This window comes from Pseudorasbora parva, chromosome 6 (genome assembly GCF_024679245.1).
Source record: "Pseudorasbora parva isolate DD20220531a chromosome 6, ASM2467924v1, whole genome shotgun sequence".
Lineage (NCBI taxonomy): Eukaryota > Metazoa > Chordata > Actinopteri > Cypriniformes > Gobionidae > Pseudorasbora > Pseudorasbora parva.
The window spans coordinates 30458447-30593606 of NC_090177.1; the positions used below are offsets into that span (position 1 = coordinate 30458447).

At 39.4% G+C, this 135160-nt stretch overlaps 1 protein-coding gene across 3 annotated transcripts; it reads right to left on the minus strand.

The window, feature by feature from the left end:
• Nucleotides 1–279: 279 nt before the first annotated feature.
• On the minus strand, nt 280–99214 carry cntn3a.2 (contactin 3a, tandem duplicate 2). 3 transcript variants are annotated; one of them, XM_067446645.1, is made up of 23 exons: nt 99117–99214; nt 98810–98944; nt 85967–86107; nt 59739–59914; nt 56610–56702; nt 53791–53994; nt 49902–50004; nt 49238–49422; nt 43320–43456; nt 42980–43109; nt 37129–37279; nt 34975–35102; nt 31806–31975; nt 27194–27311; nt 24805–24963; nt 24305–24454; nt 21878–21948; nt 21338–21572; nt 18658–18767; nt 18064–18250; nt 13910–14022; nt 13381–13546; nt 280–5860 (listed from the first exon to the last, which is right to left on the minus strand). In XM_067446645.1, exons 3-23 carry the CDS (start codon nt 86008–86010, stop codon nt 5760–5762), a joined length of 2931 nt encoding a protein of 976 aa, XP_067302746.1. In that variant the 5' UTR covers nt 86011–86107; nt 98810–98944; nt 99117–99214; the 3' UTR covers nt 280–5759. The 3 variants fall into 3 exon arrangements, with proteins under 3 accessions (XP_067302746.1, XP_067302745.1, XP_067302744.1); XM_067446644.1 differs by having other exon boundaries at nt 98810–99201; XM_067446643.1 differs by lacking the exons at nt 98810–98944; nt 99117–99214 and adding an exon at nt 71292–71421 and having other exon boundaries at nt 85967–86101.
• Between the last annotated feature and the right edge of the window lie 35946 nt (nt 99215–135160).

Here is a 135160-nt window from a genome sequence, read left to right on the forward strand (position 1 = left end):
GCAGTAAATGAGGAGTTTATTGAGGCAAAAGTCATAGTTAATAGTGAATAGGAATAGTGTTCCTATTTAAATTTCTCTATTTAGCTGAACGTTTTGCCAAGACAAATTTTATCCACCCATCCACCAAACTGTCAAACAAGCATTTCATTATGCAACTGAACATTAAATAAAAAGGTTTGCTATTGAAAAAGTGATTTCTACATTCTGTAATGATGCTGGTGAACATCGTTTAGCTTTACCATGGCAGTGAATCATATTACAGATCAAAAGGACTCAGTATTGTGACATTATGGAGGTAAATCTCCAATAAGTGTTTTTTATTAAATTTCCTTTAGAAAAATGTACACACATTAAACAATCAACATGCACAGCTTTCCTATACACAGTCCAATTCTTTTCAATATGAAAACGGTATTCAGCTTGAGTACATCATCTCACAGAGATAAGTATTAAATAATGTATTAATACAGAAATATCCAAACATTAGGTCAAGTGTTGTTACACGTATTCAACATATGGAAGGTCGATGTATTTGAATCTAACACACAAAGTTAATCTTGATCTCGTTGTCATTTCAACTAAAAATGAGAAAAATATCATCAAACATTCCGCTAAATAATCTTTCCACAAATCAATCTGTGACAGTCATATTCAAATTGCTTTACTTTTAAAGGACAACACTTGACCTTTAACAAAAAGCCATTACAAGTTTGATGTCATAAAACTGAACCAACAAAACAATACTTACAAAATACGAAACACTTTTAACTCTGAAGCAATCACATAAACCAATGAAATTTTTGTTTTTGTATTTTTTTAACATTTATAATAAGCACTTAAGGATCTCAGATGAAGTACTCCAGAAAAAAAAAAAGAATAATATCCACAAAATGGGCTGACAAATAATAATAAGCACTTAAGGATCTCAGATGAAGTACTCTAAAGCAACTCCAGAAAATAATAATAATAATAATATCCACAAAATGGGCTAGTAAAATACACAAGTCCCAACAGGCACCTAAATGTCAGCAGCCATTATCAAAGGTTAAATCAAAATCATGCAACAGCCTTCTTCCCGGACACACAAAAAAAAAAACATCCAAGAGCTTCAACAGAGTTTGATGTGACATCTATATTGTACGGCAAGTCTGTGGGGACAACGCGAGGCGTTTTCATTTGCTCTCACTTCAGACGGCTTCTTATTTGACCTTACAAATCAAAACCAAGGCAGAGTGTGCGGGGCGGCCTTGAACGACGCCCTAGAGCCTCCTCAAATGTGCGTAAGTGAGAGCCGCACAAAGGCCCTTTGAATGTGGTCATCCTAAAACGACACTGAAAGGTGGCTGCGTCCCTTTCACGAGGAGAAACGAAAGAACCAAAGGCAAACGTGCTCCTCGTCAGCTGTCCTGATGCAGCCCGCCGTGCTGTTCATCTCACATCCGTCTTGTCACGGCTGTCCTAATAACCATTATTCCTTCGCAGATTTGGTCAAAAGCCCCTGCAGGGCGCACTGTAATTTATTAGCGCCGTTTAATGGCTTCTATATCACTGTAAGGATCAGTCAAATCGTGCGCTTTCAGGTCATGCCTCTCGTTTTTTCATTATTCGTGTGTTTTATATCTCTTGGCAGTAAAGAGTGAGGCCATATGCGTTTTAGGATTGTGATACACAAGTATAATAATTAATTACCGGAAACGAAAGAGTCTAAAGCGGCCCGAGTGCTACCGTGTAAGCAGATTTTTTGCTCCCAACTTTCCTAAACACATCTGATTCAGCTGATCAAGGCCCCGAGGAGCATCTGGTGAGTGGCCTAGAATCTGCGCCGCAGTCCAGCACAGCGAGAAAGTAACAAATAAAACACAAGCTATTTATCTGAGCTTTGCTAAACAAGTACCAGAACTTTTAACAGTCACAGAGGAACAAGTCACAATGTACAAAAACAAACCAACAAACACAAACGCAAGTGGCTTTTAGCAACCTTTCAGCATTTCGGGTCTAAGATGCAGCCGACGATTGCAGTATCCGCCGGTTTCAAACGTATAACAGCTAGAGATGTTCTGATATGTGTGTTTTATCTATGCTGAAAGCAACGGCTGATACTGCGCTGTTGCTGTTGAAAATGCTCGCTCAGATGTAACGGCGCGCAGATAACAGAGATGGCAAAGAAAATAACACAAGCTGACATCTAATTTGATGTTTTATATAAAAACAGCTTAAAATGGAGTCAAGAATGTATTGTAGTTTATGCCCAATCAGTCTCACTTTACCGTACCTGAAAATTGCAGCTCTATCAAAAATACTCGTATTGGGCAAATGGAGGAGATCATTTTTCAAAACTGAAATCTCGAAATACATATGTAAAAAAATGACACGACAAAAAAGCATACTGGAGCTATCCCTTGTGAAAAAGAAGTACACTTAAGCATGCTTTTAAAAAGACTATTTTTGAAATTATATGTAATATTTATTCATTTATATAATATACTTTAAAATAATTTAATAATTACTTGTATTATCTTAGAAATGAAGTTAAAGTGTTCTGCCGATCGTGTGGACAACTGATGCTTTAAAGTCCTTTATATTGTGTCTTGTATTTAAATATATTTGTACGTGCAAATTTGGTAATGATGAAGTTGTAATTTAGTGCATTCTAAATATATTACATTAAATGTAATATTGAACAACACACTACAGTTAAAACTATAATCAAGTGCTTTAGTATGTTAGTCAACACAACAAAATAAGTGTAATTATTAAAACACAGTTAAATTGTAATTTAGTAAAACGTTTAATTTGACATTATTACAAAGTGCCTTTTTTAAAAGTGTGTTAAGAAACAGGAGCCTGCTCTCCGTTACAGATTTGTGGAAAAGTATTTTCTAAATGTCGCTATAAAACGATTGCGAAATAACAGCATTCCATCAATGACTAAAGTGTCATAACTTCCATGCAATGCGACTAAAATGCCATTTTCCCCTCGTGATAAGTCATTCCAAAAATCATGGCGATGGACGTTGGTCAATATGTATATATTAGCAGTATATGGAAGTTTTTAGAAAATTGATGCGTTTCCATTGGGCGTCATTTCAAGTTGTTCAATTTGAAGGGTACTGGAAACACAGGTAGTTAAAGGCTCTATCCCAAATGGCACACTTCGGGCCCTATTTTATCAATCTGAGCACATGGTCTGAAGCGCATGGCGCAGGTGCACTTAGGGCGTGTCGGAAAACACTTTTGCTAGTTTAATGATGGAAAAACTGGTCGGTTTGCCAGGCGCATGGTCCAAAAGGGTTGTATCTAGTCTCTTAAAGAGTCATGGGTGTGTTTTGGGCATCAGACTGGTGGAATGGTGACATGGTGGAATTAGTGAGCGGAAAGACTGAACACTTCTCCCGAGAGGAATCCTTTTATTTGTAATATTTAAAAATGTTTGTGTGCTGCTGCGCATCCCTGTGTGTGTAATAAGGTGAGTGTGCACGTATTGTGTTCCCGCCTATAAGTGCATGTTTTTAATACGCCCTTTAAATAACACTAAAAACACTGTACTATTGACTGTAGACCAGAGTTTTTGCTGGTCAATGGCACAGTTGTTTTCAGACCAGCACGCCCATGAGCGAACAGATGGGTGCGAGTGCATTTGCTATTTAAACAACGTGGCGCTGGACGTAAAAAGGATTGGGTTGAAACTAACATAAAGCACTCCACCAGGTGTATGATAGGGTCCAGTGAAGGTTTATGGTGGCATTTTGCGACAAGAGTGAACTCTTAAAGAGTGGACTCTTTAAGAACACGTAATTTTACTTTTATTTCATTAATATTATAACATAATTAAGTACAGTTTTTTTAACTACTATTTGAAGTACACTACAAATGCATATTCAATACAAATAAGTGCACTTTTCTTTTTTACAAGGGATGTTAAAATGTGGTTTTATCGCTCCAGAATTTCTGTTAGTGTGGAGAGAAACTCTAATAACACTCATATTGTAATACTGCAATAATTGGTTGCTCATCTCAGAATGTTCACACGCCTATTACTAAAATTGCATTTCTGATAATAAAAAATGATGGTGTTTCTTTAATAAACCAAATCTTGAATAAGTCTTAAGTGTCTAAAGGCTTAATCAAAATGTGAACATCTCTAGCATATTTATAAAAGCTCAATAAGTTCCCTTATGTCATTATCAAGTAATATAATTACCATATTGTTGTGAGTGTAGACAAATGTATAATCCATAACTAGTATTAACGGGGAACAAATGTCTCAAAACTTGTGAATGTAGCACTGTGACGCTCATGAATACTAGAGGCTCGGAGCTGCAAAATGGTGTCTAGAGCAAACAAATACAAGCCTTGTGTGTGTGCTAAAACATAGATAAGGCACAGGGACAACTCTTGAACAATTAACTGAACTGGTAAGCAAAGGCTAAATATGAATTAAAGATGTGATTACAAAACAAATCACAAGTATAACAAACAGTAGCTTAAAGGGATCGTTCACACCTTCTGTCATCATTTACCCACTCTCATGTAGTTCCAAATGACTTTGTTTCTTCTGTGGAACACAGAAGGTGAATTTTCTGACTGCTCTGTTTAATATAATGAAGAGGACCTTGGCACGGAAACACAGAAAAATGGCTTGCTATATGCCTAGTCATCTGAAGTCATACAACAGCTTTAAGCAGCATACTGTAATGTAAGATTCGATATTCGATTCATGAGCAAATCTGTCTTTCGAGTCAGGTCTTTTCATTTAATCAGTTGATCCTGTTCACAAAAACAGCCGGAATGATTCATTCATAAATCCGACTGATCTGGACTAATTCAATTGCAACTCAACGGGGGTGAATATTATTACACTCTTAATCTTTTTCAGCTGAAGACCAAAATTTGGTTTGAAGACGAAAAATATACCAAGCACATATACCCCCGAATAGACCCTCCTATTGAAGAAATCAGGACGGAAGTGGTTGAAAGTGGACAAAAAAAAGACAGATTGACACACCAGCTTTAAACGGGATGTATGTAAAAATGTATCTTAATATCAGGTGTAAACAGGGCCTAAGCACAGTGAATGACAACTTAAATGTAGGCATGTTTCTCATGGAAAGCTCTTGTGTGACTGATAGAGTCGACATCTGGCATTCAATTTTGTTTTATGGCCTCAGTCTCAGTCTCATTCATGATTTGAGACTAGCACCCAAAATCACTGCTTTTGAGTCTCACAGAAAAAAAAAAGACACACGGCAACAACATGAGAGTAAGTCAATGATTTTTGGGTCAACTAATCCTTCGGTTAATGATGTGGCAATTACAAAACATTCACGATTTTAACAAACAGAAGCTTTGTAAAAAAGTAAAAGGATGTGAACTACTTTGGCATGTACATGGAAGTAAGGCATTTGTTCTGAGGGATCAATGAGAAGATGGAATCTTAGTGCAGTAGTATGACTCATCCCTCCTTGTACACCGGTCTGCTGCAAAAACCTTCGGCTGAAACCTTGTCAGGGTCTCGGATCACTTGCAAGGAGACAATGATACACAGTATATAACATGCATACAAAATCCGACCACCGTGACGCTGACGCTTTCCCGTTACGCTTCTCAAATGGTTCGCCAGGCATTGCCTCAGATAACTACGGAGAGATGGATCGATATTCTTGCCTCAGAAGTGTCTCGGTGCACCTCTCGTACGATTCCACTGCGAGGAAGAGCGCGGGCAATCAAACCGGTCAGAGGACATTCGATCCTTCAGACTGTTAACACAAAGCCGGTCGCAGTGTTGATAATGCGATGATAGAAAGCAAGGAGGCGGGGATGGTGTTGGGTCGCCAGGCTCTGGACCCCCGTACGCTCATACCTGGAACATGGAAAACAGGTCTATAAGCCACTAAAAATGATTCATTTGTAATGAATAATAAATACAAATAGACTCAGCTTTTTTGCGATTTTTGACATCTGTGACTAAAACTGTAAAATATGTTTAGAGGCAAGGAAATTGAAGGTCATAAAATCTTAAATGGTATAGCAAACACAAAGCAGCTCACAAAATTAATGAATAACGCACATTTATGCTAATAGATTGCTTGTTTTGGGAGCCCTGCCACAGTAAGGAAAGACTGAGAACATTATTTAATCCACATTGATTTTATTATAGTTTGGTCATAAAACTCTATAATGGTGCCGATCCTTTACATGTAATCTGCAAGCAATCCCATCATTACTGCAGGGCACAAGCATATTGGCCTGTGCTGATCATACAGCCAATGTGATTGCTTGCTCAGCATATAAATTGTCTGGTTCACTGTTTTGTTGTAAGCTAGTCCTGCAGCACCTTATATCAGAGTTCCTCTGAAACCCTCCACCTCCCCAGCTCCACCTGCCTAAATCCGCTAGGGGACAGATGTACGTATATTTATGCAGCAGCAGCATATCTTACATGCTCACAGCTGTTTTCAAAATTAATAATAAGAGGAAATGTTTATTGAGCAGCAAATCAGTATATTTGAATGATTTCTGAAGGATCATGTGACACTGAAGACTGGAGTAATGATGCTAAAAAATTCAGCTTTGCCAACACAGGAATAAAATATATTTTAAATATAGAAAACAGAATAACTAAATAAAATAATAACTAAAAAAAATATATACGCACTGTATTTTGGATCAAATAAATGCAGCCTTTGTGTGCCTAAGAGACTTCTTTTAAAAACATAAACTCTTACTGATCCCCACATTTTTGAACGGCAGTGTATATGTATCGAAGGGGTGATGAATTGAGAAATCAACTTTCCCTTGAGCTTTTAATATATAAAAGGTCATGATAATATACGATTATCCTGTAAATGTCAGAGCTGAAAACTTCCTTTTTAGTCAAAGAAAAGTTTTTATAGACACCAGTCCCAGAAAACGACCGTGACCTTCATCTTTATGTCATTGCGTGACAAAACACGCCTCTACAGCACGTGTAATTCAGGAGCCCCGTCCACCGACTCATGGAGCTGATTGGTCGATCACTAGCCAGCAGCAATAACAATGTGGAAGAAGATAGCAAGATATTGTAGAAGAACACAGACGCTGCATAAGCTTCCTTCAGATCATAATATTAGGAAGGTGTGATACTTCATTTATTTTTAATGACGTTACAGCTCACATGGGGAAGAACAATGTTGTGCCTTCTATATTGGATCCGACAGGAACGGTGCAACAAACTTATGTGAGTAAAAAGTGTATGTAATTGTACTAGTCCCGGGGCTGTATCAGATGGGTTACCGACCGTACGCCTGTCAGCAGAAATTCTTTCTTGATCTGGGCTCGCACATGTGTGTGTGTGTGTGTGTGTGTGTGTGTGTATGTGCTAATATTAATACATTTTGTTTGTAAATGTTTGCTTGTATCCCTATCCTTGTATTATATTATTAATGAATAAAGTCATTAAAAGTCACCCAAAAATGAAAATTCTGTCATCATTTACATCATTTACCCTCAGGTTGTTCCAAACCTGTATGATTTTCTTTGTTCTGCTGAACACAAAAGAAGATATTTGGAAGAATGTTCATAACCAAAGAGAGAGAGCAACCATTGACAACCATGGTAGGGGAAAATACTATGGTAGTCAATGGTTGCTCTCTCTGCTTGGTTAGAAACATTCTCATAGAAACAAAACATTTTCGACTTAGAGGACATGTGCTCCTTTCACTAGTTCACACTACAAATAATCAGATAGAGTAGGTATGCGTAGCTGGGTGCTCTCCGAGGGGAGGCTCTGATCTCGGAATTTGGTATATATATATATATATTAGGAACACCTGTTTAATTTCTCATTAATGCAATGATCTAATCAACCAATCACATTCGCATTTAGGGGTGTGGTCCTGGTCAAGACAATCTCCTGAACTCCAAACTGAATGTCAGAATGGGAAAGAAAAGTGATTTAAGCAATTTTGAGCATGGCACGGTTGTTGGTGCCAGACGGGCCGGTCTGAGTATTTCACAATCTGCTCAGTTACTGGGATTTTCACGCACAACCATTTCTAGGGTTTACGAAGAATGGTGTGAAAAGGGAAAAAACATCCAGTAAGCGGCAGTCCTGTGGGTGAAAATGCCTTGTTGATGCTAGAGGTCAGAGGAGAATGGGCCGACTGATGCAAGCTGATAGAAGAGCAACTTTGACTGAAATAACCACTCGGTACAACCGAGGTATGCAGCAAAGCATTTGTGAAGCCTCAACACGCACAACCTTGAGGCGGATGGGCTACAACAGCAGAAGACCCCACCGGGTACCACTCATCTCCACTACAAATAGGAAAAAGAGGCTACAATTTGCACAAGCTCACCAACATTGGACAGTTGAAGACTGGAAAAATGTTGCCTGGTCTGATGAGTCTCGATTTCTGTTGAGACATTCAAATGGTAGAGTCAGAATTTGGCATAAACAGAATGAGAACATGGATCCATCATGCCTTGTTACCACTGTGCAGGCTGGTGGTGGTGGTGGTAATGGTGTGGGGGATGTTTTCTTGGCACACTTTAGGCCCCTTAGTGCCAACTGGGCATTGTTTAAATGCCACGGCCTACCTGAGCATTGTTTCTGACCATGTCCATCCCTTTATGACCACCATGTACCCATCCTCTGATGGCTACTTCCAGCAGAATAATGCACCATGTCACCAAAGCTTGAATCATTTCAAATTGGTTTCTTCAAATTGAGTTCACTGTACTAAAATGGCCCCACAGTCACCAGATCTCAACCCAATAGAGCATCTTTGGGATGTGGTGGAACGGGAGCTTCGTGCCCTGGATCCCACAATCTGCAAGATGCTGTCCTATCAATATTGGCCAACATTTCTAAAGAATGCTTTCAGCACCTTGTTGAATCAATGCCATCTAGAATTAAGGCAGTTCTGAAAGCGAAAGGGGGTCAAACACAGTATTAGTATGGTATGCCTAATAATCCTTTTGGTGAGTGTATATGCCTCCTCTCGTTCTGATTAGGTAGGCAATTTGAATTGTGTTCATCCTGAACTTTGTTAAAAAACATTAGGAAAAATGTAAGCATCAAGACCTGACCATTGGGAATTGAAGAATGAAATTACAGCTTTATCAGTGTTTAGCTCTAAATCTGGTGGTGGACAGTCTTGTGCTCTGAGCGGATTTACATCGACTTACAGTAGACGCTCGCTGAGCAGTTTTTCCCATTTAAATTACTAACAAATTATGCCAAAGCAGGTTGGAAAACCTTGCTATTGGCACAGCTAATAATTTCCAACATTAACAACCGTAAAAGCCAGGGCTTCTTCGAGAAAACGAGATATTGCAAGCCATTAAATGAAAAATGTGAACAATAAGCTACAGCGAACAGTCGCCCCCTTGCCGTTGCATCAGCCTGTGACGTTATATCCATGGGGGAGTGGAGACGAACGGGCAGAGATAGATGACGAGAGCTTGGGCTAGTTAATAAAGATCAAGACTGCTTAGCCCAGTGGAGAATAAAAGGTGTACGAGGAGGACACATCAAATCAGTGAGAACTCATTTAGAGAGGCGTATTAAACTCTGTGGGCTGCAGTAACAGAGCATCTACGCTGCAAACTGCACCTGCGCTGTTCACTCGGGGGAACAGGAGGAGAACATTATGAGGTCAACTGTGCATTGTTTATTTTATAGGGGCCTGTGTGTTTAATATCCCTTTGGCATTGAATATTTATCTTTTACATCATGGGCCTTGAAAGCGGAGAGCAGTGAATGTGCTTTGCACACGCCTGCAGGTTTAACTCATGCACGCAAATGTAATATTGTGTAAGGATGCTGACGTGAAATAAATGAGAAGAAATATAAACAACTGATACAATCGAATTCATAAATAACTCATTTTTCTAAAGAAACGCTGACCAACAGGGACACCAGGACCCCTTGAGCTTGTTGCATTTTCAATTGCATTATCAAGTCCTAAACCGTGAATGTGAGGGAGGGTGAACTAGTACATGGTTCTGGATCAACATCTTTGTTGATCCTGGAACAACATTTTAATCAAGTTTAATGTCAAGTTTAGGCTTACAACCAGCGTTATGAGCTTCTACATCGGTGTTATTCACAAGGGGTGTGAAAAAAGCTAAATGACAGATTGACAAGTCTATGGCGGATTCGTTGCGTAACAGAGCCTAAGCGTCTGACAAATGTCTTATACATCTTGTAGAATCCGTGCTCAGCACTGCCGCTCCCTGTAGACCAATTTGGAGTCGATGTCACGGTTACGTCATTTGCAGCTGCACACGCATTGTGGTGACAGAAAAACAGTGGTAACAAGTGGAGAAAAATGAGCAAAATCCACAGAATATTTATAGAGTACCGTCATCGAAGACACGCTGTGAAGCTAAGCGCAGACATTTAAGGTTGCACTCCACAGACCTGATGAAACCTGCATTGATTAGTCCACTATTTAAGCATGGCTTTGATGTAAACAATAGATCTACATGGTCTTCACATATGCAGTTCATAGGGGCATATTAGATTTCGAATTAAAGCATTAAATAATATTTAAACCTATAACATATAACATGTTATATAGCGTAGGTGACATTCACATTTTGTTTAGGCCTATCTCAGCACTCGGGGGTGGGGGTGGGGGGGTGAGTTCAATTAGAAAGTCACACACATTCTGGAAGCTCATAATTTATGACAGTAAGGTCTGAAGAAACTCGTGAAATCCTACAGGAGAGAAGCTAGTCAATTGAGTTTGTGGCAAAACCTTTTAGAGTGATTGTATATTTTTGTCTATCAATTCAAATTTTTGTCTTTCAAGTATCGACATTCATACAAAATTTCAAAATGCACCTGCAGGCTATTTTTCCAGTCATGAATTTTGTCACTGAGGATTCAATACTGAAAAATACTTTGCAAAAATCCTGTCTCAAATCGTTTTCGTGAACCCATTCTCGTGTCTCGTCTCCTTTCGTGAACTGAGTGTCTCGTCACACCCCTATTATTAATTTCAATCTGATTTTAGGGATTAGTTATGGGTAGGGTTAGGTTTAGAGGTAGGGATATGGTTACGACTAGCAATTTTGTTCCAGGATCAACAAAATATTATGATCCAGGAACATGACTTACACGTCAAAAATCACAGTCACCTAATGCCCTCCTATAATTTTTATAACCAGATTAAAAATCAAAGATTGGATGGATTGCGTAAACTATCCAGCCACTTAGACAATCCAACTTTTGTTCAAATCTGATTCAGAAAGATCTGCAAGTCAGGCAGTTTTTAGATTTTATCAGTTTTGAGTGAAACAGGATATTTGACTAGAAGAAAATGTAAGGTGGGACTTAATTTGGTCCATTGGGAATTGATTGGATAGTTAAAAACATTACATGCCACATAGTTTAGCTATTTCATTTAACCTGGAAACTGCCTAAATAGTACTAAAACATAAATTTACACTACTTCTCAAAAGCTTAGTTAGTTTTTTATATATATATTTTTTTTAAATAAGTCTTATTCTTAAGTCAGCATTTATTTAACCCTTTAGAACCTGAAGCTAAAAAGGGGCGTTTTCACATATTTTGTTTTTTTGACTGTAGAATTATAACAGAATGTGCTATCCTCAAGTGCAAGGTGTTATTTTTTTCAGAAGACAACTGGCTTTCAATAAATTACAGTTATTGACCCTCACTGTATGTGATAAGTTTGAAAATAGAATTTAAATAGGCAAAAACTGCAAAAACGGGAATACATTTTACTGCTTTTTATTGAGAAAAAATCAGAAACCCACTGAACGAAAGAATCTAACACTTTAAACTTGAAGAATAAACAATAATACATATATACAAGTCTTTTTGTGACACTGGGTTGCAGAGTTTTCACTCAGGAGCCTTTTTCTTTACCCCACGGGCCCTCTGAAGTTGTTGTGGAGGGCCCGTTTGGTTTTGTACAAGCCACACTGGGGGAAAAAAACAAAACAAGCTTGTATTACAAACTCACAATATATTTATAAATGTATTTTCCATTATAAAATAATACATTAGTTAAAGCAAAATTTGAAAAAAAATAAATAAATAAACACTTATAAATGCAACCAAATAACAATGACATAATAATACAAAATAATTACTTACACACATGTACACATCACACACATGTAAACACATGAACGGATACACATGCATGTAAACACATGAACACAGGCAAACACATGAATGCCATGCATGCAAACACATGAACACATGAACGACATGCATGCAAACACATTTGAACACACGCAAACACATGAATGTAGTGCATGTAAACACATGAACGACACATGCAACGCATACGCACGTGTACACACACACACACACACACACACACACACACACACACACACACACTATGATGCATGAAACAGTGATATTTTGAACTAAAACATTGAATCTATGCCTATTTCCCCGACATTTCTCACAGTTTCAGCATAGAAAAGACAAGCTTCACTTACCAATCCATGTCTAGATCAAGGGTAGCAACAAATGCCTCCTCAACATCTGAATATGCAGTCTCTGGGTCTGAAGAGTCCCTCTCAGCCGCCTTCCAAGTGTCAAAGATAAACTCAATAGCCTCCTATCTTGTATACACTGTCTTCGCCATGTTTTTGTCCTTTTTTAATTGTGTTTTGGAATCTAAAAATCCTCTAAAACTCTGCCGCGCTCCGTATCACCGTTCTATTCGCCCCTTCCCGCTCCCCCCCGAAAGCCGCGGTGATTTGCCGATGGAAAACATGACATTACCGTAATAAGCCGTATATAGGCGGAAAGCGCAGGATGTCTACTTTCAGGAGCAATTTAAATTATTATGATAGTGCAAAGGGTTGAAGAGTTACGGTAACTTTAATACAGCTTGGTTGGCTGTGTCGTCGACGACACGTTCGGTTTTAAAGGGTTAATCAAAATATTGTAAAATATTATTATATTTTCTGTACATTTAAAATTTTAATTTATTCATGTGATGTCAAAAGTCAATCTTGAGCATTATTCCAGTCTTCAGTGTCACATGATCCTTCAGAAATCATTCTAATATTTATGATTTGTGGCTCAAGAAACATTTCTCAAAACAGTTGTGCTGCCATATTGTGGAAACCATAATACATTTTTTTCCACAATACTTTGATGAATAAAATGTTTAAAAGAATAGCATTTATTTGAAATATAATTTTGTGACACTGTAAATGTCTTTACTTCAACATTTGATTAATTAAATGTGTCCTTATTAAAAAAAAAGTTAATTTCTTTAAAAAAAAAACTATATAGACCCAAACCTTTTGAACAGTATACTGTGCATAGGACTACAAAAACAAACAAAAAGCAATAATGTATCAAATGTATGATATTTTACAAAAACAGCTTGATCTTACTAAGTTTATGTATGTTGATAGGTTCGGTCGGCATGCCTTCTCCTCCGTCGCTCAGCGCTCGAATCTGAATGATGTAATCGTCATCTGCCGGAAGAGTGAGCTCCACTGAGGTCAGATTTGTTGTTATTGAGTTAATTTCTTTATGCCGGTTCCTTCTGTATGTCACCTGGGGAGACCAAATGAGAGAGGTGCTAACGACGCTTAGATTTATTCAGCGCAAGCTATTTTAGTCGATAAAGGAAGTAAAATCAAATTATCATACACTGTGGGGAACCGCAGTGTTTATTAGCACACCTGGTGTTTTCGTATACTGTACAGCATATATGTTGTAGATCTGCGTTAGAAATTAGTTTTATTTTTAATCTCCGTTACCACTAGGGTGGGTAATGGTCCAACAAGAGAAATAATATAAGCACTTTAATATAGTTGTTTCCTAAATGCTCAGTGGAATAGAACAAGCTAATAGGATTATGTGAAAATAATGCCTTACAGTTTGGCTTTGAGGTTTACATTGCTGGGAAGCACTTACCTGATACCCAGTAACATCTGACTCCATCTCCAGAGAAATGACAGGCTCCCAATGAACAGTGAGCTTAGAGCCAATCAGGTTCCACTCCACATTCAAAGGTGGCTGCCCGGGTGCTGAGGGGAAACATGGCCATTAGTTACTGTGCACATGACGACATCACTGAGAAAGACCTGAGAGAGGCGCCTGGCTGTCTGTTTGGTCATTATTTATTATAATTATTATAAAATATATATAATTATAATTTATTATAAATACGTTTAAATCAACTTCTCTCCTGGAACAATGCTTTTTGCTCGGCTTTAGGGAAGTCGCTGGCTACGCTGCACAGGTCACAGGACTTCACAAAATCAACAATGTCACCAAATAAATGTGTTTAAATAACCCGGTTCTAGCCTCACGCAGTAATGCTCAATTCTAGTCAGAATATGAGTCTGCTACTGCTCCATTGGGCTGTGATTATAAGGCGTGTTTCAACCGAACCAGGAAAGACATCAATTGGATAGACCTACAACCAATCAGAGCAACGGAGCGACGCATAACATTAGTTGTCAAATGTCAACAGAACTCAACTGCAATGTGTTGCCAAATCTGCGTTTTTTTCCGCGGGTTGTTTTCCATGTCCGCGGGTTGAAGCGACCTCAATTATGTTATTGTGGCAAGCAGCGGGGCGAGGGACCGCGAGAGCGGGCCGGTGACGAGTGGTAACGAGTACCAGCTGCGCGACACACCGGTCTTGTCTCGCGGTCAAGTGACGGTAACATAAAAGGAGGAGCGAAGGCAGCGAAAGACGAGAGAGGACCAGGCCTGGATTTTATGTTATGTTTTGTCAACCTTGCCAAAATAACACACATTTTAACACCCAAACACCATTTTTTTTTCTGGAGAATCCCCCTGAGAACCCATTGTTTTGGGCTAGTAGTTGACAGGTTTTGTTGTAAAAACTTGACAACCCTGTCTGCACCGGTCTTTGCTGGTGTTGTAAAATTTTTTATTTAAGAATACACAGTTACTTACCAACACGATCATCATTTCAGAGAGAAATACTGAAGGTGAATGCGAACAAACTCTCCGTTAAAGAGTTGAACAAATTCAACCAAGCGCCTTTGATGATGTAGATCAGTGTTTCTCAACCAGGGGGTCGCGACCCACTAGTGGGTCGTGGATCATTTTATAGGGGGTCGCGAGACTTTCTATGCGTTCTCCTATTTACGAATTTTGTATGTTGAATCATTATTGCCGTAACTTTCTAACGCTGATTCTAAATTGTCCTATAACAAAAATCATTGCTGCGAATGGCTCTTATTGGACAAGGTCCTACTCTCTTTACGCAAGCGTTTTACCCCGTTACTTGGTAACGACAGCGCGCTCGAGTACGCAGCCAGGGCCTGTTAGCTTGAGATCTGAATTCCTTCTGGATTCAAACCAGACACGAATACCCAGAACTGGCAGATCGCGCAACATAGTTTCTCTTGCCATTCAGCACCACCTGTCTTTGTGAGTCGGGATTTTCAACAGTGACTGCAATGAAAACAAAATGCAGGGATAGACTGACAACAGCTGGTTTGAGTGGAACACTACGAGTGGCCCTTTCCCCAATTCCACCGCATCTGGATATCAGTTTCAGAGCGGCAGTCTCAAATGTCACATTAATGTGAGTAAAAAAACAAAAACAAAAAACCTTTGCCTCATTGTCTGCCTAATTATTGAAAAAAAAGTGTTTTCGTGAATTAATGGTAAAACTTTACAATATGGTTCATTAGTTAACATGAACTAATAATGAACTGCACTTTCAATATTTATTAATGCATTATTAAAATCTTGTTAAGATTAGTTAATGCACATTTAACTAACATGAAAAACCACAAACAGCTGTATTTTTATAAACTAGCCTAGGTCTAAAATGTATGTTATTTATTTCCAGCCTTAGTGGGTCATATGACTGGCATACAAAAAAAAGTGGGTCACAGTAGGCAAAAGGTTGAGAAACCCTGACGTAGATGATTACGTTACTGTCTATCATCTGTCCATCATCGTCTAAAGCCCGCCTGACGATTTCATTGGTCCGAACAGTTTCTGTTCGGGCATAATCTCTCCTCTATGGATCGAGTCCAGACCGAACTGCCCGAGCTCAAATGTTGTGGGCGGAGCTGAGTTCGGCTGGCATCCAGGCTAGCCCTGTTCAGATTGTTCCTTACATTTCGGCAATGTTTATTAACAAGGCCCAGTTCGGCCTGAAAGATGGAGCAGTCCCAAAGATAAAGGTTCACAGTCATGAGTTGTAAACGCAGGCGGTGAGTTAAACTGGTTCGAATGTCTGTGTGCTGTTGGGTATCGGTGCGTAAGTAATTCAAGTAATCAACATGATCACGTATAGTTAATTTATCAATGGAGCATGCGATGTGCTCTTCCCACATGTAACTTACACCTTTTAAAACGAGGAAAAAAAAAAAAAAGATGACAACATAATGAAAGTAGAAATTAATAATTTACACAAGCTGCTAGCAAATATATACAGTAACAATACATAACATTACCACATAGATATATAATGACAAAATCTGATTGATAGTCATCGTTTATTTAGGACAACGTTTTAAGCTTTTTCATCACAGGAATAAATTGCATTTAAAGGGGGGGTGAAACACTCAGTTTCAGTCAATCTCATGTCAATCTTGAGTACCTATAGAGTAGTATTGCATCCTTCATATCTCCGAAAAGTCTTCAGTTTTATCATATTTATAAAAGAAATATAGGCTGTACCGAGACTTTCCGGAAAAAACCGAGCGCCTGGAGGCGTATCGTGTGGGCGGAGCTAAAGAATGACGATCGCGAACAAAGCGGTGACGTCCTCAAGCGTGGAGAAACCCATGGCTATCTCAGCTAATACAGATAATGATCCACAATCAAATCTGAGGCAGAAATAAATTGAACAGGAGAAACGGCAACATCAGGACGTCCGTCCCTGTGGTATGTACTGTATTTAGAGGCCTGTCAACATTTGTGTCTTTACAAGCAGTTTATGAGGACATGATTCGGTTTATGGACTATTGTATGCGACTAAACCTTAGAAGTAGCAAGCAAAACGGTTTAGCACGTCAGAGTCAGACTAGTGTAACGTTATACAGAACAACAAGGGAGTAACCGTTAGCGCATTTGAATGACGAAGCACGCGATCGTGTCGTTTACTGATGTTTACTCACGCGACGAGCCAATAGCAGAGACATTTGAAGCAGTTTTACTCACCGGCTGCTTCCAAAGCAGGACCGAACCTTTATCGCTGGGACCGCTCCGTCAAAAACACACTTCTTTGGTATGATTTGGTGAAGTCCTGTGACAGCAGTGGCGTGGAAATCCACTTTGAGACGCGACTGAAGCGATGCTTTGAAGCTTCCCGTCATTTCTGCGTTCAAATCGGTTCAAATGCAGCGCTGCCTTCCCGGAATGCTGTGCTGAAGCGTTGAAGTCGCTCGACGTCACCCATAGGAATAAAGTGGAGCGCGGCGCGCGACATAAGTCTTCACGGAGGACTGGATTTGCAGCTGAGAGCAGTGTTTACGCCGTGCATTTCCTCTCTCTCGCTTAAGTCACGCGCGCGCGCACCCTACCGGGAGAAGAGCCCGTACGGCCCATACAAGGACCTTCCGCTCTATTAACGTCAAGCCGACCCATACTCGAAAAAAACTCTCCGAAACTTGTGAGAAACCAGAAGGAGTATTTTTGACACAGAAATACTCCATCAAACGTCCACCTTAACTTTTGAAACTTTGTCTATGTTTAGGATGGGAATCCAAGTCTTTAACAGTGTAAAAAGCTCAGTATGCATGAAACAGCATTTCACACCCCCTTTAAAAAAATATTAAAATGGGAAACCCTTCTTTCAATGTCTTATAATAATTTTTGACAATATTACTGTTTTTAATGGTATTTTTGATCAAGTAAAGAGACTTCACTAAGGCATTATAAAAACATTCTTTAAAAATGTACCTATCCCAAACGTTTGAACAGTAGTGTTTGTCAAAAGACCGGTTTCTTTATCTTGTTTAAGCAATAAAACAAACAATTCTACATTTACAATAATTCTACAATTCTAATCATTTTGATCTATCTGCAGAAGAGGCCTAAATGAATGGATAATTGAACAAGTGTATACTCACGGGACTTTTTGGTGGTCACATTGATAGTAGGAGAGAGAGGGCCAGTGCCCGCCGTGTTGAAAGCGCTCACTGTCAGGAAATACTGAGTGTATCCTCTCAGACTACTGATGTTAACCTTGTTCTGATTGGCAGACACTCTGACTTTGCCCATGGTCTCTGGTTTTGTATCATCCTCCCAGTAGACCACCTGATTTCAAGAGCAACAGAGAGAAAACACAGTCTGTGGATCTGAAGACTCAAGGATATAATGCTACAGTGCCATTATGTTCAGTGCCGAAAAATAATTATTCAGGAGTATTTCACTTTTTTCCCCTCCACATATTGGGTTTGGGGTCACATGGATGAAGAGTTTCAGAGAGGAATGTGTAATGTGTTCTCTGTCCTTAAAAAAGATGAAGAAAAGCCATTTCGCTCATGCTGCAGAGAGGGCCCCCCATGCATACGGTAAGAACAGGGTGCCCTATTCTTATTTTCAAATGGAGCGTTTCCATGGGTACAGAGGAAACTTTAAGGTGCAGCGTGGGAGAAGACAGAACCCACGGTGCATTTCAAAACCGGACAGAGAGTCATTTCCATTTAGAAGAAGGGACGCACCTCATAGCCCAACACTCTTTCTGGGGAAGCGCTGAGAATGTGCCAGCTAACTTCAATTTCAGTGGCAGAAATGCTTTTGGCCCACACACCGTCTGGAACGCCACTGGGCTCTGAGAGGAAATATAAAAAGAGAAAAAGGCTGAATAAATAAAGACAGAAGAGAAGAGAGAAGAATTGAGAAGATGAATCAAGACAACAAGGCAAAAAGAAAAGAGTAGATGAGAGAGAAAAGAGACATGGAATAAGAGAAGAGAAGAGAAGAGAAGAGAAGAGAAGAGAAGAGAAGAGAAGAGAAGAGAAGAGAAGAGAAGAGAAGAGAAGAGAAGAGAAGAGAAGAGAAGAGAAGAGAAGAGAAGAGAAGAGAAGAGAAAAACTAAGACTGTGACAAGAGAAGTCCAAATTCCAAGAGTCCAAGTCCAAAATGAGAAAAGACTGAAAGAGAAGAAACAAAAAGAGAACAGGATACAGGGAAGAGAGAAGTAAATGAGACAAGACTAAAAGAGAAGAGATGATATAAACCACGAGAGGACAAGATGAGAAAATACAAAATCCAAAAAAGGGAAGAGATTAGCGGAGATGAAAAATAAAAGAACTACTGAAAAAGAAGAGAACAGAAGAGAAAAAATGAGAAGCTAAACCTGAAAGAATAGAGGAGGCAACAAATGGAGATGTAAAAGAGACAAATCTGAAAGAAAAGAGATGAAGAGAAGATGAGAAGATCTTGTCTTCAAATGAGAGAAGACAAGATCAAGCTCAAGAGAAGTGAAGAGATTAGAGGAGATGAGAAGAAAAGAGAAGAACTACAGTATGATACAAGGAGAGAAGACAAAATGGGACAAGAGAGAAGAGAAGAGCAAAAATAAGATAAAACGAGAAAAGATAGAAAGAGAAAAGACGAGATAAAACGAGACATGGTGAGACAAGACCAATATGAGACAAAGAATAGAGATGAATAGAGAAGAGGATGCAATGAAGAGAGATGAAAATGAGACAAAACTGAAAGACAAAAAGAGTGAAAAAATGAGAGAAGGGAAGAGACTAGAGGAGACAAAAAGAGAAGAACTAATGTGCAACCAGGAGAGAAGCCGAAATGAGGCCAAAAGACAAGAGAAGAGAAAAATATAAGATGAAACAAGACAAGAGAGAGACAAAATTGAAAGAGATGAGATGATATAAAAACAGTGAAGGAGAACAGAGAAAAGACAAGATCAAGAGAAGAAAAGAGAATACAGGAGACAAAAAAAGAAGAACTACAACACAACAAGGAGACAAGCTGAAACGGGACGGAAAAGTAAGATGACACGAAACAGGACAGAAAGAGAAAAAAATGAGATGAAACGAGACAAGGTGAGACATAGAATAGAAGAGGATGCAATGAAGATGAAAGAAACAAACAAAAAAAATTAGATGAGATAAAAAGAGTGAATAAGAAACAAGAGAAGACATGATCAAAAGAAAGGAAGCGATTATAGGAGAGAAAAGAGAAGAATTATGATACAAAAAGGAGAGAAGCTGAACTGGGACTGAAAAATTAGATGAAACGAGATGAGGTGTGACAAGAAGACAAATATGAGAAGACTGAGAGAATAGAAATGAGAAGAGGATACAACGAAAAGAAATGTGACAACACAGAAAGAGATGAGATAAAACCAGATTAGAGGAGATAAGAAGGGAAGAACTAGGAAACAACAAGGAGAAAAGCTGAAACAATGGCAGTAGTAAAGAAGAGATGAGAGGAGACAGAAAGAGATGAGATGAAACCTGAGGAGACAAAATGAGAAAAGACGAGATTAGAGGAGAAAAGAAGAGGAGAAATAGGAAACAACAAGAAGACAAGCTGAAACAACGGCACTAGTAAAGAAGAGATGAGAGGAGACAGAAAGAGATGAGATGAGACCTGAGGAGACAAAATGAGAAAAGATGAGATTAGAGGAGAAAAGAAGAGGAGAACTAGGAAACAACAAGAAGACAAACTGAAACAATGACACTAGTAAAGAAGGGATGAGAGGAGACAGAAAGAGGAGGAGGAGAGGAGACAAGACTAGATGAGAGAGAAGAGAGAAGATGAGAAGAGAAGCACAAATCTGAGGCTGATGAAAATCATGTGTAAATGCCTCTAAAACGATGAATAAATGTTTTTATTTTTTATTTTATCGAGATAGCTGAGTGACACAAATGAATATTATTGGTACAGGAACTCAATTAACGCTGCAGCTTCCTGACAGCGCTGTCTGTACGTCACTCCACGCACAAACGGACCCTAACCAGCTAAAAGATTCCAACATGTGCTTCCAATTCTGAGGTAAAACCGCCTGACATTTACAACACAACATTATGTACAGCCATTACAGTACATGCTTTACTTTCCGGTTACTGCAAAAAGATTATTGGACATTTTGCTAAATCCCAAGTATACTTCCTGTGAAGAAATGATAAATTATTGGTAAAAGAACAGAAAATTGCCATCAATAGTGTTGGAGAAACTAATAAAATGCAACAAAATGCTATGCTACGCTGGTGGTAAGAGAAAAATCAATTCCAGCTTCTGTTCTTGAACGTTTTATGCAGCTTACAGATGAATACAGTAACACAGCAAAGAGAAAAATCCATTGAAAACGCTGGAAACGACTGAGAAAGGTAAGCGTTTGTGTGCTGCTCATAATGCGACTGGCAGTCTCACCATTCTCAGCTGAGAACACAATGGTAACGGGGCTGAACGGTCCCTGGCCTTTGGTGTTGTAGGCGCCCACTTTGACGCTAAATGGAGAAAAGGGCTGGATGCTCTCATTCCTGTACACGTAACGGGACTGAGCCGGTACGGAGGTGACGGCGTGCGTCCAGTTGACCTCCCCCAGCGGCCGGAGAGCGATGATGTAGCCGAAACCATCTCCGTTTTGCAGGTCTTCAGGCACAGGCTGGGAGGGAAACAAAAAACTATAGTGATATTAAAACATACAGACCAGATTCTGCCTCAGGTTCACACCCAGTGCCTTTCCAAATCCCACAGTTTCCGCAGTGATGCAACCTCTCGAGAGCGCAAATGAACCGCTTTCTAATATACAACCAAATCTGAATTGAATGCCATTACGGGAGTAAAGGGCCCAGATGGAAAACAGGCTTGGCTTTGACTGAGGTAATAAACACCCCCATTCAATTCCATTTAATTAGCCAAAACTATTACCTCGCACAGAGGGAGTGATAATATAGACAGATGACTTACCTCCCATGTTATTACCAACTCTGACTTGGAGCCACCCCCACCTCCGACATCGGTGGGGGCCGTGTCAGGAACTGCAGAGAAAGAGAAAACAGCCATGTTTTCAGTACAGCAGATAGATGCAGCCTTCCTCGTTGTTTCATTTCTTTTTTCCTTTTACTCAAAGCCTCATTATCAAGTATCAAAAGAAACAAAGATCCGGTCCCTTAGCAACTGCTTTTAAAAGATTCTGTGGGCAGCGTCTGAGTTAACTGGCTTTGTTTCTAGTGAATTTCACCATTTGCCAAGAGCCTCACAACAGTAATGTTCGAAGAATGCATTCTATATTATACAAAGCGGCACTTGAGGAATGGTCATATGAAGAATATGAGCATATAAACATTGGTGAATTCAAGCTCAGACAGCACACCCACGGGCCACCACACTGGATTGCGCTTTCTCGACCTGGCAAGCTCTGTTCTGATTGGCTGACTAATCTGATAGGGAATTTATACCTTTTGAGGATGACTATCACTGTGGCTTGCCAAAGTTTGCCATTGTATCAAATCAAGAATACTCAAGCAATTCTGTCAGTTATCTGTGAAATGTGCTTAAAATCAGCATGAAAGCGTGAGATCTTTTCATCTCTATAAAAGATTATGACGGTGATGTGCACAGATAAATCATTTATGATAAACACTGCGGTATACCAAAAATAAGAACGCTCAATTTTGATTTCATGATGACTTTGCTTTTAGTTAGCTTCTGACCACTTTGTTAATTGAAATGTATTAACGAGTGTGTTTTCATCAAAGCATCCTGATGTTCAACACAACCATTTTCAACATTAATTATATAATAAAAAGTGTTTCTTGAGCATCAAATCATCATATGTAAGAATAGGTCCACTGGACGCAAAACCCAGGTGCAGTCTTTTTTATTAACTTAAATCTTAACATAAATCAAAAACACAAGGCCTGGCTTGGCTTGAACATGGCTTTGACTCAAGCAGACTTGCCAAACACTGCCAACCAGTGATCACAGGTAACAACAGCAATACCAGACCAAGACATAAGGCAAACATGAGGGCTTAAATACACAAGACTAATGACTAGACAAGACACACCTGTGAACACTGATTAAACAATGAACCAATGACAACATGACACAAGAACACATGAGGGCATGGGAACCACGTGACAAACCAGGAACACATGAAAGAGGACATGACAGTGAACATAAGAACCTAAAAACATGAAACAACACCAAACACACTGTGACATAGAATGATTTCTGAAGGATCACTGAAGACTAGAGTAATGATGCTCTTTGCATTATATTAGGAATAAATACATTTTTAGTCTATATTAGAAAACATTTATTTTAAATATTTGCAATAAAGTAAAGCTAAAGCTAGCCTGGATGCCAGCTGAACTCAGCTCCGCCCACAACATTTGAGCTCGGGCAGTTCGGTCTGGACTTGATCCATAGAGGAGAGATTATGCCCGAACAGAAACTGTTCGGACCAATGAAATTGTCAGCGCGGGCTTTAGATGATGATGGACAGATGATAGACAGTAACGTAATCATCCACGTCATCAAAGGCGCTTGGGTTTGAATTTGTTCTAAACCTAAACAGAGAACTTGCTCGTATATGCATTCACCTTCACTATTTCTATCAGTAGAAATAAATGATGATCATGTTGGTAATTACTCTGTGTATCCTAATATTCGTTTTTTACAACACCGGCAAAGATCGTTTACACTCATCTTTTTCTTCTAACTTATTCCAGTATGCGTGCAGGAAGGGTTGCCAAGTTTTTACAACAAAACCCGCCAACTACTAGCCCCAAAACTTGGGTGTTCTCCGGAAAAAATGTGTGTTATTTTGGCAAGGTTGCCTGCTAAAATTTGCATTCCTGGGTCTATATATCACAATTGAGGTCACTTCAACCCGCGAACATGGAATATAACCCGCAGGAAAACCACAGACTTGGCAACACATTGCAGTTGCGTCGCTCCATTGCTCTGATTGGTTGTAGGTCTATCCAATTGATGTCTTTCCTGGTTCGGTTGAAACATGCCTCATAATCACAGCCCAATGGAGCAGTAGCAGACTCATATTCTGACTAGAATTGAGCATGACGACGTCAGACTATATTTCTGCAGCATTTCTGAGCAAAAGAAACATCTGCCATACTGCTTTGGATTCAGTTACATGCTAGTCAGAATGTGAATGCACCCTTTCTGCAACAATGCACTAAAACACAGACAGCGAATAACTAAACCATAAAGAATTCACAACCTAATTCTAGTGTACTCATTCCAATTTTATTTAATTAGAAACGTTGCTATTTTTTTCTAAAATGAACGAACACGTCATGACAAAAACCCAGTTTAATGGTTATTTTATGGTATGACTTGTTTTATAAATGAATGCCTGCATCTCACCTGCATCTTCAGTTCTTGTTTTAAGAGATGCGGGACTTGGTTCCCCTACGCCGACGCTGTTTCTGGCCAACACTCGGAACTCGTACTCGACCCACGCGTTCAGATCCACCACTGTTGCCGTCAAGGTGTTGCCATCAATCACCTCCGGGACTGAGAGCAAACAGAAAAGCCCTGGTTTAACCCTAAAGACCTGGATTGCACAGCACCGAAAAGTCAACAGCAGCAGCCTAATATTGAGCCAATGTTTACAGTATGCCAGAAATGTCACGAAACATAAAATCGTGTTCTGGGTGGGATGGCGTTCCAATGAATTCGAATTTGAGCGGCAGGGCAAGAGACCAGATTAAGTCGTTTTGCGTTAGTACTTAGAGGCCCTTATATGTACTCAAAGCGAGCATAAGCTTCTTTCTAAAAAGCACATGAGACGTGCTATGGTAATTTCAGCCTCTCGCTGAATTGATGCTCCGCTTGACTAGCTTTAGCTAATCCTGTATTGTTACCCGTGTTCACTGCTTGCCAGCCCACTGTGAAAGCTGTCTTGGCCTGGATGATATAGCTTGTGATGGGGCTGCCATTATCCTGGCCGGGTCTCCAAGAAAGCTGAGCCGTGCTGTCCGTGATCTCCTCCACTGTTACACCATCTGGAGCTCCTGGGGGACCTGATTCAATCAGACAATTAGCAGTGAATTAGCAATTAGAAATGAAGTTACCTTAACTGACATCTAACCTTACTCACCCCCTGACAGGAAGCTCTCCTCTTATCGCCTCACTAAGTTCTGTGATATAAGGCCAGTCTCTAAAAGGTATTTTGATTTTAAAATGAAGAATTTCATTTTAAGCTGCTGTTTTTGCAGGAACACTAGATCTAGAATCATAGCAAATCTTTTCAGAGGCTTGAGCGCTCGGAGCTGTTTTCTTAGCACGTCTGGAAGCAGGCATTTCTCAGCACTCCTTTAATTGGTTCTTCCAATTAAAATGTGCAGAGAACTGTCTTGCTTTGTTAAGTACACACTTTTTTTGTGGTCATTGTGTCACTTGTATCATTCATGAGATCAGACGGTCTTTGCTTCTCACTTAAAAGGCACCCGTCCCAAAAACATGAAGACAAATTATAAATTTTTCGACTAGACCGTGAATCTTTTGGCACCAAGGCCCGCCATTGTCCATAACTATATTCGCAAGCCAGTCACTCCTAGTTTTCTGTAATAACAGCAGTAACTAAGTTTCACTATAGTCATATTTGTGTCACAATATATCGTAATACAAAAATGCAGCAATATGTATCATAGATATTGACCATCTGTATTGTGTACAGTTCACCCAAAATAAAACTTGCAGTGTGAGAAAAAAAATCTAGTTCACAGTTTTAGTGTCAGCACTACATTACGCTATTATTATAATAATTTGTTAAATTTATAAAGTGGTTTTCTGGGTACTAAAAGTGCTTTACATGGAAGGAGGGAGGGGGGGGATCTCCTCAACCACCACCAATCTGCAGCATCCACCTGGATAATGCATCGGCAGCCAAATTTCGCCAAACGCCCACACACCGGCTGATTGGTGGAGAGGGGTGATGAAGCCAGTCAGTATATGGGATTATTAGGAGGCCATGATGGACATTTTGCCCAGGATGCCAGGGTTACACCCCTACTCGTTTGCCGAAGGACATCCTGGGATTTTTAATGACCACAATGAGTCAGGACCTCGGTTTAACGTCTCATCTGAAGGACAGTGCTTATTGACAGAAAATTGTCCTCCATCACTATACTGGGGTGTTTGGACCCACACAGACCACAGGGTGAGCACCCCCTGCTGGCCTCACTACCACCTCTACCAGCAGCAACCTAGTTTTCCCAGGAAGTCTCCCATCCAGGTACTGACCAGGCTCAGCCCTGCTTAGTTTCAGTGGGAAACCAGTCTTGGGCTACAGGGTGATATGGGTGCTGCCATATATCTATAGATGTTGAATATATGATGTTGAATATAATGTATAATAATGCAATAGGGGAATATTTGTGGGTCCTGATAATGCAGAATGACTTTTGTTACCAGTAAAAAGTGGCCTACATTAATTTTAAATGTATCTAGTCAGTGACCGAATGCAAGCATATTCGTCTAAAATGATTGTGTATTTTCAGCTGCAGAATCATGAATAAAAATTTGATGAAATCATGAAATTTATTCTGGTGGGGCATTAGGTTACCAGCACCAAGTCCAAGCCTATTTATTTCCACCCCCAATGTAATCAAAAATGTATCATTTTAATCAACAGTAAAAAAATGTGTTAACCTTTTAACATATCATATCGTGAGGTCAATATCGTGATATGTATCGAATCGTGATACATGAGGGTATCATTACACCTCTCATAGAAATCCCACGTTTATAATTTGGCTCCTCATCTATTCAGGTTTAAGAAAGGTTGAATTAAAAAAAGACATTGCTTTTTAGTTGTTTTAGCTGATATTAGTACTTGTTTTTGTCATAATTAAAATTTAAGTGAAGCCCTTCAGCGAACCACTGATTTAATCCAACTCGTTTTATTAGCTCACTACAGCCTTTTTTCACTTGCGTTTTGTGCTTTCAGAAATTGCTAATTTTACACCGTTACGTTGTTATAAAGCATTATTATAGGCTCTGGCCATAAAAGTTGGCATGCCAATCCAATTTAAATTGAAAGATATTGATCCGGCTGAAACTCATTTGTGACCTTTGATAAACAGCTTTGATATGTTCCTCTAATTACATCTAATGGAACATGTAATAACGGATCAATTACATTTCCTTGGCAAAGCAAGGACAGCATTTTTGTCTTTCTATCAGATTTTTCTTCCAAATCCCAACCCTACATTTGAAGCTCCCCCCAATGCCTGGCCGTCGCTCCCTTACCTTTCACGATTAAAATAGCTGCAGCTGATAAACTCTCGACATCCGTGTCGACCACACAGACGTACTTTCCGGCATGTTTCAGCTGTATATTCCGTATCATCAAATCTCCAGATGTACTCTAGAGATATAAACAACAAAAACACAAGCATTACTATCCACTCGATCAGCGGAGACTTTAAAGCGACAGGAAGATGTGTGAGTTGTGTGTTATATTCCCCAGCAAGTGATGCAGTAAGTGTAGACACCCTGCTGGGTTTGGGAATGAAAATGTGGCTCAACTCCACAGCTAATGGATGACTTTTGGCAAAGGCTGTTCGCTGCTACGTTTGAAATGTCCGTCATGGATAAACATTCCCTCTGGCCAACCCTTAGGCTCCATCGGCACCGCACAGAACCCAGCTACCAAACTCACTCGCTAATTGGCTAATTAGAGCTTAATCACATTTAAGAGGTAGTGTGATTGGATTCAGTGTGCCGAAACCCTGTGATACGAAACTGCAAGTGATGAATACTAAATCTACACGCAACAATTAAATGCCTTTGTTAATCTAATAAAGATGAAGAAAGTTGTTCATAAGAGTGGAGGTGAACTTTTAAATTACTCAATCAAGGGAACAGATGAAGTACTGTGAAAACAGTAAGAAAAGTAATAAAGATATTTCCACTTATAATCATTATGATACATGAAATTATCAAGTAAAGAGAGCACCAGAATTTTCATACATTATGAATATATAATCATAATAAGAACCTTAATTACCACAAAGTACTTACTGATAAACTAACTTTTATCCTTAATATTTAAACAAGTGCTGTAAATTGATGAAATCTTTGAATCACTATATATTTTATATAAAAATACTCATATATTACATTATATATAAATATTTTTTAATAAATTAATATTTGTATTCAGCAAAGATGCATCAAATGTGACAGCAAAGCCATTGATAAAGTTATTTAAAAAATTATATTTCAAATAAATACTGGTCATTTGAAATGTATTTCCACAAATAAAAGAAGCAGCAAAATATTGATAATATTAAAGCTACACTGTGTGATATTTTCCCTCATCTAGCAGTGAAAAGGTATATGACCATCCAGTGAATAATAGTTTCTGTTCCTCTCAATTCTGATTTCGTTTTAACTCCTACGGTGGCCAATTTAGTCCAAGATTAACATGGCAATCCTCCTCTTCACATTCGACACGGCCATCGAGTGTTAAAATGCGAAAGGCGAAACTTGAATTTATGGGTATGTCCCTCTTTGGCTAATGTACTTTCAAGATGGAGGGGCAACATGGCGACCGGCATTCGAACCCCCTGTATGTATTTCAATGGCATATTATAAACTTGTGAGAATACTTTATTACTTGAAAGAAGTAAATATACATTAATGAGCACATATATTTTTGAAAGAAGTGTTTTTAGCTAAGAATAAACTAAAAAAGTTACACAGTGTAGCTTTAAGAAATGTTTCTTGAACATATATTATAATAATTCCTGAATGATCATATGAAGACTGGAGTAAAGATGCTGAAAATTCAACTTTGACATCATAGGAATAAATTATATTTTTTAAATATATTTAAATAGAAAACAGTTATTTGATATTCTAATAATATTTCATAATATTCATGTTTTACTGTATTTTTGATCAAATAAATGTATAGCCTTGGTGAGTATAAGACTTATTTAATTTTTTTTAAAAAAGTTTTACCCCAAACACTTGGTATGCTATATGGTATAACAACATTAAATTTGCTTTGTGTGTCAAATTTCAATGAAAAATGATCAGGGACAAATTTAAAGTTGTCACTATCACGCGGTACACTATATTTCCAAATGTACTGAGACACCCCTCCAAATCATTGAATTCAGGTGGAGGGGGATTATGGTGTGGGGTTATTTTTCAGGGATTGGAAAGCAAACTCAGCGAGTTTGGTGTGGAGGAACTTGACTGGCCTGCACAGAGTCCTGACCTCAACCCAACAGAACACCTTTGGGATGAATCTGAGCGGAGACTGTGAGCCAGGCCTTCTCGTCCAACATCTGTGTCTGACCTCACAAATACGCTTCTAGAAGAATGGTCAAAAATTCACATAAACACACTCGTAAACATTGTGAAAAGGTATAGTGTCGCTAGTGACCTGAGGCATGTAATAGTTTAAGGATATATTTTTCTACGCAACAATAATTGATTCTCTGATAACTCAATAAGTGCAATTAATGTTAATTCATCAAGGTGACAATGCCTGATACATGATGTCATGATGTTTAACTCATAACTACTGGTGAATGTGGTTTAACAAGTACAACATGTTCCTGGAACAGTATTCCAATCAACAAATCAGATCTAAGGGAAAAGTTTATGCTTACAACAAGGGTTAGGTGCTTCTACATCAGTGCTATTCACCACTAATATCCCTCTGATTTTAAGGATAATTTATAGGGTTAGGACAACAATTTCGGACATGACTTACTTGGCAAAATCACAGTGACCCTTTATTGCCGCAGGCATAAAATAAAATACACAAGTATCATCAGCAAAACTTGAATTGGCTGAGGGATTTACTGCAGAGCAAGCACTGCAATCAAATATTAGTGTCACTGTCACTTGATGGTGGATCTGGCGAAGAAGCTGTCAGCAATCAAAATATTGATTCTGAAGACATTGAAAATGATAGTTTTGAGAAAATGGTTGAGATTGTGAATATGAAACAGATGCTGAATGTACTGGGGAAATGAGATCTGATGGAAAAAGCATCTGCTCAAATTAAAACCTTACAAGTTCCAAAATGTAATGAAATATGCTTTCATTTGTTCTTTTGTAAATGTTATTAAAATATCATAAGTTTTATACTATTGCGGCACTTAGAGAGCCATCTAGCCATCGTGTTAGACATAGATCTAGGTCGTTAAAAAAATGATTCACCAAATATGTAATAATGACTGGAGAAAACATTCATGCATTTAAGAGTTAATTCCTACTTTATTCTACCATCTGTCAAAATCTTAATTTGAATAGAATCAATTCCTTATTGCCATTGTTCACAGACACTGATTTGCTTGGATGTTGATATTGTCTGTACTGCACTGAAGTCTTTGGCATGGAAAACTTCACTAATTTAATAAAAAGCGCTTAGATTTCAAATCAATTAAATTACATGAGATAAGATGTGTGCTCTTATCTAAGGGTGAGATTGTGGTTGGCAAACAAGAGGTAAATCTGCAATTTCAGCAGTAAGGACATTAAGCTACAAATTTAGTTTCATTATGAAAATGAGTTCTTCCAAGCTGTGGACTTCATGCTGATAATCCTACAAGACGGGTGGCATCAGAGAATTCATAAGAACTGGAATATAATTACTGAGAAGAATCACTGGCTTAAATGAAGATGAGTGCGTTTCCTATGTGTGTCCAAATGTTGAAAACCTTTAGATTTATCATGAAATCATCATAATTATATAAAAGTCAAAAATAATTTTATTTTACTGTTGCTTCCACAATGCAGAAAACAAACTCATTTAATTCCCTAAAATATGCAACCTTATTTTTTATTATAAAAAAAACCCTCATCTTTTTGACAGCTTTGGGGGTGGTGATTAATGAATCTGTTTAAGGATTGCTCAGTTGAGTCATGCACATCCAATATTGACCAGTCAGTCCTCATTAGGGCTTTCTCTCAGTCATTACTATTTCCAGAAAGGCGTCATTACATCCCAGAGAAAAGCAATCTGAGATGTGAGATCTGACCATTCACAAGCCTTATGAGGATATTACACTTGAGATCCTTGAAGAAAAAACTTTGATGGATTGGTTTTTATTCTGTGAAGAGGAGGGAAAAGAAGCTCAAAGTGAACCTAGTGGGCTGCTAAACAGTCAAAGCAACAGCTAAAAACTCAAAAAGAGAGTGATAAATTGATCCCTGCCAAGTCTTCCACATTTTAACAGTAGGTCTGCCTCATAGCACAATGGATGCATTATACAGTAAACTACCGGATGTATCCGTTCAGAATCTGACATTCTTGTTTTTATGGAATATTGCAGTATGTGTTATAAATGATTTATCCAGGCACAATAATAAGCATAATGAGGCCGTAAAAGTGAAATCAGTTTAATCTTCCCAACAGCCTCTGTAGTCCCATATAGCCACTTGTTTGCAACGGCCTTTTTCAAGACATATATCAAGTATCTTGAGCTTGTGTTCCTTCACTTAGACCTTATTTCAGCCATTTAAACTAAATCCCATAAAAATAAAAACCCCACTGATTCGGGACGATGGATGGATCCGGAAGTGCTCAAATGCTAACTTTCTTCTGCGTTTTGGTCTACAAAGTGATGTCATACCTGCACCACTCTAGATCCCAACAACATCAAATCCCGACCTACATTTTTTCTTGTTCAAAAAGCCGTTTCACTCGGATATATGTCACAAAGGGAAAGAAAAGACTATCGCAACTTCCATTTCATGCAGACTTTTGAATGATTCAATTGACAACTGCCATAAACAAAAACAGCAACCTAAACCAAAAAAGAAATGCGTATGATACATTGAACAGTTGATAGAACAGAATATAGACAGAGAGGATAACTAATAAAATATGACTTACCCCACCCACATGCTCATAATGCTGGTCCAGTTTATTGAGGAGCTGCCCATTGAAGGCCCAGGAGAATGAAACATCCAGAGCAGGGTCACAGGAGATCTGGCAGGGCAGTACAATGCTCTCCCCGACTATGATCTCCATGTCCACCGGACCCTGGGTGATTTGTGTGGGATCTGCTCAAAATCACACTGAGCTTTACTCAATGGCAAGTCGTAAGGTTTATTCAATCAATATTATATCAATAATAAATATATACATTCTCTTGCTAAACCATAAAATGAAATAGGCAATTTTTTTCCCAACCTAAACTCATAAGGAAAACATTTGGGCAAAATGTGAAATTGCTCAATTTACAAGAGTTTTGAGCCTGGTACCAAACCAACCAACTCTCAGCAAAGATACAGATTTTGAAAATGCGAAACTTCCGAAAAAGAGGAAGGAGGATGTGTGCTTATCAATAAATGAACTACTAATACCACGATGAAGCATTGCGATGGACTACAAGCACATTAACAAATGTAGAACTCATAGCAGGTCTGTCTTGAGAGGTTTAAGGACCCATTTCTCTATGGAGAAAATGAATGCGATTTTTACTTCCATCCACTAGGTAGGATAATAACGCTTTATCTACTATTTTAGAAAAAAACTGCTTTCTGTTCTGAAAATTATAACATGTTTATAGTGTGTGATGAAGTCTTATTTCAGACAATTTCTATTTAACTGACATAACCCTTTTAACTACATCAATGATTTTACATTCATATTCAAATCTGCTGGGGCGGAGTTTGCTGTAAAAGACTGTGATGTAGTAATCTCAGCAAAACCCAGAGTGCAAATGCAGCGTTCTATATTTTTCTCTCTAAATTGTGCACGCTCAACCTATAACCTACACCCTCACACACTCCATTAGTGTAATCCAGGGTAATTGCAATGCCATAAGCGGAGCGTGAAAATGGGTAATTATAACAACACACAAAAAGCTACTATATCCCATCCCTGTTGAGTTGAGTTGAGTTAAAAAAAAGAAAAAAAAAACTGCCAGTTGGAGAGCTGAACCGCTCAACCCATTGTAATATATTACAGGGGCATGCAAGCCCCAGAAACAATCAAACAACTTTCCTGTCAGAAAGCATTATAAAAACAACAAACTACATGAAACAGAAGGCCATGTGTGCAGAACACCTTTGTATTTACTCTTTTGCCTAAATCTATTTGTTGTTCTGGAGTGGCTGGTACCTGCCAGGTTAGGATAGGATAGTTATCACTATACTACTATCACTAGTAGTCACCCCAAAAATGAAAATTCATTCATCATATTTACCCTCATACTGTCCCAAACTTATGATTTTCTTTATTCTGTCGAACACAATGTTTGTCAAATGTTTTAGTTCATATAGTGCAAGTCAATGGGCTCCAACAATTCCAAGCTGTTCAAAGATAGTTTAAAATTAATCCATACCACTCCAGTGGTTTAAAATGTTGGTAACACTTTAGTTTAGGGTCCAATTATCACTATTAAATAGTTGCTTATTAGCATGCACATTACAAGGATATTGGCTGTTTATTAAACCACATTAAGTAAGAGATGTACATCTAGCCGCTTGTTATCGCAGAATAAACCCTGACAGAGTGATCAGGACCCTGACGCGAAGCCGATCTAGAACCCGGCTAGTATCGGATAAGATTTGCATATTTAATGAGCTTCGGGTCCTGTCAGTTCACATGAGGGAGGGATTGTTTAGAAAGCGGCCAGAATAATTCTCGGACGGGGCTCAGTCTCAAAGCGTATTTATCAAACAAACACAATGATTTATCTCTCATCCACCCGTGATTTATTTATTTTTTTATTACTTGGCCCGCCCGATCGGTGGATATAAGTGCGAACCACACACACACAGCCCTGGGACGTTGGACTTTGCGAGCCCTGGGAGTCGGATCTCGCAATGAACCAACAAATAATGGATTCTCCAGCTTGTGACGTGCTGTCTAAATGCTAATATACTCTGTTAGACACATACACATAATCAATACACTAAAAATGCTCTTCTTATTTAGTTGTTTTTTCTTCTTGTTTCCAGTCCAAAAATCTAATTATTCTTAAATCAAGATTAATTTGCTAGAGACCTAAGTAAAATAGCATGATATTTTTCCTTGTTGTCTTTAAAATAAAATCAAAAAAAGTTTTTGCTTAAAACAAGCAAAATTATCTGCTAATGGGGTGAGAAAAATAATCTTATTTATGATAGAAATCCTGTTTCTTGTTTCTATCCCAAACAGAAATAAGATTATTTTTCTCACTTATTGAGTGTGCATTGTATTTTTTGATGTAAGTACATAGTAGTTAAGGGCGCCTAATATAAAGTGAGGCAGCTAACATTTTCCAGATCACTATTGCACCTTTAATAGTGAGAATTGGACTCTAATCCAAAGTGTGACCCAAGTTTTCTGACGTGATAAAATTAAATACTCACTTCAATACTTCACCGCCACATCAATAACATAAAACCTGCATGTCACATGACTGAACATGATGTCGTCTTCACACAAAAGCTTGATTTGGAAGGCAATAACCACTTAAATTTCACTCTGTTCATCATACTAAATGATTCCTTGCACCCGAATATGTGTACTTCCATACTATATAGTAGACGAAAAAACTAGTACTATGTCCGACATGAATAGTACTCATTAAATAGTAGGCAAAAAGTACCTGAATGACCTACTGCTGAGATGCTGAAGTGTGTAATCATACACTTTACTATCCCATGAGGCCACAGAAGGCCACCTTTATTTCCTTTTTGGAGCTTTAAACTGTTAGACCCCATTGACTATTCAGTGTATGGACAAAAACAGCTGAGACATACTTCAAATATCTTCTTTTGTGCTCCGCAGAACAAAGAAACATTTGCAAGTACAAGAGGGTGAGTAAATGATGACAGAATGTTTATTTCTGGGTGAACTATCCCTTTAAGAAACCGTCATGATTTTGATTAATTGTGCAGCCGTACCAAGAACACAGTTGCCAGAAACTGTGAAGCCCCCAGAGTTTGCAGACAAATCACCACTTCCCACAAACATTCCCACAGTTGAATGATACTCTAAAATGACTTGTATCTGCAGAAAAAAAGCAAGGATGAAGCCTAAAGCGTAATACTGTTACAGTAATCCTTACCTGTGACCAGCAGCCTTCCTGTAGTGCTGGCCGCACCAAACTGGTTTCTAGCCAAGCATGCATAGTTTCCCCCGTCCATCTTGGTCACATTTGTAATTCTAAGTGTTCCATCAGGGAGAAAAGTTATCCTAAAGGAGAGAACCACAATCCTCTCAAATCAAATTGAAACTTCGTTAACTCATAATGGAGCTACATTCCGAGTACAATTGTGCTTTATCTTTCGGGAACAGTATAAATGTGTTAAAAAGAACATAATGTGTTTCTTTTGAATGGCACATAAATCTTTGTACATTGGACACTCTCCATGGCTCAGTTCACACAGCTGCCCGAAAGAGAATGTGCGTTCACATGAAACAGCCATTCAAACGTAAAGCCAACGAGTGCATCGCTCAATCTACCGCCACATTATTTGAATTTCGATTTCCTTCCGACCCTTCATGACTATTTCTTAATCTTAAAAAATACAACTCTTTTTTTTCTCATGAGCATGTTAAGGGCCTAATATAATTTCAAGTGCTTTCAATTTTATTTAATTGCTATTTACCTGTAACTGCCATCTGTGACACTTTAACCTTTTATAACTCAATCATAGTTTACATCTAGACATTAATATTTACAACAATAAATAATTTCAATGATTTCAAGGTGTCTTTTTTTGGGGATGTGCTTTGCCTGATGCACTTTCGCCGTATCTGCTATACAAGATTTTCTTTTGGTTGTGCGGGCTGGGAGCAATTTTAGTTCTACAATGTATAGTTAAACTACTAATAAAGCAAAATTTCATGACTGAAAGAAAAAAAAGTAATAAACATTATTTCATTAAAGTATATAGTTGAATACAGATTTTTGGCTCATTAGCTGTTTTCAAATCATTTAAAATGTAGGTTCCAATTAGACTCAAAAGTAGACTCAAAAGTTTTGGGTAAGACTTTTCTTATGCTCACCAAGGCTGCATTTTTTGATTTAATATACTGTACAGTAAAACAGTAAAATAGTGAAATAGCTATTATTCAAATTTAAAAGAACTGTTTTCAATTGTAATACTTTTTTTAATGTAATAATTTATTCATGTGATGGTAAAGCTGGAAACTGATATTTTTTCTTCTTCTATGAACAGAACTTCCATAGTAACAGCATTTAAATAGAAATCTTTTATAACATTATAAATGTCCTTGCTCAAAAAAAGCTCATTATTTGAAAGGAAAATAGTACAGACCTCTCTAAACTATGACTGATACTGAATAGTATTCCTGAGAGCTAATGGAATTTGCACCATACAATGGCAAAAAAATAAGACTAATATGAAATGCTAATATATACTAAGGCAATTATATTATTTTGATAAAAAATGACTATGATGAGTGCTAATATGTTAAACTTGTTTTATAATGTTACAATCATCCCCGTAATGGTAACTAAAAAAAAAAAAAAGCTCAAAGCTTTTGTAAAAATGTAATGGTACTATTACTGATGGCACATAGATATACAGCAGTGTGTGATTTATGAAAAAAAACAAAACACATAACAACAAAACATGTAAGCCATCTTAAAATTGCCTCTAGTCTCCCCTATATATCAACAGCGATTCGCAATACATCATCTGGAGCACCAGAGAGCAAATGCTGGTAACCCAGTACTGGAATGTTAATGTCTTAATGCACAATTCCCCAGCAATGCGCTTACAGTTAAATTGGACTGCGGAGGTCTCACCAAGTGCTCTCGAAACAAACAACTGTAGCTTAATGCAAATCTATTGTTTTCCCACAATAGTTCTCCACCCTTGACAGGATTCGCCCCGTACTATTTAATCCAACTTCATTATAAAAAGAGCAAAGCTTGCGATCCGCTGTGCTTCCTCAAGTGGCCTCCTACCAGGAATCATTTCATACTTGACAGACTCAACCCAAAACGCCGAGCGACCTCCTGCCGGCCAGGCCTAATGGCCTGCTTCATAATTCATGAGTGTTATGGTCAGTGAGCTACCACAATTGGCATTGCTGCTTCCTTTTGATAACTGTTAAGTTGCAGCCTAGGCACAGATAGTGTGAACATAGCAGGCCTCCTGGAGTGAAGCCTGGTATGAATAGATGGTTACAAGGAAGGGATATGAGGAATTAAGGGCAAGAAAAGGAAGAAAAAAGATGGTATCCGTACCTCTCAGTGCTTTGCAGAGGTTCATTGCCTTTCTTCCACAGGCTGATGGCAGTTGGAAAGGCCTGCGGCCTGCAATCCATGATGACTGTGCTGCCCGTCTTGGCTTTAAGCAGAGCTCTGAGAGGGCTTCTGGAAAAGTCTGGGGGCGAGGCTGTGGAAAAACACAGGGCCAAGAGAGTCAAACTGCCGCCTCAGGCTCGGGTGCCCTGCGCACATAACTGTAAATGGACAGCAGGGCCAAAAGCAGTGGTGTGTGTGTGTGTGTGCTCTGCTGATCTAGTACCCCTTTAGCTTTTTCTCTTAAAGAAACAGTTCAATAAAAATTCTCAAAGGAACTTCGCTTACACGCTCTCTCTGTGCTGTTTTAGCGTTCCACTAAAGGTGTGCAAATCAGGCAAGAAATAAGTGATGAATGCAATTTGCACTGTGCAGTTCCTCATCATGGTTCTGAGTTTGAGCAGGAGGTATTTGACTCCCACAGTCTGGTCAATTCTTTATTGGGGCAGTCCAAAAAATTAGCAAAAATCTTAATTTTGGGATACTATATTTCCCATTATTTGTATACAATACTGTTATGTATGCAAACATCTCCATGGACTATTACAATTAATGGCAAAAGGAATGTTTGTAAATGTAAGCTGATATTTCATACTGATACACTACAGGGGTCCTCAATCTCGGTCCTGGAGGGCCACTGTCCTGCAGAGTTTAGCTCCAAACCCAATCAAACACACCTGAAACAGCTAATCAATGCCTTTAAAGGTATTGATTAGCTGTTTCAGGTGTGTTTGATTGGGGTTGGAGCTAAACTGTGCAGGACAAAGGCCCTCCAGGACTGAGATTGGGGACTCCTGCACTACAGCAAAAAATATAAATAACTGGCTTATGAAAATATAAACGTGCCTAAGACTTTTGCACAGTACTATATATATTATGAATACTACTATATATTCCATATACATCCAGAAATTTTAAATTTAATAATAATAATACATGAATTAATTAATGAACTAATGATGATCTGAGTGAACTATCCTATTAAATACAGGCATACAAATACATTTACTTATATTACGGGCCATTGAATGCTTGAATCTGATTGGCAGATGAACGCTCTGAGGCGTGCAATTATTTTCTGAGAAACGCACAGGGAACGTAGTTCCAGGCAGCTCTCTTGACCACATTACAGTTTCAGATCACTTCGCATAGTTAACTGTAATAACAGAAAATACAGGACTAAAAAAACAACAACATGACAGATGATTTTCCGGGCGGCTTTTCGTCTGGTTTTTGTACATAATTCGCTATTCTGAGTAGGACTATTTCTGATATTTTTTCACTAGCGAGGTAATAACAGCGCTGTTTAGAGATGCACAGAGATAGCCTAATTCACACAAGCTCTCTCTCTCTCTCTCTCTCTCTCTCTCTCTCTCTCTCTCTCTCTCTCTCTCTCTCTCTCTCTCTCTCTCTCTCTCTCTCTCTCTCTCTCTCTCTCTCTCTCTCTCTCTCTCTCTTTCTTTCTAATAACTTCATTAATAACTGCAGCAGAATTCTATCAATTGCTCAAGACTCCGTTACCAGCTTTAAAATGAATGTTTCGGAACTAGCAAAAGAGCCGTTGGATGAGACGCGGAAGAAATAGTCCTACTCACAATAGCGATTTAAGTACAAATACCAGAGGAATCCCTTTAAATATATCACTGGATCGATGTCTTGAGATGTGGTAACTGTAGTATAAGACTAATTGATGACGAGCTGTTAAATTATTCGAAAAATAATGCACACCCGCGAAGAGGAATATTCCTTACATATTTATGTACTTAAATACTAAATACTCTGCAATTGTACTTTTGCTATATGTGTCAAGCAGGGCAAGCGAGAGCCGTGAGAGAGCGGTGCGAGGCCGGTGCGTGATTGAAGATGAGCGCCAGCTGCTCGTCCCACCAGTCTCGGCTCTCTCACGGAGGAGTCTGGAAGAATAAACGGAGGAGCTTTGACAGTGAAGGACGAGAGAGGACCAGGCCTGGACTTTATGTTTTGTTTTGTTTGTGTTTTAATATGTTTGTGCGACAGTCGCCTGTGAGGAGGCTTCATTTAGTTTATTTATTGATTAAAGTCTTTAAACATTCACCGTTTTGATTGTGCTAAAATTAACTATTGCAAGAATACTTTATGTACACTTTAAATATCTTTAGTGGGCTTGCATTTAATTACTGATACTATACAGTGATTATATTAATACTGATATTAAGACACATTTATGAATAGTGTAATAAAGTAGTACTCTAAATAAAGTTTAATTATAATGTTTATACCAGTAAGTCTCAAGTGATATGTCAGTAAATGTATAGTACACTTATAAATGTATTTTAAATACATTTTGGTATAGGTTTTTTCACCAGTGTAAGTTGTCCAGTTTTTAAAGCAGCCCTTATATGAAAGACATTTTCCGATAGCGATGACGCAACACTAAGAGACTAGCCCTAATTGGGTCTAATGTATCTCCTCTGCCGAGAAGCGGCATTTATCCAATGCTGTGAATGGGAAAGCTGCTTATGCACTGTCATACCGAACACGCTGTGGCCTAAAGCATTGTTAAATAGCATCTCTATTACCTAATTAGCCCGTGGAGGGTTGCTGGCTCCTACACAAACATCATTAGAGAAGGCCAGTGAAGGAATTGGCAGCAGTCAGAAAGCAGAGGTGTCCTAAATGACCTCTACTCACTTTCCACCATCTCGCTCTCCCTCTGTGTCTATGAGCTGATGACAAAGATCTTTCTCTGGTCTTTGTCACTGTCTGCTTGAATGTTTTTCCATCAGTGAACCCCTCAGACGTTGCTTTGTCATGTTGTCAACAGAGTGGCCACAGTTCCTCATCTCCCACCAGCCAATCAATAGTGGATTAACATTACTAAAAGTCACAGTGCCACGCCACTCCACTCTAAATGCTGCAAAATCAATGTTCTTATGGGAAATTTTGAAAAGAGGGCAGCTCCTTGGTGTTTGAGCCCTTTCCAATAGTTTATTTGCCTGTAAAAACCTCTGAGCTGCTCTTGTGTTCTGATATTCATAATGAACCATACTGCACTTTGAACTTCTTTTGCAAACTGCAATAGTAACTTCTTTGTAGTGCCAACCACTGAACCAGCGACTCAGAGCTAGATAAAAAAGTACTGACTCAAGGTCTGCTTACAAAAAAAAACACTCAAGTACATTGTAGAATCATTTCTTTTGTAAAAATCTAGTCCTTTTTTCTCTATCTACTAGGCTAATCTTAAATATGTATCCAACACTTAAAGGTGCAGTGTTTAGAATTTATGAGGATCTATTGACTGTAATGCATTATAATATAATATAATATAATATAATATACATAACTATGTTTTCAGTGGTGTATAAAGACCTTACATAATGAACCGTTATGTTTTATTACCTTAGAATGAGACATTTCTATCTATATACACAATGATGAGTTGCCACCTGTGCAATAAGTCCATTCATGAAATTTCCTCACTACTAACTATTCACGTGCAAAAGTTAGTGGTATTATAACAAAGTGGATGCAATTGGGAACAACAGCAACTTGAGTGCTGAGGTGTACACACCGCAGAAGTCAATAGCTACAGACCTCCAGACTTCATGTGGCCTTTAGATTAGCTCAAGAACAGTGTGTAGAGAGCTTCATGGAATGGGTTTCCATGGCCGAGCAGCTGCATCTAAACCTTACATCACTAAGAGCAATGCAAAGTGTCGGATGCAGTGGTGTAAAGCACGCCACCACTGGACTCTAGAGCAGTGGAGACATGTTCTCTGGACTAGAGTGACGAATCACGCTTATCTGTCTAGCAATCCGATGGATGAGTCTGGGTTTTGTGGTTGCCAGGAGAACAGTATTTGCCTGACTGCATTGTGCCAAGTGTAAAGTTTGGTGGATGGGGGATTATGGTGTAGGTTTGTTTTTCAGGGGTTGGGTTTGGCCCCTTAGTTCCAGTGAAAAGAACTCTTAATGTTTTAGCATACCAAGACATTTTGGATTTCATGCTCCCAAATTTTTTGGGAATATTTAGGGATGGCCCTTTTTTGTTCCAACATGACATGAAGCAGGGTCCATAAAGACATGGATGAGTGATATTGGTATGAAGGAACTTGAGTGGCCTGCACCTCAACCTGAAAGAACACCGTTGGGATGAATTTGAGCAGAGACTGAGAGCCAGGCCTTCTCATCCTACATCAGTGCCTGACCTCACAAATGCCACAATTCCTAAACCTTGTGGAAAGCCTTCCCAGAAGACTTGAAGCTTTTATATCTGCAAAGGGTGGGCCAACTCCATATTAAACTGCTGTAAGCGATGTTTAGATGAATATGTAAATATGTGCTTCACACCTTTATATCAATAGCAAAATAAACACAACAAAAATGACAGTGGTGAGAAAGCAGTTAAGAAAGCATCTGATCAGAGCGATGTGAATATGCTCTAGGTCTGCAATTCACTGGCATTATGTCGACAGATGAGGTAATTCAAATGAAACATTTATGATAGTTTGATTATAAAATAGGCTATACTTAGGACTATATACTACATAGATCTGGCTCTGTGAGACTCTAGTTTGAATGAATCCCTTTTCTTTCCCTTTTCTTAGTCTGAGGCCTTTCTGTCCTTTGAATGGAAGTGTATGCCCACTTGCTGTCCACATCCAGAAGGTAATGAAAACATCATCAAAGTAGTCCATATGTGACATCAGTCGGTGAGTTAGACTCTTTTGAAGCGTCGACAATACATTTTGGTCCAAAAATAACCAAAAATGCGACTTCATTCAGCATTGTCTTCTCTTCCGTGTTCCTCAAATAAAGAATCAAACGGTCATGATTCAAGATTCGGAGCGCGAGTCAAACTGGCAAACTGCTGAAATCACGTGACAATGGTGATATGAATCACGAATCAATCTGCTGATTCACGACCCTTTGATTCTTTATTTGAGGTTTGAAAACAAACGCGGAAGAGAAGACAATGCTGAATAAAGTCGTATTTTTGGTTATTTTTGGACCAAAATGTATTGTCGACGCTTCAAAAGAGTCTAACTAATCCACTGATGTCACATATGGACTACTTTGATGATGTTTTCATTACCATCTGGACGTGGACAGCAAGTGGGCATACACTTACATTCAAAGGACAGAAAATAACTAAACCTCGGACTAAATCTAAAATATCTTAAACTGTGTTTCGAGGATGAACAGAGGTCTTACGGGTGTGGAACAACATTGGGGTGAGTCATTAATGAAAGAAATTTCATTTTTGGGTGAAATAACCCTTTAATTATTTTAATATTTTAAAATATTTTTCTGAATATTTCTCAAACTGCTTTTTCTATCTCAAAATAACAAAATGTTTATAGCAGCTCATCTACCACATCTTAATTTATCGTACAGTACATAGTCTTACATAGGTAATAACATTTAAATAACATCTTGTATATTAAAAAAGCATGTATATTACTTTTTAGAGGCTAGTGTCATTTTTTATCATTAGTATCATTATATAAGATAAAATATATTTAAAAAAAACATTGCTTCAGAATTCTTTTTTTTTTTGGCAAATGAGAATCGATATATGATATATACAGCCATTCAATAAAATAAATACATTTATACAAATAAATTAATATATACAAACATTTTTGTTGTATGTGTGGTTTCTGGAACGATTCTAAACGCTGTACAGCAATGTTACCTAACTGCAACCAAAAAGCAATGTTGTGAAAAAGTTTTGTGTTTGCTGGGATGGAGCTGCAAAGTGAATAATTGGAAAAGATAATTGGAAACGAGAAGGTACAGAAGGCTCTCTTACCTAACACCACCAGCTCAGCACCAAAATAAATGATTCCGTGTTTGTTCTCAGCGACACACTGATACATGCCAGCATCTGAGAGGTTTACAGAGCTGATTGTCAAGGCTCCATTCTCTATCTGTATTCTGTCCTGTGACACAGAAGAACAGAAATGAAAAGCATTTAAAAATAGCTGTGCATTCAACTCAAACAACAAAGACTGAAGTTTAGTTGTTATATAATCAATAAAATTGTTATATACATTTGACAGAGCTCTCCGGATGAGGTTTGACCTGAAGAATATTGCACTGTCAATCCAGATCTTTTTACGGCTACAACACCATTACTCCTTGAATTTTACCTCGGCTGCCAGCAGTTCTCCGTTCTTCAGCCAGCTGTATGAAGGCTTGGGCTTGCCATTGGCCTTACACTCCCAAAACAATCTCTCTTCAATTGACAAAGCGTTGTCTCGCATCGTCTGAACCCACTGAGGCTTTGCTAAGAAAACAAGAGTAAATAATTTTTTATTGCATATTTAAAAAAAAAAATAATACTCTAAATGCATACTACCATTTTGAAAGTCTCATGCTCAACAAGGCAACGGAGCCCCTAAAGGGACGTGGTGGTGGATTTTTTTTAGGATGGGAGATTTTTTTTCTTTGCGTTCCCACTCAAAACGTTTGCGTTCCCTCACAAAGATATTTACGTTCCCACGCAAAACCTGTTGTGAACTCAGACAAAACTTCCTGTTTAATGTCCAGCTGGCAGTTTCAGAGCTCCGTAAGTTAACCCTTGTGTGGTGTTCATATTTTTGTTACTCAGCCAGTGTTCGTGGGTCTGTTGGACCCGCTGCATTTTTAGGTTTTTAATTCAACACAATCAAAAATGTTACATTAAAATACTCAACAGATGTTTACTTCATCCCAATTACAAGCAATATAAACAGCATATATCGTTAATATTTTTTTCTTTACCTTTGTTAGATCACATTTAAGAATTGCAACCTCGTGTGGGAACGGCAGGGATAGAAACAAAACTCACTCTTGCACACTCTCACACTTACACACAATCTCTCACACACACGCACGCACGCACGCACACACACACACACACACACACACACACACACACACACACACACACACACACACACACACACACACACACACACACACACACACACACACACACACACACACACACACACTCATGCACGCACACACGCACACACACCCATAACACACATACACACAAGCACAAAAACACACAGACACACACATACCACACACACACACACACACACACACACACACACGCACACACTTGGATTTGTGGTGTATGGTTACTTTCCATAGGCATAATGTATAATATATTAATCTATCCCCCTACACTAACCCTACCCATAAACCTCCCAATCACAGAAAACTTTTGGCATTTTTTGAATTTCAAAAAACACCATTTACTATGTTTTAGTATGAGGACACAGATATCGTCATAAACCATGTTTACGTTGTAATACCCATGTCATTATACATATGTGTGTCCTCATAAACCATATACATAAACATACACACACTAACAGCAGGCCCTGACAGGAGGAGGACAGAGTAAAGGTACACAGGACCTACAATTTCCACACTTTTATTAGCCCCGGGTCCAGTGGACCCGAACATCCTGTGTGTAATATAAATGTGTAGGGTGTGTGGTCATTGAAAATGTGTTCTGATAAATATTCCTCACAGAAAGGCCAATGAGTCTCAGTTTGAAAAAATAATTAATCATATAATTTTTCTTTTGATAAAAAATGAAAACGGGTCCAGCAGACCCGAACACCATACAAGGGTTAATGGAGCGTTTCATAGTGCTTGAACTTGGACTCTAACATGAAGAAATGCGGTCAGTGCTCAACTCAAGAAGTTTAGTGAATTTGGCAATATTCACATAGGCTATTCAAACTTATCGTATAAATAGTCTTGAGCTAAACGTTGTTAAAACACAAACGCCACCTATTTACAATCACAGGAACTAAGACAACGAGCCACAACCCAGTTCTCCTGTTTTTAAGATAAATTTGTCTCTAACCAGCTGAATGAGAGACCAAAATAAGGTCCAAATAAGGGGTCGTCTGCAAAATACAAATCCCCAAAACGCTTTGCATTAATCTTTTTTATATTATGAATCTTTTATTTATCTTTTATATTATTAAATATATTCAATAGCTTCACTGTGACTCTCTGCACTGCCACCAAACTCAGTGCTCTCCTGCTGGTTTAACTACATTACTTAGTTTGACCAAAAAAAAAATGCATACTTTTTATGATTATTTATTATGAAATCAAATCAATAACTTCACAATTTTTAAGAATTTTTTTATATAACTTCACACTGTTATACAGCGTAATGCCATCAAATTCAGTAAGCAAATATAATGCAAAAGCTATGGTTTTAACTATTATGTTAGCTGTGTACATTACCAATATAATTTGTGTACAGAATGTGCAAAAGCAGTGTATATGACCAGTGGGTCACCATTGATGTGTAAACTGAATTGGCTGGCAATACATCTAAGTTATTGCCTATTTTTGTATTTTTGACTATAATGCTGTAGTCGTTATTTTTTTGTGTGGGGTTATATTGCACTTTTCAGACGGTCTCTTCGAACTTGTCTCTCAGTCGCCTGGCCATATAGATCCTTTTAGCCTATATTATAAAGCTCATTTTGAGGAGAATTGGGTTGTAGATCGTTGTCTAGATTACAGTGATTGTAAATAGGTGTTGTTTGTGTTTTAACAACATTTAGGTCTAGAATATTAATCCGGAAAGTTCGAATTTCCAAGTTCAAACACTATGAAACGCTCCATTACACTGCCGGGTGGACAAAACAAGACGTGTTTGTCTGAGCTCACAACAGGTTTTCCGGGGGAAAACTATATCATGGGGAAGAGCAGGCGAAGCACTGCTATGTGGGCGCAGAGATATCACGCAACACATTGCGATTGCTCAACACCCGGAGGACTTGAGGATGAGAGCCGTGATATCTCTGCGCCCAAGTAGCAGTGCTTCGCCTGTGCTTCCCCATAATATAGTAATATAATATAAGTAATTAGGTGTTTGTTTGTTTTTTGGATCAATTTTACTCAGGACATGCTAGCTGGCAACATAGGATTCCATTCTTTATGCTAAGCTAAGCTAGCGGTGACCCCGCCAACTAAAACAATGCATGCACTGAGACAAAAATGCATTTGCCCACATATCTAAATGTAGGAAAGTAATTGAATAATCCCTATTTCTAAAAATGGTGGAGTGTTCCTTTAACAAAGACATACTTGTTAAGGCAAGAACATTTTTAATGCACACGTTTTTTCATCTATACAGGTGATATCATTTTGTGCTGTTTTGATCTAGCAACCACTGAAATATACAATGCAATGGATACTCTTTTATCTTTTATATAAATATTAACTGAAAGCACATGTCAATAATTACTTTGATCTGTTTTCTAGCCAATGGAAACGGTGACAGGTTTCCATTCATGCCCCTGATTGGGTCTGAATTCTTGATTGAACCATCACACGGTTCTATAATCTGACACTCACCACATGTTCGGCGTTGTAGATTCCCACCAATCACGCAAGTTCTATGTAAGCACGCCCATAGATTAATCATCAATCACTATTCCTGCTAACGCCGCTTGCAGGTTTTGTGGCACTAAGCACTTAATTGATCGATCGACGTCACCTAGTGATTGACTCATCAAGAAAACTGATCAGCTCTGGTTTTCAAGAACGAATTAAACCGAGACGCATGAGCTGACCAACCTTGCAACAGTTATCAGTTATTTTTTACTGTGCTCTGTCCTTTTTCAAAGAGTCTGCATTATACAAGGACACTTGTGGACACTGACAGAACTGGGAAGAAAAGCTTTCATGCTGTATATCGTTCGTGGAGGCCAGGTCTTTTCAGAAGAAGGTCAGAGTTGCATTACCTCTCTAACCTTCTAAATAAGTCATATATAAACCTTGAACTCACTTTCACGATAACAACATTTCAGCTGGGAAACGAACTTAGAAGTGGTGTGTACACAGATGTGAGTGGAAAGAACAGCATTAAAATCTCAGCTGCCCAGTGCAACAGACCAATACTCATTTGCGCAAGAGTTTTGTTTGTACTGTATTTCACTAATGGGTTTTTCTTCTTTGAATATACATCCTTTTTATTTGAATCAATAACACACCACAGGTGAAAGGTTCCCGAGACATTGAGTAGCTGTTCTGCTATTAATTTTCATGGGAATTCTTTGCTGTTTTCATCTTGATATTCAATTACTTTTCAGCACACTAAAACCAGCCACTGCACACTATAATTCTACGTGAAGCTGGTGATCTCGGGATCATTAGCACAAGGCCTGTTCTTCTTGTTATTGAGTCGATGGAAAATGGCAGACCCAATGGAGGTAATGATTCTCATATGCCTGTTTCTAGTGCCTAATAATCCTTTGAGTCATATATTGTCTCCAAAATGGGTCCATGAGTGCTTGAGTATTAGATAGACCTACAATTTGTCCATATTTAACCTCTATCCCTTTGAGCTTGATCTTAAAAAAATAAGGTAAAATATAGAATAAATTGGAGAGGAAAATGGCAGTCTAACTACCTGTCTGTCTGTCTGTCTGTCTGTCTGTCTGTCTGTCTGTCTGTCTGTCTGTCTGTCTGTCTGTCTGTCTGTCTGTCTGTCTGTCTGTCTGTCTGTCTATCTATCTATCTATCTATCTATCTATCTATCTATCTATCTATCTATCTATCTATCTATCTATCTATCTATCTATCTATCTATCTGTCTGTTTGTCTGTCTGAGATTTGGCTCTATAAAACGGTAACTCTTGCCATTTGACACCTTTCTGGATCAACAAAAGTGTCACAAATTAGCATTTAGCACTGCTGAGTCTTGGCACAATGCAACATTAATTGGCCAAATCCATTACGCGAGCTCAGTTTATTTTGCTCTTTACTATGCGGTTATGGAAAATATAAGAGTGTCCAGACAGGGCAGAAAGTAATCAGAAATTAATTCACTGCAATTGTGAAATGACCGAACTGGCAGGGTTCCACATGGTAAATGCTGGCAAGAATTGTGAATGGTTATGACAACAATAATATACATTAAGTAGGTTTTAAATGATTAGCAAGCATTCATTTCAACGACAGAAGAAAAATGTGGCGAAGACAACCAGCTTCTGTAACTGCTACTAATGTAACCCTTGTTCCCGGAAGAAGGGAACAGAGACGTTACGTCGGACCGTCGAACGTACGGTGCATCGGCTGAGGACGCACATCTAAATCAGAGATGACAAATTAGAAACACCACTGCAGGTGTCAATTTAAATGTATGTCAGAAGTTTTTTTTAAATTATGAGTTAAATATAAGTATAAAATAATCAATATAAGTCGCCTATTGTAAATAAAATATAATTAGAATACTTTTAAGTATAATAAATATAAGTATTCTTTAAAAATAAGTTGAAATACTACAAATTGATGACTAACAAACGCATAGACTATTAATTAACAGCCTCGGATAGTTACAGTAGGTGTGCTTACAGTAGGCCTGTCAAAATGAAAACGTTATCCAAACCATTCCCCTTCATACCGATACACGAACACTATTAAAAATGCTGCATTATGGATGCTGGGCCAGCCGTTAGCAATGTCACTTAATATTGATATACACCGTTAATTCTGAAGAATGAATTGCACTTTTCTATGCATCAGTTCAAATAACCATGTCTGTCATGATCCGCTTACCCAGAACACTCAGTGAGTGTCAGATTTAAAGAAAATTACAGTTTTGGGGCAAATAAATGAATGATTGAGACTAACATATGTATACATAAAACATATTACGAACATATTACTAACATTTTATCATGTAAGCTTTATTGTACATCTCAATTAAGGGAATCTATAGTAATTTATAGGTATTGCTAATGTTAATCACAAATGGCTTAAGTAAGCAGATCATTCATAGCTTATATGGGCCGCACGCCACTGCAATGGAATGGCATTGTTAGCATTGAATTATTTAAAATATTCAGAATACAACATTTTAAGTGTTAGTTACTTGTAATTATGCACAATTTACTTTTATCATCATTACATGTAGTAATGTGTATCTATGTCACCTTAAAACAAAGTTAGCGTAATTACTGTTAAATCCTGCTCATACCACGTGCGTTACATATATACAAGTACAGTAAAAGTACCGCAAGTTAATTATTCATACCGTGGAAAGATAGTCGTCCTTGCACAGTGTTCTTTCCCATCTTGTTTTCTGCCACACATTCATAGCCTCCGGCGTCCTCCTGCTGGAAACTGGGAATCTCCAGAACTACATTTGAGTTCTTCATCTTCACCTTGCTGGGAAACGGCACTCCATTCGCCCTCCTCCACGTTATCTCTGGAACTGGGCTGAATGTATGAGAAACTATTGTGAGTAATCTTGCAATAGCAAAAAAAAAAAAAAAATGCTACAAAGCTACACAGAGAGGAAAAAAGAAAAAGACATAAGGAAACAGAAGAGATGAAGATAAAGAATGGAAATTTGGTGTAATTTCATTATTTTGTAGATTACTGTCGTTCCTACTCATATCTCAGCTCTAACATACTAAATGAGATACATTTCCTCACAAGACACCATCTCATTTCTTTTTGCAAGGAAAACGTATATGGCTCATCCGCTAATGGGATCAATTGAGACAGAAAAATTGCCTCAAGGCAAAAACTAGACTGTTATACTGTTTTTCTCAAACAGCCTTTGACAAGCATGTTTAAAAGGTGGCGAGAAGAGGTGAAAAAGTGCCGAGATGAAAAACACATTACGCTGAATGACAGAGTACCATTAAAAGTCGGGCATCAGTAACTACAAAAGGGTGCAGAATTCCACTTACTTCCCCAAAGCAAAACACTCCAGTGTCACAACTGATCCCTTTGCAGCCGGAACCATGTCAGAGAAATGAACCTCTATTTTGGGCTCATATTCGCCCATTATGCCTATGAGGAGAAAACAGTGTTATTTTACCATTTATAATTCATTCACTGATTATGTATAATAGTAGAGAATAGATTATATGATAGATACGAAACAGTGTTAGTAGGTGAACGGCTGCTTTTCACGAGAGCAAGTAGCTAAAACAAAAGCAACCGATCTGGAGTCTGACACTAGGCAGAGGTGTGGTGTTTGCTGCAGATTTTACAGTGTCTGTAAATATTTTATATAGCCATTGTTTATGTTTATTTTATGACAAAGCATATTTAGGACTGTGAAAGCATTTCTTATAGAGTCAACGGGGTTGTCTGTGAAACTACGGCGGCTAAAAATGCTATGCAAAACTAATTTACACTGTCTTATGTAAAAAAAGAAAAGAAATTGCATTCTGTCAAATCGACACCAAGGAAAGTGTTTTGGTGTTGCTATCAAATGCTAAGAAAAATTACTTTGTGTTGTATTTAAAGTCTAAATACAGATGTTTTTTTTGTTTTTGCTGATTTAAATGCTATTTTCAACTACATTTTACATTTCAGTTTAGATTTAGTTCTTATTTTAGTTTTATATTTTCTGTAATTATAGCATCAGCTGAAGAATCAACAAAAATATTTTTATAGGAATATAGGATTTTAGGCAGGTGACAGGGAAAAATTGTACTTGCACCCCTCTCTAACACTTTATAATAACTGCATGCTATGAATCATTAGTTAAGAATAAGTAAATAGGTAATGTATCATTTATAAAGTATTAATAGACATTAAAAAGCAGCTTATAAGTACAGCTATATATATAAGCATATCTATAATGTGTTTAATAATTGTATATTCATACTTTATTAATGATCAATTTAGAATTTCTAAATAAAGTATTACATTATTTACAAACCAGTTATTTAAGAGTTCTCATGAGATAATTTAGAAAGTATAAGTAAATGATCAATAAACTATTTAACAATTTAGGTCAATTATTCCAATTCCAATTATTCCAACAATTTAGCTCCATATTCCACGAGTAGTAATATAGTGCGGCCCCTTTAAGAGATGCGTGTTCCCTATTGAACTGCCGGTATTTTGTGTGTGTGCGCCAAACTGTGCCGCGATTCACGTGAACAGTGTGAGAAACATGAACTCGGGAGCACTCTTGTTCAGAAAAGTAACCTTCGTAATTGTTTTAGCCGATTGTAATGTATTTACCAAAATTTACCAAGCCAAACTTTGATCCCTTGCTATCCACCTTCATTTTTAGGTTGCCATTTGTCATTTTAATGTGTGTGGCTTCTGGTGTAATTTGGTTCCAGTTATTTTAAGATGTACAAACACCTGGTTATACTGCAAACTGGTACTTTTACCATATAATTTTTATGTATTTTCTTCAATATAAACACGCTGGCTTGTAACACAAACAGTTTACTCAATTTTATATATTCTTCTCGTTATTTTCCTATAGCAGGTAATAAATCAAAAGTCTCGCATTCACAGAAAACACCTTGCTTCTGAGTTGAAAAACAAGGTGGATAAGTAACCTTTGTGGCAATTCACATCATATTGCCATCTGCAGGTGGGATGTCTTCTCCTACACGGACACATAATATTCCATTATGTTTTCGGTGCTCGATGAGGAAAGAATTTGTGCAGTTTAGTATTTCCACATACTCTGTTTACACCTGGTATTAAGAAGCACTTTCACCAATCCGATCACAAGTGAACAACGTTAAATACAGGTGTAAACAGGGTCTAAATATTTAGAGTTTGTCCACTCCCAAAGGTAGTCGAAAACGCATAGTGTAGATGCTCATGCCGTCGAATGTGTTCAAACAGCCACAAAAGACTGCCTACACTCCGCCTACTGACCTAACAAGTAAACATTTTGGGAAGTGCGCTAGCCAGACAGGATTTAAACAAAAACCTGATTGTGCTGTGTTATCTCAGAACGTAACTGACGTGGAGCCGGAGAAGTGCAAGGTGAAGGTGCGTGCATCGCTATTGTTTGCATTAGCAAACCCAGCTCACAAGACGATATAACTATTCCATTCCCGTGGTAAACAGAGCTGAAGTGTGGACTCATTTTGACTTCAGCTAAAAGAAGCCACTAAGGAAATCGACAAGAGTCATTTTGTTTGCAAAATAGGGCAAGTTAAAATCTAATACTCAGGAAATACATTGAATCTGAGAGCTCCCTCAACATCCTGACGTCATCTGGCTGCCGAGAAGCGTTTCGATAGAATGTATAGCAGGTTTCCCTCTCAGTAACAAAATAAACACACAACAAAATCGACAGAGGTGGCAGCAGAAAGAAAGCATCTAATCATTGATGCATCCTCTCTGCAGTTCAGTACTTGAAATAGCACTTCATACAATAGACCGCTTTAAAGATAACAGCTTTATGTTATTAAATATAAAACAAACAGTCATTCAGTTATGGAATGGACTATGCACGTTCTGTTGTTCAATAGTTAATAAATGAAAAACTGCTATACTGTGAACATTTAAAACTTATAGACTTAAAGAATCCTGCAGTCCCTTTACTATTTCCCTTTACTTAGATTGCACAAAATAGTGATTAGTGATATAAATGATACTGTATTAATAAATAAAATGGTCCCACTTCATATTAGGTGGCCTTAACTACTATGTACTTACATCAAAAAGTAAATACAATGTACATATTGCGTTCATATTATATTGCAAAACACCTTTGCTGATATTGAGGGGGGATATGGGTAGAGTTAGGGACAGGTGTGGTGATGTGGGTCAGTTTAAGGGTAGGGTTAGGTGTAAGGGAAGTGCCAACTGTGTAATTACAAATGTAACTACAGAAATTATTTACAGATGTTTTACATGCAGGAATTTTTAAAATGTAAGTACAATGTAAAAAAATGCATGTAAACAATAAGTGCATTGTATCAAATGATTAATACAATGTTAGTACATAGTAGTTAAGGCCACCTAAATAAAGTGGGTCCAATAAAATAGTTACTTGTCATGTTTTATGCATATAATGTTCTTTATTCTTTAAAATTAGATATTTTTTAAATTAGATCTGCCCTTTTTACAATATCGTTATATATAACAATATATTGTATTGTAACCACTGTATTGTGATACACCAGATTCTTGGCAATACACAGCCTTAGTCAAAAGTGGACAAAAGAGACAGATTAAAACACCAGGTTTGAATGGGAATGTGTCTCCCTCGTCTACTTGTGATCCGATCGACCAAAACGCATCTTAATACCAGCAGTAAACAGGGCCTTAGTTATAGTCAGTGCTTACTGAAGGGGTCGGGGTGTTCATTAATGCTTTGAAGTCAAGCTAATTGAATCACTGAAATCTAACATGAAACCAAATGAAATCCCACCACTGGAAATTATACAGCTACACGATTTATTAAAAAAGAAACATATATTTGTTTATTCCACAATGGGAATAAAACACATGTCCAAATATATATAAATCAAATGAAGTAAAAACTAGCTTCATTACCTTCATTACCTAACTAGACACTGCATGTTTCTAATGTTGCATTAGAAATCTAGTTAGTGTGATTTTTTTTTTTTAATATTGAACAGGGTTGTGTGTTAATAAAGATTTAATTTTATTATTTTTACATGATGCACATTAAAGCACTTAATTTATTCAATTATATACGGGGTGGAAGGAGCATAAGTGCTCTGACACAATTCAAACAAACCTGATGCCGACTGTATCAACATGTCAATCAAACCCTTTAGAGCTGATGATATGATTCAGCTTCTGCCTATTAAACTGCCCATAAAAAAAGCTGATATTTACCATCCGTTCGTAGTATCAGAGGCGTTGGGGAGCTGAGGACTTTGCCTTTAGTGATGCGGTTTACCACCACGCAAGTGTAGTTACCCACATCCGAAGGCTCCACTTTGGCAATGTAAAGGTTTCCCGTCTCCTGAGAGACAAAACGACGATTGTCTTGCTGAACAAAGTATGGGTACTCATTAAAGACCCAAGCGAATGACAGATCTGGAAAGGCGATAGGACACAGAACATATCATTAAAAACAAATGAACAAGGCTAGCCAAACATTAAATTAACTTATATGAGAAAATCTTAGATTTTAATATATATATATTTTCATTAAAGTGATAGTTCACGCAAAAATGAAAATTCTAGAATAATTTAGGACGTCTTCACACCTGAAAGTCCGCACCAAGGTCGGAACCAAAGTTTGTGTTTTGATATATTGTATCCGTTTGGTTAGTTTTGGTTTGCTTTCACATTGCAGTTATGTCAGCGCACCAAAGAACTTTACATGACGCACTGGCGTCCTGCCGTCATCATCTATGTGGGCTGCATCTTAACATTGTTTGGCTGGTTAGCGGACGTGCTTCTGACGTCAGTCTGTTGTCAATTCAGCGGCTAACTTTGACAAGAATGACTGAACAGACGCATATCGTTGCCAATACTGTTCATATTATGGGATTACTATCTGCAGCACCAACTATACTCGAGGCAAATTCACCAAATCAATGTCCTCATTGTGCAAACATTTTATCGGCGCCGACAGGAAAGGAGGAGAAGATAGGCTTTTTAGCCAAACAATGTATTTTGTTTTATAGTTATGTTTAAATATTATAAATGTTATTTTTAAATTTCATCTAGGCTATATTAATTATGAAACGTGCACAGTTGTGCAATATTTGTCAAAGACATCGGGTCAGAAATGATTTTGACCACTTCATTAAGTTTTGTAGAAAGCTTTGTATAAATTGTATCTTAATTTTAATAAATGTTTCATCATTTGCCTGAATTTAATAAATAAGCTTTAATAAATAATATAGCAAACAGTGACGGAGCGATCATTTGCTTTGCATGTGAACTGGAGCGGACTCATAAATAAAACGAAACTCAGCATACAGGCTACTTGTCTCACAGACATTAGAAATATATTATATATATATATATATATATATATATATATATATATATATATATATATATATATATATATATATATATATATATATAATGACTACACACGCGGTTCTGTTTAAAATGCTGCACGCTCTATCACTGCATGTGCTGTGAATTTAATCTGTGTTTTCACTAATCTTACACCAGAACTTCCTGTAAATTGTCTGAAAGTCCGAACTATACAGAAAATGCTTTCACACAAGAAACGAACCGAACCTTTGTTTAGTTTGGTCCGGACCGAGACTACCTCTTTTCGTCGGACCAAATTTAGTCTGTTTGGTCTGTGGTCCGAGGGAGGTTTCACACCTGTAATTTTGGTTCGTACCAAACTGAAAAGTCCGAAAATCCGGACCAAACAAGGTAGGTGTGAAAGCACCCTTACTCACCCTGAAGTTGTTTCAAACCTGTATAAAATAATTTGTTCTGCTGAACACAAATGTTTTTAACCAAGCAGATTTCCTCCCAGATAAAAAATAAAATACAAATTACTATGGTACAATGGTGGGCAAGATCTGCTTGGTTTCGAACATTCTTCTAAATCACTTCCTTTGTGTACAGCAAAACAAACCCTAACGCTCCAAATAATGAATTTGTTTGAATAGAGCTAACTCAAATTAAATAAATTAGTTCAAACTAATTAACTTTTATGAGTACCTAGAACACTTTTTATTTTGAGTTCTCAAAACTGACACATTTTAAGTAATCTGAATTGTTTGATTATTTTGAGTTGTGTGAACTTGTTTCTTTTAATTTAGTCTAACTTAAATTTATCTGAAACTGGGCTGGGATTTCTAATTCTCAGCATGCTTTGCCATGACACTCAAAAGGGAGAGTAAATGGCAAAAATTAAGTGCTATATTATGTATTTTGTGCAAGAATCACATTAAGTGGGAGATTTAGAAGTTATTAATGTTTTATGCTAGTTTAGAAGAGTAAAAAGAAGTTTTATTTTGATGATTGGAGCATTAGCTTATTTTGAGAACAGATTTATTATATTGCTGTTCTCATTCAGCAAGTGCTATACTATGCTAAAGCTACCAAAGCATTGTGTAACCAATTGGCAAGATGGCATTTAGTGAATTAGCTAGTTAAAGCTAGTCAAGTTTTTTTTAGTTTTTTATTTTATTTTTAAGTTAAATGTTTGAACTGGCTTACTCAAATATTTCAAGAAAAATATTTAATTTAAAATGTATGATGAAAAAAATAATTCTGCAAGTTCTGCTAATTTAAACTTTAAATTTCTTAACTTAAAACATTTTCAGGCAAAGGACTACTGATTTTGTTTTTGTTTTGCCAGCCTCGGGTGTACAGTGCAGGTTCGGAAACCCTTGAGGATGAGTAAATGATTACAAAATTTTCATTTTTGGATGAACTACCCCCTTTAAGGCATCAATCCCAGTTTTTTCCTTTTTTTAAAATGTGACCCAGGTGCATCAAAATTTATCATAGGGTACTACACTGAGCTTAAAGTCTTTGTATCTTATGGCCTCAAAAAATGACTTCGCTTTCAACAAAGCGTGCACACTCTTCCCATTCAAAACACATTATAAAATCCCATGGAGCACACCGATAAAACTCATAACTCTTCCGTTCACATATGTGTACAGCATATTTATGCTAGGCTGAATAAACAAAACAAAAAGAACACTATATAAAAATCTTACCTCCTGCATATGATGGTGTACCACAAAGTAAAACTACCCCCTGGCCTTCTCGCACAGAGACAGCACTTTTTGTTTGAGTTTTTAAATTCAAGTCTGAAAGGTATGAAACAACAGTGAGAAGATCCAGCAGTGCCAGACATGAGCATGAAAGTGAAAATGCCTTAGAGCTGATTTCTTCTATTTCAGCTTAACATGTAGAGACAACTGTTAGAGAACCATTTGTAAGTTAATTCTCCCCAAAAGTGTAAACATTGGAGCTCTGTAGTTTGTTTGAGCCTCCAAACCAGCCCAACATACTAATATTGGCTCAACCAATGGCATGAGTTTGACACGGGACTACAACTAAAACTCTTTTTATTAATCAATTATTCAATTAATAATCGATTATTCTTTTAAAAAAGCCACATTTTATTAGCTGTATTCTATTGCAAAACAACACATACAGTGAATGTATGTAGGCTCCACTATATATTCTTACACAGTAAAACAAAATGTATCCTGATTAAGGATAAGAAAATCAAAAGAAATCAGTTCTTGCCATTTATTTATTGTTAATGCGAGACTTCCATACATGTTCATTTACATTTTTTCCAACAATATTGACCCTGCTTGTCATCAATAATTAATATTTTTCCACTCAATATTAATTGCGTTTCCTCTCTATTGCGCTCCATTTGTTTGATGTGCATGCAAACTGTGAAGTCTAACAGTGAATCACTGTCTGGATGTGCCTTTATGCAAAGTAGAAAAACTGTGAATTTGTAACATTTACAGATCAGGAAAAAACTGTCAAATGTAAGATACAGGGGGTGACAATTTAAGTGAAAGACCAAAATAAGGTGACACCATGTTCTGCCCGAACTACTTCAAATGCGCCTTAGCATTGATTCTTCAAGTCTCTGGAAATGTATTGACGTGATGGAGCACCATTCTTCCAAAAGATATTCCCCCATTTGGTGTTTTGCGCTGTCTAACACGTTGGTCCAAGGTGTTCAATTGGTTTGAGACCATTTTCATACTCATCAAAACATTCAGTGAACTTGTGTGCCCTGTGGATAGGGACAATCCTGAAAGAGCCTACTCCCATAAGGACAGAAATGGTATCATAGGATAAAGTTCTCTCTAAGTGGACAAATGAACCCAAACCATGCCAGCAAAATGCCCTCCACAGCATATCAGATTTTTCTTCAATTTGTCAGTCATCTCTACATTTTGGTTTTACATAGAGTTGGTGTTTTTGGTATTACTTGTCTCTAGTCTGATCTTCTTTTTGCTTTGAGTGTCTGGGTGTTCATAATTCTTTCTTTTTTATATCCCTCCCTGTCTCGACTCATCTTGGCTGCTCTGGTCATCAGACGATCTGACCTCACTCTGTTGTCTCTGTGAGACGGTCCAGGCAGGTCATCATCTCTGAATGTTTCTTCAGTGACTGGATGAGAAAATACTGAGCTGAGGGACTTGAAGAATCAGAGGTGTTTTTATCTCTGCTTTTTCTATTCTCTACTTTCTGACCTGCCAGAATCTTTCTTTATCTTTAAATGCCCTCTCTCATCTCAACCTGACTGCCTGAGCTTTGGTTGGCAGGTGTTCTGCTCTGATCTCACTGTTGCTGACCCAGTGAGATGGTTCGTGTTGTTCATAATCTGTGCTTGGCCCATCCCTAGGTGTCTCCTTATGTGTTGCCGGTGAGATTATCAATATAAAAATGAAATCAAATGTATTTGATAGGAAATGAACCGCGCGCGACATCACTTTGCTTATAGAAGGTTGTGACAGACCCAAATCATCACTGCTGCATAGTAGCATTTTTCCAGTTGCAAATATGGTAATGCAGTGATTAACTAGCATTATGGCATTTCTGCGCTGTGTCGGAGATGTTAGCATGTCTCTAATAAGATCGGTCACAAAAATGATCCCTGCACGATCTAATGTGTAGTCTTATTATTTCACTCATATATTGTGTGCAACTCATTGTTCTCCCTCTTCGAGTTTCATCCATTTTCTCTACTTCTAAAGAAACTCTTAAGCTTCTTAAAAGTCCTCATCCATACTCCTAACACTTTTGGACCGTAAGACCTCTTTTAACAGTTAAGATGCTTTCTGAATTAATTGTATTATTTACTAGGATTTTTTCTTTCATTTTAAGAGGAAGCACACGCCTTTCTAATAATTTTTTTAGAGTTTTGTCACTACACTGTAAAAAAATATTGTTGGTTTAACTTTAAAAAGTAATTAACCTGGTTGCCTTAAAATGCTGAGTTCATAGAAATAAAACAAATTTGTTAATACAATGCAGAGAATTGGTTTAATAAATAGAAACTCAAAATATATTGTATCTGAACCACATAAATAAAAAAAAATTGTGATAAATCATGAAAATAGCACAGTTTCACTGCATTACTACAACTAAAACACAATTACATAATATTCTTACTAAATATTTTAATACTATTTGAATAAAGGATAATGTCAATTCTCAAAAATGTTCACTGTATTAACTTAATTTTTTAATTTCAATGAACTCAAAATTTTAAGGTAACCAGGTTTTAAAATATATTTTTTTCCAGTGTTAAAAAAGCCACTCTTTGCATTAAGATTTTTCAGGAATACAGGCCCAGGTGTCTGGGGATTGACTCCAACTTGCATAAAAATGGTGGCCGAAACCATTGAGTTCACGTCTTAAGAGACGTGGAAAGCGTATCTGTAGAGTCCTCCGGTCTTGCTCGCCAATAAGCTCTACCTTTGTCACATAATGGTCAAGAAGCGTTTCATCATCAAAGTCAACAAAGCAAGGAAAAATTAGATTGTAGGGGTAATTAAAAAATGAATTAATGAGGAAGGCCCCATGAAAAGAGTCACCATGATCCATTTCAACGCGACTCTAATCAGCAGCTGAACTGCTGAAATATCTAAATCTGGGGTGCATCCCCAAACAAGTTATTATTGTAAGTTAATTTTCATTTGGGAGCTATATTTATGTTCGCATTAGCTGCATTAAGGTGTTTATACCTCATTTCACTCGTTCCTTAAGCTAGTCCAATATTGGCAGCATCCAATCTAACACCTGTCACTCTGAATTGAGTGGCTGAAGGGCTAATATAGCATGTTAAAGAACAGTCGATGACTCACATGCAAATTGGAGGCTAGCTCTTCTGCTAAGAATTGCTCCCTGTGGGTTGAAGGCAATACACTGGTATATTCCTCCATCCTGGGCCCGGTCCAGACTCCTAATGACCAAATTCCCCCCAGATAGCTGCCGACGGGAATCAGTACTCAGATTAATCAATGTGCCGTTCAGAGACCACCTACAGACACACAAACAGACAGATAATAGCACACACAGCTCAATGTGTTACGATAATTGCTGATTTTGAGTGATTCTTGGTGATAACCTTTGAAATTGATTTTGTTTTGGATGTACAAATGTCATGTGGAATATCAATGTATCATTACAAAGCTGAATCAGATTGGTATTGCACTTCATCTCTGATTCATTTTCAGTAAGAAAAGCAATATTTCAAAACCTTAACAGCCTATGGAAACCTGGCTGCATTGTGGTATAGAAAAGCCCATCTACCTTTTATCTCATCGAATATCCTGTTTCAGTAGGAAATGCATCATATTTTAGAGGTAAAATGATTAGCAAATGGCAATTTGTGTGGACTTTTTATGTTAAAAGATTTCCCGCAGCTCCTTTTGCTGTCCTTTTCATTGTGTGATGATTAGCGGCGGAGAGTGTCATCAATTCCACTTCCTTGCAAACTCATCTGCCTATCATTAAGACCCAAGCCCACCTGAGGCTTTAACTACTAGCGTGCAATTCAGAGGCCAGCCCACTAATATGGACAGATTTTCAAAGGGCGCAAGATCATTTGAGGATCCTGAGGCCTTGCTAGTCATTTACTCTGACAGGGTGTCAGCTGGGTTGAACTCCCATGTGTCTGCAAACCCCAGGAACAGATGCTGAGAGAAAAAGAGCCAAATGCAATGCGTTAATGATCGGTGCAAGAGTAGTGGATATAGAGAAGCTAATGGAGGTGTAAATACTAAAACAGTCCAGATATTCATGATGTATCAGACAAGGGATTTTAAGATGAAACATTCACTGATGCTCAAGAATAGCCTAGAAATCTAGACGCACTCTAGGAGCAGCTAACCTAATTTATAGAGAGTGTCGTCTAACAACTCTCCATAGACTTGCGAGCTGGAAAAACCAAACTATGGTCAGGCCAATCACATTGTGTATAGAGTCGGTTGGCGGGGCTTAACATAATGATGGCAGAAGTGTGAAGGTTCTGCGTGCTACTTTAAAACAAAGAAGTTGGCGAATGTCGGTCTTTCAACGTGGCTTTGGCCGCGACTCTGAAAGACATGGAGTTAAGCTTTTCTTTGAGAAAAGAACAAAGAATGGCACTGAAGTCATTCTTTAAAAAAGGATGTGATTTGAGTTTTGCCAACCGGATATGGCAAAAGTTTATTCTGTCAACTATCTCTGCTTGTAGCGCTATCCTATTGCGTACAGAGGGACTTTAAAGACATCCGTTCATCCCGCCCCCCGGATTAAGCCCTGTCAACGGTGTGTTTCTAGACCCAACATCATCTTGATGTGGGTCTGGCTTTTCAGGCTAGCTCAAAAAGGCAAAATTATGCATTGTGTGGTGTCAAATTTTTCAGTTAGATGAGGGTAATTATACATTTTCTTGTCTTCTGGGAAACATGTACGTATCTCTGTAGCTTCTGAAGGGTCGTACTAAATGAAAAAAAAGCATCTTTAACGTACATCATCGCCCTGTTCAAAAGTTTACACCCCCTTATTGTATCTCATTGCCTTCCTGAGCATCAGTGATTGTGTGGAGCTTTTGTAATAGTTGTGAATCCCTCAGTTGTCGTTAGTGTGAAAATAAGGATCTCAAAATCATGCAGCACATCTGAAAATGGTTCAGATATGCAGAAAATGCTTGGAAAACAAAAGAAAGTTCAGGGCCTGGAGTGTAATGCTCAGTTTAACTTCCAAGGGACTCGTGAACAACTATATAAAAAAAAAAAAAAAAACACAATCACGGATCATTCAGGAAAAACAACACACAGCATTAGGATTCAAGGATATGTAAACTTTTGAACAGGGTGATGTTTATATATTCAGTTGACAGACAGCAAGCAGTTTTTATGTTTTGGAGCACAATAGCCTAAATATTCCATTCCATACTGCAAAACAAGAACTAATATTCAGATGGAAAAAAAATTAAGTCTTCCGTACTGATTTTTTTTTCATGTGAGCAACAAAACAACAGCCGCAGTTTAGAAGGAAATTTACTGACAAGGAAGGACATGAGCTGCTTTCCACCACCCACACTGCGAAATTCACAAATTTATTCTTAAGAATACACATTTGCTGTCAAGTGCGGCTTTAGTGGATGGCACAACAGGTTAACCATACATCCATAACTGAGCAAATATGATGGAATATTACTTGACTTGATGCGTCGGTTCCAGTCACAGCTTCTTAACGTTTTCACCCGTGTATATTTATTATTTTTTCTTTTCACCATGTTTATCTCTAGGAGCAGCTGTATATGTCAGGAACACAGCAAGGATCAGGGTAAGGGCCAAGAACAAAACGCTCTTGACATCTCAGAATGTAATCGCTTTCCAGCTCTGTTCAAACAATCAGCGGCTTCTAATGCGAGGCCTTTCATGAGCAATGCAAATAAGAGCCGTTCGACGTCAATAAACGGTTTTCAGTTGGGTAAAAATAGTAGCGAGGCAAGTGAGGCCCGATCAAGAGCACTTGACACACAGTGGCAAATAGGTGACACATCCGCGCAGGCTGTGATAGCAGGAGGAAACGGAGATCAAGTGAAGGGAGGTGTGAAGTGGGGTTACGTTTGCCTCAGGGCTTTTCTGGAAAGTGCCGTGTCTCCAGTGTGGCTAAGGTTGAACTTGAGTCGACCCTGCTGTTCATATCAATTTTGTATGAGGGGGGGTTGGGGCCGGGCGGTATCATTGATATGACTGCTGGTATGGGCTCCAAAGCACCAGGCTCATCTATCTGCTCTCCTCATGGTGCTGAGACCTTCAACACCTGCGGACCGCCCTGGAGACCAGTCTCTGGCTGTGACGGTCAGCGTCTTCCAGGGGAGCAATCTCTGCCTCCACACACAGACGCACACACACACACACACACACACACACACACACACACACACACACACACACACACACACACACACACATACACACACACACACACACACACACACACACACACACACACACACACACACACACACACACACACACACACACACACACACACACACACACACACACACACACACACACACACGTTGGTCTATGTGGTTTACAGGGACTCTCCATAGGCGTAATGGTTTTTATACTGTACAAACCGTATTTTCTATCCCCTTACACTGCCCCTGCCCCTAAACCTACCCATCACAGGAAACATTCTGCATTTTTACTTTCTCAAAAAAACATCATTTAGTATGTTTTTGAGGCCATTTGAATTATGAGGACATTTGATATGTCCTCATAAACCACATTTATAGTGTAATACCAGTGTAATACCCATGTAGTTATACAAATTTCAAGTGTCCTCATAACCCACATAAACAGGCTCAGGCTCAGGCTCACACACACACACACACACACACACACACACACACACACACACACACACACACACACACACACACACACACACACACACACACACACACACACACACACACACACACACACACACACACACACACACACACACACACACACACACACGCACACACACTTTTTATACTGTACAAACTGTACATTCTATCTAGTGGTCTGCCAATATTGTTTTTTTGATGGCCGATATCTTGGAGGGCAGGATGACCGATGGCCGATATATAATATACATAATTTATATGTATTTTAATTAATATTTAATAAATTAGAAATATGAAAATAAATATAACTTATAGAAATTTAGAAAATAAACATGCTTATACTTTAGATGCCAACTTCTTGATTCTGCAATCATATTACAGTATTAGAATACAGGGCACTCAGTAATCTGGGGAGTTTTTGTGCACTGGTAATTATATTTGTTTCAAATACAGACAAGACAGCACTAATTTTACACAGCACTGTGTAAATTACATTAATATGACATGGTGGTCAGCAGAATATAGCTAATATTTTAAAATCAAGGATTTAGTGTTTGTGTTGTCTCCAATGAAGCTGTATTCTCCTGTCCGCATTCACTTTGCACAGAGCGACCACTGAGCACTGAAACACTTAACACATTATACACACATTATACTTCTGCCTACGTCTCGCGTGACCTTTCCGACATGATTACACAATCCTTGGCGCGCCACAGAGCAGCGCAAGATGAGCAGTTTAGGTTAAAAAGTATCAAATATATAATTTTGCATAATTTTGCTAAAAAAATACATCATTTCTTGTCTTGGATCGTGCAGACAGAGCCCTCTTAAGCCATTTGAAACTGCATTGATTCTGACCTTCAACCCAGCTGGGTGCCATTGAAGTTTATTACGTGTAGAAAAATCCTGGAATGTTTTCCTCAAAACCTAAATTTCTTAAAGGGGTCATGAATTAAGAAACCGTGTACTGTGGAGCTTACAGAGACTTCCACAATCAGCTCTGTTTTTTGTTCAAATAAGCTCTTAACTGTTATGTGTTGGTTGTTTATATTATTCTATATTTTTACTTTTTATTCATTTTTTTTTGTTATTTTTCTCTTTTCCATTGTTGCACTTTGAGATTCTTCAGAATGAAAAGTAACCTGATCGCACATTAAAGGGTTAGTTCTCCCAAAAAGGAATTTGTCACTAATTGTTATTCCAAACCGATAAGATCTTCGTTCATCTTCAAAATACAAATTAAGAAATTTCTTCTAAATAAATAAAATCTATTATTATTATTATAAAAGGTCATGGTAATATGAGAATATCCTGTAACTTTCAGAGCTGAAAACTTCCTCGTTAGCCAAAGTAAAGCTTTTATAGACACCAGGCCCAGAAAACGAGGTTCTCAAATCAATGACGTATAAGAAGGGTGAAACGCTGCCTCTATGTGTGCGCTGCTTCTGTAGCCCCGCCCACCGACTCGTGGAGATAAACTGATCGCGTTACCGAGTAATAAACACGCCGAATATAGCAAGATAATCTTTTGTAAACAAGTCTCAGGTTGACACTGGATTTGCTGACATATTGAGATTAAAACACAATGATGTTCCTTCTATTTTGGATACCACAGATAAGGTGCAGCACACTTATGTGAGTAAAACGTGTTTTTATATGTGATAGTATTGCATTGTTAAAGATCGTATTGATTATGTGTACGTGATGTGTCTAACAGAGCATATCTTAGCATGTCACAGGCTGGAGAATCAATTATTTGTTGGTTCATTGCGATTCGGGATCAGACAACGTCCCGGGGCTGTGTGTTTTCCAGACGAGCTACCAAAACGTAAACACGTCAGCAGGCTGGTGAATCTTAAATAGTGAAATAACATTTCATCTCCGTTTTCTCTGAATAGTGCACGCGCACATGTGTGGTTCGCGCTTATATCCACTGATTAAGCGAGCCAAGTAATAAAATCACGGGTGGATGAGAGATTAATCATTGTGTTTGTTTGATAAATACGTTTTGAGACTGAGCCCCGTCAGCGATTTATTCTGGCCACTTTCAAAACAATTCCTCCTTGTGAACTGACAAGAGAGCAGAAGCAAATTAAATATGCAAATCTTATCCAATCCTAGCTGTGGGCGTTCTTCAGTGTGACACACCCATCAAAACCCAGCGCTTTGGAGAGAGCCTCAAAACCAGTGTAGAAAATAGCCTATTACTTATTAGTTATGATGTTTTTGAATGTAAACCTCATATAAAAAATAAAAAAGCCAGTTCATGACACCTTTAAGAGAAAGACACGAACACCTTGGATGAGATGGGGGTGAGTAAAATACTACTAATTCTATCCCCTAAACCTAACCCTCACAGATAACTTACTGAATTTTTACAGTTTCAAAAAAAACATAATTTAGCCTGATTTATAAGCCTTTTTCCTCATGGGGACAAAACATTTCCACACACGGACAAGGATTTCGGATATTGACATTTTTGTGTAGGGTTTAGCTGGACCACACACACATCTGTGGGCCAGCAATGTGGACCAGAAGTACTTTTTTGATTTTCCAATCAAAATCAAAACAAGAACACATATTGTAATATATTGATTACCAACACAGATAAAAAAATCAGGTCTCAAATTGAACATTTTCTAGTGACTGATCACATCTAAATTGTTCAGCTGGCCAAATTGAATTTCTGTGAATTGATGCCTTTTAATCCACAGAAATTCAAATTGGCCAACTAAAAAATGTAGATGTGATCAGTCACTAGAAAGTTTTCAATTGGTTTGTTGATTGATTTGTTTTTGTTTTTACATTGAATATATTCATAATGATTATGCTGATGATATACAATCCCGCAACCCCAGCTTGTGTCACTTGACTAATTTTGAACATTTTAATTTGACTTGCATGTCCAGAAAAGAAGTTGCTGAACACAAAAGAAGGTGGTTTGAAAAGAAGATAATTTGGTCAGGAAGCATACTATGAAGTCAATGGGGCCCTTCATTAAAGAAATATCTTCTATTGTTTTCCAGCAGAACAAATTCATACAGCATTGGAGCAACTTGAGGGTGACAGAATCTTTTTCATTTTTGGGAAATTCTTATTTGGAATTTATAGTCCATCCTAAAAAAATACATATTTGCAGCTGTTTGTCAGTGAATGTAAATCAGAACTTTTGCTTGCATTTGATTTTGCAATTTCAAAAACTAAATTTAAAAATTCTGCTCAACAACTGAAAATGGTTCCTCTTTATAAGAAAAATTATTGCTGCAATTTCATAAGCTATTTCTTAAGTGGATAGCCTGACAAGCCAGACCCACATCAAGATGTTTGGTCTGGAAACTCACCATAGACAGGGCTCAATCCGAGGGGCGGGATAAACGGTTGTCTTTCAAACTCCCTCTGCACGTGATAGGATATCGCTACACCAACCAGAGCAACGAAGGTGAAACAGAGCTTGTTGATAGATTAAACATTCGCCGTATCCTGTCGGCAAAACTCCGAACACATCTTCCCTTTTTAAGAATGACTTCAGTGCCGTTTTTTGTTCTTTTCTCAGAGAAAAGCTTAACTCCAAGTCTTCCAGAATCGCGGTCAAAGCTGATTCGAAAGACCGCCGTTCGCCAGTTTCTGTGTTTACTAGAAACACGCAAACGCAACTCGGCCGTCGTCATTATGGCCCCGCCCACCGACTCTATACACGATGTGATTGGCCCGGCAAGAGTTAGGCTAATACAGCTCAGAAGGGTATTGAGAGTTGCTAGACGACACTCGCGGGCAGATTAGATTTGCTGCCGCTAGGGTGCGTCTAGATTTCTAGGCTAATAAGTGGAGGGACAAATTGCTAAATTTTCACTGTAAATGACACCTAAATTATGGCTCCTCTAATCCAAAAATATAGCCAACTGAATATTGTCCAAGGACAAGTATACCACTTATCACTTTATTTGCCAATATTTTTGTTTTAAATGCTTGAATTTAAAAGAATCAAATCAATTGGTCTTCACTGTAGCATTTAGCATTATTTGCATTCACTAAGGGATTCATATAGGGATTTGTCATGCAAAGCCTCAGCACGACAGGAGTTTAGAATTTCTAAATTATAACTTTAAAAGACGGGATATTTTGAACTCATGGTTTGATGTATTCTTTCAAGCAATTACCTTGTCATTTGCACAAATCTTTTTAGAACCTGCTTCATTTAAACTCCGCAGACTGACTCACTTCTAAAAGCTGTTTTTTCTCTTCAATCACAGCTCATTGAAGAATTTATACGGATTAAATCAAGTATTTTTTGCAATTCAGCGTTGATATCTCATGCTGCCAGTAAGCACTGGGATTTGATGAAGTTTGTCAAATCTTTATTCTTTGGAGTTGCTTTGTCGATATTTTTTGCCAAGATGTCGGGAAACCTGGGTGGTAAAAATCATATTTTGACAGTTAGGGGAGCAAGTGCTGCACTGCTCAAGAACCGGTCGGTGAGATAGTGGAAGAGTAATTTAAAAGTGCATCTACCTTCAGTTTTTATGAGCCTCACAGTTGTAGCTGGGCAATTTATTCTAGAGAGCTGACAACTCAGCTTCCCTGCTCAATAGCAGGAAGGAGCCAGAGCTTCAGCCCTATTTGCACATCAAGAGAGGTGTGCAGGTTAAGGCTCTGTGTGATGCTCGGCTCAGCAAGAGAAAGAGCAAAAAGATGATTAGAAGAAAGTGAAAAATGTACAGGCCTACAAAGATCACTAAGGCTAAACATCACCCATGTGCTTTCAATCAGTGGGATGGAATCTGTTCTTTAACAGAGGGGGGCACAGCAGCCACTCTGGATGGTGTTTAATTATTATTTGTCTTTAAAGGGGTGGTTGCATGCAATTTCACTTTTTTGAAATGTTGATTCTTGAGCATAAACAGTAACTGCAAAGTTACAACGCTGAAAGTTCAATGCAAATGGAGATATTGTCTTTTAAAGTTACAGCAGTTACAAAAACGGCCGGTTTGGACTACAATAAGCTTCTTCCAGGGTTGGTGACTTCTGCCCGTAATGGTAAGGGCCGTGGTGTTTTCGGACAACCTCTCCTGGGCACTTCAGCCAATAAAAATACATTAAACTACATTTAGCCATCTAACCAATCTAAGACCATTGCGTTTTTCAGAGGGATGGGCTTCATAGAAGCAGGAAGCACACCAGCCGTTCAAAGGACAGTGGAGACAGCAGTGTGGAATAAAGGTCAAATATAAGAAAAATACAACGTTTACACACAGAACCACCCCTTTGAGACATACAAAATCACCTGGAAAGGTCTTCTTACAGCCACTGAATGTCTAAAACCCTATTCGGACATGATTCGTTTTACAAGGGTAGATGGAGTAATGCAATTTTACCACATGACATCTGTAATATTAATGGCCAATTCATATGGGATAAGAAATCTCAGTAAAACTGAGCAGAAGTGGGAGAGGTAACTCCATTTATTATGCACCGCCATGACTTTCCTGTTGCCATGTTGCTTCCTGATATCACGTGCGCAAATGGACAATACTGGTAATAGAGACCTTACCTAAAACTTACCTAAAGCCAAAAGAAGTCTTGTGCTTTCGACCTTTTTTTTCTGAATAGTAAGCACTTGAGGTTTCTGGCCACAGACTTTTCCCACTGCCTAGAAAGCAACTGAATGCTTTTTCTAACGCCTCCAAATTTGAAAGAAAAAAAAAAACGCGGAAAACTATTTCATATTTACCGTACACACATATTTACAGATATTTATTTATTTTAATAAAGACTTCTGAAGTGAATCTATGATTTTTTTTGTAAGAAAAATTTACATAATTAAAACGTTACAAAGTAAACTGTCGGCCGTTCGCATGATCACTCTGTCTGGGTTTATTCTGGTATAACAACTGGCTAGGTGTACATTATCCCTTACATAGACAACATAAAAGTAATCTTACAGCATCTACAAAAAAGGACGCAAGTGCGCATGTGAACTTGCCTGCGCTAGTCTGATGTAACTCTCGATGTGGATTTCCTTTAGCGGCGCGCTGATACACGGGGAACTAAAGGACAGAGAATTTACAACATTCTATCACAATTCTGTCCTCATTATAATGCTATATATAGGACAGAATGACATTATCTTAAATAGTGAAATAACATTCCTATCTTGATGTGCTCTCTTCACTCTCTAGACTTAATATTTGAAGGAAAAATGCAGCCGTGGAAGTTTTGATCATGCTATCTGCAATGTACTTTCTGTGTGTGTGTGTGTGTGTGTGTGTGTCTGTGTGTATGATGCACGGTTCATGCTTATATCAACCAATCGGGCGGGCCAAGTAATAAAAAAAATTACATTCCAATCAATCGCGGGTGGATGAGAAATAAATCATTGTGTTTATTTCATAAATATATTTTCCAAGCCCTGTGAGCGATTCATTCCGGTTGCCGTTTTCCCACACGCTTTCAAAACAATTGCCAAATGCACTGACAGGGGAGCTGAAGCTTATTTAATATGCAAATCATATCCGATCCTTGCTGTGGGCGTTAACTTCCAAGTCTTTAGTGCAACACGCCCATAAAAACTGAGCATGCAGGAGAAAGCCTCAAAACCAGTGTATAAAATAGCCTATTACTTATTCATTATGATGTTTTTGAATGTAAAAACCATGTGAACGTCATTAGTTGACCTCAGACAACAGTATAAAAAAACTTTAAAAAGCCAGTTTATGACACCTTTAGATACTCTCCTCCCATAAATGTTCTGTCTGAAAGGGAAACTCCTGCAAATGCATATGCAATAAGGTCAGCTGCAAAAAAAACCCTGTCAGCACCTTTGCAGTGTTGCTTTTTTACTTTGTGACTTAAGTAAATCCTGACAGCGTTTTTTAAACGCCAAACGAGGGTTTGCGCTGGTGCAAGCTGTTAGTAAATCTGGCCCTTGTCTGGTTAGGATTAGGAAGAGACAGGAATGCCTACAAGCAACCAACAGCACAGCGACCTGGCAAACTCAAATTTTCAGAGAGAAAAAACATTTTTGATCATCTATTTTCCTATTTTCAGAATCAGATGGCAAACAGGAGGCCTGTTTCAAACATATATTCAAAATACACTTCTGAATTAAAGATGTACACATTGCATTCAAGAGATCTAGCTTGGTATAAATTGAATGATGCATGGCACACAACATGTGCCACATGTTTAATTGATGTGCATGTGTCAATGCATTCACTGAGCCCTGCCAGCATGAAGCCGGTGTAAATATTGCAGTTTTATGGCTCTTCTGTTGAGATGGAGCCCGGGATGACACTATGAGGTACAGCCTCGAGATGCGAAATCCATAATCCATTAAATTACAGGAACACTCCTGACTAACCATTGCCATCAGATAATGCAGATGTCAAAAAGTGACACACTGCTCCCCAGCATATATCTAATCTGAACATACAGCAAAAATTAATGGACTGTTGTTGAGTCATACCAAAATGAAAGATCATTTTGTTGTCACGGGCAACTCTCACCGTTGCGAGGGAGTGACAATTGAGAATTCTGTACATCTTGGTCATTAAATTCTAATAATATCATACAGTGAGTGCTGCATGAATAAACATAACAGCATGCCTGATTGGTGTTGAAGAATCATTTAAATTACTGAGAGGATGAAAAATGTTCCAAAACTAAGTGAGCTGCCTACATAGGCAGCATTAAGGTGTTATTGGCATGATCTATACACAAAGATCTTTCAAAATGATAGGCAGCATTTATTTGTCCTTCCAGATACCTTAATTTGGCCAAATCGTAAAGTTATTTCTTCTGGAGTTCTGTAAAAAGAAGTCAGTTTTCTATACATACACATACATGGTACGGGGCCCAGCAAGATGGTTTGTACCCAGGGCCCAAAATTTGGTGCTATGCCGCTGACATTGATAACAGTAAACAACCATTATATGTAAGACCTTATGAAGACATTAAAAAACAAAGGAAAAGAGATAAAGAGCGAGAAAAACAGAAGCAGAAAATGCAAACAGTCCCATACCTGTACTGAGGGGGAGGAATGCCTTTTGCGTCACAGGTCATTGTAGCCTCTTCCTCCAGTGAGCCCACTGTCAGATCACTGGGCTCCATTCGCCATTTTGGGCCATTAAATGACTTATAATCCAGACACTCTGAGAGCAAACAACACAGAATACAATTTGTATCTTAATGCACAGTTTAAGATGAAGTTTTTCGATGTTAATATACTTTTTCTATCTCCTACCACCCAAAAATAAACAGCACAATACTTGCTGCTTTTAATACAGAGACACAATTTATATTTAAGCCATACTGTAGGTTTATTTCTTGAAAAACATGGATTTGTTTGTTTGAACAAGCAGCCATTGGCACAGGCTCAACCAGTGGTGTGAGTTTGTTGGCGGGATGGATGTTTGTGTATAATTTGTCTGACCAATGACTGATGGGGGATTTTAAGTCACTGTAAGTCACCATAAATTCAAAATGGACAATTCCTTTTATTTTTGGAATATTGCAGGGTTGATTATAAATGATTTATCTGTGTACTTTATTATTTTTAAACCCATGTACCCTAGTAATCAAAACTCCCCCTCCTCGCAACATCATCTCTTCTCTGATGACGTGCACCAGTGAGACGGCGACTGTGATTTAACACCCAATCAATTCCCAATTGGACAAAATCCTATTTCTTCTCAACCAAGACGCTGTTTTATTCAGTTACACATGAAAAGACAATCACAGTGTCTGTTTCATGCTAACTTTTCGTACTTCGTATTTCATACTTTTTAGCGTAAATAACAAAGCCTGACAGTGCCACTGCTCAATACCGTTATACTCAAATACAGACGTTGCATCCATTGATTTTGCCATGTTTCTCACAGACATGCACCCAACTCACAGATCGGGGCTTAAAGAAAATCCCAAAATTCCCACTGGTTTACGACTTTGTGGTGCACTTATGTGCGTTCAACTCATAAATACGATCTGTACGGCATGACTTGAACGCACAATAAGATAAAGGGGTCAATGATCAATGATCAGTATTTACCCTGACAAAAATATATTTATTCAGTGTTGTCCACATTATATTTCACCTGTAGCAGCATTGTGAACTTTTGTAATGATGCATTTGGCCATTCACTTTTAAATGCACCATTATTTTTAAACTGCAAACACATGAGTGGAGTCTCTGCATTAAAGACACCCACATGGCAAATGAACGTGCTACTACATTTCTCGCCGATACGGTAGGATATGAAACTGAATGTGGAGGATTTGATCTGTGACTATGATTGATAGGGCAGTTTAAACGGTGATGGGATGCAAAAAACTAAAGTGACAGAGTCCGTAGTATGTCCCAAAGCTTGCATACTCACCTACACATGCAAAATTAGGTACTTTTTCTTCACAAACTTTTCTTCGTAGTATAAGTAGGCGAATTGGAACGCTGCACCAGTGTATTTAAGCCCTCATGTTTGTCCTGGTCCTTGTCTAGTATTGATGTTGTAACCTGCTGTGTTGGTGAGTTTTACACCACGTCACGCCAAACCAGTGTTTTATGTTTTGGATATTTTGATTAAATTGCACTTGGGTTCAGCAAACTTGCCTCCAGTGGGCATTGTTACATATATTTTATCAGATGACTTATCTTACCTATTCTTATTGAAATCACATAAGATTATTTCACTTTTATTTGTATTTCCCACCATGTTTGCCCATGGCACTCGAAAGGGAGAGTAAATGCTAAAAAAATTGTTGTGTGTGCAATGTTAATGGTAAGGGAGATTTAGTAGTAATTAATGTTTTGTTATGCTAATTTAGAAGAGTTTCTGTTAAAGTGTGTTTTTAGAGAGTTACCATCATGGTGACAAGTGGGGCATGCTGCTTAGTTTGAGAGCAGGTAAGTTACAAGTTTTAAGTTGCTGTACTCATTCAGTAAGTGCTATACTGTTTAACAATTAGGCTATCCATCTCATAGTGTAACCCATATACACTGTAAAAAAAAAATCAGGTCTCCAATTGAAAATGTTCTAGTGACTGATCACATCTAAATTTTTCAGTTGGCCGAATTGAATTTCAGTGAATTCATATGAATCAATTCACAGAATTTCCATTCGGCCAACTGAAAAATTTAGATGTGATCAGTCACTAGAACATTTTCAATTGGAGCCATTTTTTTTTTACAGTGTAGCCTACCAAACAGTTGAAGTGAAATCTAGGTAACTTACATTTTAAAATAAAAAGTTTGGTCCTGTCAGCAAGTATATATAAATATTATTATATATTATTGACGTATATTATAGACTCTGAATATATGACCAACCTGTTTTTTCAGATGTAATTCTTAGAAGAAAAAACCCATTGTCTTATATTCAGAACAATACGGTATTTTGGGCCAAGCACCAAAACACACTTGTAGCAAATCAGCAGTAAGGACTAGCAGATTTGGTGGGTTTTGGATTTGATTGTGCGGGTAAAAAATGGTTTGGGCGGGTGGACTGGTTTGGGGTCAGTTCTGCGGTTTTCAAACATCTAAATTGTATAGGCTAATTGGTTAATAAACTACACTTAAGTGTGCATGTATTCCATTGTGGCAAGGGGGGCGTGGTTCAGCGAGGTCTGCAGCGGGAGAGAGAGCCGCGGGACGAGCGGTAAGTGAGTGGGTTGGAAGCAGATTAATAACACCTGTCTCTTGTTCCAGTAATGAGCGCGGAGAGGGTATAAAACCTCGGTGGAACCAGAGACCAGGGAGAGAGAGAGACGGACGGTTGATGCACAAACCCCAGAGACTGAGTAACCGGAACCCGGAAGTGCCGACCCGGAAGTAATCGTTGTGACATTGAGAAAGAGAAACTATACACCACTGAGTGTGTTTTGACAGTAAATGAGGATAAATAAAGAACGCATCAACCGTCTAGCCAACCCCCGTGTCCTCTTCCTTCCTCCTATTAACGAACTTTGCTACACTGGTGCCGAAACCCGGGAGGAAGTAGGACAGCGCCGCCGCCATGCAGACGCCCTCCGCCACGCCATTTGCGGACATTATCACATCCCTCGCGGTCCTCCATCAGGACCAACATCAAGCCATGCTGGACCTCCGGGCAGACCAGGAGCGCCGCTTCGAGGCCATTGTCCGAGGCCAGCAAGAGGACCGCGAGAAGTTCCGGAGCTGGATCGACCGGGAGGTTCGCACCGAAGCCGCCGGACTCGCCAGCGCACCGGTCCACGTGCCCCTGCACAAAATGGGGCCACAGGATGACCCGGAGGCGTTTATTGACCTCTTCCAAAAGGCCGCGGAGGCCTGCGGGTGGCCCCGGGCACAGTGGCCGGTGCGCCTGATACCACTACTGACAGGAGAGGCCCAGGCGGCTGCACAACAGCTACCGGTGGCGAACCTCCTGGAGTACGAGGACCTAAAGAAGGCCATCCTCCAGCGGGTCGGCCGCTCCCCGGAGCAACACCGACAGAGATTCCGCTCCCTGGAGTGGGGGGAGGCCGGCCGACCCTTCGCAATGGCCCAACAGCTCCGGGACTCATGCCGCAGATGGCTCCTGGCCGGCGGAAGCGACTTTTGGGAAGCGATCCCAAAAATTGGGATCGGTGGTTAGAACCCCTCTTATTTGCCGTGCGGGAGGTTCCACAAGCCTCCACGGGGTTTTCCCCCTTCGAGCTTCTCTACGGACGACAGCCACGGGGGGTGCTGGACGTCCTACGAGAAACTTGGGAGGAGGGACCTTCTTTGGCCAAAAACGAAATTCAGTACGTCATGGACTTGCGAACAAAACTCCACACCTTGGGGCGGCTATCTAGGGAGAATTTGTTGCAAGCCCAGGACCGCCAGAGCCGGTCATATAACAGGGGTACAAAACTACGCAAATTCACACCGGGAGAGAAAGTGCTCGTTCTACTCCCTACGTCGAGCTCAAAATTAATGTCAAAGTGGCAGGGGCCGTTTGAGGTTGCACGACAGATAGGAGAGCTCGATTATGAAGTGATACGATCCGATAGGAACGGGGCACGTCAAATATACCACCTCAACCTGCTAAAAAAATGGAATGAGGTGGAATCAGTGTTGTTGGCAACGGTGATCGGGGGAGAGGATGATCTCGGGCCAGAGGCGAGCATTAAAGTGCAATCAGTCGCGCTGGCCCCTGGGGGAGATCACCTCTCACCGTTACAACTCACTGATTTATCAAAATTGCAGGCGGAGTTCGCTGACGTGTTCTCGCCCCTACCGGGACGTACCGACTTGATTCAGCACCATATCGAGACCGAGCCGGGCGTGGTAGTTCGCAGCCGGCCGTATCGCTTGCCTGAACACAAGAAAAAAGTAGTTCAGGAAGAATTAGGCGCAATGATCGACATGGGAGTAATCGAGGAGTCCAACAGTGACTGGGCGAGCCCGATAGTTTTGGTCCCCAAAACAGACGGCTCGGTCAGGTTCTGTGTGGACTACCGCAAGGTGAACGCTGTGTCGAAATTCGACGCGTATCCAATGCCGCGGGTTGACGAGTTGCTTGATCGGTTAGGCACGGCTCGATTTTATTCGACACTGGACTTAACAAAGGGCTATTGGCAGATCCCCTTGTCTCCATTGTCCAAAGAAAAAACAGCTTTCACCACGCCGTTTGGATTACACCAATTTGTCACGCTTCCTTTCGGCTTGTTCGGGGCGCCCGCAACCTTCCAGCGACTCATGGATAGGATTTTGCGCCCCCATGCTGCATATGCTGCTGCGTACCTGGATGACATAGTGATTTATAGTCACGATTGGCAGCGGCATATGCAGCATGTGAGGGCGGTCCTGAGGTCGCTGAGGGGAGCGGGGCTCACGGCCAACCCAAAGAAGTGTGCGATTGGGCGGGTGGAAGTAAGGTATCTGGGCTTCCACTTGGGTCATGGTCAGGTGCGTCCCCAAATTGATAAGACTGCCGCAATTGCAACCTGTCCGAGGCCCAAGACCAAAAAGGAGGTAAGACAGTTTTTGGGGCTGGCGGGATATTATAGACGGTTTATACCAAATTATTCGGACCTCACCAGCCCTTTGACTGATCTTACTAGAAAGGGGCTACCAGATACGGTCCAGTGGACGGAGCCGTGTCAACAGGCTTTTACCCAAGTGAAGGCTGCTCTATGTGGCGGGCCGCTTTTACACTCCCCTGACTTTTCTCTCCCTTTCTTGTTGCAGACTGACGCGTCGGACAGGGGGCTGGGCGCAGTCCTGGCCCAGGAGGTGGAGGGGGGAGAGCGGCCGGTGCTGTACATTAGCCGTAAGCTCTCTAAGAGGGAAGCTAAGTACAGCACCATAGAGAAGGAGTGTTTGGCCATCAGATGGGCCGTTCTCACTCTCCGCTATTACCTCCTGGGGCGGGAGTTCACTCTCTGTTCGGACCACGCTCCTCTCCAATGGCTCCACCGCATGAAGGATACCAACGCGCGGATCACCCGTTGGTATCTAGCTCTTCAGCCGTTTAAGTTCAAGGTGGTCCACAGGCCGGGTGCTCAGATGGCTGTGGCCGATTTCCTCTCCAGAAATGGGGGGGGGGGGGCTGCAGGCCGGACGGCTCCCCGGCCTGAGTCGGGCGGTGGGGGTATGTGGCAAGGGGGGCGTGGTTCAGCGAGGTCTGCAGCGGGAGAGAGAGCCGCGGGACGAGCGGTAAGTGAGTGGGTTGGAAGCAGATTAATAACACCTGTCTCTTGTTCCAGTAATGAGCGCGGAGAGGGTATAAAACCTCGGTGGAACCAGAGACCAGGGAGAGAGAGAGACGGACGGTTGATGCACAAACCCCAGAGACTGAGTAACCGGAACCCGGAAGTGCCGACCCGGAAGTAATCGTTGTGACATTGAGAAAGAGAAACTATACACCACTGAGTGTGTTTTGACAGTAAATGAGGATAAATAAAGAACGCATCAACCGTCTAGCCGACCCCCGTGTCCTCTTCCTTCCTCCTATTAACGAACTTTGCTACATCCATAAAATCAGTCATCATGATGTTACTAAGCACACACATGCCCACATTGGTGTTGACATCGCCAACGAGTACACACTTTTAGCCAATCAGCAATAAGCAGGCAGGCGTGCCCATTCATGAGGTTTTTAGCACGTTAACTTTTAGCTGTATAATCAATTGATCACTATAACAAAGTGGCATAAATATACAGTAAGTATCTACAGTAAAGAATGGGAGAGGGACCCCACTCTCAAAATGTGGAGTTGGGAGATGACTTGAAGGCTCTTTATACACATAACTAACTCTGAGAGCACAGTTGACTGACTTCATTGAAATCAAACATGGGACGACTCCTGCCCATCGTCACTTGCGCATTGGCCTGATCAGGACATCTGCAACTTTTAAACCGTCCAGACTGCACTCTACTCATCTCCGACAACTGCTGAAAGAGGTCTGAATCAATGATTAATCAGGTTTGGCTGGGCTAAGTTATGTGTTATGTTCTGCAATGTGTACTTCAAGAAAGACATACCATTCTGTTTAAAGTTATAGCCAACACAAAGGTAAGCACATTATTATTGTCATTCATTTTCTGAACATAAATGACCCCTTTGCAGCTTTTAAAGGTCCCATGGCATGGGTTGTTTTATTGTTTTATAATGTCTCCTGGGGTGTACTTATATTGATAGTAAGGTTTTTATCATGATTAAAAATGTCATAATTTAGAAATAAAAGGCATTTTTTTTAATACTGATATTAGCCCTCTGTTCAGAATGCTCTGTTTCAAGAGGCGTGTCTGCTGTGGGTCTTCAGTGAAAACACCCACTGTTGTGATTGGCTGACATGTTTGCATTTATAATTAGATAACGTGCAGATGGGGGCGTGGTTTAGTCAGGTGCAAGCAGAGCAGCTGCAGCGCTGCCAGTCGAGAGAGAGACAGAGGGAAACGGAGCTGGGGAAAGATTGCTGAGGAAGTGTTATTGCACCGAGTTTTTGAGAGCGCGAGTTTATTTTGGTTGTATCTGAGAGCTCTGAATAAACACAAGTGAACTTTGCAACATTATTTCTCTCACAAAAGGCTTTCAACACCTCTACACATCAGAACTCACTGATTCCAGATCAGGCATAATGAACACTGTTACTCACTTTTTGTGGTGGTGAATCCGTATGGTAAACCTGTGCTGCTGACATCCACTGATAAAACTGACTCCTTTCTCTACTAATTCTCTGGGCAGGCAAAGCAGAGGAAGGGGCGGTAACCTTTCCTGGTATGACGTCATAACAGGAGAATTCAAGATCAGCTCATCTGAGCTCTCATTTTCTCCAAGGCAGAGAAAGACAGCCTGAACTCGTTTTATACTGATCAAAATTTCTAGCGACTTGGGGACAACATTCAGGCTAGGGGAACTCATATTAATGTTGAAAAACCTCATAAAATAAAAATGTCATGCCATGGGACCTTTAAGGTGTGTGCGGTTTAAAGTCTGTTAATTTTTCTAATATTTCAGATACTTTATTAATTTGTACCTTTGTTAGTGTAGAAACATTTTTGTAATTTGCTAATTTTCTGTATTTGCCATGTTTCGACCCGTTTACCTGTTGTATTGTTCTCCTAGATGGCAGGCAAATTCATTTATTTATTTATTTTTTGGCATTGAACGATTTGGTTTTTGAGAGCTTTTGGTCAGGAAATCATCAACCCGATCTGGCAGAAGTGGCTGCATGAGATATTGCTTGATAACATAACAGCTTTAACTAACAATATGCACAAGCTAAACAGAGATTATTCTGATAAGAGTGTTTTCCAACATAATGATGAGCCAATAAGATTAAAATTAGGGTGCAGTTGTTGTCTAGCTATTACCAGACCAAGCTAAATCTTTTAAGACTGAACATTGGTCTGTGGAGTCTGCTCTGTATTCTCTACTGCACAAGAGGTGTGATCAACTGGCATTATTCAAATGACTCTGTACGCAATTGGATAGTTCTTCAACCAATGAGACCACAAGGCCTGATCAACGGGCATTGTTCATTGTGTTAAACCCGCCAATAGTGTGCCGGGTGGATAAACCAGTCTGTGATTGGTTCCTGCAAATGTGTAACAGAAGCAGGAGAAAAGTATGTACACTTTTTTTGGGTTTTTTTCTGGGTTTACCCAGTCTATTGCATATGCTTAAGCAACAATATTTAAGTAAAACAGATCTGAGAGAATTTTCAAAAAGGAGGATAAAAAAATTAAAAGGAAGGAAGGAAAAGTACTGTGCGGGAGTGTTTCGGTGAAGTAGACCAATCAAGTCCTGGGTAACTGATATGTAATGGCTATGAAATGCTGTACTTAGGCTGAACCTATTTAATTTCTTGTGTGTGTGTGTGTGTGTGTGTGTGTTTGTGTGTTTGTGTGTTTGTGTGTGTGTGTGTGTGTGTGTGTGTGTGTGTGTGTGTGTGTGTGTGTGTGTGTGTGTGTGTGTGTGTGTGTGTGTGTGTGTGTGTGTGTGTGTGTGTGTGTGTGTGTCTGTGTTCGGGAAGTTGCAGTGATGGAAAAAGTGACATTCCAATTTATGTTTGATGGAAGTAAAGCCTGTTTAGGCTATTAAGGAAATGTAATTTTGCCAAAGAAGAATTTAATTTAAAAGCAGCCTACTTCAGTGAAATATGTTACCATATCATCGAGAATTAGAATAATAGTAAGTGCGGATATCTAAATCAGAGTATATCATAAATTCATTGATGGTTTATTTTTAACAGCGGATTCGGGTGACGTTAGAACTGATCAGTGCATGTCTAATATAGTCCCACCTCCTCCTGAGACATACATCATGAACAGAACAGATGCCGTTTCGAGGAGGACGGGGGATTCATGTTTTTGATTAAAGATTACGAGGGTGTTTCGTTTAAAAAATAATAATATGTGCAGATAAATCGTTTATAATAAACATGGTAACATTCTGTAAAATAAAAGAATGATAAAAAAAAGTTTGTGGGTAAATATTCAATATGAATAGACTCAAATGACAGAACTTGTGCAGCAACACGCATGCAAAGAGAATGCAGGAACACAGACCATATGTGGGGAGATCACACCAGGTGTGTCAACCTGGTGCCATCACTCAATTTCTACTTAAGATGGTTTCATAGCAGTAAAATCCTCACATTTAAGTGTGCTATTTGTTTAGAAAATGGGAACTAAGGTGCTCTCAAATGACATTTACATTGTGCACAATGAAGTTACTTAACAATACAGTGTCTTTCTGATTCTTATCCTCTTCTCAACTTCACTTAAATCCTCAGCTGAATGTCTTCATTCAATTTTATATTGCTTTTAATGAATTATTTTGTCATTTGACAATGGAAGATAAAATAATAATAACAAATTTTATTTTTGACGCACTTTTTATTCCGAAGAATCTCAAAGTGCAACAGTGGAAAAGAGAAAAATAACAAAAATGTATAATAATACAAACAATCAACACATAAAAGTCATTTTGAAGAATGTGTTGGTTGCTGGTCCATGCAATTACAATCAATGTCAGCTGAAGGTGTCAAGCTTCAAAATGGACACAACAGGTCCAACTTGTGCACTATATTACAACTTGTGCACTATATTATGTGCGAAGTACGGGCTCGCAGCCCTCCCCCCGGACAGCACGCCAAATATGCATTTACATTTACTCTCTATAAACTATATGTAAGTGTGAACTCGGGAGCTGCACTGTATTTACATCGTAAACATTGTAGGAGACTGGCTCAGAAAAGAAGAAATTGTTGAATAAATTTTGTTTTTGTTTTTCATGCACAAAAAGTATTCCCGTCGCTTCATAACATTAAGGTTGAAGCACTGTAGTCACATGGAATATTATAACGATGTCTTTACTACCTTGCTGGGCTTTGAAAGTGATCGTTGTGTTGCAGTATTTGTGAGGGCAGCGGTCTCTCAGATTTAATCAAAAATATCTAAAAAATATTCAACACCCGTAAGACGTTCATCTCCAAAACAGAAATTAAGATATTTGTGTTGATATCTGATGGCTCAGACAAGCCTTTAGACTGGCTCTCTCAAGACCCATAAAAGGCACTAAAGACATCGTTACAAAGTCCATCTCACTACAGTGATTCTACAATCATTTTATGAAGTGACGCAAATAGTTTTGTTGCACAAAAAAATAAACAAAATGATGACTTATATAGTGATGGCCGATTTCAAAACGCAGCTTCCTGAAGCCTCAAAGCTTAATGAATCAGCGTATCGATTCATGATTCGGATCGCGTGTCAAGTCACATGACTTTAGCGATACGCTGATTCGTTTCAAAGCTTCAGGAAGCTGTGTTTTGAAATCGTCCATCACTATATATGTCACAATTCACCAGTGTGAGTGCCTGTGATCACCACCAGAGGGCACTCCACCCCGGACTGTCACTCCAATCCAAACTACATTACCCATAATCCTTGGACTCATTAGCACTCACTGTTTACACCTGTGTCTCATCACCTCATTACCTCTGCCTATATATACCTTGTTCACTCTGTCATTCATTGCGAAGTCTTGTTTAGTGTCACAACTGCATTTCTGAGCGTTTCCCTGGTTTCATGTCTCTTGGTCTTTGATTTCTTGCCTTCTCTGTGGATTACCCTTTTGCCTGTTCCTTCTGTTTTGTTTGCCTTTTCGAACTGCCTACCTGTGTATGACCTTTTGCCTGTTTTATGGACTACGACTTTGGATTACCCTTTAATAAATACTGCGCTTGGATCTTCAACCTTCTGTCTCAGAGCAGTTCGTTACAGAAGACTTCGCCAACATGGATCCAGCAGTATGTCTCGTACGTCTATGCCAGGGAACTCACTCACTCGAGGACCACATCATAGACTTTCTGAACATTGCAAACTTCACCAACCTCCCGGACTTTATGTTGATTGACTTTTTTTGCCATGGACTCAACAAACAATTACAAGGCAAACTCGTCCGTGATGGTCCTCGAGGGTCCCTGAGTGAGTTCCTTGATTATGCCCTTCAGGTAAGCGGCTCTGCTTTTACAGTGGGTGTCATGGAGGATGATCGTGACGTTACCACTGCATCTGCCGAGCCTGTGTCCTCGGGCAAGATGGCCGCCGAGCCAGTGTCCTCTGACAAAATGGCCACCGAACCTGTGTCTTTGGACAAGATGGCTGCTGAGCCAGTGTCCTCTGACAAGATGGCTGCCGAGCCAGTGTCCTCTGACAAAATGGCAGCTGAAGCTCTGTCTTTGGACAAGATGGACACCACTCCAGAACCTTCAGCCATCATTGACATCAATGCAGAGTCCCGGGTTGTCATAAACGGCACAAATGAAACCAGTAAGGTGGTCCCAATGCAAGTGAGACTGGCATCCAGCCTGGAGGACTCACCGCTGATGTCAGTGCGTGCAAGTGGCATCCCTAGATCAGCGCCATCCAACCCACAGGCCTCTGCGCTCTCAGACCTTCCAGAGCCTCGTGTCGTCTCAGCAGACCTTCCAGAGCCTGGTGTCGCCTCAGCGGACCTTCCAGAGCCTGGTGTCGTCTCAGCGGACCTTCCAGAGCCTGGTGTCGTCTCAGCGGACCTTCCAGAACCTCCAGCCACTGACCAAAGTCCAGAGAGGGCTGCGGCCCGTGCGGCGAGTCCAGAGAGGGCTCCGGCCCGTGCGGCGAGTCCAGAGAGGGCTCCGGCCCGTGCGGCGAGTCCAGAGAGGGCTCCGGCCCGTGCGGCGAGTCCAGAGAGGGCTCCGGCCCGTGCGGCGAGTCCAGAGAGGGCTCCGGCCCGTGCCCCCAGTCCAGAGAGGGCTCCGGCCCGTGCGGCGAGTCCAGAGAGGGCTCCGGCCCGTGCCCCCAGTCCAGAGAGGGCTCCGGCCCGTGCCCCCAGTCCAGAGAGGGCTCCGGCCCGTGCCCCGAGTCCAGAGAGGACTCCGGCCCGTGCCCCGAGTCCAGAGAGGACTTCGCCTCCTGCCCCGAGTCCAGAGAGGACTCCGACTCCTGCCCCGAGTCCAAAGAGGACTCCGCCTCCTGCCCCGAGTCCAAAGAGGACTCCGCCTCCTGCACCGAGTCCAGTGAGGACTCCGACTCCTGCCCCGAGTCCAGAGAGGACTCTGGCTGGACCACCTGCTCCGCCGTGGGCGTCTTCAACCTCACCTGCGCTGCTGTGGTGGTCATCTGCGCCGCCGTATGGGTCTTCAACCTCACCTGCACTGCTGTGGTGGTCATCTGCTCCGCCGTGGGAGTCTTCAAGACCGTCTGCTCTGTTGTGGTGGTCGTCTGCTCCGCCGTGGGGGTCTTCAAGACCGCCTGCGCTGCTGTGGTGGTCGTCTGCTCCGCCATGGGGGGCTTCAAGACTGTCTGCTCCTCCGTGGGGGGCTTCAAGACCGCCGGCTCCGCTCCGGTCGCCTGCGCAACCCTGGTCATCTGCCCGGTCTGCGCCAGCCTGGTCATCTGCCCGGACTGCGCCACCCTGGTCATCTGCCCGGTCTGCGCCACCCTGGTCATCTGCCCGGTCTGCGCCACCCTGGTCATCTGCCCGGTCTGCACCACCCTGGTCATCTACCGGGCCAACTCCATTCTGGCCTCCTGCTCTGCCTGAATCTCCAGGCTCTCTTCCACTACATGGGCCTGGCCCTCCATCCCGCCCCATGTCCGCCTCCGCTCCACCTCCCTCCTGGACCATTTTAGGAGCGTCTGGAAGCCGCTCCTTTGAGGGGGGGCTATGTCACAATTCACCAGTGTGAGTGCCCGTGATCACCACCAGAGGGCACTCCACCCCGGACTGTCACTCCAATCCAAACTACATTACCCATAATCCTTGGACTCATTAGCACTCACTGTTTACACCTGTGTCTCATCACCTCATTACCTCTGCCTATATATACCTTGTTCACTCTGTCATTCATTGCGAAGTCTTGTTTAGTGTCACAACTGCATTTCTGAGCGTTTCCCTGGTTTCATGTCTCTTGGTCTTTGATTTCTTGCCTTCTCTGTGGATTACCCTTTTGCCTGTTCCTTCTGTTTTGTTTGCCTTTTCGAACTGCCTACCTGTGTATGACCTTTTGCCTGTTTTATGGACTACGACTTTGGATTACCCTTTAATAAATACTGCGCTTGGATCTTCAACCTTCTGTCTCAGAGCAGTTCGTTACAATATACAGTAAGTTATTATTTAGTTGTTGTTGTTTTTTCTGCACACAAAAACTATTCGCGTCTTATGGGTGTCAAACGACATTAGCGTAAGTAATTGATGAGAATTTTCATCTCTTTCATTTCAGTTATATAAACAATAATCTTTTTGCAAGAGAACATACAATGGAATAGAGCATGTTTAGTGTTTGATTTACATATTACAGATTTTTTTTTTACTATAAAATATTTACTATAAAGATTTGCATGCATACAATAAAGCAAAAGGTAACTGGATGTGGTGTGTGTAATAAATGAGTATTTTGTTCATATTTTTAAGTATTTGGGATTTTAAAGGGATCATAAACTGCATAAAATGTTCTATGAGGTCCACTTATAATGTAAAATGTTTAATGTTTAATGTAAATATTTTTGCATAAAAAACAAAACCAAACATGATAATATAGAAGGCTATTTTCTGTCATGTTCTTGGAAGTAAACGCCCACTGCTATGATTGGGTAACAGTTTTGCATATTTTGCAATTAGACGTGGAATTGTTTTGAAAATTTCTGATGTTGAAAAATGGCAACCGGTAAATACAGATTCAATATGACTTTGATGAGCAAAAAGACATGTTTGAAGTTGGATTTTTTTCAAAGAATATGTTCACAAAACCAGTCGGAATGATTAATTCATAAATCAAATCGGTTCTTGAGTTCAGCTAAAAAAAAATCAGTGATCCCGTCACAGCTATTAACAGCTCACAGGAGGTGAAAAATGACTCAAATTTAAATCTGTTCCTCACGCCAAGCTACTGTATGGCTAAATACAGCACACATGTTGCACAGACCACTATGGTGCTTTGACATCCTGTTTGAAGTTTAAAAGACTGGAGAAGACAGCGACCATTACAATTTTTCAAAATATCTTCATTCATTTTTCACAGAAGAAAGAAAATGAATGCTGAAAGACATGAGTAACTGATGACAGAAGTATTATTTTAGGCCAACTATCCCTTTAAGAGCTGAAACTCTGAGGATGATATATAAATCCTTACATTTCCAGTGAATTCATATTCAGAGAAATAATTTCCCCTCCCACATCTATAGGGAGTAAAGCCATAAACTGTGACATACTAGTTCAATTTCCTTAGAGGACACATTGTCTCGAAGCCTCCAAAACCTTCTATGACACAACACAATTCATTTTCAAAGTGACTGCACAGCTTAATTGAAAGCTCCTCCACCACATCCAAAACACGTCCTGTTCCTGTAAGCCTGGTTCTGTGCGTCAGGGTCTATTACTGTCTTTTGCTCATAATCACGATATGGGCTGATAGCAACAAATGCTGCAACAACACGTTTGTTCATGTCTGATGTTCACACCGAAACAGTAAATGACCAGACAAGTTGACCACGTACATAATGCTTCAGTGAACCAAAGGAGAACACGGATGCAACGGCCCGTGCCGTAAAGCTTTCTTTGAGAAGCGCTTCTCACATATGTTACCTCTGATCTTTAAAACATTGTTATAGTAGACCTGTAAAATGATTAAGTTAAAGTTGATAGAGACATAGTTGTGAATATGCCACAAGAGCCACACAGGGAAGGAATTACCAATTCATTTTACCTGCAAGATACTCCATGATTGATAGCAGCAAAAACTGTTTCCATAGTAACGTCATCTTCAGCTGCCAGGGGCGAGTGTTACTTGAATCCAGTGCGCCGTGAATGAACGGCTGCTCTCTCTTTCGAGAGAAAAACACCTGACCTGTTGAAAACCAGATTATGAGAGAAATTAGAAATACTTTATTATACAGTCTATTTTTCTCAATTAACTCCTCCCCCCAAAAAAATGCATGCAAAAGAAAGCCATGAAGTGATTAGCGGTGGCTACTGTGTGCTTACCATACGCATTATGCAGCAAAAATTATAGCACTAATGCAGCTAAGGACCTTTTATGCAAAATTCACTTTTATATTCTTTTTGAACATATTTATGTGTCTGCAGAGTGTGCACACAACCAACATATTGTGGTAAAAAGCCATCCACTTTGCTTATTTTCTACCCATAAATCTGAAACGGTCTCAAAATGAGCTGTTCAGGAATGTGCTTATGTCACATTAGAACAGGCCCCGCCCACGACTCTGCCCTATTAGCTTAGCTCCTCCCCTGAGTGAGCTGTGCACAGTCTACCATGTTTATCTTCTCGCCAGAGCATTTAACAGTAGCAAGTAAGAAATGTACTCTTATTAAAGCTACTAAACTTATTCATTCATTGAAAGATTTTCTGTTTTCCTTTTGTTTTTTGGTTCATATTAACAGCATAGAAATAGGTAGTGTATATTACACTGCTTTCACTTTAATACACAGATCTAATATACAATTAATTTACATATTTCTTTGAGCATTTGAGCATTATCAGACTCATATTCTGACCAGAATCTGAGTATGACAACATCAGGATAACCTGAACAAATTACCCAAGAATTTAGACTTTATTTCTCAAAATTGTGAGTTTATTAAGAAATTATTCTGATAAGAGTGTTTTCCAATATGATGGAAAAATATATTTAAAACTTAATATTTCACCAGGAGCCAATGTGATTCAAATTAGGGTGCAGTTGTTGTCTAGCTATTACCAGACCAAGCTAAATCTTTTAAGATTGAACTTTGGTCTGTGGAGTCTGCTCTGTATTCTCTACTGCACAAGAGGTGTGATCAACGGGCATTATTCAAATGACTCTGTACGCAATTGGATAGTTCTTCAACCAATGAAACTACAAGGTGTGATCAACGGGCATTGTTCATTGTGTTAAACCCGCCAATAGTGTGCCGGGTGGATAAGCCAGTCTGTGATTGGTTCCCGCAAATGTGTAACAGAAGCAGGAGAAAAGTATGTACAAGTTTCCAGACTAGGGCTGAACGATATATCGCTATCTATATCTATATCTATGAAGATATTAATATCGAAAAAAGCAACGATATAGACTATATAGATTTCCCCTCTCTGCGATCGCCCTGCATTCAAATCTGGCAGTCACAACAAACATCAGTTTTACGAGAGCCCTTGAACACACCGCTAAAGCCAGCACGCACACACTACCAGGGACATGGGAACTATATTGTGAGAGGGGGGGCGGCATTTCCATGGTGACGCGTCATTGCTTGTCACGTGACACACCGCAGCAGCAACAGCGCTGAATGAATGATGATTGGCTTTTATGTCATTTTTCCTTTTTTATTCATAATATTCACAAATGTCTTAGCTATGGCATGAAATATCTGATATTCCGATTGTCAAATACATGCAAGTGGAAGTATATTGTTGTTTAAACACCTTTATAACGATCTCGTTAGTTTGCGCGATGGGCGCCTCCGTATTAGTTTGATCAGTTCAGAGAATCGGATCTGTTGGATTTACAACCTCTATGTTAACAACATGTGAATTCATCCATTTCTCCCAAAATACTTAAAAGTAACTGGCTGGTGAGCTGGGAATAGAATTGAAGTTACACAATGTGTATCTGATATGAATAAAACATGTCGAATTATAATGGAAAGGATTATTATTAACTCTTCCATAGACATCAGTGTGTATTTTACAAACTCTAAATGTATTGTTTTTTTTTAGTACTTATGTGAATTTATGTTTGAAACCTAAAATAAACAGTATGTTTTTGAAAACACTGAAAAGTTGTGATATATGACAGCTCTGAGCGCGCCTGTCTCTGGCTAAATTCAACATTTGGATTTAGCAGTTGATCGTGATGCACTTGATCATTCGCTCCAGGGACCAGCCTACACTGATTACACCTGTGTGATCGGCTTAAAAACAATACATTTTCTGACACAAATTTTTGAAATGTAGGCTTAAATCTTTAAATTTTTTTGAGAAATGCTTGGTTTTCACCGAACACGTAGTCATATCGTATTGTATCTATATCGAGATATGTGGCATTAAAATCGAGATATGAAATTTTGTCCATATCGTTCAGCCCATAGACCGTAAAAAAATATGGACGACTCAACATCATCCGTTTCCGCTTGGCAGATTTGAAGCTTTCAGGCGGCCTGCACGGCGCGGACATCTTGGGACCGAGTCTGCGCAGTAGCGATTTCGGGACTGGAGTTGCGCAGTAGAGCGCAGGAAGTAGAGCAGCAAGTACAGCTGCGATATCAAAAGCCCACCCACACTCTCGCAGATGCAGAACAATTAATTATGTTGGTGTGAAATAAACAGTTATGGAAATGTAGAAATTAAAGCTAAAGCTCTAATCTGCTCCCAAAAATTTCGAAAAAAGTCCGTTAGTGCCTCAGTGACAACTTCACTCAGAGAAGACGTCAGTCTCAGCTGTCAATCATGACGTCACACCCCCCGTTTTTATAGCATCAAATAACTCAAAGTAAACTTATTTTTAAAACGAACACCTGAAATGAAATCATGATGATGATAACTGCCTTCAGTGACATAAACTAACTTTAGTGTAATTTTACATAAGTGTAATTTTATTATTTAGTTTGCCTCGCATCCATTAGAAATCACAAAGGGGCGGCTATACTGGGACCGGTCACCGGGGGGCGATTGAGGCGCGAAAGCTTCAGTAAATGAGAGGGAGACTGCAGGCTTGGTTCAGCCCTATTCCAGACCGAGCAGGGCAAAAGCAAATCGCCGGCAGATCAGGCTGGGTGCAGAATTCCCACATCTCGCCAGAAGATGGAGCCTTCAGCTGAATCATCCATCCATTTTATATCTCACAATACTGACTAAATCTTGTAATTCTGCAGAAAACATTAAAATTGTGAGATATAAAAAAAAATCTGAATTTGACTTTTTTTCGTGAGTTGTGAGTTTATATCTCGCAATTGAGACTATTTCTCAGAATTGCGACTTTATATCTCACAACTCAGACTTCATTAATCAGAATTCAGACTTTATTTCTCAGAATTGCGTGTTTATATCTATTCAGCAATTGTATAAAATTATAACTAGCAATTGTGAGATAAAAAGTCACAATTATCTTTGACAGAAACAAGCTTCCAAAGAATTCACTGTGGTACATTTTGGTTACTATTTAAATCTCCTCAGCTTTGATGGTTTCACAGAATCAAATCATTCACATGTTCTGGACGGCACGGCACCAAGTCATGTTTATCCTAGCTGCAATGCATATTTAATGTTGTGCAGGTTATATTTTTTTAACCTTGTGTAGTTTCGTTCGTGGTTTTCAAGGATGAGAGCATATCACACAATCTGTCAATGCTGGCATCTGCCTTATTTGACTAGTTTCTACCAAATGGCAGATTCATTTGCGCCCAGACCTGTGACCCATTTTTGGGTTGCGGCCCACCAGTTAAGTACCACTGCCTTAAGATGCTCAACGTCAATTTCTCATAATACACTTCAGAGGAGCGGTTCGCACAATTCACTGGCGTACAAAACACACACACTTGCACAAAGCTGAGTAATATCCCGGCCACTGAAGGCTTATAAGGGCACTCAAAGAATGATAATTATTTGCATCTCGTGTAGTTGTCAGAGCGTGGGGCCTCAGGAAGGATTCCCCTCATCTTTCAAGTTTTAGGCTGGCTTTAGCAGGAGTAAGTGTGTAAAATGGGATTTAAATACTGCGGATTTTGTGTGAAGAACACTGCATGTCATGTTCCTTCTTGCTAAGCAGTCTTGAAGCGAAATCCTTAACGGCAGTGAGCCTGTGAGACCTTCTCATCACACTGAACCGTCTAGTAGGTTCCCATTAATGAAAGTGTGTGCTGTGTAATTAGAGGCTTTGTTATTTGCAGCCTAATTCAATGCCTTTAATACAAACTATTCAACATCCCTCCAAATAAAACACCCCGAAGATGTAACGCCGCATCAATGATGCTTAATGTTCAAACTCTGTGAAGCGCAGGCCGTTTCAAAGTGCCATTTCCACTCCATTACTGATTCTTTGATTATGCTTCTTTGTTCCCTGACTAAAATAATCAGGGGTCAGTAAAAAAAACACATATTGTATATGCGTCCAGATCTTTACCAAAGTGCAACCGTACCGTCAAACCCATGCAGCAGATGTTGGTGAGATGCCGAATGTATTGAAACATTTTCAAGTGTAGCCGTAAATTGACTTGTAAGCAAGCTATTATTGCCTCCTGAGGACAATATTCTGTCAATAGCCGTTGTAACAAAACTATATTATGATGCCCTCAAGTGTTTCAGAAAACTGAAATACTAAAGACATTAAGACAAAAAGAAGCATTCTGATAAGCAACACACTCAGACAGAGCCACAAACAGAGTAACAAATCTTTTACTCGGCCGTAACATTGCATTTGTAGGTTAGTTAGCTGATGTCTTCATGGCACAGTACTTTATTCTGTGTAATATGCGGGTGAGATCTTGCTGGTTTATGTTTTGATGATCCTCTGCGGGGTATAAGAGGGATTATTGTGTCGCTGGCCGGCCTGACTGATTTTCTCAATTACGAAGCTGTTGAGCGCAGTTTAGCGGGACAGATGTTATATTTGTATTCATTTATTTCATTATTTTACAGGGTGGATGACACGTGAAATGAGGCTGAAACGAGAGATGAATATCTATTATGTCCCTTATGTGAGGACGTAAGGATATAAATGGCATCAGGTGTGACTTATCCAAGGATTTATGTGAGAGAGAAAAAAAGCTGCTGTAATATATCGTAATTTCGATATTGATTTTGATAATAGAGGCTGAATGAAATAATAAACCAGTCTAGATTCTTGCTCTGATTCCACTCTGCATGTAAGCACTTATGTTCTGGTGTTTAATTCAGTGTGTGCATGACTAATTCACATTTCTGCATGGCATTGATGTCAGAACCAAAAATAACCCGATAGTCAATGTTTTTATTGTGTGTGTGTTTGTGTGTGTGTGTGTGTGTGTGTGTGTTGAGAATGAGCTGATTTTTTTTTTATCTAACCACATATACTGAATATAACAACAAGATTAACATTTTATTTTGCAGTTCCTGTCATAAGACTTGTTAAGATACCCTTCCTTTATCTTGGAACTTGAAACATCAGTAGGAAACATTTTGATTCGATCCAATTCTGTGAATCAGTTCAAAACTACCATTTCAATGATTCGATTTATATCTTTAATTCAAACTTTTGAATAAAATTATTAGTCGTTGAATAATAATTTTGCATAATAATATTAAGTGTATATTATAATATTTGTGGTCTTATTAAAAATATAATAAGACCACAAACCACAAGCTGATTTGGAATTTTAATTGAATTGTGGGAATCAATCCATCCATCCATCCAGTCAGTCAGCCATTAAGACACCCACCCACCTATCCATCCAGTCAGCCATCCATCCATCAAGCCACCCACCCTCCATCCATCCATCCATCCATCCATCCAGTCATCCATCTATCTATCTACTTCAAAGTTTAAATCCATACACCCATCCATCCATCCATCCATCCACCCACCCTCCATCCATCCATCCATCCATCCAGTTAGCCATCAAGACACCCACCCACCCTCCATCCATCAAGCCACCCACACACCCTCCATCCATCCATCCATCCATCCATCCATCCATCCATCCATCCATCCATCCATCCATCCATCCATCCATCCATCCAGTTAGCCATCAAGCCACCCCTCCATCCATCCATCCATCCATCAAGCCACCCTCCATCCATCCATCCATCCATCCAGTCAGCCATCCATCCATCCATCCATCCATCAAGCCACCCACCCTCCATCCATCCATCCATCCATCCAGTTAGCCATCAAGACACCCACCATCCATCCATCCATCCATCCATCAAGCCACCCTCCATCCATCCATCCATCCAGTTAGCCATCAAGACACCCACCCACCCTCCATCAAGCCACCCACCCTCCATCTATCCATCCATCCATTAATCCATCCATCCATCCAGCTAGCAATCAAGACACCCACACACTCTCCCTCCATCAAGCCTCTCACCCCCCATCTATCCATCCATCCAGTCAGCCATCAAGCCACCCTCCATCCATCCATCCATCCATCCGTCCATCCATTCATCTATCCAAACACCCACCCATCCATACACCCACCCACCCATCCATCCATCCATCAAGCCATCCATCAAGCCACCCACCCACCCTCCATCCATCCATCCATCCATCCATCTATCCATACACCCATCCATACACCCACCCACCCATCCATACACCCACCCACCCACCACCCATCCATCAAGCCACCCACCCACCCTCCATCCATCCATCCATCCATACACCCACCCTCCACCCACCCACCCTCCATCCATCCATCCATCCATCCATCCATCCATCTATCCATACACCCATCCATACACCCATCCATACACCCACCCATCCATCCATCCATCCATCCATCCATCCATCCATCTATCTATCTATCTATCTATCTATCTATCTATCTATCTATCTATCTATCTATCTATCTATCTATCTATCTATCTATCTATCTATCTATCACCCACCCACACCCACCCACCCTCCATCAAGCCACCCACCCTCCATCTATCCATCCATCCATTAATCCATCCATCCATCCAGTTAGCAATCAAGACACCCACACACTCTACCTCCATCAAGCCTCTCACCCCCCATCTATCCATCCATCCAGTCAGCCATCAAGCCACCCTCCATCCATCCATCCATCCATCCATCCATCCATTCATCTATCCATAAACCCACCCATCCATACACCCACCCACCCACCCATCCATCCATCCATCAAGCCATCCATCAAGCCACCCACCCACCCTCCATCCATCTATCCATACACCCATCCATACACCCACCCACCACCCACCCACCCATCCATACACCCACCCACCCATCCATCAAGCCACCCACCCACCCACCCTCCCTCCATCCATCCATCCATCCATACACCCACCCATCCATCCATCCATCCATCCATCCATCCATCCATCCATCCATCCATCCATCCATCCATCCATCCATCAAGCCACCCACCCACCCACCCACCCTCCATCCATCCATCCATCTATCCATACACCCATCCATACACCCATCCATACACCCATCCATACACCCACCCACCCACCCATTCATCCATTCATTCATCCATCCATCCATCCATCCATCCATCCATCCATCCATCCATCCATCCATCCATCCATCCATCCATCTATCTATCTATCTATCTATCTATCTATCTATCTATCTATCTATCTATCTATCTATCTATCTATCTATCTATAAAAATCAGCAAAGCTATACAAATATATCTGTCAGCCTTACTGACCTACAGTCACCAACTGTCACCAACAAATATAGAGATACAGCAATGAGCAAGGCCCGGTTTGAGGCACAGTTGTAGTGGACCTCACAATATTAATCTCAGGTGGTGACGAGTGAAGCTTTGTCTCTGAAACACACAGCCATTAATAACAGCCTATCATTTGCTTTCTCTTTCTCTCAAACCAAAGACTGGCCTCTACGGGTACCGGAGCACATCATCAAAATAGCAAATGAGGCTGGCGGCGGCGAGGGAACCGGTACACAGAGGCGCGAGATTTGTGATAATCATCATTCACTCTGTCCCTTTGCCTGTAGGCACTTTACATCAAAACAAATGACAACAGCATCTCATAGTGACATGTTAGTTTAAGCAAATGCATAGAAGACAGCTTATCAAAACCATTCCCGACAGAGAAACTGCTGTGTGCCAATGCTGATACGAGTGAGATTTGGGATAAATGTGTAGTCTGCAGCACATTATTGTATTAGTCTAACGGGTGAAGTCTGTTTTTCTGTGACGTCTATTTATTTTTCTTTCAGAATAAATAAACAGCTGGATTGCATTATTCAACAGGTGAGATGACCAAGCAACCAGGAGAAGGCCGATGGATGCAAACCCGTTTCTAGGGTAAACGAAAAACTATACAAATGACAAAAGAACAGAGATGCAATGGATTTTATTTTCATGGACTGCAGTCTGTGTGAGATTAAAAGATTTGATACATGAATTTCTAAGGCCTTTAAATGATCAACATGATCAAAACTTGGCTGAAAATCCTGTTGTACACAATCTACTACATGCCTTCTGCCGTCTGATTGATAGTTTATAATCTTGTATAACAAGTAAAGGGCCTTTTAGTGTAATTGTAAAAACGTTCATGGTCTTTTCCCTGTGAAATCTTAACTCATTTTTAAACCTTAAACAAGAATATCTTTCATTATGTTAGTACTATTTCAAGATGAACAATTGCTAACCTGAAGCAACTTCGGCTTACTTGATTATCCATGGATACTTTTTTATGTTAAAAGGTATTTTTTAACAGGCTTAGAGAGGAATGTTTTTTGTGTTCTTTTCTCAGATGCACTGCATTATGTTTTGCATCTCAGAAAAAAACTAGGGTTCCGAACATAAAACTAGGTATCATTATTGAGAGATACAGAGTGACAACTGATATGTATATGCATTTTATTTACATAATCTGCTATACTGTTGTAAAGATATGTTTTGACCGTATAATCAGCAACTGAACAGAACTGATATACATATATATATATATATATATATATATATATATATATATATATATATATATATATATATATATTGGTGTAACTTAAAAAGGTAAGTGCTTGCATTCAAATTTTGAGTTATTTGAAATTCAAATGTTAATACATGAGATTGGTTTAATCAACAGAAAAATAGAATATTTTTTTGTTACTTTTTGTAGAATATGTTTTTACCAGTGAATAATATCAAGGTGTTTTTTTTCCTTCTTGAGAATGAGCTTCATATATTTTCCTACAGTATATCATATTATATGAATCATAAAAGCCTGATGTCTAAAATATAACACTTTCTTTTTTAAATGTTGCATTTAAAAAAAAAAATCTTACTATCATTATATGTAAAGCTTTACAGAATAACCCTTTCATAAGTCTACATTGAAACACACATGTACAAAATATGACATTTTATCAATAACTATTTAGTTTTGGTTCTCTCTTAAGTACTGACCTCATTTTGCTTTTTTTACAAGAACTTCACAAAGCTACAATAAAGCATGATGTCCTGTGAAGCTGTGTGAGTAAACCGCAGCTTCATGGGGCTTGCTGCTTTTATAAAAGGGAAATCTTTTTTTTAAATCTTTCTTTTTTGTCCATAAAAATATACATTTTAATATTATCACAGGTGTATGTTTGTAAGCATTTACAATGGCTTCAAATCAGAATCAATTCAGCTCAATTTGACCTCCTTTCTGAAAATTAGACAGACTATTAAAGTGGATTTACCAACAAAATAATTACTTTTAGTTGTATAATCTCCCGTATTTTGTAAATGATAAAATCTTGTGGATCTTGAGGATTTTTCTGTCACATTGTGTTGTTAAGTGCTGATCTGTTGTAATTAGAGTGGGCTTGCGTTTGTCCTTAATTTATTTGCTCCCTTAAGCCCAAAGTCAGAGACACTCATTAGGATAACGAATGGCAGCTCTGGAAAGAGGTCTCAGGACACAGAATTCTTCCAACTCCTACATGACTAGACGACTAATAAGTCTCATCATGGCTGCTCCCTGTGCATGAGGATTTTTTTAAGAACAACACCGTTTTTTAAAAATGTCAACCAACCCACAAGGGCACTTATGCTAACAGATACCTTGTTTTTGTGCCATATAGACTCCACGAGAGATTATTTAGAAATGCAATTTAGTTCTTGGCGTGAATAAATTGAGGGGAGCGCACATATAAAGCAGGTCATTTGAAGATTCTCCACGGTGTGAATTTAATGCAAGTTGTCTATGGCTGTAACTGTGGCGATGAATGACTTCATTTCACAGCTTCAATATTATTAGAGATCCACAGATTTTACACCGCACGTGTGGAATGAATTGAGCAAAACGCCGGATTAAATCCACGAGTCTCCACACACGATGCAGAACACACACTTTGCGCGTATATATGATGAATAGAGTCCTTGGCTGAATTTTATCGTGGATTCGTATTAAAACTGGCTGCGAGATGAAAGGACACTTGGAACTTGTAAGCGGCGTGAAAAGTGAGGGACATTTCTTCTCTTGATGCCATGAGTCCATGAGCATCTCATATCGCTTGCATACTTCAGATGAATAATTCAAGTGAAATTAAAAACCAAAAGTTCACATTAAAAATGCAAAGCCATATTACAAGTATCCTTTCTGGTGGAAGTGGTTACGCATGGCATGCTATCGGTTTGACCACAGATCATGGGGAAGTGTTACATCATATGAGAAGTATTAAAAAAAATCACATCACCGCACTTTTCAGGAAACACAAACAGGTATTTTAGGCACACTCAAGCTACACTTTACATTACAGTATTCATGTTACATGATTATAAGACGTAACCAACATGTACTTCGTGGATATAGTTACTGTAATGTGGTGCTACTTGTAAATAGTCAAGTCAAGTCAGCTTTATATAGCTTATTTTTTGCAATGCAGATTGTTTCAAAGCAGCTTGTCGGTGTTAACAGGAAAATAATGCAACAGAATTTGATTTGGCTGTACAGCCACTCTCGTCCAGCTCATTATCAGTTAAGTGTCAATGCGGGCAGATCAGTAATACAGTTGAATATTTAGTGTCCTGCCAGACAAATGTGTACATGATTCAGAAATTCTTTCAAGAAGTATTATGTTTTCATTCTTCCTAAATTAGCCTTTTTTCCAAGAACTTCACAAAGCTACACTGTCCATTTATCCTCCTTTCTGGAACTCTAAGGGCTTTATAGTGGTTTTACTAACAAAATAAATACAGAACTAAGTAACTAAATAGTTGAGAATGTATTCTTTTGTACATGCATATTACATAGCAGGGATATGTGCATGTTTAGAATATACATGATTTATTCAGTAAATATAACTACTTTCAAGCTGCTCTGTATAATGTGTGTAGGCAACATTTTTACATATGTTGCATGTATTTATAAAGCATGTACTCATACATGAAATTATGCAGGATTACATGCAACTAACCCTCAACCGAACCATAATCCTACCCTAACCCTAGTAAGTACATGTTGTTAATTAATATTACACAGTACTTAAATATTCTCTAAAAAATGCTGGGTTTAAAATAACCCATGTTGAGTTGAAAATGGACAAACCTGACGATTGGACATTGGGATAAATGTGCTGGACTTTATTTAAACCAACTATTGTTTACTACATGGCTGGCTTAAAATTAACCTAAAATTGGTCAGAAATTAAAAATCCAAACACATAATTACACTGTAAAAAATGTTGAAAAAATAAGTTACCTGGTTGCATTCAAATTTTGAGTTCATTGAAATTAAAAAATGTAGTTAATACAATGAACATTTTTGAGAATCGACAACCTTTATTCAAATATTATTAAAAGATTTTGTAAGCATATTGGGTAATTGTGTGTGTTATTTCTGAAGATGCAGTGAAACATGCCAAATTGTGCTATTTTCATGATTTATCACATTTTTTATGTGGTTTAGTTACAATAATATTTTGAGTTTCTATTTATTTAACCAATTTCCTTTATTGTATTAACTAAATTTTTTAATTTCAGTCAACTCTAAATTTTAAGGCAACCAAGTTACTTACATTTTTAAGTTAAACCAACCAATCACTTTTACAGTGTACTACAGGCAACAATAATAATCAAAGGGTGAAAAGGTAGTTTACTGTTGAATTATTATTCATTGAACTTATTTATAAATGTTAATTTATTAAACATATTAATAAACGTTCATTCCAAACATATTCTGGGTTCATTTTACGTGAGCGATATAGTCATTTTTAAACAATAGTTCAGTTAAATAAAACTACCCAGCAGGAATTACCAAATATTCAACCCAACCGTTGGGGTAAAACAATCCAATTGATGAGTTTGTCCATTTTCAACCCAACTTGGGTTGTTTTTAACCCACCATTTTTAGAGTGTACAGTTACACTGTAACAATGGCACCTTAAAATAAACTGTAACATATACAGGAAATGTATTACATGCAACTTGTTGTAACAAAGACATTTTAATGTGAAGTGTTAGCCACTTTATTGTTCTGAATGTCAGGCTCTCCCCAGGGGTTTTCCTGACACACCAGCAGAGCACCTGTGCATTTCTGCAGGAGATGCGCAGTTAGAGCTCTACCTGAACTTCACTGCTGCAGAGCTGCTTATATCCGTATCTGTCAAATCAAAGCCTGTCAATCACCACCATGCAGCACACACTCTTTAACGGTAAACCAACACGAGCTGATGGGTGAACCAATATTTGACCTGCTGATTAAAGCATCTGCTAGTTCAATCAGCACTGATCCGTTTGGAATACTAATGCAGCAATAAATGTAATGAAAACATACGGCTGCACCTGAAACCCATTCCAGGTGAAACAATGAGCAGACATATTAATTATAATGATAAAACACTACATTCTCAAATAAAAAAATCTACTTTACCCGAATAACGTGCTTTTTTGTGTGTTTTGTTTCTCCTCTCAGAACGTGTTTCCTCAGTCTGTGTTCCACACGCGGTAGATGAGAGATGCTGACATCGCAGTCACTGAGATTTCGGGAAAACCATTTTGCCCAAGTCTGCGTCCAGAGAGATAGAGAGAGCGAGAGCGAGGAAGAGACAGACAGAAGAAAAGCTCAGGATGTAAGAGGGTTTCGCCCTTTCTCCTTCGGTTCTTCACCCCTGAATATATTCCAGCACGGCTCAAACTGCGCTCAAACCCAGACAGTCCTCCTCCTGTGCCAAGCTTACCTCGCTGAATTCACAGCCATACAGAAAAAGAGAGAGACGTTGTTTGCGGCCAGATTTACATTCAGCGTGTCCAGCCAGCGCTGGGTCCAGCAAATCAGCAGAATGATAGCGAAAGACTGGAGTGAGATACTTTATGAACAACAGCGCCACCCTCCGACCGAAACGCACAACTCGTCGTTATGACTACAGAAGGGAAGCATGAGGAATTTTAACAGTTTTAGATTCCCCTTAAAGGGTCATGAAACCCCCTCTTTCAGCTCAAATCCACCTCGTAATCTTTTTGAAAAATGCTACTTAAATGGGCGTGCATGCCCGTGAAAAGAGGGGAGGGGGTGGGTGTGGCAGAGCGAGGCAGGGGAAGAAAGAGGGGGGCGAGCAACTGTCATCTATCAGTGCAGAGCAGTGGCCCATGCCAAATCTCAACAAAAATATGGGGTTAAACGTAACGAAATGCAGGATTTTTAAAGCTGGCAAAATTAAAGTCCAATAAAATACACTGACAACCGTCTGTTTGACCATTTAAAGTAACCGAATGCCTTGCTACATATATTAGATTAATCGTAATTGTTTAAAATATAGAAATGCATACACAATTATTATTGTCATTTATAAATGATCGAAAAAAACAACAACCGTTATGTACATATAGCCGAGATCTAACTTACGCGCGTCCCAGAACACCCATAATAAAGATGGACAGCGACAGTGAAGACTACAGTAAAAGCAGTACAGAGGGCTCTGCTGAGGTGGAGGACTTTTCTCCTCCTGAAACCCCAGGGGAAGATGGTACAGATAGAAAAGTCCTCCGGACTTGGTACAGCATTGCCGGCAAGACGCAAACTGCGTTGCTGAGCAAAACCGAAGTCCACCTGTCTCCAGTTCTCGTAACTTTCATTCGAAAAATGTTTGTTACACACATAAAGCTTTGAGGTGTCGCTAGTTGATGGCCAACCAACCGCCCGCAGCCAGAGACTAGCCCTGGCAGCATCGCGGGGAAAGCCATGCAACACACCCGAATCTTTACACCAGGGAAACAAACACTTACGACCCATCATAAACTCCTCTCATCTACTCCGTGAACACGCAGACTGTCACTTCTGTCATTTGAAAGAACCACGTGCTGTCATGAATAATTAAGAGACGGTGTCTTCTCATAGGATAAGAAAACTCAGTCTCATTAATAATAATGAGACACCGATGCGTCACGTAGCACTATTAGAGCGATGGTACGTCACAAGCTGTGACGTGGACGCAATGTAGTTTTTAAACCCGGAAGACGAAAATAGGGTGAAAAACATAAAAATTGACCAGATTCCCCTTTTAATTAAATCTAACAGATGCTAACATTATGTTCAATGATGTTCAACACACATACCTCTGTTAAAATCTCAAAAATTTAGCTGTAGGGTTTCATGACCCTTTAAGGGATAGTTCACCTAAAAATGTAAACTACCCCATAATTTACTCCCCCTCACAAAAATGAAAATTACCCCATAATTTACTCACCCTTAAGTCATCCTAGGTGTATATGGCATTCTTCTTTCAGACAAAAACAATCAGAGTTATATCAATAGTCCTGACTCTTCCAAGCATGGCAGTGAATGGCAGGCCAAAATGTTAACCCCCCCCAAAAAAGTTTATCAGACCCTTATAAAAGTAACCCACACGGCTCTGCGGGTTAATAAAGGACTTCTGAAGCAAATTGATGGGGTTTTGTAAGAAAAATATCCATATTTAAAACGTTATAAAGAAAAATACAGGTTCTGGCGGACCGCCTTCTGTATCCCGTCTTCCATTTGAATTATGTTCATTACCAAAAAAAAAAAATTCTAATAATTATTTCTTTGAAATAATGAATTATTATTGTATGTCGTTTTGCTTCTTTCGTAAATACATAGATTTATGTTGTTTTAAGTTGTGATGTTTAATTATTTACACTGGAAAATGACTGTATTTGTTAACACATGAAGCCCATTTTTAGGATACCTCCCAGAACATTTTTACAGTGTGGGCTGTAGCTGCCATTGCACTGAATATGCTGATCTTGAAACTTTCATTAGCATAAAAAAGAGTGGCGTACTTTATCTGTGAAACTTGCAGCACAGAGCATACTGAACTTCTGTGAAACACGACAGGCTTGCAGTTAGGGTTAGTTCACCCAAAAATTGTCATTAATTACTCACCCTCATGTCTTTCCAAAACCCCTTCGTTCACCTTTTAAGATATTTATGAAATCTCTTCACTTTCGTGCCACTCTTGTGATTACGGAATGCATGCGTATGGTGCTCAGCCCATAGTCCAACAATGTGAATGGCATAAGAGAGCGACAGGGAAGAAAAGACATTGTTGAATAAAGTCATTATTAGGGGTTTAAGCTCAAAGTGCTGAAATCCTATTGTAATTGTAAGGATTTTTTTTTTTTTTTTCTGCCGTAAAACTGATCGGGCAGACTAAACTGTAAGGCCTAAAGACTTGAAACATGTACAGATGGGAGGTCTCAATTTGGTAAGAGATTTTACATGATATCACCCCAGTTGGCCAAAAGTGGGCGCTACAGTGATCAAAAGTTCAAAATCTTGAATAACTCCGACTTCATCACTGCAGAAAGATTCTCTGGAGTCTGAATATCAACAATTAAAAAAAAATTATATTCACGGACACTAAGGGTGTCAAAACGTTTAAAGTGTGTGGAGCTACTTTTACTAAAATGGTTATGCCTCGAGAACTAAATTAGATATTTTAACAAAACTTGGGTATGGGCTCAGTCTTTGGTCACGAGAAAATTCATGGTGATTAGACACTTGGTAGTGTTATAGCAGGGGAAAAAACATGAAAATAGCTATAACTACACAACTGTTAGTCCAATTGACCTGAAAATTGGCATGTACTGTCCTTGTCCAAGACTCCAAGGTGAGGACATATCTCATCCTCGAGATATGGCGTATCTCAAAAAACATGGCCACCATTGGCCAATGAAGTTTGAGAGCCTATTTGATAAGATTAAAGGTGCACTATGCAGCTTTCCGTCCACTGGAGGGCGCCTATTCAAAACAAATGCGTAGTTTGATGACGCAAAGTGTGAGCGCAGCATCTTGGGAGATGTGGTCTTCTCATCACAGCCGGTGGAAAATAGGACTCGGGCAGAAATCACGTTCATGCATGCGGTTATTAACGTTACTGTAGTCTAAAGCAGAGCAGGACCGATTGTTCTGGACCTGAGCACAGTTGCTGGAGCGATTGTTAAACAAATACCCGCCTCGCGAATACCGGGACTTTTATTATGACGGGACGGGACACATTCGCCGGGCGCCTGCACAGATCCGCTCTTCCGGTTATGATTTTGAGGTAATGTAGCTCTGTTTATCATATTAGATACATTTAAGTGTGTTCAAAACGATGTTACGACTTTACTCCGTGCGTTCACTAGTTCATACTGCTAAGAGTAAAGCGCTCCTGCGAAATAAAAGCCGAAACCGAGGGTAGCGCTGATATGACGCAATTGACAGGCGACTCCCTCAAATGCAATGCTGAAACGTCCCTGTCCTTAGTTAAAATAGCAATTTTCTCACAATTTACAAATAGTTGGAAACTTCTGGGATATTGTAGGTACTCAACTGAACAAAATATATAACACCGGCCTAGTGGTTTTTGGATATTTGACTGCAAAAATACTACATAGTTCACCTTTAATGGAAGGCAGTCGGAATGAAATTTGGTGGGCATGTTTGACTAAAGCTTGGGACATACTCTGCAAGAACTAAGACATTTGTTCGTTTTCTCGAGGTGGCAAGAACAAGAACAAAGTTCGTTCTGGCCAGTAGGCTACATTCCATACTTCACGAGAAAAGCAGGTGCCGATCATCTGCGTTTCTCCGCATTAACCACGCCCACTTTAAATGTCTGACCAATCACACAATAGTTCTCGGACACCCGCAAGAAAAAAAGTTCTGCTTAGACAATGTGTCGAGAACAAGCTGCGAGAACTCCCAAACCAGGGCTGCGAGATCAAAAAGACGTCATTTTGTTCTCGCAGCCCTGGAAGCGAGAACTTTTTTCTCTGTTCTTGTGTGGTAGGCTTTGTTGTAGCCTTTATGTTCCTAGAGGTCTGTAAGAATTTTGAAAGAAATCGGCCACTAGTTTGCACTAATGAGTTTTTTGTTTCAGTGATCACGTGGTATTTTACACATCCACAAAATATTTATTTGATAGTAACTACTTTTGCACACTAATCCTAATCCTTTTTCACTCAATCTGAATAAATCAAATGCAGTACAATTCTCTGGACTCTATAGAGGGAATGCATCGATGTCACTTTCCCGCCGGAACACGCCCCCTCAGCCGGGGCTGAGTGGCAGAAGACCCAAGGGGGTAATCTAGCGCTCGGAAAAAGTTCCACCCCTAGGGGCTGCCATTGCTAACCAAGCCATCACCTGCTGTTAGCATCCCATTGACTCCCATTCATTGTTGAGTCACTTTGACAGTGAATAACTTTACATCTGAGACGTTTAAAGACTCCATTTGTCCATTGTTTATTTCTAAAGAAACACGACAATGCATAAAAGGCTCCATTACCTTGTATCTTACACTATCGCCCCGCAGAAGCTGTTTTTTTTTAAAAATAGGCTAACTATTGCGTCATAACCAACGCGACTGTTGCACAGTTGAGAAATTACCGTATAGACCTGAGGAGACGCTCGCAGGCAATCTTTTACTGTCTATGAGACAGTCGGGGGGACGTGGAGACATCAAGTCTGATAAAGTCAAGGGGGAAGAATGGGGAGAAGCCCATAGTGAGCCAAAAGCAACGGGAGAAAATATTTAAACAACGGGATTCAGCTTTCACTTTCCACAACTACTAGAAGACCTACAGCTGTCAGACAGGTTGCTCACGTCACATCTACGTCGTCAAGCTCAGTCTGAGCCTGCGCAGTTCGCTCAGCCATCAGGAAGTGAGTGCTCCTATACTGACATCACTTAACGCCGTAGAAGTCAATGGGATAGCTCTGTCCATTTCTTTTACTGTCTATGAGAAGACCTGCTGTGTGACCGCAGCTATTAGAGGAAAACGCGAGTATAGCAAACAATTATCAGTTTAAATAAAGTTTGAGCTCGATATAGTGATCCTTACAACTTACCACAGATTCAGTGATCCATGCTAATGACATGCAGCCAGGAATCGTGTTTTCCTGACATTTTTATGAGCCTGATTTCGACATGATTATTTATAACTTGATCAGTCATCACATTTTTCGAGTGAATCCCGCTTGTATGTGGATGGGTCAGTGTATTGAAGCATGTATGTGACCGCTTCTCACGAATGGAAAACTAAAGTTTTATTCAAATCCTGAATATATTATAGACTGTTAATAAAAAATAAAAAATAATTATATTGCCCAGGCAGCTCGCAAAGAGTGCTCCCTTTATAATCACTAAAAGCGGTCATTCATTCAATAAACGCAATCTCACAGATTTCCGCAGTGAAGCTGGTGTACAATTAATCTCTTATTTTCTCATTGTCTGCATTAGATGCGTGTTAACTAAACTCAGCGCCTGCCGGACAAACACTCGAGCAGTGAGTGATGTGGTGAGTGATTCCATGTTCAACACCTGTGATTGGCCAACTGCGTTGTAGAAATCTACAAACATGTCTGTGATTGGCTAAATTACTCACAGAGGCGAAAACACGTTGGAAATGAAATCATTTGACGAGTGCAAATACAGATACACACTGGATCATTTGCTAGCTTCTTTTTGCTCATAATATTCTATTACGAATTCTAACAGAGGATTACAAAGCAGTTATGGGCAGCGTTTCCCTCTAAAAGCAGAAGCAGCAGCAGGTTGGCTGTGGTTTGAGTGAGAAAATTACAAGCTATCGAGTCTCAAGCTCGGAACAGCGATGTCCATTGGGTCCATGGATAAGCCCCCACCCCCCACCCCCTCCTCTGGCGTCGGGCCTGGTTGTGTGTGTTTTCGTTGCATTCGCGCTGTAAACCAATGCTGCCTCTCAGTCTTTTTGCCACTCAGTGGGTGTAATCACAGTCGCTCCAGCTGACGATGACGTCACGTGCATTCCCTCTATAGATCAATAATTATATATAAAAAAGAGGTGAGCACATATGACATGATTCTAAACAATCATGCAAACTTCAATGGCGTGTACTGGCTGTAAATTGAATTTTCCATTTATGATCTTAGTGGTTATGCTTGCTAAATAATTTTGTTGTGCTTAATGGCCTAAAACACTTGAACCCCAATTGCTACTCGCATCTATATTTTTCGTTTGTTTTTGTGTACAAAAAGTTTTCTCGTTGCTTCATAACATTAAGGTTGAAGCACTGTAGTCACATCTAAAGCTCTCAGATTTAAACAATAATATCGTAATTTATGTTCTGAAGATGAACGAAAGTCTTACGGGTTTGGAACGACATGAGGGTGAGTAATTAATGACAGACATTACATTTTTTGGGTGAACTAACCCTTTATATTAAATGCCTTGAGAAAGATTACATATCCAAGTGTGCTCAAATTGGCCTCGAAACAAGAGTAGTAAATCCCATTTATAGACAAATGGCATAGCCCTGTGTGTGCCACTGTTCCACAAGTGCAGTTGAACTTGGTTTCACGAGAGTCACATTTGTGTGAACTTTTCTCCCCAGGGTTACACAACTATAGAAGGGTTAACAAGCTTTACCAGCAGAGCAGAAGTTATTCAGGTCTCTGCAATAAATGAGCCCCTTCACCACAGAGCCTGCACAAACCTATAAATCAGGGAGAAGAGTGAGCTGAATTTAGTCTTTAGTAGCTAGGCTACTTTATGCATTTAATCCAAAAATATGTTTTTATATAAAAACATCACTGTATTAGCAAAGACATAGCCCATCTATATTAGCATAGCACAGGCTTGCACTGGAGTGTAAAACACACCCACGTTTGCCCACCAAAAACACAGCGTTTTATTAGCACTACCCAGACATATCCATCCATATCACTCCATTATAATTGTTGTTGGAAATAAATCTCTGAACAAGAGCGGAAGATCAGATGATCTTTGGAAAGGTCGAATGCGCTCCTCCGGGTGTTGAGAACAGGTCAATTCCAGAGACAAACCCCTGTAAAATAAGCTCTCTTTATTAAAGCAGAAGCCGTGTTCTTCCCCACTGCCATTAAACACACATTAATCATGCTTACTTCAGCCCAGGATACTTTAACACAGCCCAGCCATTAATAACGCTCCATCCAGTCCCACGTTGACATTTCCTTTAATTATCTCCGTAATTTATTCATGTACTGTATCAGTGGCGCTTGTTGTGCGAAGCTGCCTGCGAGGAATATTTTACTCAAGCCTCTTCAAGACACAGGATTAACTATGCTAATGAGGAAGCTGGGAGGCATGACTGCTATTTGTGCGTGTTAAGCCGGGAAGCCATTAGGTCCCCGATTTACACGTGCCAATTGAAACAGGTTTGAGTTTGTTACCGTGTCAGAAATGTTATATATCTGTGTGGCTGGAAGGTCATTTATGTTGTTGGGTTTTCATTCTTGATTATAACCACACAGCCTTTGTGCAGTAGAATAAATTTACATTTAAATTTACATTTACGCATTGGTTAATTATCATTGACTAAAACTATTAAAACTATTCAAATATTTCATTTTAAAATATAAATATTTGATGAAACACTTATTTCAGTTATAGCCAATGCCACATTTCTAATGTTCTGTTTAGTTAAAGCACTAAATAAACTAAACTAAATAAATAAAAACTAAAACTGAACTACAACTAAAACTGGAATAAAAATAAATAGTAATATTAAAAAAAGTAATGAAAAATGACAAACAGTAGCTTACTAAAAATGTAACAAAATTAAAATCAAAATCACAAGTATAAAAACTATAATATGAAATAATACTAAAATAAGACAGTCGGGCAGACTCTTTTAACCAAAAAGACTTACATTGCATTCAAGGTAAACATTTAGTCAGTTCTCGCATTCAGTGGGACCTTATATTATGACATAGGCAAGATGATTTGATGAATCGATTCACCCAAAAATGCTGATTCAAACAGGAACAAAACACCACTTCTGCTGCGGTGTCCAAAATCGAATATTTCCCGACAGTACGGCAACAGAGTAGCATGTCTGAATGCATAATATTCTAAAAACAATAGGTGAAAAGTACTCCGTTAACCTACTACTTCTACTGAGATTCTTTAGTGTGCATACAATGGAGGTCATGGCTGCGTTTAAGTCCAAATTTGTATGCCCTTCCCTCTGTAACATCTATCTGTCTTGTTCTCTCTAATATAGGTCATTGCTTACGTTTTACTACTAGTGTCTACTAAGACTTAGTGTCTACTACTGCAAACCCTTGCAATGTTTAAATGGAAAGCATTAAGCCAATGATCACTTGAAATCTGCTATGGAGCTGATTACTTATTTACAGTTTTTTTCCATTTTAAAGGCATGTATGTATGCTTGGGCTGTTGGAGAAAATATAAAAAAAATTACACAAAGGAAAATGATAAAAATACAATAAACTATCATAGTCAGCTTAAAGGAAGTGTGTGTAAGATTGTGGCAAAAACTGGTACTGCAATCACTTTTAAATAACTGAAGAGGTGTCTCCCCCCTGACTCAAGGTTGCCAGATAGGCTGCAGGATCCAGCAGGAACATCTATAGCTGCAGCTGTGGTAACTAGAGCAGACATGGCAACCCGGATGCCGAAACACTACTGACTTTGTGATTGGTAGATAGGTGGAGGGCGGAGCTTCAGGCCAAAACACAACATGACAACATCAACATCAGTTGAGCTTTAAAATCACAATATCCTGGCCGGATTACTGTTGTCAGTGATAGAAGTATTTGAAGTTAACATGATTTCTTAATGTCTAGTGACATACCAGGGCCATTTTATGATAAATTGAAATACATTTCTTGCATACAGTTCCTTTAAGCTAGACTCAAAATCAAGGGGACGAGGGTCTGTCCAAATAAACTTCCCTCACCCGCTTGACCAGGGACGGACTGGGGCTAAAAAACAGCCCTGGACTTTCTCCCAAATAGGCCCATCATCCGGCCATTTGCCCCAGCCGTGTGCAACAGACACTGGTGTGCTATGTACTACACTGTACTTGGCCCTCTTTTCTCTACCATTTCCCATCCACCTTTTTCCTTTTCTGCTAGCCATTCTGCTGTGATTTGATTCCGGAAATCCGATCAATCACAAACTGCCGACTTGTCTTCCCCAGGTTTTGTTGTTGTTGTTGTTTTGCATGTAGCAGTATATAAGTGATCGTATTAGTGCCCCTGCTGATGGCTGTTCATATTGTCTTATTAATAGGCCTGTCACAATAAAACATTTTGATGGACGATTAATCGGCCAAGAAATTATTACGATAAACGATAATATTGTCATTCTGAGACCATTTTCACCTAAAGTAATGATAATGGCATAATAATGCAGGTACACTGTTTTCAAAGATCAATAGATCAAAGATCAATAAACTTTTATTTCTAAAGACTGTTTAACACTGAAAACGGAAAGATTTTAAATATTCACAATAAATGAATATCATAACCAAAAACAATAAAAGCAATGGACTCTCAGTCTGTTAACAAAAAATGCACTTGAATAAATACCAAAAACAATAAATAAAATGGATGAAAACAGTTTTAGAGTCACAGTTTTCAGTTTGGCGCGGCTGTTGTTGTGTGTCCCCCCCCCCCCTCTTTTAATTGTTAACTCCTCAGAAATGTACTTCAGCATATTATATATAGCTTAATTACCCACAATTTAGGATACAGAATTTTTTTTTTGTTAAATCATGCACAAACTAAACTTGACCTTCTCTGAGGTGAGATTTTGATACAGCGAGAGAGAAGACATTGATTGACATGCTTTTCATTTATCTGGCAAAAAAATGAGAACGTGTATTGCTATTTCTACAGGAAATTATGTGCTTTTTTAGCACACAGAGATTAAACTGAAGATTGAACTTTTATTTATCAAACTGCCAACTTCTGAACTTATTGACTATCGACAGGCCTAGTTATTCGATTTTTTGTTTGTTTGTTTACTGACGGCCAGGCTACGGCCCTCACTTGGACGGCCGTTCTGGACTTTTCCAGAACACACAGATTGCCAATCCGTCCCTGCGCTTGACGAAAATGAACACACTTCAAAATGGCAGCAGGGATTCCTAAGAGGGAATTGCTTAGGGACGTTTGCGAGTGAATGTCTAAAAGTGGCGTTAAACGCAGTGAAAGTTGACTTTTTTTGTAACTGTTTTCTTTGGCGGAGCAAAAAGTAACCGCCATATTGAAGGTGAGGGTCTGTAAAACAGACACATCTTCAGGTTTTGAAAGAGAGAGAGAATATTATTGTTCACGGCCCATCTCTAAGGATGATCCGCATGAGTGTTTGGGGGAAGAATATGCTGTGCTTGTCCTCGAGGGCGATGAATGCGAGCACTGCAAGTTATTTTTTATCAAAGCTCTTCGAGAGGGGTGAGCCTCTGTGCCCTCATTAAGATCATGTGGGTCGCATGTCAATCTGACTAAAGATCGACAGAAGGGCCCTCGTGCCCGCTGCTGATGTGCACCCCATGTGTTTCTTCAGAGTGAGCTGAAGACATGGGTTCTCTTGTCTCCGGGGAAATGGAGTTCGAGATTGCTGCTTATGGTCACTCGTGCAGTGGCCAGACTTCAGTTAAACTTGCCACAGGAGCAAGAGACCCCCAGACACTCCTAGCTTAACGGCATATTTCTGCGATGATCTCTCCCCTTTTTTTGATGATCTCCATGACAAGTTATCTCAGTTATGGAGTTAGCCTTATTCTTCCTGCGTCTTTGAGCCCTCATTTGTGCCATTTATTTGAGTATTGTGGTTGCAAAGGCAAAGGGGTATTTAATGTTGCCCCAGATGGTAGGGCATCATCCCTAAAAAAGCCACAAATTCCCACCAAGCCAATGTCAACAGGATGCCTGAAATGCTGGTGGGAAAGGCATTTCAGGCATCAGGTCAGGCTGGTGCTGCCCTGCACATCATGGCGGTTCTGCAGGCATACCAGGCTGAGCTGCTAAAAGATTTGAGCTGGAGTGTGGGGATTTCTGAGAACTACACCATGCCACAGCTTTGTCTCTCCACACTACTAAGCAGACAGCCCGCACCATCGGCCGCTCTGTGGCTGCTATGGTCACAACGGATTGTGCATCTGTGGCTCAACCTTATACGGGCATCTTGCGACTCTGTCAACACGAACGTCAGTAGGTTCCGGGAGGCTAAGAGACACGCTGAGGCTTCTCCCACGCCGTGCTGAAGGATCTCGGCGGTCAGGCACCCAGACCCAACCTGGGTCATCTCCTATAAGGCAAGAAGCCCAGAAGCAAGATTGTGGTGAGGGAGTAAGGAGAAAGCTGGACCTAAGGGAGGTCATTAAAGATAAAAGAAGTCCTGAGGCTGGTGCACCCAGCACAGTGGGGGTATGCCTCCTCGAGAAGGGGCGCAAAAAGTTTAATCTAAGTTCAGAAGCAGCTTCTGGACACCCTCAGGGTACCGCTGTTCAATCCTTGCCACCATCTCGGGGGGCAGCGGTTTCCAGTGAAATATTACATGTTCAGGTTTCTGAAAATTTTACATCTCCCCAGCAAAACTAAGTGTTAAAATTAGTGCCCCTTGCAGAGAGTTTGGAAGCTTAGACACTGAAGCTAAGCAGGGCTGAGCCTGGTCAGTACCTGGATGGGAGACCTCCTGGGAAAACTAGGTTGCTGCTGGTAGAGGTGTTAGTGAGGCCAGCAGGGGCGCTCACCCTGTGGTCTGTGTGGGTCCTAACACCCCAGTATAGTGATGGGGACACTATACTGTCAAAGAGCACCGTCATTCGGATGAGACGTTAAACCGAGGTCCTGACTCATTGTGGTCATTAAAAATCCCAGGATGTCCTTCGGAAAAAAGAGTAGGGGTGTAACCCTGGCATCCTGGCCAAATTTGCCCATTGGCCCCAGTCCATCATGGCCTCCTAATCATCCCCCTCTCCTGATTGGCTTCATCACTCAGTCACCTCTCCACCAATCAGATGGTGTGTGGTGGGTGTTCTGATGCAACATGGCTGCCGTCGCATCATCCAGGTGGTGCTGCACATTGGTGGTGGTTGAGGAGATCCCCCCTTCTAAATGTAAAGTGCTTTGAGGACCCAGAAAAAGTGCTATATAAATGTAACAAATTATTATTATTATTATTATTAAAACTGCAATTTCTCAAAATGTCACACTATGCTACAAAATGTGGTAGAATAATGTGGAATTATGAGGCGCACATCAAGTAAGGAGTGACAAATGTGGAGAAAATTAAGCAAATTAAAAATTGAGATAAACATCTAATATAAAATGCAAAACAGTACCTTAATCACATGCATGCGCAACTGTGGAGGGGGATTAGTTTCTCTAAAGATGAATGATTTTCGCATACACAACCATAACCAATGACATCGCTACAAAATACAGCAACAACCGCAACATTCTGTAGTTCAATCCCATCAAATCCAGTTCGCAGCAATGTGTGCCAAGTGCCATAATCACTGGAATGGAGCTCAGCTTAGTCTATGTGTAATTACCCTCTCTTGCCTTTAGCTTAAGTTTACTTACGTGCTGTCAAGAGAAGCATATCTATGAAGGCAATAACAGCTCCTGGCAAGACTGTCAAACCATCTGGCGTAGAGAACAGGGTGACAAAAACAAACGCAGACAGGGACTTGGTCTTCATCCAGTTTGGAAGGAATAGAGAGAAACCTCCGCGCTCCAGGCAAAGCTTACTCAGCATCATACAAATGCACGTAAGGTCACCACTGTGCAATACTGACCATACATCTCATTTGTGTTCTTCGCCTCTTAGGTTATGACCAGAGGAGGACAAACCCACAAAGCACTGTGGCAACTAACTATTTGTACTCGCCAAAGGCAGGATATGTATTCTGAAAATGGTTTTAGATGGTAATTTGCGTTTTGAATTGCTGTTTGACTGTAGCCATATTCCTTCCAGAGACGAGTTTGCCTAATGGAAAACATCATGCATCATGTATAGTACAGTGTGAATATATTCCTAAATTCCAGTTTCTTGCTTTATCACTGCTCTTTATTTTCACAGTAAAAGATATAGCTCATTTTCTCGGGGCGTAATAGGCATTCCATCTGAAGAAACCAGATGAGCGCCCCCATATCACTTCCTATGCTATTAAAAACTGACAGCAATTTAATAACATTCCCAAATGCATAAAAAAGTCATAGGTACAACTTTTGGCTTTAAGTGCCGATATAATACACATTCATAAACAAACCGAGCAAGACACTTTACACACTGTAGACGTGTTGCAATTTAAAACTCCCGTCACAGCACTTTGCCTTTGCCTTGCCTGAAGGCTATGCTCTTAAATGAAAATATGCTCTCAAGACGCTGCATTTTCCCTGATAAAACATCTGAAATTTCCCTAAATGAAGGAATAAACAGACAAATAAATAAATATGTGAAAATATATTCCCACTCAATAAACACTGAAAAACTTTTTTTATGTCCCTCCTTGTCAGTTTGAGGTCCATGCTCTTCACAGTATTTGTCTCTTATGGAGAATTTACCTCTGCAGTGTGAGTCTTATTTCCTCTGGGTGCCCTAACCCTCTCCTTAGTTCATTATCCTGCCTGCTGCTAGTCGGGCCACATAAGACTAATGGCCCTCTCTGCCTCTCATTGCGCAGTGCCGTGCAATGGTGGAGGGGTCTATTACGCCTGAGCAGGTTGAATTTACCTTCTCCAAGAGAGTCCATCGTGGACTTTAATGAGAGGACAGCATCCTAGACATAAATCCTTATTCAGTTGGTCCGTGGAGTTGGTGGGATATGTGGGATGACAATCGGACCACGTGGCCAGCGGAGGCATGACAGCGATAACTTATCCCAGACAGACCGCGGCTCCGTCTGTGCCTACATTCCCGTTATAGGGAGGGAAATGAGAAGGGAGCAGGTGGCGGGTCTAAACACTTCCAAATGTCAATCTGGCCTTGAGATTCACGGCACAACATGATTGGGAGACAGGCAAAGCTGCGTTGACTCCAGTAAATTGAGATTTAATCAAACGGCTCTTAATTGAAATCTTTTCTTCAAACACTGTTTAAGTCGGACCTGGTGTCATGGCTTTGTGACAAAACATAGAGACCAGAGCGGGCTTGGTTCTAACATGGTTAGAAAGCAGAAGTATTCATCATTTTAATATTTATAATATAATATAATATAATATAATATAATATAATATAATATAATATAATATAATATAATATAATATAATGTAATGTAATGTAATGTAATGTAATGTAATGTAATGTAATGTAATGTAATGTAATATAATATAATTTTTGGGAAGAAACAGAAGGGGGCATTACATTGAGCAAAAGTAACACTAATAGCACTTATAATGATCCAAAAGCTTTCAGTTTTAAATAAATGCTGTTCTTTAAAACTTTCAATTCATCAAAAAAAAAAAGTATGATGATTTTGACATTGATGATGAAAATAAATTTTCCTTGAACACCGCATCAGCATATTTGTGAGCATAAGAGACTTTTTGTCGAAAACATTAACCACTTCATCTCTGCACCCCCTCTTGGACCCACCGGTGGGTCCAAAATTGCATCATCATAATCTTTTTTAAAAATCTATAGCTCGCGCACCACAAAACTAGACATATATGGTATCATTTGAAAGATTAGAACCTCAGCTTTCTTAATAACCCAAAAACTTCTGCATTTATATTACATAGAAGAAAATAATATGGTCTGAATTCGACCCCCCCGCAACGACCACCCCTTGAGAAAATCATCCAAATAATATAAAATTTCATATTTTTATCACACAAACACACCTAAAATAGACAAGTCATATATCAAATGAAAGGCCTCAGGAATATTGCTCAGGAATATCGCCGAGCAGTTAATTTCACCGATCCAATAATTTGGATAATAAAAAGCTACTAGCCTCAAACCCTATATCAGCTTGTTCCTTAGGTTGTTTGCTTCAAAATGAGACTATTTTTACATGTCTGTGAGCAAGTATGGCCAAATGACATTGATGATGTCATCACATATTGCATCATGCTTCAGAAAAGCTGAGAATCTCAGCTCTTTATGTGGATCATGATTCTAGACCAATCAGAGCCCGAGATCTCCCTTTACAAAGTTGAAGAGGCGGAGCCTTCTTTTCGATTTCCTAGTGGCCAGTTTATGTCAATGCAGATGAGTAGGAGTTGTTAGACACTTTGGTCAGATAAATCTCAATAACTTTTATTTGCAAGGAGATATCAAGAAAATTCTTTTTTCCCCTGTTTAGTGCCAATTTATAGAATTGCTTGGAACCCAAAATGATAAAAAATATATAGATTTTTAAATAACAAATTAATTAAAAATAAATTATAATATTTATTTTTTATCTATATTCATCATAAGATTGTGAATAGATACAATATAATATATGCAATATTCCACGACTGTGTTAAAAATTTAGAGTTTTTTTTCTGTAAAATGAGATCATTTTTATCAATTTACTCCAATGTATGTGGGTAGGGCGCTCTTTTAAATTCAGATATTCCTAATTCTCAAAAAATTGCAAAATGTGCTGCAGAGCTGAAAATCTCACCCACCCCAACATTTTAGTGCTAGACTTTATAAAACCTACCAGCATTTTGGTTGTACTTTATTTTACAGTATATGTGCACTCTCAATGTTCTTACACTGTACTTATCCACAAAAGTACTGAGTAATGTATAGGTTTAACTACATTAGTTAAGGTTTAAGGGAATTTTTATGGTTAGTATATTACACCCCAGTTAGTGTCATTACTATGTTCATGTAAAACAGGACTGTAAAATGAAGTGCTACCAGCATTATCATTAAAACCTGTAAATAGTCAGCCTTAAATTGCTTCTCATTTGATTGTTAACAATGACTGGTTTATTTCTATTACGTCAGCATGGGCGATTAAAGAAATTCTGCTACTGGGACGCTTCTAAATGTGTCCTGAAAACACATTTTTGTGGTATAAATGCTGGTTCAGTTTGGATGCAAGCAATTTTGGCTGTTATATTGCTCCTCATGTCAGCTTTTCTCTTCCTCTTGTCTCGTCTCACCTCATCCTCCATAATATCTTTCCTTGCTCACATGGCGATCTAATTTGTCAGTTATTTAACTAGGGCTCAATTATTAATCCATCTGCTCATGGAGATGGATCACAGTCAAATTGTGGTCAAAAAAGCTGAATATGCATCATGGATAAATATTTCAGCACTTATTTTCAACAGATTGCTATTTTCCCCGCTTCACTGCTGAGGCAAGATGTTTGTGGGTGCATTTCTAAACAGCGAAACAATGAGGCTGTAGAGCGCAAAGTGTTGAGACCATAGGTTCAATATGCTAATGTGTTACAACAATAACAGGCCTCACAGACTGAATTCACTGGAGCTAAATCGAGCTTTGGAGTTTTTGTTTCATAAAAGCATTCACAGCTGGAAATTGTATATTGTCTGGTGCAAAAGTCTATCGCCCGCAATTTTAGTGTGATGCAACTTTGAGTAACCTGATACACACATGATTAAATTCTAGTCGAGATTAATTACGTGAATAATCTCCATATTAAATGACCCCAGGGCTCAGTGAGAGGTGCAAGGTTGGGATATTGGTGCAAGCATTGAGCAGCTTTAGGCTTGCATAAGGAAAGACTGTATTGCGTCTATTTCTCTAAAATAGTTTTATTATTTTATTATGTATGGTGAGCGAACAATTCTCTAAAGCGCTCCAAAAACAATATCTCCGCTGTCACAACGCAAGATCCTCCAGTTACATTTTATAATTATGTGAAACATCCTGGAAATATATATATACATATTAATGTAATAGACTTGAGGTGGGCTCTTTTGGGTTAAGAACCCACCCAGGACACCCCAGCAACACACTAAAAAAGATTCATCCTATATGTCCAAAATCAAACACCTTCGTACTATATAGTATATATTCCTATTGGTCACTCCAGAGAACACGTTTCCACTGCTCGTCTAGTGGCGGGGTGCTTTACATCGCTGCATCTGACGCTTTGTATTGCAATTAGATGCAGCTGCTAGGCCATGGAAACCCATTCCATGAAGCTCTCTACGCCCTGTTCTTGAACTAATCTGAAGGCCACATGACGTTTGGAGGTCTGTAGCTATTGACTCTGCACAAAGTTGGCGACTTCTGCACACTGTGCACCTCAGCATACGCTGACCCCGCTCTGTGATTTTACGAGTTGCTTTGGTTCCCAACTGCTTCCCCTTTGTTATAACACCACTAACAGTTGACCGTGGAATCTTTAGTAGTGAGAAAATTATAAACTTCAATATTTCAATATATTTTCATAAATTTTCAGAATTGAAAATAATTTAAAATGCTTGTGAAAAAAATTTGTTTTAATTGAGTAAGGCTAACAAGGTATGCTATTATTTCTTTGACATATGATGGTAGGTAAATGTGAAAAAAAACTAAAAAAAAACTAAAGCAAAAGCACCCCCATGTTATATTTTTAATAAATTGAGTATCAAAAAAGTATAGCCCTCTGGATCATTTTATCCCTTGAGGGAGCCCGCACTCACAAAAAAGGTCGGAGACCCTTGTTTTAGCACAGAATTGTGGGATATCAAAAGACACATCTGTGCTGCCTTCAGAAATTGATCAGATGAGGGTATCTCAGGAAATGAAGCTACCATTGGATTCGGACATGCCTTGATGCCTTCCTACAGGGCAGTTTCTAGGCTTTCTGGCGGCACCTCCCCTCTTTTTTTAAAACTATAAATATAAAGCAAATGTGGCCATATTGTACATGCATTAATCCAATAATTTAGCCAGGTTTATTATCACTGAGATCACAAATGTTGGGGCAGGGTTCGGGGGCATACTCCCCCGAGAAAATTTTGATTTCTATGATCTACATATGTGTATTTTAAGAAGATCTGAAGGCCAAAAAATTAGATAACAATAGCTTGAAAACCATGTCACTCCGCGCCGCTGCGGATTGAAGAACACAGTGACACAAAGACGGGACGAAGCCGCAGCCGAAGCCTCCCGCCAGTTTCATATGTTTTAAAGGTTAATCACATATTTTTTAAGGGGGGCTGAGGCATAAGTTCATAAAAAAGAGCCTAGTGACGCCCATGGTTATGACAGTATTACTTGATCAATTTACACTAAACAGCTATCTCTGATGTAATGTTTTTTTTATTCAAATGAACTATGCTATAATGTTCTGCACCTGAAATAAATGAGCATGGCGTGTGGTCCGTCCAGTACTAATATTCAGTGTAATGTTTTGCACAACATTATGATAGAGCGACCAGCTTAGTAGAGAACAAATAACCAATAAGTAGACTAACATACCTGTATATTTCGCTTTCTTTTTTATATTTCCGCTTTTTTCTTTTTACGATACTGAGCCCCTGATGCCTTTGACCTTTACATGATGATGAAACTAAAGCACGGATAACGATGTTCCCTGCTGCCCTCTACATGATCTCATTTCAGGGTGACCGCCTAGTTTGCCTATGCCTAGAAACGGCACTGCCTTCCTACCTTGAAGCGCATCCTTCGAAAGGAGTATTTTTACGCTTTCGGATTATGTTAAAGTCCTTTAACGTAGTCCGAAAAGTCGAGTTAACTCGAGTTAAATCAAGGTTGGAGCAAAACTGCAGGAAAGTGGATCTCAAGAGCCAAAGTTGAGATCCCCAGGCTTATTAAAACCCAGGATATTTCTATACTTAAAGTTATACTTTATGTATCAAATCTCTATTCCTTTTGTTCAAACTATATTCATCAAAGTCTCATCCATCCCACCTGACACAAAAGCAGCTTTCTTCTGAAAAGACTCCAATATCAAAAAGGGTAAACATGATCTATTTCCTACATGCTGGAGCCACGACCATCCAATTGAGGTTAGAAGGCAGCCAGAGAGTCAATCATCCTGCCACACACTTAGCCTACACATGTTCAGAGCAGCTTTATTCACCATATTTACCAAATCGTTGACACTAAAAGCTTTTAGACAGCGGCAATGAACTTTTAGATCATGAATGGCCACCTCTGGTTGTTAAGTCACTAGAACACTCTTATCCGACAATCGAGCACCACCATTCTCAAATCATCATATGAAAGCCACATTTTCAATGACCGAATGTAAACATGCTTTATCTAGTGTAACAGTGCATTACATTAGTGAGAATATATGTTGATAAATAAATGCTTGCAAGCTCTGAAATCCTTTTTCTGCACTGAATAGTATAACACAGGACTGAAGAGATAATCATATTTGCCACCTAAACACTTGTTACCATGGTTTCTTCCCTTAAGTGCTATGAATTAAACAAACACCGAATTGTAAGTCTTTCAAGCAACAGATGGCCTGGATCAAACATTTTATTTGCTGCAAATATGAAGGTTACAAGCACTTGGAAATACACAATGATGGAACAAGCGCCAGTGAAATTTGTGGCTCTAATAGAATCAATTTCCATCAGTAAAACAATCATTCTCGTTTCTGTTTCAGTGAAGGTTAAGGATTTTTCAGCTGGAGATGTGATGGGACGTGGAGTGTTGCCATCATTACTGATTATCTCCGAGCCTCTGATTGGTTCAAAATAGAACAATAGAGCAAATTAATTAAGCAGTTCTTAAAATAATTACAAGCAGTATTGGTGTTCCTGTTCAGCAAAAACACAATAGCGGAAAGGCAGATCAGAGACCACTTTCCGGGAGTGCTTTTGTTTCATCAGCATGCAGCTAATAGGAATGCTCTGTAGCCAGTCTTAAATGCTTCAGTGCCTTGCAGAAGGAGCGGGCTGAGGTTTGCACAGTGGCTGTACTTTAATTGTAGATTATTAACACGCAAAATTCTTCATTAAATAATGTATTTAACTTGACGGGTCTGTCTGACTTTGTATTTGTGTTCTGCTGTGTGGTGAACAATACTTAAAACTGTTTTTGTTCGCATGCATTCTTGAAAATTTTACATAAAAATTAATAAAGATTTAAAGTCACATCAAATGTTTTGCAAATGTAATAAAGGTGTCATGAACTGGCCTTTTAATTTTTTATACTGTTGTCTGAGGTCAACTAATGACATTAGTATGGTTTTTACATTCAAAAACATCATAACTAATAAATAATAAGCTATTTTCTACACTGGTTTTGAGACTCTCTCCAAAACGCTGGGTTTTGATGGGTGTGTCACTCTGAAGAACGCCCACAGCTAGGATTGGATAAGATTTGCATATTTAATGAGCTTCTTCTCTCTTGTCAGTTCACGAGGGCGGGATTGTTTTGAAAGTGGTCAGAATAAATTGCTGACGGGGCTCAGTCTCAAATGTATATCAAACAAACACAATGATTTCTCTCTCATCCACCCGTGATTGATTTTTTTTTTTAATTACTTGGCCTGCCCGATCGGTGAAAATGCGAACCACACACACACACACACACACACACACACACACACACACACACACACACACACACACACACACACACACACACACACACACACACACACACACACACACACACACACTCTTAAAACACAAGATTCACTGGCCTGCCCACGAGGTAGCCCGTCTTGAAAACAAACAGCCCCGGGACATTGGGCTTTGCTAGCCCTGGGAGTCTGATCCCGAATCGAAATGAACCAACAAATAAGGGATTCTCCAGCCTGTGACAGCATGCTGGTATGCTCTGTTAGGTTGTTCAAAAACACTTGGTCCTTTTCAGGGGTCTGAGCGCAGTTCATGTGATTTTTTGCCCATATGTGAACACTCCTAACGATCTCAGACCCCTTTAAAGCGAACTGAGCTGAGACCATCATGGGAGGTGGTCTAAGTACGGTTCGATATCATCTTATGGTACGGTTTGCCAAATTCTGGGCTTACTTTATTTTTCTGTTCGCGAATTCTAATGTAGTTTGGTCATCAGATGCCTCCGTACAAATCGGCTGTTCATCATGGCTGCTTCTTCTGGCGAATCTCTACAAATTATTTGTTCACAACTTACACTTGTTTATAGCAATGTCAAACGCTTCCAAACTGTGAAAGAGACACGGCTGCGCGCCTTGCCAGTTTAAAATGATGTTACGAGCACACACACCTAGCGTATGCACAGAAGCCAGCTGTCACTGCATGTGTACTAAACGGAATATTTAGTCTTACTGCATTGATTTTAAAGTGTCAAAAACACACAAGTTTCACATAAACAGATGGTTTTGTCTTAAAGGTGTGGTAAGTGTTATCTGGTAACCAGTGTTGATATTTCAAATCACCAAAACAAACACGCCCCTACCCCCAAAAAGGGTCTCGGCCCTATTTTGATAGCTCCGCCCCACACATACGTAACCCAGGCAACGACTATGGCAAAATCTGTGTGTAACTAATCCAGGTCGAATATACAATGAAAAAGCCATCCCTTTTATCACAAAACACACGAGCAAGACAGTCCAACAAACGAACATATTACAATTATGACCAGATTAGCGTTATAGCGATCACAAAAACACAAATTGTTCTCATGAACAACTCGATAGTACACAAGCACGGCCATCCAGCTAACGGCATATTACAATTATGACTGGATAAGGGTTATATAGATCATGAAAAGAGTAAACAAACATTTGAGTATAGTCTCTTGTCGGACACATTTTGTGAGCTGATGCTTGAAGCACACAGCGAGGAGATTTAGATGCTCCATACGGTGTGGAAATAAACGGTATCATCGCTGAAGTGAGCCACAATACGATCGCAAATGGACAAACAAGCGAACATGACACACGAGCATAGTCAAGCAAAAGCCAGCATATATTAGGCTAGTTCTCGGCTAATGTCTGTCATTAAAAAATTTAAAGCGGTTTATTTAATTTGCATCTTTCTTTAAAGGTGTCCTAGAATGAGTTGAAACAACATGTTAAATTGTTTTCTGATATCTACATAGAGGGTATGTGGCTTATTTAAGGGGAAAAAATTGTCCAGATACAGTTTTACAGGTCCATTTACAACATTTTCCCTAGGATGTAATGCTTATGCCTTATTTGGAAGGGTCATAAATATTAATGTTGAGCTCTGCTCTGATTGGCTTACTTCAGCAGCTCATAGCTCACAGCAGTTCAGTAAAGCGGGTCCTGACCGTCCTGACTCCTGACACAACACAGACCGACTAAATGACACTTTTAAGCAAAACATCTCAAATGGAGATTGATAAAATGCTGTTTACTTGTTTATTTGGTGTTTTCATATAATTCGCGTGCGAGAAGGAACTCGCGTGCGTGCGGTTGCCAGATTTCAGTAATTAAATCCTCTAAACAGAGCTTTTCTGTGAAAAGAAACCTGTAAGTGCCGCCATTTTGGCAGGCAGTCAGGGGAGCACTAGAGCGGCTGTTGCATTGGTATCTATAACATAATTTAAAACCAGACTGTTTAAACCTTACTATTTCAACATGATGGACAGCTTTTGTGCACCAGGATGCCAGAACAAGTGGGAGAAAGCAAATGGGAAATAATTGTATCGTAGTAAGTTGTTAAATGCCGTGAATTTCAGTTTATTCTTCATTCTTAACTAACGTTACTTTTGCCTCACGTAAATAATGATAAATAATATCCCAATACTTAATCATGAATAACATAAGTTATTTTATGTATAACATCAAGAAAGGCTATTTGAAACTAAATTAAGGATCAATAAATAAATTCTGAAGAAAAAAAAGAAATTACACTGATTGAGTATGACTAATTTTATTTTACATACACAACACGGACCTATGGATGAAGTAGCGAGTGGGGCAGGTGTCCTGAGAGGAAGGCTCTCCGTTCCTTTATCGAGACACGTGAAAGCACCCCGGGGGCAGTTTACCACCACCGCTGTGGTCTAGGGCTGTGCCGGTGAACGCACCGGCGGTGGTCAGCCAAACATTTTTTTTTTGTATGTTAATGCTTTACGTGGATATTATGACACGAGTGTAGTACAACGCTAGCCTGACAAGCCAGACCCACATCAAGATGTTTGGTCTGGAAACTCACCATTGACAGGGCTCAATCCGAGGGGCGGGATAAACGGTTGTCTTTCAAACTCCCTCTGCACGCGATAGGATAGCACTACACCAACCAGAGCAACGAAGGTGAAACAGAGCTTGTTGATAGATTAAACATTCACCGTATCCGGTCGGCTAAACTCCGAACACATCTTCTCTTTTTAAGAATGACTTCAGTGCCATTCTTTGTTCTTTTCTCAGAGAAAAGCTTAACTCCAAGTCTTCCAGAATCGCTGTCAAAGCTGATTCGAAAGACCGCTGCCGTTCGCCAGTTTCTGTGTTTACTAGAAGCAAGCAAACGCAACTCGGCCGTCATCATTATGGCCCCGCCCTCCGAATCTATACACGATGTGTGTGTCCAGATTGAGAGGAATACAGCTCAGAACGGTATTGAGAGTTCCTAAACGACACTTGCGGGCAGATTAAATTTGCTGCCGCTAGGGTGCATCTAGATTTCTAGGCTAGTACAACGCTTTATTTACAGAATAAATCGATCTGGTCACCCAATTCTCCATTAACCATAGGCTTACTCCATTTTATTCTACTGGACATGGGATCTCTTATTTATTCCCCCAAATCTTGAGAGACGTAAATTAAGTATCTTGTTCGGCATGAATGTTTTCCATGGCTGCGAGGTAACAATTGCGGACCAATTATTTATTTTGTAGATAAAGCATTGCTTCACTCGTGTCATAATATTCACAGAAAACAGCATTACATACACAAAAACTATTGGTTGGTCGACCCCTGCCGGTGCTACACAGCCCCCACGGTGGCGCTCTACCACCACGGTGGTACGGTTGTCATGTTCACCGGACACTGGCACAGCCCTAGACCACCGTCGTGGTAAAAAAAAACTGCCACCGTCTCAGTCCTAGATATGTTCTGTATAATCTATTAAGTTTTGCTACGTATAATATTTATTTTGAATTAAAGTGTGCAGTGAACTCCATTGCCTTGAAACTTATACTGGCGCCAACTGTTCTTGCCTACCAAAATGGCGTCGTAAACAGAATGGGTCACGTGACCTCCGGAGCACTAAACTCTTCGGTTTTTACCTAAACAGGTCCAATCTGGCAACCATATGCACGCGAGGTCTCTCTCGCGGACGGACGATCTGAAAACACCAAACAAGAAAGCTGCATTTTATCAATCTCCATTTGAGATGTTCTGCTTAAAGTGTGTCATTCAGCCTACATTTTAGACTTGTCTTTTTCCGTCAACAATATTGCATGTTTATATAACGTTAGTCACAATGTAGGCTACGCAGTGACTGTGATGTAGCCTAATCTGAAATACAAATAGGCAAAAACATCATAGGAAACACCATACTTCAGTTCTCAAAAATATAAATATATAACTGATATTTTTACAAAATTAATAGCCTTGTCAAATGACTATTGTTTTAACTTAAATGGTGGAAAAGCTTAGCCTAGAAATCTAGACGCACCCTAGCGGCAGCAAATTTAATTTGCCCGCAAGTGTGGTCTAGCAATTCCTATCTGAGCTGTATTCCTCAGAATCTGGACGGCCCAATCACATCGTGTAGGTAGGCTATAGAGTCGGCGGGCGGGGCCATAATGACGACGGCCGAGTTGCGTTTGCGTGCTTCTAGTAACACAGTCTTCTAGTAAACACAGAAACTGGCGAACGGCGGTGGTCTTTGGAATCAGCTCTGCCCGCGCCTCCGGAAGACTTGGAGTTAAGCTTTCCTCTGAGAAAAGAACAAAGAGCGGCACTGAAGTCATTCTTAAAAAGGGAAGATGTGTTCGGAGTTTAGCCGACCGGATATGGCGAATGTTTAATCTATCATCAAGCTCCCCTTCACCTTCGTTGTTCTGGTTGGTTGTAGCGCTATCCTATCGCGTGCAGAGGGAGTTTGAAAGACAACCGTTTATCCCGCCCCTCAGATTGAGCCCTGTCTATGGTGAGTTTCCAGACCAAACATCTTGATGTGGGTCTGGCTTGTCAGGCTAGGAAAAGGTGACATTGGCTAGAAGGATCGAGTGAACGATCTAAGCAAAGTATATATGGTTGTATTTTGTAATACAAAATAATATTACCCTGTCATTAGACACACTATGTAGTTTTGTATGGTACTTGGAGTTTCCTATTGTTACTGTACTAGCATCTTGCGTCATCTAGACAATGCTGTCTTCAATTTAATCAGAAATTGTTTAAACAGTCAATAAGTGAATAAATCACTACTTACTGCTTGCAGGAATATAGTTAGAATTGCCACTTTCTTCAGTTTAAGACACTGAGCGAAGCTTGCTTGAAATGGGCCGAACAAACTAACGATCTTGAATTAAAATGTTATGGTGGTATCGGATTATAAATATCAACCATAACTGTTGACATTTTTTTTATCTGTGGGAAGGGTAGAACTTAAGTCCTCAGGTTTCCTGAACAGCCTGGAACATGAAGTGTGTCCATGCGAGCAGCTTCTTTACCTGCAGTCCCGATGATTCACTCCATTTCCGCCTGACAATGAACATGTTTGGACAGATGCAAATGTTGGGGGCTTGCATATAAATGATCCCCAACGCTTGCGTCACGGTTGGGTTTATGTTGAGAAGCACTTTTTTTCCGTGGAGTTTTGGATTTACGAGATTTACATTAGAAGTAGGAGGCAATAATGTTTGAGACTCACAGTGTGTGATGTCCATGTACTGAACTCTTATTATTTCGCCATGGCAAGGTTAATTAAATTTTTCATTTTAGGGCACCTTTAATCATTTTATTGCATTGTTTATTTTTAGTATGCTGATGTGTGATGTTATCATTGCCTTCTGCAATAAAATAAACATGAACATGAAAAAACTAAATAAATGTAAGTTACTAAGGTAAATGTGTGATATAGCTAGTGCAAGAATATGTCGTATTGCAATAAATAATTATATTTTTCTGTACAAAGATAAACTACTTAATTCAACAGCATTTGTAGCAATGCCATAAAAGAAAATAATAGTCTAATCTTTACAAACAAATATCTTGGTTACTGAGGAACAAACAATGTAAGTGAATAGGACCAAATGTTGAAGGCCATAGGGTCAGCCATCAAACACTGAACTGGACTAGATCCAAAAAGCAACATTCTGAACACAATTATTGTTAATTTTATTTTTATTTGAGACAGGGACAGTGCACAATAAAAACATTAGCCCTGTTTATAGCAAGGAGAGATGCATTGCCGGGTTTTAGCAAATTGCTATTTTCCACCCGTATAGTCCCTGGGCAGATAGAAATAGAAACATACAAAAACATTACTAAAATCTTAGTTGTGCAAATGATCAATTACAGAGTTTTAAATACACACATATCAACATCATTAACCCTCTGGGGTTCTTCGGTCATTTCTGACCCGAATTTTTTTTTGAAAGAAATGTTAAAAATCGTAGCTTCATCTGAATGGTACGAAACTTGGTGAGGGTATTGGTACTTGGTATATGGACAGAAAAAAAAATTGGGGACAGGATTGGAAAAGTCTAAGTGGTCGTAAAAAAAATAGTCACACTCGGGGCCTTCGGGTCAAAAAAGACCCCCATAGGAAATGAATGGGAAATTGGCAAAAATATGAAAATACAGAGTTTTTTGTGCATATAATCTACAAATCAGCCAGGATGCAGAAAAAAAGGACTCAACAGTGAAGGGGTGAATCTCTAAAACATCAAGAGTGCAAAACAGACAAACAAAAACTCACACACACACACACACACAGGTTCTGTAATGCACTCTAGTGGTAAAAATGTGCTATTGCGTGATAAAAATGCTCACTGTGTCCACCAGATGGCACCAATCAAATAAAAAAAATGCTTTCATGAGGCCTAGGCTTGACTCTAAAATGAAATACAGCTTTAATAAAAAAAGGAAAAAATAAATAAAATAAAATTCTATTATATTCAATGGGAAAAAATGGGTCATAATTATTGCATAAATATTATTTATAAATCATAAAATTATCTCAAAACACCAAAAAAGAAAAGAAAAAATATTATTGAACAAAAATATATTTCATTGATTTTACTCAATTTTTTTTTTTTTTGATTCCCGACCTCCGGGTCCTTTTAGACCCGAAGGTCCTGAGTGTGACCCATAAATGAAGAACCCCAGAGGGTTAAAACAATGTACCCGCACCCACCACATTTTATAAATAAATACACCCCCCCAATATAAGAATTATATATAATATTATATATATATATATATATATATATATATATATATATATATATATATATATATATATATATATATATATTCAAATTTTCCAGCTAAAGTATAAATATATCTTAAAGCAGCATTCGAGTACGAAATGGAATAATCACATGAAAAAAATAAAAAATAAAATTGCATACACAGGCTATTCTTCACTGTATGACTCGACTGATTCTTTTATTAGGCTATAATGCAGATGTTTACATTAACTTTAGACAAAACCACCTGTTTATGTGAAACTTGTGTGTTTTTGACACTTTAAAATAAATGGAATAAGACGCTAAAGATTCTGTTTATTTCACGCGCTGTGACAGCAGCTTCTGTGCATGCGCTAGGTGGACATGATTTCGAAAGGCACACACCTATAAGGTCTCACAGTTAACAGTGCATGCCAGAGCACAAACCAAGCCGTGAAGTCCAAAGAAATTGAAGGTCCCAATGAGCAGATTCATAAATGGAAGAAGTTTGGAACCACCAGGACTCTCCCTAGAGCTGGCTGCCCAGCCAAACTGAGTGATCGGTGGTGAAGGGCCTTAGTCAGGGAGGTGAACCCAATGGTCATTCTGACAGAGCTCCAGCGTTTCTCTGTAGAGAGAGGAGAACCTTCCAGAAGAACAGCCATCTCTGCAGCACTCCACCAATCAGGCCTGTATGGTAAGACGGGCCAGATGGAAGCCCGTCCTCAGTAAAAGGACCATGACAGCCCACCTGAAGTTTGCCAAAAGGAACCTGAAGGACTTTCAGACCATGAGAAATAAAATTTTCTGGTCTGAAATATATATTTTTTTAACTCTTTGTGACAAGCGTCGTGTCTGAAGGAAATCAGGCACTGCTAATCACCTGTCAAATACAATCCCTGCAGTAAAGCATGGTGGTGACAGCATCGTACTTTGGGGATATTTTTCAGCGGCAGGGACTGGGAGACTAGTCAGGATTGAGGGAAAGATGAATGCAGCAATGTACAGAGACATCCTTGATGAAAACCTGCCCCAGAACGCTCTAGACCTCAAAATAATGATACAATATAAACAAAAGTTAAGGTGAATAATAACAAAAAATAAAAATAAACATTTTGAATCAAAAGAAAAGTGTATCATTTACATACTATAAGAGAGTTGAGTATAAACAGTATGTTTAAATATTGAGAAAATTGTGCTGTAACAGTAATACATGTGACTTCTTGTGAGTCGGAATTTTAAGTTTGAGTCAAAAAGGTAAATACTATGTTTTAGCTGGACATGTATTGAGTAACATAATTAACTTAGATAATAGTTTCTTAAATATTATGTTCAAAAATAAAAAAGAATAGAAAAAAACAAAGTATGCAGTATTCATCCTTAATAAACAATAAACCTTCCTACTTATCATGGGTCACTTTTTCCTTTTATATAAGTTCTGGATTTGCTTCTTTTGCTTCCCATACAGGCTCTTCATATATTTGACCTCATTTCAACTAAGCAGAGGGATAAGACTCAAAGACCAACTCAAAGCAAGTGAGTGCCCTCTAGTGTGCAATATCTATGCCTATGGCGCCTGTGTCGAGTTCTGTGTTATTGACAGCTCAGAATTCACAAACACATTGCCTGGAATTAAATTTAGCTGTGAACATTCTGCAGCATGATCCAAGAGTGTCAGAGATGGAGATAAATGACAGCTAAAGACATCAGGCAGCTCCAAGTAAAGCTGTCTTGGTATCTTGAATTTGATTGCTTAATTTTCATTTCTGTTTCATTCACCCCGTATCACTAACACTTCCTTACTTCCCTTATCACCAGAAATCATTTTACATAAGTCAAAATTGCATTGGATAAAAGCGTCTGCCAAATGCATAAATGTAAATGTAAATGTATATACAATCATTATCAGGGGTAAACATTCAAGCCAATCAGAATTCAGTATCACATTAGCCAGTGTTGCCTAGATTTAACGACTTAAAAAAAGAAAGAAAAAGACTGTTGGTTCAATTTTTGGACAGCTGGTTAACATTAAGTTAGTCACTATATCATACTCGCTCCACTGTTGGATATAGGATCTGTAAATAAAAACAGCTTTATTGGAAATTTGGCTATACAGTATGTTAACACAAATACAATGCGATGACGTCACAAACATGCTAATTATGGCATGACATCATAACATTTTGTCAAAAAGAAAAATTAGAGATGGAGTTCCAATACAGCCATGTGAGAAGGTATTAGATGAATGCATGATTTAGCCTACATGTATGATTTGCTTTGATAATTTACTGTAGTGAAAATCGTGAAATTATAACTCGTAATTCATTTTCAAGATATCATATCATATGTGTGCGTGAACAGTATAAAAATCAAATCAGCTGCAATGTATTGTTGGTTTAATCAATGACTTTACATATCAGCCTCTTCGCAAAAACCATTGACCTTCCACCACCACTGACCTTCAGTTTCACTCAGAACACATTTAAAGGGTTAGTTCACCCAAAAATTAAATGATGTCATTAATGACTCACCCTAATGTTGTTCCACACCCGTAAGACCTTTGTTCATCTTCAGAACACAGTTTAAGATATTTTATATTTGCACAATATACTGTCCATATCCAGAAAGGGAATAAAAACATCATCAAAGTAGTCCATATGTGATTTCAGTTAGGTAATTAGAATCTCTTGAAGCATCGAAAACACATTTTGGTCCAAAAATAACAAAAACTATGACTTTATTCAGCATCAGACTTCTCTTCCGCGTTTGTTTTCAAACCTCAAATAAAGACTTAAACGGCCATGAATCAGTGAATCGATCAATGATTTGGATCGCCAATGTCACGTGATTTCAGCACGTGACATTGGCGACATTTGCTAGCCTAGAAATCTAGACGCACCCTAGCGGCAGCAAATCTAATCTGTCCGCGAGTGTCGTCTAGCAACTTTCAATACACTTCTGAGCTGTAAACGGCAAACTCTGGTCGGGCAAACCGCATCGAGGATAGAGTCGGTGGGCGGGGCTTAACACAATGATGGCAGAGTTGCGTTTGCGTGCTACTAGTAAACACAGAAACTGGCGAACGGCGGTCTTTCGAATCAGCTTTGACCGCGACTCTGGTAGACTTGGAGTTAAGCTTTTCTCTGAGAACAGAACAAAGAATGGCACTGAAGTCATTCTTAAGAAGGGAAAATGTGTTCGGAGTTTTGCCGACCGGATACGCCGAAAGTTTAATCTTTCAACTAGCTCTGGTAGGTTGTAGCGCTATCCAATTGCGTGCACGGCGTGCAGAGTGAGTTTGAAAGACAACCGTTTATCCCGCCCCTCGGATTGAGCCCTGTCAGTGGTGAGTTTCCAGACCAAACATCTTGATGTGAGTCTGGCTTGTCAGGCTAGACATTTGCACTCACGATTCATTTATTCTGTGAGCTAAAATGTCCAATAACAAATTTACTGAGCTCCATGCAGTCTTCATCTTCCAAAAATTTCAAAAAGACCTACCATTATTGAGAAAAATTATTCGAGTACACTTTTAATATCACCTTGTTTACACTGTTTTCCATTGCTGTGCCTCCCCCCTCTTACACAGTTCTTGAGGTTTCAAAAGCTTCAAAAGCCTTGTCTAAAAACCCACATTCAGCTCTCTGTCCTTCTCTACGTGAGCGAGTGAGACTTGCCAACCGCCATCAGAGACTCTGCAGGCATCGCGAGTCTCCTGACTGTGTTATCTCTAACAGCAGCCTGTTCTTACTAAAGCCTTGAGCAGCTCTTCTGTGTTGGAGGCGTGTGCGATTGTTGATACTGAATGGAAGTGCTACGCCCGGGATGATCTGTACATGCTCAAGTGCTCTCATGCCGCTCTTGTGGTTTGTTTCTTACACTTACACTAGAGGGCAGTGCTATATTACTGCAGGCAAATCATGTCAATAAGGTTTCTAAACAGCCTAATATTGAGCCTAATATTAGCTTCAAAGGTCATGCAAAGGCTAAATATATAATAAGGGCAAATTTTAACTTTATAGAAGTGTGTTTCTATTGTGTTTTTTTATGATTGTTATTATTAAAACTAGGTTGGGGCAAGTCACATTAATTATTAGGCACATTGTCAAATGTGTTTTAAATGTTCTATATTTATTATTTACAAATTATCTTAGCCAGAACAATGACATACACCGAATCAGGCATAACATTATGACTTAATATTGTGTTGGCCCCCCCTTTTGCTGCCAAAATAGCACTGACCCGTTGAGGCATGGACTCCACTAAACCCCTGAAGGTGTGCTGTGGTATCTGGCACCAAGATGTTAGCAGCAGATCCTTTAAGTCCTGTAAGTTGCGAGTCAGAGCCTCATGGATCAGACTTGTTTGTTCAGCACATCCCACAGATGCCTGATTGGTTTGTGATTGCCAAGTTAACAAACTCTTGTTGTGCTGTTCAAACTATTCCTGAACCATTTTTGCTTTCTGGCAGGGTGCATTATCCTGCTGAAAGAGGCCACAGCCACCAGGGAATGCCGTTTCCATGAAAGGGTGTACATGGTCTGCAACAATGCTTAGGTGTGCATCCTGGTGCCATGTGTTCCCGGGTAAGCGACGCACAAGCACCAGGACATCCACGTGATGTAACAGAAAATGTGATTTATTAGACCCAGCATCCTTCTTCCATTGCCCCGTGGTCCAGTTCTGATGCTCACAGGCTCACTGTTGCCGCTTTTGGCAGTGGACAGGGGTCAGCATGGATCTTCTCTTGACCGGTCTGCGGATATGCAGCCCTAATACACAACAAACTGTGATGCACTGTGTATTCTGACACCTTTCTATCACAACCAACCTTAACTTCTTGAGCAATTTGAGCTACAGTGGCTCGTCTGTTACATGTGGCAGTGATATGCCAATGAGCCTTGGCCGCCTATGAACCTGTCGCCAGTTCAGCACTGTTTCTTCCTTGGACCACTTTTGATAGATGCTGACCACTGCAGACCAGAAACACCCCACAAGAGCTGCAGATTTGGAGATGCTCTGACCCAGTCATCAACCATCGCAATTTCTCTCTTGTCAAACTTGCTCGAATCCTTACGCTCTAGGTCCACCAAATAGTTTTTTTTTTTCACGTGACTGAGAGTTGAAGATTGTTCAACTTTGGATAAAGCACTGGACTCATCACTGTCACTTTTTACAGTGGACAAATACAACAGAACAAGAAGCTTAATAATGGAACAAAATAATAAAAAAGAGCCAGAGCAGATACTTTACATTGTAACAAGATTTTATATAAAAACAATACAGAAGCAAAATCTGTAAAATGAGTTACTAGTAAGTTAGTAACACTTTCGATTATATTTTTGATCAAATAAAGCAAAGCATCTCGAATGAAAAAAACTCTGCTCCCGAAGCGCTCTCAAGAGCCAACAGCAAGGCGTTTTCAGTAGTGTGCCTTGCGTTTTCAGACGCTTTGGTAGACACGTGGTCTTATGCTTGCCCATTTTTTCCTGCTTCTAACACATCAATTTTGAGGACAAAATGTTGACTTGGCAGGTTGCATTGTGACAACTTAAAGGGGTCATATGATGCGATTTATTGTTTACCTCTCTCTTTAGTGTTAGCTGTTTGTGCATGAAGAGATGTGCAGAGTAACAAAGCTCAAAGTCTCAAACCCAAAGAGATATTTTTGTAAAAGTTAAGTCTCAGCCACACCTTCCTAAAACACTTAATTCAAGCACCCTCATATCTCCACGTCAGTATGTGGTGGCAGAGTTTCAGAACACTGCCAATTTTTTTACGCAAAGAAAGAAGGTGTAACTTTTATTCTTGCTGTAGTATTGTTGTCGCCATTTTGTCGAGACGCTGTGTTTTTCCTTGTGAATGCCAAACTGCTTTGTTTGGCTTTCCAAAAAATGGGACAATGAGAGAACAGTAGCTAAGCTTTAGTTACAACACTGTTCCAGAACAATATAACCCAAATATTCGACTGTGCTGCACAGAGTACCGTTTCTTTGTCATTTCTGCAATAACAAGTGCAAACTTACCAGTCTGATACTTTCTGGTCCAGTTGCGCTGGCAACGTTGATCGATCAGCTTGGTCATCTTTATCATGCGCATCAGATTCGGGCTCGAATTGATAAGGTATGACTGACATTATCATCTGTCAATAATGCTGATGCTTGTAATGCTTATCAAGACATTTCCATCAGACGCTTAAGGTATCCGGGCAAATCACAATGCACTGGATCGTAGGCCAATCAGAGCACACCACGCTTTTCAGAACAATTAGCTTAAAAATCCCAAGTAGTGCTCGCTACAGAGCATCTGGAGCTCAAGGGTGGAGCTTAACCTGTTTAATGGGTGGAGAGATAGAGTTACGGCTAGGGTTAGGGTGTGGTTAGGGGATGCAGCATAATGCCCACAGTAGGTCAAGTGGGGTGGTGGTGGGGACTCTGCAGTGAGCAGCCTCTCAAAAATCGAGGTGTATTAGAAAGGAAGGGCATAGAGGAGCAACAATAATGTACTGTATGTGTAAAATAATTACTTTTTTGAACCTAAAACCATTTGAACACATTGCATTAAACCAAATAATAAAAATAAACCAAACCATCATATGACTGTTTTGATAGTATGACAGCATGCCTTTACAAAATTTGAGTTTCAAAAATAAACCTGTCCTGAGAAATTCTATAATGACAACCATTTAGTTATGAACTAATCTTCAAACATTTTCATTTAAATTAACAAAATAAAATGAAAACAACTATTAACAGCTTTTTTTTTTTTACATTCCATTTACCGTTGAAACTTCCCTGCACCGTTATAGTCGTTGTGCTTCACTAAAAGAGAGGCAACGTCTTACGGCAACATCCGAGAGATAGCCTACTCCAAATGAAGAAATATGTAAAGACAAAGGGTTTTGTTAAATGACCTTTTTTCGAATGCCGTGATTGATGTGTCTTAATTACTATCTATATTTGCCCGAGTGCCAGCTTGAAATACACACATCAGACGTGATTTACAATGGTATGAGACCAACGGCGCAGCTCATTAAGTGACTTTGTGCATTCCACAGAGTCAAAATCACCATGACAACAAAAAGGCATCTTTTAGGACAATAGTGCCCTAGGCAGTGAATGAGGTTTCAGAACGTCCCTCATGTGCACTCTGATCCTTCTAATACAAAACTGTCTTTCCACACCGTAATCCGCAAAGAGGGGGTCTAAACCCCAGCCTGCCGTACAAAACACAAAAGAGAGGAACACATTTGCATTATCCATAATTACAGGGGTAGAATTTTTCGGTGGTGGGTGGAATAAAGCGGGCATTTTCCTTACTTGCAATGCTTGGAAGAAAGTGAATTGTCCAATCATATATCTGTTCTTATTCATATTGATGGATTGATCAAAGTATAGCATTCTCTCAAGGAAACTACGCTATATGAATTTGTATTGTTGCTCATCAAAGGGTCAATAAATATAATTCATATATATATATATATATATATATATATATATATATATATATATATATATATATATATATATATATATATATATATATATATATATATATATTATAAATCAAATATAATATAATTAAATACTTGGTTGATTACTAAGTCACTTAAATATTTGCATTGTATCATCATAATGTGTATTTTCATACACAATGAATGTGCTTGAATGTAAAAATGCACAATATAGTATGTCAGCAATAGATTAATTTAACAAAACTATAGACAGCATGTACCCAAAATTAGATTTCACAACATTAACAAACACTTACCCCCACCCCCCAGTATAACCATAGGGTTATACTGAAGTGGATCATCCAGTAAAGTATTGTAATTGCACATTATGACAACATTTTTGTGATAGGATTCAAACAGAGCTGTCCAGCCATTACATGTAATAACTGAGAAAAAGCAGAAGGACCAATTACGTGCATGGCTGGACATTAACTGCCCTCCTGAACCAAGATTAAAAAGCAATTACAGCATGTTACGTATAGTAGAGTTCATTTTAATTCTGATTAGTGGTTCCTGACACTCTAAGATCATCCATATTCACATTTAAAGGTAATTCAGGGATGATAAAACTGGGAAATAGGGCTTACTCGGAAACCCTCTTAGACTCATAGCGTTGACCTCTGCTAGTTTATGTTCAGCCTGTAAGCAAAGTAAAGTAAACATCTCGTGAACGGTGAACACCTCCAACCCCCCGCCTGCAAAAGCGAGCATAAAATCCCTCGCATAGGTGTACAAACACATTAAGGCCTCTGAATTCTGAGCCAGTGGGATAAGCGCTGTGCAGCCGTGCACTTGCTGGTGTCCCGCAGACCCTGCAGTTTAAATAGACTTGGTTTAAATGGCTTTAAGTGAGCACTCAGAGGGACCTGACTGGCTGCAGCTACAGTAATAATGAGTTTGAAAATCTGTGGAAATAAGTGGAACTAACTGAGAGTACCTCAGTTTAAGTGCTGAAGTGGTTCCTACTGCTTAGATTGTGAGTGTTGGAGGTTATCATGTCAACCCATGCCAAGCTTATTTTTAAAGCACATTTTAAAAACACAAAAAATTGCCCGAGTGCTATAAAATAGGGGGAAAAAAGATAATAGAATATAAAAAATGTAAAGAAATTTAAATTCATTACATTGATTAAAACTGAGATCTCAGATGAAATGAAGATCTGAGCATTCATTGAGGAGTTAAAGGCTTTTGGGGACACTTGGTCAAGGCCACATAATGAAATGACCCAAT

Bases quoted from the DNA above. Each gene is read 5' to 3' on its own strand.
- cntn3a.2 (XM_067446643.1), bottom strand. From the start codon at position 86,021: ATGACGTTACTATGGAAACAGTTTTTGCTGCTATCAATCATGGAGTAT. The intron at 27,312-31,805 runs GTAAGTCATATT...TTATATCTCTAG, and splicing joins ATTATGAGCATGTGGGTGGG to AGTACATCTGGAGATTTGAT. The intron at 5,861-13,380 runs GTAAGATCAAGC...TCCATGTTCCAG, and splicing joins TATCAACATACATAAACTTA to GTATGAGCGTACGGGGGTCC.